The sequence below is a fragment of the Carica papaya genome, chromosome 2 (genome assembly GCF_054855325.1).
Source record: "Carica papaya isolate Zhongbai chromosome 2, ASM5485532v1, whole genome shotgun sequence".
NCBI lineage: Eukaryota > Viridiplantae > Streptophyta > Magnoliopsida > Brassicales > Caricaceae > Carica > Carica papaya.
In genome coordinates this window covers 23,220,867-23,365,045 of record NC_142310.1, presented here as the reverse complement: position 1 = coordinate 23,365,045, position 144,179 = coordinate 23,220,867, and the positions used below count along the sequence as shown (strand labels likewise).

Genomic DNA, 144,179 nt, shown 5'->3' with positions numbered 1-144,179 from the left:
ATTAAAAAAATAAATAAATTCTTCTCATTGCACTAAGATGACGGCCAACAACAGCAGCAGATGGTGATAGCTACCAGGGGGTTAAATATTTGAGTATTATCAACAAATATTTAACCACCATTAATAGAATCAGTAAGCATAATGTTTAAACCCCTATTAGCAGGATCATAATACTGAATGTTTAATTCTCATTAATTGCATCTACAAATTATCAAGCAATGCTTATCCCTATTGACAGGATCACAATGCATAATGTTAGGATCACATATTTCATATAGTAATATCAGAAGATTATAATTCTTTTCACTATTCATAACTTAATTTTTTTGTCAATTACTCAAAAATAACTTGAAATCTTAACTCACCAGTTTTCACAATATGTAAAAATACAAAAACATTCTTGTTAACTAAAGAATCAATGGAGCTGATCTTTATACTCCACTACTGCTTAAAGTTACAATCATATGTTCTATTTATAGAAGGGATCAAGTAAACAAACTAAAGACTCGGTAAACCACTATCAAACTCCAAAACTTTACTAAAATAGGACCAAGCCAAAGCTATAATTAAGTAAATAACTCCAGCAATGACTCCCTTAAACTGATGTTGCAAACATTCAGTTTAATAAGCCTGACTGCAGAGGATTTTTTTAAATAAGATTTCTCTAAGGTACAGACACACCAAGTAGCTTCTTGAGTTTTTCAAAAATAATCACTTTTAAGGGGCTTTGTGCATATGTCAGCCACTTGATCTTCACTTCTGCAATGAACAAGGTCAATCGTTCCATCTTTTGTGACATTCCTCAAGAAATGGTACTTAACATCGTATGCTTGCTTCGACCATGTAAAACATGATTTTTTTGAGAGCTTAATTGTTGAACTATTGTCATAGAAAATTGTGGTGGCTCCCTCTCGCTTGACATAAAGTTGTTCAAGGATTTTCTGTAGCATAACGGCTTAACATGTACATGAAGTTGCGCCAACATATTCAGCTTTAGTTGTTGATAAAGTAACAATTGATTATTTCTTTGAAGACCATGAAACAGCTCCTAAACTGGATATAAAAATATACCCTGAAGTGCTTTTGTGATCGTTATGATCTCCAACATAGTTACTATCTGTAAAACCAGTTAAATCCGATCTTTTTCCTTTTTCATAGAGCAGCCTATAGTGAGAGGTACCTTTTAAATAGTGTAGAATTCTTTTGATGGCCATTAAATGAATTTCCTTTAGACATTCTATATATCTATTAATAAGTTTTACAAGATGTATTACATTAGGTCTGGTTATCGTGAGATATATTAAACTCTCCATAATTTGTTTGTAGAGAATGTTGTCTATCTTTCTACCTACTGGATCTTTAACAAGCTTGAGTCCTATTTTGGTTGGTGTGCTGGCTGGATTACAATTCTTCATTTGAAACCTGTCTAAAATTTCTCCAAACATACTTTCTTTGTGAAATAAAAATCTTATCTGCAGATTGCACCACTTCTAAAGTATTGCATTAAATTCATATTAGACATATCAAATTCTATCATCATGAATCTTTTAAGATATTCACACATTGAATTATTACTCTTTGTGAATATAAAATCATCAATGTATAATAGGACAATAAACATTTTTCCACCACCACAACACTTATAAAAGTGTGTGTTCATAAAGGCAATTTTGAAACTTTTTATTTAAAAAAGTATGCTTTAATATGACTATACTAAGCACGTGAGGCTTATTTTAATCCATAAAGTACCTTTTTTAATTTATACACTTTATGCTCATTTTCAAGCTTAATATATTTAGGAGGTTGATCAATAAATATATGTTCTTCTAATTTTCCATGCAAGAATGCTAAATTTACGTCCAGCTGAAAGATAAGCCATGAGTTTTGAGCTGCTAATGCATTTAGCAATATGATCATGTCATGGCTTGCAAGAGGAGTAAAAACCTCTTTGTAATCAACTCCGAACTCTTGTTTGTATCCTTTAACAACCAATCACGCCTTGTATCTGTCGATTTCACCATTCTTCTTTAGTTTTGTCTTATACAGTCACTTTACGCCAATAGTTTTATGCCCTTTTGGTAGCTCCATCAACTCCCATGTATCTTTCTTTGGCTTCAATTTCGGCATCCATAGCTTGTTGCCACTTTGAATCTTTTACAACATCTTCAAAATCTACAGAATCACAATATAAAAACAAAAGCAAAATGATTAAGTGATTCTTCATTATTGTATCTCATAGTCTTCCATCCACGCAGGTCTTCTTCTAACTCGCCGAGATTGTGCTTCTTCGCTAGTTTCAGCTATTGGATTGATTTCATTAATTGGAGGAAGCTCTCTTTTCGCAAGTTGAATGGTCTTTAAAAGCTAGTGCAAATTATTTCCATTTTCTCCATAAAAATCAGCTGGAATTTGTTACTTAGTGTAGTTATGTTTCCACATCCAGAACCTTTCTTCATCAAATATTACATCACAACTAATGACAATTTTTTTATTGATAGGATTAAACAATTTGTATGCTTTTGAGTGTTCAGTCACACCAAGAAAAATGCATTTTGCCCATTTGTCATCAAGCTTTTTTTTTTTTTTTTTTAATCTAGAACATGAGCATATCCTTTGCAGCCAAAAATTCTAAAGTGATCAACACTTGGTTTATATCCGCTCCATGCTTATTCTGACGTCATGTTTTGAACAGCTAAAGTGGGGCTTATGTTCAGTATATGTATACTCCAATTAACTATTTGGGCCAGAAAAATTTTAAGATGCCACTTTTCGCCAATATAGTCCGACACCATGTTAAGGGTTGTCTAATTTTTCCTCTTTGAAATGTCATTTTGCTGCGGTGACTAGCTGTTCTAAGTTGTTTTTGGATCCCGTAATTTTTACAAAAATTTGTAAATTCTTGTGAAGTATATCCTCCAACACAATCACTTTAAAGGGTTTTTATAGGCTTGTTTGCTTCCTTTTCAACCAACAACTTGAAATTTTTAAAAATTGAAAGTGTTTTAGATTTCTCTTGCAAAAAATGGATTTATATTTTTTGACTAAAATCATCAATGAACGTTATAAAATAACGTTTACCCCCATTTGACATCAGATTTATGAGTCCGCATATATTGGAGTGAACCAGCTCCAGCATGTTCTTTGCTTTCCATGACTTTTCTTGTGAAAATGAGTTATGGTGTTGTTTGCTAACAACATGTTCTTTACAAATTTGAGACTGAGGTGAAATTTGAGGAAGACTAGTTATCATATTTTTCTATTGCAACGTCTTTAATTCACCAAAATTTAAGTGACCATAGCGATAGTGCCATAATCATGTTGCATCTTTTAAGTTTGCTGAGAAGCATGAATGAATAGTGTTGTTGATATAGAGGGGAAATAATCGATTTGCTGACATGTTAACTTGGGCAATTAAGCCCAATTTTGCATCTTGAATGCAACAAATTCGATCTTTAATGATAATCTCATGTCCCTTCTCTTGAAACTGACCGATACTCAATAAATATATCTTTAAATCTTGAACAAATAACACATTTGAGATGGTTTAAATAGAGCCTACTTTAGTTTGAATTATTACCTTCCCTCTTCCCATCATAGAAACTTCAAAATTATTTCCAAGTTTTACATCATCTCAGAATGATTTGTCTATTTTTGAAAATGCAAATTTGTCTCCACATATATAATCACAAAGTCTTGTTCATCACTTCCTTTCCACGACTAACCATCAACAAAGACATCTCTTCTTGTTCTTCAGCTTCTACAAAATTTGATTGGTCCTTTGGCCCTTTGGATATATTGGTTTAGCATTCGAATTTATAATGATCATACTTGTGGTATCTGTAACATTCAACATTGGATTTATCTGCTAACCTAGTTGTATTAATAGTTGAATGATGGCATCCTCAATCTCGTCTGCATCCTCTACCTCTTCCTCTTCTTTGGGACTCTTGTGGTTGTTTATCTTGTTGTTGATTTTGATGATTTGTGCTATTGTATAAAATTAGAAACGTTCACAATACCCCTTATAAAAATACATGACTCTTCGTGAGTATATAAAAGAAAAATTCTTATTGTAAAAAAATATGATTCTTGGTGAGTATATGAGGGAGAAAAAAATTATTATTCTATTTCACACCTTGAATAAAACTATAAATAAACTTGAATTTTGGAATACGAAAATTGCTCAGAATTCTAGTAGCATACGGGAGAAAACATTCAAGAGCATCAATAATTAAGAGTGAATAAAAAAAAAGTATATTTTCTTATTATTTTCGCATAAAAGTTAGTTCTAATTTTTCTAATAGTAGTATCAGAACTTAGTTGTTTGCGTCTGTTCCTGCAATAATCATGTTCCAATTTGAATTAAATTTGTTTATTTTTTATGATAATGAATCTAGAAAACATGCTGTTTTTTTTCTTTTTTATGTATATTTTTATTTTGTAAGAATCTGAAAAAAAAAACACCACCTAAGTGGCACATTTCATATGTTGATTACCTAAATATCTTGCTTCGCCGTAGGTGGCAAAATTTAAAAAAAAAAAAAAAAAAAGGGATGCACTGTGTGTTCGTGAATGAAGAAAAAAAAACTGGTAGAGAAAAAAATGTTGAAAATATATATGTATGTGTATATATATATATATATATATATATATAATTAAAAAAAAAAAACAGGAAGAGGATGATGCATTATGTGTGCGTGAAAAAGCAGCGGGGGAGAAAGAAGGAGATTGAAGATATATATATATATATATATACACATATGCATAACCGACTCACTACAAAGGAAAGCAAGACCCCCTCCTATTTTGTTTTTTTGTTTTTTTTGTTTTTTTTTTCTTCTTTTCTCTCTCATCATGATGATGGTTTTATCGATTTTATTTTGATTTTCTCTTTAGAAAGAAAAATGAAAAATTAAATGATGAGAGTGGGAGTTGAATTTGTAACCTCCCAAAACCATAATATTAATTTAAGACCTTCCTACCATGTAGACAACTCAACATATACATATATTTTTTGGTTGGTATTTTAATAGTATTCCATGAATGCATATTATTTTATTTATTTGGATGACATATTAGTATTTTCTTTAATGTTATTTTATCATCACTGTATTAATGTATACTAATTAGTTATTTATACATCTTTGGTATTTTTTATGCTAATTACTTTGGCACAAATAAAGGGTTACATGGATATATTCTATTTATTTATCTATTAAGTTTTTTATTTTTTATTTTTTGTTATAATAATTAAATTATAATATTTTTAATTTGTGTCATATATAATAATTATGAGCCTAGCGAAGTTTTTAAACACGTGATATAAACAATAAAATTTTAATAAATTAATTATGAAAAATCGTGTCTAATGCTATTTTTTATATACTTGTAAAAATGACAACCAATAATATAATTACTGATTTATCGACCAACGAGAAATTGGATGGGACAAATTATAATATATGGCATAAGAAGATTCAATATATTCTTAATGAGAATGAGGTTTTGGAAACTTTGACCGCTACTGTACCTGAGTAAAAAAATATCGATAGTGATCGGTACAATGAGAATCTAGCTGCATGCCAGGAATGGTCCAAGAAGGATCATTCTACGCATTATACTGTGTTGTATTGCATGCATAACGATTTTATTAGAGAATATGAGAGTTGTTTCTTAGCTAATGACATGTGGGACAAGCTTAAAAGGTCACTTGTAGCCAAACATCCGCTACAAGACTCCATGCCTTGGATTAAAGTGGATGACATATGAAATAAATCTAAAACACAGTATAATTGAACGCTTACGTGTCATGGGTGCTATGGTTCGTGGTCTTAACACTGGAAGGCGTGACATAAGAGATCATAAGCAAGTTCTGAATGTGATTCGTTCACCTCCAGATGAACTTGAATGTTGGAAAAATTTTAAACTCCTGATGGTTCATAGTGAACACATTAATACTTTTTCTAAAATTGCTAGGCACATTGAAATATAGATTGAGCATCAAGAGATATTTAATCCTTCCAATGTGATGCTCGTAGCCCATGGGATCAGACTCAAGGAAAACAAGCTTAATCATTTCAAGCAATTTAAGAAAGGTCGGTACCCCTCTCAAGCCAATGAACTTAAAAGTGTTGTGGTCAAATAGCATAAGGCTAAGGGCTATAGAGAAAAAATATAGCGCGTATGAAGTGATATAACTGCGGCAACAAGGGTCACTTCGCTCGTGATTGTACTAAGCTGAAGAAGGTACATTTCTCTATTTTGCTTCTTGATTTATTTATTTGTTCTCATGCATTAGTTGTTAATTCTTTTCCTAATTAGATTGTAGAACGGGACTACGCAAACATGTAGGTCAAGATCAAGCTGGATTCATGGACTACTATTGTGTCCTGATGGGTTCGCAAAATGTTGTATTAAACAACATAAGTGAAGAGGACGTTCTTGGAATCGAAACATACCAACTCAAGCTAAGTGGAGGGAATATTTAACTTTGTTATGACACTCTCTATGCATCAGGGGTGCGATATTTACTTTCAGTTGTTTCCTTATTAAGATTGGTTTTTTTTAACTTTAAACTTGGTACTTTAGACATTTTATATCATGACGATGTATTTGGTCACGGGTCTTTAAGAAATAATTTCTTTATTCTTGACTTTGATAATAATATATATAATAATTCTATATTTGCTTATGTTTCTCACTTTGATTGTGATTCTAAATATGTCAAGTAGAATACCAGACTTGGTCATATTGATCAAGATCGAATGAGTAGATTGGCTAAAGAAGGTCTTTTGAATCGACTTACTGAGGTTAAGCTGCCTAAATGTGACTCACGCTTAATTGGTAAAACGAGTAAAAAGTCTTTTGGTAAAGCTTCAAGGGCGTCAAATCCTTTAAAATTAATCCATTATGATATTTACGGATCTTTAAATATAAAAGCACGTCATGGTGCCATATACTTTCTCATTTTTATAGATAATTATTCACGATATAGATACATGTATATGATTTCTCACTATTATGAAGCACTAGATATGTTCAAACAATTTGTAGAAGAAGTGAAAAATTAAATAAATCGAAGAGTTCTCTTCGAAACGATCATGGTCATGAATACCTTTATGGTATGTTCAAATAATATTGTAAAGAAAAAGGTATATGTAGGCAATTTATAATTCCTCATACTTCGCAACAAAATGGTGTTGCATAGCGGATGAATCGTATATTACTAGACATGATTAGATCAATGATGGCACATGCCAACCTCTCTAATAATTTTTTGGGAAAATGTGTTGCTTATGACAATCTGCATCCTTAACCAAGTAAAAGTGTACCTCACACTCCATATGAGTTATGGAATGACAAGAAGGCTATTTTGGATCATTTACGTCCTTGAAGGTCGGCAGACTATGTCCATAACCCAACTCATAAGCACGAAAAACTAGGTCCAAGAGTAACTAAGATAGTGTTCATCAAATATCTCGAACATTCAAAAGTTTATGTAATATTTGGAGAACACCTGAATGGTGGCATGACTGAAATTGACTCCCACAATATTGATTTCCTTGAGAATGAGTTCCCAAACATTAGTAAAATAAAAAGGAATATCGAACTATATGAGTTATAAGAGGATATGCAACTATCTATTGGTGAGATGGAGGCATTGAGAATCTACAAAGTCACTAAAGATAATGATATTCTGCCAAATGAAAAAGATAGTAGGAGTGATCCTACTATTCTAGATGGTAAAAATTTGCCTACAAATGATAATCCACTAAAAAAAGGGGTTAGTCCTCAATATCTAAACTTGGAACATGAGGTTAGTTTTCAAGTTCCAAATCCCATGCCAAGTGATAGTGGGAGAGATTTATCATCTAGTAAGATAGGTGATGAAGGTCCTAGAATTCAAATGAGTGAATGTGGAAAAATTCCCCAACGATATTTCCAAATTGAATGAGAAATTTTCCTGTGCACTCCTTTAAAAATTGAGAAACCCACCTCCTTTAAGGAGACTGTAAATTCACCGAATAATAAAGAATGGATTGATGCCATGAGGGATGAGATGGACTCAATGATGAGAAATAAGGTTTGAAAACTCATTAATCTCCCGGCTCGATGTAAATCAATTAAAAATAAATGGGTTTTCAACATAAAACATGGAACGAGTGGATCAATTAAAAAGTTTAAGGCCCGACTAGTGGCGCAAGGCTTTACCCAAATTGAGGGTATAGATTATGAAAAGACTTTTTCTCTTATCGTGAGATTTACTCTAGTCGCCTCCTTATAGCCCTGGTTGCCCATTTGGACTTGGAGTTATTTTCAAATTGATGTTAAAACTGTTTTCCTCAATGGTACACTTGAGTAAGAAATATATATGAATCAACCTATTAGGTTTGTCTCAAAAGGTCAAGAAGATAGAGTCTGCCGTCTTAAAAGTCTATATATAGTCTCAAGCACTCTTCTAGAAAATGGTATTTCAAATTCCATAAAGCCATTACTTCATTTGGCTTGTCCATGGTAGATGAAGACCATTGTGTGTATGTCAAGAAAATAATGGGAGGGATTATGTTTCTCTCCTTATACGTTGATGATATACTATTAGTTGGAAACAACATGGAGATTATCAATGCCACTAAATAGTGGTCGTCCTCTGTTTTTGAGATGAAGGACATGGGTGAAATCAGGTTTGTCCTTGGCATGGAAATAATGAGAGGCCATCCCAAGAAGCTTATAAGACTGTGCTGCTAATAAGCATATATTAAGAAAGTCTTTGAACGATTTCGGATGCATTACTCTAAACCCGTTGACACTCCTATTGAGAAGGGTCTAACCTTAAGTCTTGACCAGTGTCTAAAGACAGATGAAGAGAAAAAGAAAATGAGCAACGTTCCTTATACTAGTACAATAGACAGTTTGATATATGTCATGTTGTGTACATGGCCAGACATTTATTTTGCGGTTAGTTTGGTAAGTCGTTATCAAACCAACCCTGAACCTGCGCATTGGTAAATAGTCAAGAGAATCTTGTACTACCTTCGTGGTACAAGTAACCTAGTCCTCTGTTATCACTAAGGGGACTTAAGGTTAAAAAGATATTTTGATGCAGACTGGTGTGGGGATTGGGATGAATATAAGTCGACCTCAGGATATGTTTTTGTCCTTGGTAGAGGTGTCATATCTAGTAAAAAAAACAAGATTACATTGTTTTATCTACAATGGAAGTGGAGTATATTGCTAGTTGTCTTGTTGTACATAAGACAATTTGGTTGAGAAGCTTTCTGCAGGATCCAAAATTTATTGTGACAATACTATTACTATCCAATTTGCTAAGGATTCGAAATTTCATAAAAAAACCAAACATATTAAAAGGTATTATCACTTCATTTAGAGAGCCACAAAAAAAGAAAAATCGTTGTTTAAGTATATATCCACTAGCAAAATAGTTGTTAATCCTTTTACTAAGCCCTTACCTAGAGATGCTCTTCGAGGTCATGTGAAGAATCCAGGTTTATGCAGGCTTTAGTTTTCAAGTGCGATTTGATACGTAATGAACATGTGTTTTTTGTGTATTAATCATTTATGAAATAAAAGTGGATATTTTCTTACGAAATGTTCATGAATATAATGACATGACTAGGCACGTAATAATGTCACCAGGTTTTATGATCAACTTTACACACATGTGATCTTTCTAACGCTTGAATAGTGGGTAAGATAAAACTAAATCATATTGGCGTTAAGTAAGTGTAATATGTATTGTCTTTATACTTGTGTTGTATTAATGACAAACTATTAAAATTTTATAGTCACATATCTAAGATGAGACTCTAGAGAATTGAGTATGAAATATACTCGATTTTATGCTAAAATCTTATAGTCGAATATCAAGTGTCAGGTCATACATTGAGTATGTTAATCAAGTGGCTCGAGTTAGATACTTGAGTAGTATCTGGACTTATAATTCGCACGACACAGAAGAGTGACATGTATAACTTAGTAAGAGCTATGTTGTGATATACATATCATAATGTATGTGTTATATGACGACTGATATAGAAAGTGACAAAATAATTCCATACTTTATTATTGTGTGAAACCTATGGACTTTTGTGTCCTCCTTGTAGGTTACATGGAGTGTTAGTGACAGTACTTTCTAACAGGGACCCCAGGTTCACTTCTCAATTCTGGCCTAGTTTTCAGCAAGATATGGGAACGAAACTATCACTTAGTACTGCATTCCACCCTCAGACCGATGGACAATTAGAAAGGACGATCCGCACACTGGAGGATATGCTCCAAGCTTGTGTTCTTGACTTCGAGAGCCATTGGGATGATCATTTATCCCTAATAGAGTTTGTTTACAATAACAGCTACTAAGCAAGTATTGGCATGGCTCCGTACGAGGCATCGTATGGCCATCCATGCAGATCACTAATCTGTTGGGAAGAAGTGAGTGATAGAAAATTATTCGGTCCATATCTTATATAGGAGACTACAGCCAAAATAGTTAAGATCATGAAGAACATTTAGACGGCTCAAAGCAGGCAAAAAGATTATGTGGATACCCAGATGAGGGATTTGGAATTTGAGAAATGTGATTGGGTGTTCTTTAAGGTCACACATTTCAAAGAAATCAGTAGGTTTGACAAGAGAGAGAAACTAAATCCCTTATTCATTGGGCCATTTAAAATCTTAGACATAATTGGCATCGCCGCATACAGATTGACACTACCTCTAGAACTATCTAGGGTCCATAATGTGTTCCATGTGTCCATGCTACATAAATACCACCTAGACCCCTCTCACGTCTTGGCCCATGAGCCCTTTTTGCTTCAGGAGGATTTGTCCTACGAGGAGATACCAGTCAGCATTGTGGACTGAAAGAGCAGAGTACTCTGCAACCGGAAAATTTCCTTCATTAAGGTCCTATGCCAGAATCACACACTAGGAGAGGCCATATGGGAGTTAGAATTAGACTCCAGAGCCCAATATCCCCAACTGTTTGATTGAGTGAGAGAGAGACAAATTTGAGGGACTAAATTTCTTTTAAGGAGGAGAGAGTTGTAATAGCCTTAATTAATTTTAATTATATCAAAATTAATGTATAAATATAATTCTTTAATTTTTGAATTTGTTATTAGTGTAAAAATGAAGAAAAATAGGTGGAGAATGAAATTGAAAATAATTTTGGGAAAAATGAGTGAAAATTTGGGTTCTGGAATATTTTTAAAAGAAAAATCAGAAACCAGAGGTCAAAACACAATTTAACAAAATTGTGCCATGTAGGACACCCAATCAGCCGCTCCGACGAACCAGAGCGCGCCGCGTGGCAAGGAAAGCTGATGCGGTGCCATGCTAGTGATCCGCATGCCCGCGATCAGACAGTCTGGATTTGTTCCCACGTGTACAGACAGTCCGGATCTATTCCCCCTTTAAAACATGATCGAATGGCCCAGATGAAATCGCGATAAACAGTCTAGATCCACTTCCTATTTAAACGCGATCGAATGGTCCAGATCAAATCGTGATGAACGGTCCAAATTCAGTTTCTATTTAAACGCGATCGGACGATCAAAATCAAACGTGATCCATGATCAAGATTAAAAGGAGATGAATATAAATAACCCTCTTCGCACTAAACCCTAACCCTAGCTGCCACACTCGCCCCTCCGCTGGAGAAGAAGAGCCAGTCACCAAGAAAGGAGTCGACCGCCGCCTACTGTCGCACTGAAGCCACTTCCGACTGCCAAAAGAGGTAAAATTTTCATCATTCGCTCGAAATTCAATTTTGAACACCCCTATTGCCAAATCAGAGCAAAAGAACCGGTGGATGAACCGAAAATTGTAGACAAAACCTGGCAGCAGCGCCGTAAAAAAAGTAAAAATCGTCTTCGATAAAGCTCTTCTCGATTCTCCTTTCGTATAATTTTTCTACCATTGTAATCACCGTTCCTTTCTCTACAGGTTGACTAAAGCAAAACACCCAACCATGAAGGTGAGTCGATAGAACTATCGCACCGAAAAACTTCGCCACCGGTAAGCTTCAGAATTTTGACTTTTTTTGGCCAACTGAGCCCTATTAACGTACTTTCTTGCAGAGATGGGTACAAAACCAACAAAAATTGGCCAACGAAAGGCTGAAAACGGCCACCCCGGGTAAGCCACCGCCGTGGGCAATGGTACCGGCGCTGGAGCACGACGGAGCTGCCGTGTCGGAATTTTAAAATTGGCCAAAAAGGGTTTCTAAGACTGATTTGGGCTTTTTGGGGTATTTTTAGATACTTGGAGCGTGTTTTAATCTCCGAAAGAAAATTCAAGGAAACCGAGGACTGCCAATAGGCGCAGCCAAGAGTTTACCATTCGGACACCAATTCGGGTAAGAATCCTTCACCTTATTCCCTTTTATGGAATTGAAGTTTAATTAATTACAGGTCACTAATGGAGCTGGAACTGGTTATTTATTACTATTTATCGTGTTTAGCTGATTGGTTGATTTTATAGTTTCGAATGCATGATAATACACTGAAATTGATACGATGATGCAATTGTGTTTCTTTGATACATGTATTGCTTGTTTTATGTAATTATAGTTAAATTGGAAAACTAGAAATTAAAGGTAAACGAAAAATTATTTGATTAAGTAAATGGATTAACAGTAGCCTTACTAGATATCTTGAGAGATGGTGGACAGAACGGGTACATAAAAAACCCTACCGTGAACATTGCATCATACCAGACGGGGTATCGAGGATTAGTATTTTGGCGCTCATACTGGACGGGGTATGGAGACGATCCGTTTCATCCTCATGTCAAACGGGGTATTGAGGGATGGTATTTTGGCGTTCATGTCGGACGGGGTATGGGACGGTCCGTTAATTGAAAATGTTAGAAAAAATGGGTTCATAGTAGTGGAGACATCTCTTTGGACCCCCATGGATACCAATAGGCTGATAAAAGAGAAAGTTGTTGTTGCTGACTGATTGCATATGAGATTATGATGTTGTTTATGTTATTGACTCTATAAGTTGGTTTGAAAATCTTGCTACAGTAAGTATGCGGTAAATGATTTTATTTATGATAAACGAATTTATTTAAATTAAGAGCTTCATTAGTTGTTTTCAGGATTTTTACCAACCTTTAATTTATGTGTTGGTGAGTAGCGTGATATTCTTACTGGACTAGTATAACTCACTTTTTCATTAACCATTTCAGATCAAAAGGACCAAGATTTCGAGGTCGGTCCACAATAGGGTTGCGAGTATGATGCCCAGTTGTTTGTTTTCTATTTATTTCTTTGATTTTCGTTATTTTTTTTAAAAATAGTCATTCTTGTAACCCTATTGAGTAATCTGAATTATTGTGTAAGGAGTGTAAACCATAACTATTTATTTTATTTTCGCATTCAATTTAGAATTTATTTCCTTTCAAATTCACAGGTCGTTTCACAAATGATACAAGAAAATCAATTAATATTAACATCAACTTATATTCTCATTGTTAAATTTTTTTTCATCTTTCATGTTCGTTGAAAGTCTCCTCCAAATCTTGTACAGAAAAAACGGGGTGAAAAAGAAATAGATAATGACAAAGAAATAGGTGGATTCAAGGTGGTTATAAACAGATTTTTTTCTGCAACATTAATGATGCTGGAGAGTGGGAAAATGTAACAACCCCGGAAATTTAAAAAGAAATGCATATAATAATTTGAGTACTGAAGCAAAATAAAAGTTAAGATTAACATCTCTTACACGATAACTCAAAAGTACTAACAAACATCACGGAACAAATTCTCTGAAAGAAATAATAAAAATGAAAAAAATAAAGAAAATGATAAAGTATCTAGCATCTACTCATAGCCTTCTTGCGGATCGGGCTCGGAAACTGGGTCCTCCTGATCTGAAATAGTTAAATAAGAGGTGAGCTACACTAGCCCAGTAAGGACATCACACTATATCGCCGTCACAAAAGTAAATGTTTGTAGAAAACCAAAAACAATCAATGGAGCATAAATTTTAAACCAATACATTCATTAAAAATTAAACATTTTCTCTTTTTCTTACCATTTGAGAACCTGTGAAAATAACCTATAAAGACAATAACATCTTACAGATCATAACTTTATGCACAATCAGTAACATAGAATATATCATAAATTCATATTCATTAACAATAACTAATCATCATCGTTTCTCGTTTCACCAGCCTATTAGTATCCATGGGGATCCATAGGGTGTCCCCACTACACGTGAACTATTTTCCTTAACAATCTTAATTCCAGGGTCATCACCATACCCTGTCCGGTATGAGCACCAAGATATTAAACCTCAATACCACGTCCGGTATGAGGGTGAAGCGGGTCGTCCCCATACCCTGTCCGGTATGAGCGCCAAATGACCAAGTCTCCATATCTCGTCCGGTATGAGACAACGTTCACGGTAGGGTTCCTTATGAACCTGGTCTGTCCACCATCTCTCAGGATATCTAGTGGGGCTGTCATCTTATCTATTTATCAGATCACATCCCATTCCTATTTGTCCTTAGTCTCCGTTACCAACTCAAACATAAATACGTAAACAAGTAACGTGCATTCAACAATGCAATCATATCTCAGATTCCCAAAAGCAAACTGTAGTGAAGTAAGTAGTGATACATGCATTTAAAACCATAGAATAGATAAAGCAGATACTATAAAGCATTTAAACTGTAAAATAAATTAAAAAGGAATCGACAGAGAATAATGTCCGGTTCGAGCTCCATTAGCAACCGTAATTAATTATGCATATCTATTCAATTTGTACAAAATACAGTATTATTATTTATTCAAACTTCACATCTATGATAGGAAATAGGGTGAGGGGTCCTTACTTGATTCGACGCCGAAAACTAGATGGTTACTACACCTACGGGCGGTCCCTGGATTCTCTGAATTTTCCTTCGGGAACTGAAACACGCTTACGGTACCTACAAGTGTCCCAAATAAATCTAAAAATCAAACCCATGGCCTACTCGGCCAATTTTAGAATTCTAGAACGGCGGCTCCACCGTGCTCCGGAGACAGTGTCGCTGCCCGTGGCGGCGATCCGCCTCGAATTGACTGTTTTCGGCCGAATTCAGCTGAACTTGCATCGGTTCCTGCGAGAAAACACACTTAGAGCCCTCGGTGGGCCGAAAAAATATAAAAAACCGAAACTCACAAGCGGTGGGGCTCTTCGATACGGCGGCTCCTCCGGCTCACATGCGCTATGCAATATGGGTCGTCCGTGCGCGCAGGAACGGATCTTAGCTGTTCGATCGCGCGCACGCGATCCCCACGTGGCTCCCCCCGTGTGGCCTCCCGCGTCAGCGCCTCTGCCACCTGAAGCGTCCTGGTTGGTCGGGGCAGCTGACGTGGCGTAATTTTTTTAAATTACATTTTGACCTACAGTTTCCGCTTTTCTTTTCAAAAATACTTCAAAAATCCAAAATTTTACCTATTTTTTTCAAAATTATTTTCAATTAAATCTCTAACTAATTTTTACCATTTTTATTATTATTATTATTATTATTTTCATTAAATTAAATTAAAATTATATAAATATAATTATATTTATATAAATAATAATAATAATTAATAAAAATAAAAATAAAAATAATGAAATGTTGGGTGTTACAGAAAAGATACTTCTGGAATTTCACGAGGGAGAGATTAGGTGAGCGGAAGCAACGATTCAGTGCTAATGGCCTCGCTGCATGCGATGGTGGTTTTTCTGCCAACAGTTTTCCATCTATTGCTATTGTTGCTGGTGGTCATGGTTGTCTTGGTGAAGCTGGAAGGATTTATTTATTTATTTGTTTATATTTTATTTTTTATTTTTTTACATTAAAAACAAAAAAAAAAAAACTATCAAATTAATTCTTGGTAATTATTATGTTTTAATTCTTAATATTTTTCCGTTACAATTTGGTTATTGTAAAAAATATTTTTTGGTTACAATTTGGTGTTTGATGTTCTCTAATCATTTCAAAAACTCAAGTTTGTTCTATTTTCTAACAAAAAATAAAATAAAATAATTAATTCATATTTTATTTTTTTTGAAAATAACTTAAAAATAATTTTAATTAATTAATTAATTAAAATAATAAATTAATAACAATAAAAAATATATCTAATGTAATTTTTAATTTACTAATCTATTATTTTAATTAATTAATTAAATTCATTCTTTTGAATTAATTTTTAAAGTATTCATACGTGATCTAATAATTCTAGTTTTTTTTTATATAAAATTAAATATTTAAAATAAATAAAAAATTTAAAAACTAAATTATAACCAAATAAATATTATAGAACAAATTATAATAAGTGTCAAATGTTAATAATTAATTTATTAACTTATTTTAAAAAAATTTACATATAAAATGTCACGTGATATTAAATATAAAAATTTATTTAAATAAAAATTATCAAATGACAAAATTATTATGACATTTAATGGATAAAATCTAGTATACACATCTTTTAAATGTGAAGGGATGAAAGACAAAAAAAAAAAAAAAAAGTAGATAAATTAATTTAAATATTGAAAATAAAATATGAACTAATTTACTATTTAGATCTATAAAAGGAGAGCAACCTTGTTGTATAAAATAAAATATTTAGTGTAACGGCCCCGGAAAATATTAAAATGAAATGAGTATTTAAATATATCGACTGCGGAAGCGAGATCAAAATTTAAAGTTAACATCCCTTACATGAAAAACCAAACAAACGTACTTAAAATATAAAAGGTTAAACTAACTAAGAAAGAAAACTCGAAAATAAACTATGCGTATGACTACAGAGTCTCTAGGCATCCCCTTCGTCGTCCTCCTGCGGAACGGGCTCGGGAACTATGTCTTCCTGATCTGAAATGGTTAATTAAGGAGTGAGCTACACTAGCCCAGTAAGAACATCACGATATCTCACCGTCACGGAGATAAAGGTGGGTAGAAAACCACAAAAAGACCAATGGAGCATAATTTACAATAAACTCGTTTATTAACAACAAAACCTTTTATCAATAATAAATCTTTTACCATCCACTTACCTTGGTGGAATTTATGAAAACAATATGAGAAAAACAATAACATTATCATAATCATTGAATAATCTAAGCTGTAAAACATAACACTTATCACGCCTCTTGTAATTCAATCATTGTACAACATATCTTTTTTTTCTCATTTACCAGCCTACTAGTATCCGTGGGGGTCCATAGGGGTTCCGCTACCCGTTAACCTTTAACATTCATAATCAGTTTCCAGGGCCGTCCCCATACCCCGTCCGGTATGGGCGCCAAAACCATGAACCTCAATACCCCGTCCGGTATGAGGGTGAAACGGGCCGTCCCCATACCCCGTCCGGTATGGGCGCCAAAACCATAAACCTCAATACCCCGTCCGGTATGAGGGTGAAACGGGCCGTCCCCATACCCCGTCCGGTATGGGCGCCAAAACCATAAGATCTCCATACCCCGTCCGGCATGTGAGACCACAATCCCGGTAGGGTTCCCTACGGACCCGGTCCGTCCACCATCTCCCAGGATATCTAGTCAGGCTGACCCCCATAATACAATTATCAGTTTACACAATCTTTCATTTTTCCTTTTCCTCAATCAGCATCATCAATTCACATTTAAACAAGCAAATCGTAATTCATACCAAACAGACAACATACAGTATCAGTTTTTCAGTCATTCAACCCATAATTAATAAAAACGTAGTGCATGCACACAAATCTGTAAAATGAACACATCAAACCTCATTTTGCATTTAAAGCTGTAAACAGGCCAAATAACAGTAAATCATCAATCACACTAGACTCGGGCTCCATTAGCAACCTTAAGCAATTTCACACATGCGTTAATTCAAGAAATACTGTTTTATCATTTTGAACTTTAATACCGTGATAGGAAATAGGGTGAGGGGTCCTTACTTGTTTTCGGGATCCGAATACGATTCACAGTGCGCCTGCAGGCTGTCCCTAATTTTCCCCTGAATTTTTCCCGGGGAACTGAAACACGCTAACAGTACCTGCACGGGTTCCAAAAAAATTCCAAATTAGGCCCAGGGCCTCTTTCGGCCCAAATCGCAACTCCGGCACGGCGGCTCCGCCGTGCTCCGGCGACGGCGCCGCCGCTGGCGGCGGCGAGTCGCCTCGGGTTGACTGTTTTCGGCCGCTTTTGGCCGAATTCGGCCACACTCGCATTGGTCCTTGTCAGAAAACAACCCTAGGGCCCTCGGGGGGCCAAAAAATCACGGAAAAACGGAGCTTACCGGCGGCGGCGCTCTCGGGTACGGCGACTCTCCGGCGAAGTTCGTGTTTTGGTGATTTGGCTTCGGTCAACCTGTAGAGAAAAGAATGGTGATCACGGTGATATAAAAATTGCATCGAACGGAGGCCGGGAAGGGCCTCGTCGGAGGCAAAAACCGAGAGGGGGCGCGGCGGTGCCGCTGGGCTTCGGCCGCGTATTCCGGCCGTTTGGCCGGGATTTCGGCTTCGATTTGGCCATAGGAGGAATCAGTGGGGAAAAACGAGTCGGGGGTATGAAATTTACCTCGATCGGCGGTCGAAAATTTCCCCGGTGCGGCGGCGAGTGGCGGCGGGTGGCGGCGGTCGGCCTCTGGTTCGTCTTCTCCGGCGAGCGGCTGGCGGCTAGGGTTTGTGGTCTGGTGTGGAGGTTCTATTTATAACCCCTTGCCTTTTGATCACAGCCGTTCATTTTGTTTTAATCTGGGCCGTTCGTTTTTGATTGAATCTGGGCCGTCCGTGCGATTTGAATCTGGGCCGTCCGATCGCGTGATTGATCTGGGCCGTCGGATCGCACCCACGCGGATCGCCAACGTGGCTCCTTTTGGAGTGACGCGGTCTTGCCACGTGGCAGGCCCTGGTTGGCCGGGACTGCTGACCGGGCCTGCTGACGTGGCTGCTGACGTGGCCGCCTTTTTTTTTTTTTTTTTTTTTTTTTTTTTTTCTTCTCCTTTCCGGGTGCTACATTTAGTGGATTAAAAAATATATATATATATATATTCAAATTGTCAATTGCTTATAATATAATCCATAAAATTGTAAGGAGAAAGCTGTTGATTTGATAAGTTGATCCAACTGCTACGAACTAATGTTGACCAACTCCATGCTTTTAGATCAACCAACAAGAAAACTAAAACTCTTTATAATTTTCTTTTTAAAATTTGCTTTGCAACATCTTAATTTCAATTTGTCACAAATCACTAATCTCTAATCACTCCCCCCTAATTGGCTAATCATGAATGGATTAAGTTTAAACCCCTCCCTTTAAAGTTTTGTCGGATTTGGTATCTTTATGGATTAAACATTTATTAAATGCTGGTGAACGTGTGAAATCACTTAATTACCCTTGCTCACTTTCATGTTGTAGTACAACTTTGTACTACATTACTTGCTACCCAAATAATATATATATATATATATTTTTTTTTTTAAGGTGAGAAGTCTCCTTATATTGGGATCACAGGCATGCCCCATTATAAGTTGTTTTCTTTTTTGTTTCTCTCTCTCTCTCTCTAATGGGACTTTCCTATTGGGTCGGTGGAGTAAAAGTCATCTTTCCAATAAAAATTGTCTTTGTAAATTGCTAATGCCATCTACTTTTCTCAATACCCATTTTCTTTTTCTCATCAAAAGTTGTCAAATTTTTTAACAATTTGTGAAATTGATACTTGTTAGTCAAGCATTGCCCGAGGAAACAGAGAAGGAACAAAATTTTTACGGGAGTTACTTTCTTTAATTGTCTCAATTTCTTAGGGTAAATTTTATTTTATTTTTTTAATTTTTTATATACATCATGGTTTAATGTACAAATAAATTTAGTTATAAGTGAAGACTATAAATAAACCCAGTTAATTTATCAAATGGGTTGTGATTTTAACAGCTAAATGGTAATATGTTTAATTATAAATTTTTAATTTTTAAACAATAATTTTAGCTTTTAATAACATTTATATTTAAAATCTCAAAATTTATTTAATTAACAATTGATAATAATATCTACTAAATATTTAAAAAAAATTAATAAATAATTATTTTAATTATATTTTTAAAATTCACTTTTATTCAATATCAGCTAAATATGTAGACTATAATTAAATATTAAATAATTAGAATTAAAAAAAATATAAAACAACATCAAACCAATTTTAAGTGAACCTCTTCTGACTAGGAGATGATGTTGAGAGTTTTATAGTTGCACATTAATTATCCTTTTGACGTAATAATTTGAAAATAACAATGCATATACATACAAATAATATTATTTTTTTGTTTGACAAGGGAAACCAGGGAAGTTGAATTGCAAATAATAATTAAGTAGATAATAAACAATATTGCCACGTGACTGTAATGTGTTCAGAGCAAATTACCAACTATATATATATATATATATATTTTTTAAAAATCTTTATTTTGAATAAAAAATCATTATATTATTTTTAATATAAAAAGTTATAAATTTCTAATAAATTATATTTTTGTATGTCTTTATTTAAAAATTATTTTTTACTATTATAATTTAATATTTATATCTCAGAATAATTAATAAATATATAAATTTTTATTTAAAAAATATTATATAAATTATTTCAACTAATACCTACTTCTTCCCAACATATCGGCGATCTGCATGGGGCGGCCATACAACGCTTCATACGGAGCCATGTCAATACTTGTTTGGTAGCTGTTGTTGTAGGCGAACTCTATCAGGGATAGATGGTCATCCAATAGCCCTCGAAGTCAATAACACAGGCTCAAAGCATATCATCAAGTGTGCAGATCATCTTTTCTGACTGTCCATCGGTCTAAGGATAAAATGCAGTATTAAGAGACATTTTCGTTCTCATAGCTTGCTGAAAGCTACACCAGAACCGAGAAGTGAACATGGAGTCCTTGTCGGACACTTTTGTTACTAACACTCCATGTAATCTGACTATCTCTCGGATATACAATTTTGTCAACTTGTACAAGAGATCGGTCATCCTGATGGTCAAGAAGTGGAAAGATTTAGTAAACCGGTCAATAATTACCCATATGGCATCATGTCCTGAGCGTGCCCTGAGCAATCCTGTCACAAAATTCATGGTGATATGTTCCTACTTCCACTCCGAAATTGGTAATGGCCGATGTAGCGCCCGGAAAGGGGCCAAAAAAAAAAAAAAAAAACCACATCGGCAGCCACGTCAGCAAGCCCGGTCAGGAGTCCCGGCCAACCGGGACCTGCCACGTGGCAAGACCACGTCGTTCCGGAACGGGCCACGTTGGCGATCCGCGTAGGCGCGATCGGATGGCCCAGATCAAGCGTGCGATCGGACGGCCCAGATGCAATCGCACGGACGGCCCATATTAAATAAAAAATGGACGGCCCAGATTAAAACAAAATGGACGGCTGAGATCAAAGGCAAATGGTTATAAATAGAACCCCCACACCAGACCACAAACCCTAGCCGCCTGCCGCTCGCCGGAGAAGACGAATCAGAAGCCGGCCGCCGCCACCCGCCGCCGCACCGGGGAAATTTCCGACCGCCAATCGAGGTAAATTTCGTACCCCCGACTCGTTTTTCCACGCTGATTCCTCCTGTGACCAAATCGGAGCCAAAATCCCGGCCAAACGGCTGGAATACACGGCCGAAGCCCAGCGGCGGCGCCGCGCCCCTTCTCAGTTTTTACCTCCGATGAGGCCCTTCCCGGCCTCCGTTTGATGCAATTTTTATATCACCGTGATCACCATTCTTTTCTCTACAGGTTGACCGGAGCTGAATCACCAAAACACGAACCTCGCCGGAGAGCCGCCGCACCCGAGAGTGCCGCCGCCGGTAAGCTCCGTTTTTTCGTGATTTTTTGGCCCCCCGAGGGCCCTAGGGTTGTTTTCTCGCAGGGACCGATGCGAGTGTGGCCGAATTCGACCGAAAACAGCCAACCCGAGGCGAATCGCCGCCGTCAACGGCGGTGCCGTCGCCGGAGGACGGCGGAGCCGCCGTGCCGGAGTTGCGATATTGGCCGAAAGGGGCCCTGGGCCTAATTTGGGATTTTTTGGAATACGTGCAGGTACCAGTAGTGCGTTTCAGTTCCCCAAGAAAAAATTCAGAGAAAATTAGGGACAGCCTGTAGGCGCACTGTGAAGCCGTGTTCGGACCCCAAAACGTGTAAGGACCCCTCACCTTATTTCCTATCACGGTTTTAAAGTTCAATAAATAATAAAACGGTATTTCATGAATCAACGAATGTGTGAAATTGCTTAAGGTCGCTAATGGAGCCCAAGTCTAGTGTATTTGTCGGTTAACTGTTATTTGGCCTGTTTTACAGTTTTAAATGCAGCATGAGGTTCGATGTTTTCATTTTATAGTTTCGTGTGCATATTTTACTGTTTTATTGATTATGGATTAAATGATCGGGATATTGATGTTGTATGTTGTCTGTTTAGCATAAATTACTGTTTGCTTGCTTGTATGTGGATTAATGATGCTGACTGAGGAAAAAGAGAATGAAAAATTATGTAAATGGGTAATGGTATAATGTGGTCAGCTTGACTAGATATCTTGGGAGATGGTGGACGGACCGGGTCCGTAGGGAACCCTACCGGGATTGTGGTCTCTCATACCGGACGGGGTATGGAGATCTTATGTGTTTTGGCGCCCATACCGGACGGGGTATGGGGACGGCCCGTTTCACCCTCATACCGGACGGGGTAATGAGGTCTATGGTTTGACGCCCATACCGAACGGGGTATGGGGATGGCCCTGGAATGGATTTCAAGTGTTAAGGATTAACGGGTAGCGGGACCCCTATGGATCCCCATGGATACTAGTGGGCTGGTAAATGAGGAAAAGATATGTTGTATAATGATTGAATTACAAAAGACATGATAAGTGTTATGTTTTACTATTTATATGATTCCAAGATTATGATAATGTTATTGCTTTCGTATATTATTTTATAAATTCTACCGAGGTAAGTGGATGGTAAAGGTTTTATTATTAATAAAAGGTTTTGTTGTAAATTATGCTCCATTGGTCTTTTTGTGTTTTCTACCCACCTTTACCTCCGTGACGGTGAGATATCGTGATGTCTTTACTGGGCTAGTGTAGCTCATTCCTTATTTAATCATTTCAGATCAAGAGGACATCGTTCCCGAGCCGGTTCCGCAGGAGGACGACGAAGGGGACGCCTAAAGACTCCCTAGTCACATTCGTAGTTTTTTTTACTTTCAAGTTTCTCCTTTAGGTAGTTTAATCCTTTATATTTTGTGAGCACGTTTTTGGTTTTAGTGTAAGGGATGTTATTCAAATTCTGAATTCGCTTCCGCATTTGATATTTATAATATAATTTCCATTTTAAATTTCCGGGGCTGCTACAGCCGAAGTAGCCCACCTGACAATTGATACTCTGTCTTGACCCGCTGACATACTAAACACTTAAAAATAAAATCAGCTATGTCTCTTTTCATATCGTTCCACCAAAATCAGGGTCGCATACTTTGATACATCTTAGTGCTTCCGGGATGCAGGACAAACTTTGAGTTATGGGCCTCTGTAATCTATACATAACATCAACGTCCCATATCCCTTTCTTACAAATGTGACTCCGATACCCCAAGGGGACACACTATATCGAATGAATCCACTGTCCTACAATTCAATGATCTGTTTCCTCGGTTCCTCCATCTTAACATGACTCATGGGGTAAGGAACAACCGAAATAGGCTAGGTGTCTGGCTTAAAGTTTATGGTGAATTCGACTTCTCTATCCACTGGCAGTCCGGGTAGTTCATCCAGGAACACATTGGAAAGTCTCGGATTACAAGAATCTCTTGAATACAAATTTTCTTCTTGAGTTTGCCTAGTTAGAGATAACAATCGGATTAAAGTACCTGATAATATGAGAATTTACCATGAGAAAAACAAATGTTAAAGAATTTTATTAATTTGTGAATGACTACTCATTAGGAGGGTTGAATACAACATTCTTGCTAAAACAATATATGATGGCATGATATGCCGCTAGCTAGTTCATTCATAAGATTACATCAAAGTCTCTTGTGTCAATCTCTATTAAGTCTACACTCAATTTTCTATTTGCTATATCTATGACACATGCCCTGTATATAACTTTCTCCAGTAGTGTCCTACTCCCAAGAATAGACACAAAGAACACAGAATTAAGTTTTTCAGGTAGTACGTTTAATTTTGATGCAAAAACATATGAAACAAATGAATGCGATGCACCAGTATCAATTAAAACATGAGCAGGATGGTTACAGATCGTGTATGTACCTTATACCATGTCCGAGTCGACTTCTGCATCCCACTGAGTAAGGTTGTAAGTCCTTCCCTAGATAGGAGGTCTGACCTAGTTCTGGTTCTTCGGGCACTCTCTTACATAGTGTTGGGCACTACCGCATATGCGGTAAGTGTTGTTGAGGCGATAGTAGTGTTGGTCCCTATGATCTTTGCCACAACGCTGATAGGTCTTACCATGCTCTGCTGCTGGAACCTGAGGAGGAGCCTGAGTCATCGGCCTGGGTCTCTTGTTCTGTTGAACAGGTGCAGTATGTGATGGTCTGCGGTGTGGAGCCGAGGGCCAAAAGCTCCCTATTGCTGAAGAAAAAGTGCGAAGGTTCCTCTCCACCAACTATACCTTAGCTAGGACAGCCAAATAAGTGCTGAGCTCGAGCACAAATAACTATTGTCTGATCTCAGGATATAGACCCCACTTGAACCTTCTAGCCTTTCTGCTTTCATCCGTCATGCTCTCTGGGGAATACCGGCCCAACTCTAGGAACTTGCGAGCATATTCTGATACAATCATGTTTTTCTGGGCCAAGTGTCCTTCAGATGTCGGAGATGCTCTGGGAGGTACTCTGCATGAAAGGCCGTCAGTAACTGTTCCCAAGTGACTGGAAAAGACAGGGTGGCTTGCTTGAGTTGCCACCAGCGGTCTGCTTCTCCCACCAGCATATAGGTAGCAACGATGACTTTCTGTTCGGGAGTCACTCCAAGCATCATGAAGGCCTTCTCTGTCTCAGCTAACCAATACTCGGTCTCTTCAAATGAGGATCTCCTTATAAAAGTAGATGGATTTAGTCTTTTATACTTCTCGATGTAGCCTGGGTCTATCATGAGAGGAGTTGGGCCCCATGGAAGAGGGACTAGACTATACTGAGGATGGATTGGGCGGCCCTGCGGTGGTACTGGGTGATACGGTGGAGGCACCGGATTGTAATGTGGTGGTACCGAATGATGCGGTTGGGGCACCGAGCCATACTGTGGTGGTGCCGGGTGATAGTGTGGCTGGGGCACCAGATTATATTGGGCTGGTGCTGGGTGATACTGTGGAGGAGTAGGGTTGTATCGGGGGGCTTAGGATCCTCTCGCTGGAGAGGTGGCTCAACTTATGGTAGCAGGGGAGGGTCAGGTAACTCCCTCCTTTTCTCCCGCGCCTGCTGGGCAGCGATGAGTCTCTTCAATATCTCAAATAACCAGTCAACATCCTCTTATAGTGAACCCTCCCAGGATGCTAGGTTTAGTGGGGGTTTCCCTCTCCTCATCTATTTGTACCTGCATTTCACAAGGAACAATTGAGTGATAATTCATTGTTTATTGTGTTTCCTAAGGATTTTGTGTAAGGAATGAGTCTGAGGAATGCGGCTCTGATACCAACTGTAACGATCCCAGAATTTCAAGAGAAATTATCATAAATTAAGTGCGGAAACGAAATAATCAGTTAGGGTTTGCATTCCTTACACAACGACTTAAAGTACCAAATAGTGCTGCGGGGATTACCATTTTGAAGGAAATATAAAAAAAATTAAGGAAACAAACGGAAAATAAAATAAAATTGGCATCCTACTCGTAGTCCTCTTATGGATCGGGCTCCGGATCCTGGTTCTCTTGATCTGAAATGGTTAAATAAAGAATGAACTACACTATCCCAGTAAAAATATCACGCTACTCACTAACACAGAAATGAAAGTTGGTAGAAAAATAAAAAAAATAACTAATGGAGTACTTAATTAAACAAATTTATTTATCAATAATAAAATTATTTACCGTCCACTTACTATAGTGAAATTTACAAAAACAACCTATAGAGACAATAACATAACATTTATCACGATTTCATATGCAATTGATAACATGCACATATTATAATTCCATATTCAATTAATAAAAACAACAACTGTCCATTTTCATCAGCCTGTTGGTATCCATAGGAGTCCACATGGATGTTCCCACTACGCGTGAACCATTTCCTTTAACATTCTTAATTAACAGGCATTCCCCATACCCCGTCCAGTATGGGAGCCAAATTACTAAACCTCAATACCCCGTCTGTATGAGGGTGAAACGGGCCGTTCCCATACCCTGTTTGATATGAGTGCTAAATTATCAAGTCTCGATATCCCGTCCGGTATGAGACAACGTTCACGGTAGGATTTTCAATGGACTCGGTCCGTCCATCATCTCTCAGGATATCCAGTGAGGCTGCCGTTTCATCCATTCACTTCACCACACAAAATTTTGTTTACCTTTAACCTCCAGTTCCCCAATTTAATCGTAACCATACAAAACAAACAATACATGCATTCAAAACTATAAAATTGATCAATCAAATACTATCATGCATTTAAATTATAAAATAAATCAAACAGAATCAGTAATGAATAGTTTTCGGTTCTGCCTCCATTAGTAACCTGTTATTAATTATGAATATTTCCTAGATTGCATAATTTACCGTATTATCATTAATTAGACTTCAATTCTGTAACAGAGAATAGGGTGAGATTCTTACTCAATTTGATATCTGAAAAGCTAAGCTATTGACTGCGCTTACTAACGATCCCCGAGTTTCCTGAATTTTTCTTTAGGGATTAAAACATGCTATAAGTACCTACAAATATCTCAAAAAACCCAAAAATAGTGTTAGGACCCCTTTTTGGCCAATTCTGAGCCGCTGTGCTCTAGCGACGGCGCCGCTACCCGTGGCGGCGATTCACCTCAAGTGTGCTATTTTCGGTCGATTTTACATCAATCCCTGTTAGAAAACACGTTAAGGGGTAACGGTTGCCCCAAAAAATTGAAAAATTGAAACTCACTAGCCGCGGGGCTCTCCGGTGCAGCGATTCCACCGGCTCGCTTTGCGTTTGAGTGTTTTACTCTGGTCAACCTGTAGAGAAGGAAACAATGATCAAATAGTGAAAAAATTATGCATAACAGAAATCGGGAAGGGCCTCATCGAAGGCAATTTTTGCAATTCCCTGTGGCGGCGTCGCCAGGCTTTGCCCGCAGTTTCTAGCCAAGCCGCCGATCTTTTTGCTCTGATTTGGCCATGAAGGTGTTTAAAATTGAATTCTAAGCAAAAAAAATTTTTTTTTGCCTCTTTTGGCAGTCGGAAAGGGCTCCGGCGCGGTGGCGGTAGCTTCCTTCCCGGCGGCTAGGTCTTCTTCTCCGGCTGGGGGGGAGGTCTGGTGGTTAGGGCTACGATTTGGTGTGAAGAGGGTTATTTATATCCGTCTTTATTTAATCTGAACTGTCTGTCGCATTTGATCTAAACCGTCCGATCGTAATTAAATAGGAAGTGAATCTGGACTGTTCATCGCAATCTAATCTGGGCCATCCAATTGTGTTTAAATAGGAAGTGGATCTGCACCGTTGATCGCGTTTAAATCTGACCGTCCGATCGTATTTGGGGGGACGTATCCGGGCTGTCTGTGCACGCGGGAATAGATCTGGGCTGTTTGATCGCGGGTACGTAGACCACTCGCGTGGCCCCTCGCGTGGCACCGCGTCAGCATCCGTTGGTGCGCGTCGCGTTCTGGTTCGTCGGGGCTGCTGACCGGGCATCTTACGTGGTACAACTTTCTTTAATTACATTTTGACCCTCCAGTTTCTGATTTTTCTTTTAAAAATACCCCAAGAACCCAAATTTTCACCATTTTTTCTCAAAATTATTTTTAATTTCATCATCCATCAAATTTTCTTCACTTTTATACTAAATTAAAATTAAAAAATTAAAAAATTTAAAATTATAAATTAATTTAATTTTTATTAAATTAAATTTGGGCATTACATTTTTAAACTCATAAAGGTGAGTATGAAAATTACGTTTTTAAATTAAATGAATTTACCTACGAAATATAATAGATCCATAGATTGTCTTACGATTTCTATCAACATTTGGTTTTCTGTATCGATGTTAAGCATTGACATTTTTACTGGGTTAGTATAATTCATCATCCTTATTTAACAATTTTATATCAAGAAAACTAAGATTTAGATTCTGAACAGTAAGAAGGTTGCGACTAAAAGTTTGTCTTCCACATTTCATTAGAATTGTTCAGTGAAGGTTAACCCTATAAAACTTTAGTTATGTTTTTTTTTTTTTCGTTATTTTCAGTTCGCTAAAGGAAACATTCTCGTAACTCTATTGGGTATCATGATTTACTGTACAAATAATGTAAATCATAAACTCATAATTATTTTCGCTATTATTTCACTAATTCAATATATCATTTTTCATTAAGTTTTGGACATTTATATATTATTTTTATAGGAAATATTTCATGTTCTTTAAATGTAATATTTAAGAATTTTTTCAAAGTAAAATCTTGTTATTAAGTTGATTAATACGAGGGCAATTAAATTACATTTTAACAAATGATTTCAAAAATAATTTAAATATCATGATTAATTAACCTTATTTCAAATTTAAAATTTGATGTAGTACATGCACTGATTCATTAATTAAATGCAGCATCAAATATGAGTATCACGTGCTTTTTAAGCTTTTGACTACAATTTTAAATTATATATATATATATATATGTACTCGTGCTTTAAATTAAAAATGATTTGAAGTAAGTAATTCATATCTTATTTTTTAAATTTTATTTAGAAGAATCTTACTATCATAATTATACGCATATAATTTTTTTTATTTGTAATTATATATTATATATTACGTAAGTCGCTTAACCCAGCTAATTTTTCCTTGTAATATTACGTTACCGCACATGCATTACAAACATAATGAAATCAATATGGAAACACGTACTAATTTGTATCTTAGGTTTATTAATAATTATAGGGTTATATCCAAATACTTCAATATTCTTTTTTTAAACCAAAGTCAATTTAAGCAACACCATTTTTTTAAAAAATTAACTTTATTATATTAAGTAAAATTTAAATTTATTAGATAGAAATGATTAATTTCTTTAAGAAAAAAGAAATTTATTTTCTTCCTTAATATACATATATATATACACACACACACACACACACAGATATAGATATACAAAACTATTTCACACGTTGCAGTACAACACTTAGAAATGCAAGTACAAAGTCATAGAGAAGGAAAAAAAAAATATAAAAGTTAAGGGTAATTAAGTAATTCAATATCCCTACAATCTTTTATGCACGCAATTGCTGTCTCCACCTTCGCCCTCGGAAACCTCCCCTTGGCTTTTCTTTTCCTCTTTCCTTCTCTCTGTCTTTATAAATCTACATTTTAAGATTATAGAGAGAGAAATTTTGCCGTATCCATCTCGGCTCGGTGTGCCCAAGTCAATGGCGCCGAGCGGGAGGCACCTGCAGCTGACAGCGGTCGCCGGTGGTAGAGTACCGCCGGCGACCATCGAAGATTCCGGTGACATGGAGGAGGTGCGGCTTTTGGACTCATATGAAGACGGAAACAGCGATAATTTTGTAAAAGTCGAAGAGGGTATGAGGAGAATTCAATTGACTGTGACGGGAATGACATGTGCTGCTTGTTCGAATTCTGTTGAAGCTGCTTTGAAGAGCGTTAATGGGATCTTGGCAGCAAGTGTGGCCTTGTTGCAAAACAAGGCTGATGTCGTTTTAGATCCCTCTTTGGTCAAGGTTAGTGTTAATAATTTCGTTTCCAAGTTTTCTTTCTCTCTCGCGATTAATTTGGATTTAGGCTGATGGTTTTGGTTACGGTTTCTTTTGTTTGGTTCTTTGATTTGCTTCTTAGTACTATTATTCTCTTTCTTTTTCTCTGGGAATTCTCATGGTTAACTTCTGCTTCTTGTGGTGGGTTCTAATTGCTGTTTTTGGTAATAATTTGATTTGCTTTCCATGATGATAAATAGGTGTTTTTTTTTTCCTGCTGAAGTTAGTGTTATTACATCTGGCATCTGGGTTTGAATGCTTTTTATGGTAATTTGGGAAATGGGCTAATTTCCCTTGTTTCTCGATAACCTTTGAGTTGGATCAAGAGTTACTGTTGTTGTTAAATGGGTTTGGTTTCCCTTGTTTGTCAATAATGTTTGAGTTGGATCACGAGTTAGTGTTGTTTTTAAGTAAACAATAAATCTTTGGTAGGTGTTTTCGTGCTTGAACTTTGTTAGTTTATTTCACTTTATGTTCCTGTTTTCTTGCCATTTGATTAATCTGATTCTGAAATATGTCATCCTTCAACGTTACTCATCAATGGTTTGGTTTTTGTTTGTATTATTGTTGATTCGAGCAATTGGTTGGTAGCGGTTTCTAAGGATACTCAAGAGCTGCTGGATATCCTTTTCTATTTCCTTTCTAATGTTGTTTTTTCTTTGTAGTCATGCTTGTTATTGGACTGAAGTGATTTACGCAGGTAAATCATGTGTTGGTTGACCCTCGCCTATTTTTTCCACCACAAATGGTAATTCCTATCTTCCACCGTTCAATGCTCAAACATGGATTTGAGATCTTTTCTGGAAACGTGCATCGGTTCCTCTTAGAATTTCAGACCCTTGAGGTTTCAGAGTTATAGAGATTTGATTGGAGGTTCATATGTGCCTTAATGGTCACTCACTTCTCAGAATCTTTGAAGTTTTCTCCCTGTGTCTTCCCCATCCTGTCTAAATTTTATTAACAGTTTGTGATTTTAAGAGTTTCCAATGAGAAGCTTAAGTTCTTCGTTCTTGCTGTGGCTGATTATATCCTCTCATTGACTGCATTGGTTATGACGAGAAGAATCTTACTTTTCTAAAGCCATAACTATATTTAAAGTATTCTATAACCCTGTCTTAAATTTCAGGGAGAGGACATAAAAAATGCCATCGAAGATGCAGGGTTTGAGGCAGAGATTCTACCAGAACCCTCTACAACTGGGAGAAAATCTAATGCAACCCTTTTGGGGCAGTTTACAATAGGGGGTATGACATGTGCAGCTTGTGTCAACTCTGTTGAAGGTATTTTAAGAGCCCTTCCTGGTGTCAAAAAGGCTGTGGTTGCGTTGGCTACTTCATTAGGAGAAGTTGAATATGATCCCACTGTGGTCAGTAAGGATGATATAATAAATGCTATTGAAGATGCTGGCTTTGAAGCTTCATTTGTTCAAAGCAGTGAGCAGGATAAGATCATCCTTGGAGTTACTGGGGTATTCAACGAGGTGGATGTACAGCTCCTGGAAGGCATACTTAGCCGGTTAAAAGGGGTGAGGCAGTTTCGTTTTGACTGGGCATCAGGGGTACTACAAATAGTTTTTGATCCTGAAGTTGTCAGTCCTAGATCCTTGGTTGATGGGATTGAGGGAGGAGGCAACGGAAAGTTTAAATTACATGTTATGAATCCTTATGCAAGGATGACTTCTAAAGACTTCGAAGAAACCTCAAACATGTTCCGTCTTTTTATCTCCAGTCTTTTTCTCAGTGTGAGTGCCACATATTGTCCCTCTCTTCTTCCTTTTCTGAACACGTTATGTTCCCTAAACATTTAGACATGTCCCTGGATGTGTAATATGCTTATTTTCTGCCTTTTTTCTGGTACTCAAGGTATTGCATTGTTTTTCTTCTTTTTTTTATGTGAACAAGTTTTCTCTCTTTATTTTTTTCCTCTTTTTTCTGTGATAAAATTTCCTCTTTCTCTCTCTCCACTGAACCATTTTTCTGCATATTGCTTTGCACTGCAAATGCTTGTACTCTGTCTCTGATATAAGTATCCTGCAATGCTACTGTGTTTATACGACATAAACTTGTCTATGGGCTATGCCTAATCTTCCTAACTTTTACATTGGAGCAAATGCCTAAAACAATTTCGTGGAGGCTTTCCGCTGAAGCCTATTTAAAAGAAATTAACTCTTTCCAGTAATTTAACTTTTCTTCCATTGATGAATTTGTTCCAGATTCCTGTTTTTCTCATACGAGTAGTTTGTCCTCACATTCCACTTCTGGATTCCTTACTGCTTTGGAGATGTGGACCCTTCTTGATGGGTGATTGGTTGAAATGGGCATTGGTAAGTGTTGTTCAGTTTGTTGTTGGAAAGCGCTTCTACATTGCAGCAGGGAGAGCTCTTCGAAATGGTTCGACTAACATGGATGTTTTGGTTGCACTTGGGACTTCGGCGGCTTATTTTTACTCTGTTGGTGCACTTCTATATGGTGCAGTAACTGGTTTTTGGTCTCCAACATACTTTGAAACAAGTTCCATGCTGATAACATTTGTGTTGTTGGGGAAATATCTGGAATGCCTTGCAAAGGGAAAAACATCTGATGCTATTAAGAAGCTAGTAGAACTTGCACCAGCAACTGCAATTTTAATAATCAAAGACAAAGGTATATGCCACTTCACCCTAGACTTTTGGTATGCTACTTCATGTAGGTTGGTACCTGTGTATTTCATGTATAACAATGTTTCTGAGAAGATCACATATGATAGTTTTTGTTTTAGTCTTGAAGGAGAACAAATTTGAGGCTAATGGCATGCAAAACCATCATAAAACTAATTAATGTTCACTTTATTGGCATTCTAGGTGGAAAGTGTATTGGGGAGAGGGAAATTGATGCTTTGCTAATTCAGCCTGGTGACACATTAAAGGTTCTTCCCGGTACAAAGCTTCCGGCGGATGGTGTGGTTGTGTGGGGTTCAAGCTATGTCAATGAAAGTATGGTAACTGGTGAATCTGTGCCTGTCGTGAAAGAGGTAAATTCACCTGTTATTGGAGGCACAATAAACTTACATGGCGCCCTTCATGTACAAGCTACCAAAGTAGGATCTGATGCAGTTCTGAGTCAGATAATTAGCTTGGTTGAGACAGCCCAGATGTCCAAGGCTCCTATTCAAAAGTTTGCTGACTTTGTAAGCGTTTTTTTTTTTAAATTGGATATGTTTAATGGTTATTCCATGGTTTTGGCTGCAAATAGTAAACATTCATTTAGTGCGGTAAAGAATTATATTTTTGCATTCACCTGGAAGTGAAAATTGATGAGGTGAAATGACTAAAAACTTGCATGCTGAAGAAGAGGAGCTTTCTAGAAAAGATTTTGTTTTTTGTTGCCATTTATAGAAGATATTGATATAACTTGTATATCTATCTGTGACTGTGTCCCGTTTACCTTACACTAAGAAATTTTTATTTCTGTTATATTTGGATAATAAACGTTTATCAAGTGCTATGAAGATATTTTTACTCCATTATATTTGGATAATAAACATTTATCAAGTGCTATGAACATGGAGTTTTGGTGTGATTGAGAAAGTTGATTGTATTTGACAGATAGGGCTGCCTATATGTTTTCAGGCTTGCTGTCTTTCTTGAATTTAGCCACTTGTTAGCTTAAGGTCTATACCGACTGTTTTGTAATTGTAGCTGCAATGAAAAGGTTTATTAGGATATAGAATTTTTAAATTTTCAGTAACTTAAGTACTTTGCTTATGTACTTGTGTCTCCGGGTTGCAGGTTGCAAGCATTTTTGTTCCTGTGGTTGTTGCGATGTCATTGATAACATTATTGGGTTGGTGAGTATAGATTGACTTGTACATTCACATTCCCAACTGGATTTATAGAAGAAAGACTACAAATTTTTGTTTAATTGTCTATAGGCTTATTGGTGGAATTGTTGGAGCTTACCCAGAACAGTGGCTACCGGAAAATGGAAACCACTTTGTTTTTGCTCTCATGTTTGCAATATCAGTTGTGGTGATTGCATGTCCCTGTGCTCTTGGCTTGGCAACTCCAACTGCTGTCATGGTTGCAACAGGGGTTGGGGCAAATAATGGTGTGCTGATAAAAGGAGGGGATGCATTGGAAAGGGCACAGAAGGTTAAGTATGTAGTGTTTGATAAAACAGGAACCCTAACCCAGGGGAAAGCTGCAGTTACAACTGCAAAAGTTTTCTCAGGGATGGATCGAGGCCAATTTCTTACATTGGTGGCTTCTGCAGAGGTAATTTCTTGTGGTCTACGTATTATGCTGTAGAAAAATGCTGATGGCCAATAACATTAATTCTTACATTCTCCATGCATAGGCTAGCAGTGAACACCCATTAGCAAAAGCAATTGTGGAATATGTTCGTCACTTTCATTTCTTTGATGAGCCTTCTTCAATCAAGGACAAGAGCGACAACAAAATATCCACTGTATCTGGATGGCTTCTTGATGTCTCAGATTTCTCTGCTCTGCCAGGAAGAGGAATCCGGTGCTTTATTGATGGAAAGCGGGTTTTGGTAATATTCAGCATAAGATGTTGCTATAGCCTAATTATATTTACCTTGGGGATTTTGCTTATTGGAGTAATATTTACTGAACAGGTTGGCAATCGGAAGCTGATGGCAGAAAGTGGAATCAGCATTCCAACCAATGTTGAAAGTTTTATGGTAGAACTGGAAGAAAGTGCCAAGACAGGCATACTTGTTGCTCAGGATAATAACTTGATTGGTGTTTTGGGTGTTGCAGACCCATTAAAAAGAGAGGCTGCTGTAGTTGTGGAGGGTCTTCTTAAGATGGGTGTCATACCTGTCATGGTTACAGGGGATAATTGGAGAACTGCGAGGGCTGTTGCCAGGGAGGTATGTATATTTGATCTATTTATGCAATGATCTCAATACAATTTTGACCCTTAAACTGACAATTAGAAGATTTGTTCTTGAAGAAACGCCTACACATTAAAGCACAAATTCGCACTAATAGGCTCTGATTGATAAATGGAAATATGTTTTAAAGTTTTATTTCCTAATTTATGTATGTTGATATTGTTGATTATATTTGTAAGTGTATGTATTCTGTGGTATTCAAACATAAATAAATATAATCTTCTAGAAAACACTAAAGCAATCTATTGTTTTTTTTTTTGAAACTCAATCAAATTTGTCTGATCATATTTTAAATATTCACTTTCAGTTTTGGCACACGTATTTTGTGACAGTGCAAATGAATTTCTGGATAAAAACTGAAAAATGTTTATCTCAGCAATTGGTGTTTGGTCTTAACATTTAGCTCCCAATCACAATCGAGTGGGTTAGGTGTTTGATCAGCCTAATTATTGCTTTTGGCAGGTTGGCATTCATGATGTTAGGGCAGAGGTAATGCCAGCAGGAAAAGCGGACGTTATCCAGTCATTTCAGGAAGATGGAAGCAAAGTTGCAATGGTGGGTGATGGGATCAATGATTCCCCTGCTTTAGCTGCTGCAGACGTTGGGATGGCAATTGGGGCAGGGACAGACATAGCAATAGAAGCGGCAGACTATGTGTTGATGAGAAATAACTTAGAAGATGTTATCACAGCGATTGATCTTTCAAGGAAAACTTTTTCACGAATTCGTCTCAACTACGTATTTGCGATGGCTTACAATGTAATTGCGATTCCTGTAGCTGCAGGGGTTTTCTTTCCTTCTCTGGGAATCAAGTTGCCACCATGGGCTGCCGGTGCATGTATGGCTCTTTCTTCTGTAACTGTTGTGTGTTCTTCTTTGCTTCTGAGGAGATACAAGAAACCTAGACTGACTACCATATTAGAAATAACTGTAGAGTAGGAGAGAAGAAGTTTTAGGTGATTGGATGAAATGGGTGAGGTTGATTTGAGTTGTTAACCCAAAATTTTGGGTGTATTTTTGTTTTTCTTGATTCCTGTTTTCTTCTCGTTTGCCCTCACACACCACGGGCCATGATGTATCACCCTTTTCCATGTAAATTGTACTTGTGTATAAAATCATTGTTGTCTTATTACAAATAAAAATTACACTATTGTCTTTCCAGTTTCAGCCGTTTAGGTTAATTATTTCGGCAATATATTTTATAAATATACTAAAATTTATACAGGAGTTTAGATTTTATCTTTCTGAAAGGAGTAGATAAATAATATTAAATAAATGTTAGATCGATTAGGTGGAGGAGATGATTGAAAACTCTCATTTTCTAAACAAAAATTTGACCATTTGAAAAAGAATCCAACATCATAAACCCCAACCACCAACAATTAAGAAAAAGCAAAGCTTACATGTGTATACAAATTCATATTTAAGACGTGTAGTTTCCAAGAAACTCTTGTCATCTTTTCGCCACTTGAGTCAAAAGTATGCATGTTTACTTTTGACTACAATTAATTATATATTCTACCCCTCAAATTATATTCAAGGCAGCAGCCATGAATAATGATATGAGAAGCTTTCAGTTTCATGATCATAATCAGCAAAGGAGTGATGATCCTATGGTGGCCGGATCTTTTCCTCTTAGGTTCTCCATGGATGCTCAAGTAAGTGATAGTAATCTCCAGGTGAGTAGTCAAACTGGTCAAACTCCTTCTAAACCGAGCCGAAGATCAAGATCCAGAGTTTCTAAAAAGACACCCACAACACTGCTTAATGCAGACGCCACTAATTTTCGAGCCCTGGTTCAGCACTTCACGGGCTGCCCTGTGCACCGACGCACCGGGCCGGTTAACTTGAGTTTTGGCTCAGCCGCGCCTTTGTCTTCTTCTTCTTCTTCTTCTTCCTCCATGGCTGCAGCTACCAGCTATCATCAGCATCAGCATCAATCACTGTATGATATTCATCATGATCGGCAGCAGCAAAATCATGTTATAAGCAGTACTGGTCAAGCAGTAATTTCTTCTTCATCCGCTTTACCTACTGATGTTAACATGGAAAATTTTGAAGGGTTTTTCTCGGATGACGTTCCTTTAACTCGATATTATTAGACAGATCGACGCTTCCTTCAATAATATGAGCAGCTACCTAGAATATAGATATACATATATATATATATATATGTACTAACTATGCTTCTTGTAAATTAATATGTACGACGCAAAAGCTTCTGTATTTCTAGCTTTTGATTTGAAGATTTGAGTAATTGGGTGAGAATGTCATTTGGGTTTTGTTTAATAAATATTTACAAGTAGCTTATCATGCATGCGTAAATATTCAGTTCGTAAACAATATATATGTATGTATCTTTCCTAATAATATATTTCTTTTTTGCATTATCATTTCATGATTTGTTTCATTGAGTTGAAAGTGTGTGTGTGTATATATATATATAATCATAATAAGTAAGTAATACATATCCTGGTAGCTAATTAGTTATATCCTAATCGATCTCATCCAACACAGTTTATATTAATCAATATTAATGTTTAAATTTTGATATTGTGCTAATTAAAGATATTTAATTAATGTGTAATTGCAATATCATAATTGTTTATGGTAAGCACTAAATTAATTAACTTGCCAAAATTTAAATTTAATTAAAGATGCACTTCAATTATTTAAAATAAAAAACTAATAATTCAAGATATAAAATAATAAATTTTTATTGAATGGTAAGAAATATTTCCCAACTCCACTTAAATCAAATTGTATTTTTTTTTTCTTTAGATTAGATTTTATTGTTAGAATAATTATCAAATATCAACCTAATAACAACAAACGTTATTATTATACGCACAAAATAAATAATTCAGATTTCATATTTTATTTCAAATTCTCTCATAACAAAATAAATAGTAATTTAATTTCAAAAGCATCCTTTAAAACACGGCTACGCAACAAAATTACAAAAAGGCCCCTTACCTCCCCGTCCGCCCAATTGTTCTCCTTCGTCTCTCTCTCTTTTCTTGTCTCTTAAACCCTAGAAGGGTTTTTCATTTTTTTTTTCTTTTGGGTCAAATTTCTTGATTTTCATCTCTCTGCTGATGTAATTATCCTTAAAAATCGATTAGTAGAATCGGTTTCAGTGTTGATTTCTTTCACACGAAACCATGAGTTCTCTTGCTAAGGCTCTAGCAAGGCGCGTATATTCATCTTCTCAGTTGAGAGCAACACCAACAAGAGAAAGAACATGGGTTATCTTGCAACAGTTTCACTCCATTTCTACTACCACTGCAAGCAGAACTGGCAGTGGTGCTGAACCCAAATCTTACAAATTAACCAATACGCCCATAGAGATGGCAGAGACACCGTCGTGGCCGAGGCCCGCTGAGATACCGTACCAGCCGAAGGTAGCCAACTCAGTGAATCTGATTGGCTTCGTGAATCAGACGGTAGAATTCCAGGCTGCCTCCGATGGCAAGTTCTGGGCAGGAACCGTCATCTCCCAGCGTTCTTCTTCGTCTGACTCTTCTGGCGTCTGGTACCCTCATACTTCATTCCCTTACTCTTCAATTCTTTCTTATCTTGTATTGCTTTGCAATTAATAAACATACCTCCTTACTTTTACGAGCGTGGAAGATGTTGTTGAAAAACGTGTGCGGATATGCATATGGGTGTATTTATAAATAAGCATTCTAGTTATGGGGAAATGAAAATCACCAGTGTGATGATCTTGTCTTTTGTGCCTGAACGGTTTGCTCACTCGTTTATGTCTGACTGTGTTAAAAAAGTCTATTTACTTGTATATGTTGTTTTTCTCAGACCACATTTTCCTTTCAAACTCCTCGGGGTTCACCAGAACATTTTCTAGATTCATACCCGTTTATGCATGTACTTATTCACTGAAATCATGCATGTGACTTGTGTTTGTCAAAAGACAAATTAAAATATTTTCTACAATATTATTTTTTTTCCTCAAACACCAATGTTTTTGCCATCTTTTTTCTTTCATGCTAATTAAGTTGCATACTTTTTATCTGAAAGGTATATGTGAATATGGGAATGAAAACTAGAGTTGTTTCTATGTACCAATTGGTTTTTTATTGACTTCTGTTTTTTTTTGTTTTTTTCCAGTTCTATTATCTCTTCATTGCTTTTTGCTTAATTGAATTTTGTTCTTCTTGTGGTCTTACAGTGGATCCATGTTTATGTTATTCTTTTGCAACGTTGCGAATGTTATGTGCTTTGTTTGTGATATTATTAGGATCCCGATTATATTTGAAGGTGATTTGGCTCATGTTGCTGCTTGCCATTTGAAGAAAAATGATCACATCCATATATCAGGACAACTTTTTGCAGATGCTCCTCCTTCCACTACACCTCAAACACCAGTGAATATCCAGGTAATGCATTATGGAGCATTTGTTTACATAATATTAAGGCAACAAGCTACCTGGATCCTGAGCTTTGCGACATACCACTTAGACTTATTTTTACACAGATATCTGGTGACAAAATAGACCATTACTTGATAAGAAGCTTAAAAGGTTGCTTTGATCATGTCAGGTTATGGTACACAGTCTCAATTTTGTTGAGGAAGATTCTCGAGCGAAGCAAGACTTTGCACCATGGAGAAAAGGTGTATTAGAACATTCCGGTAAATGTTGTGTTTATCTATTGTTCTGACATCCATACAAGATTGTAAATTATTTGCACCTTTTATTTTTTCTTTTGATATAATGGTTTTACTCACAAAGCTGTACTTGTTTGTTAAGATGTGTTCACCTTTTAAGGGTCAGTGGCAGATTTTGCACATTTGCTTTTCATGTAACTAGAATGGTTCTTATCTTAGTAGCTAATTGAACGTGTGTGTATGTATATATATATATATATATTTTCACAAAGCTGATTAAATTTGAGATTGTATGACACATCAACAATTTAATTGTTCAAAATTATAACTGTTTCATTCTTTATATACTAATGTAGGTAAAAAATGGAATATTAAGCAAAAACATTTGACTAAAACCTGTATCATCAGTTATTTTCGTAATTATACAAATCCCAATTTAAGCTTCTCAATGAAAAATCTCCCCTTTGTTATCCTGAAAATGTAGATTGATGAGAAATCCAAATGGATCAAAAGAAACTATATCACATTTTAGTGTGAAACTGTTTCTTCTCTTTTCGGTTTTGTGTTTGAAACTTTCTTGAAGTGCTCATGTTGATGGCATTTTGCATGAAAAATATTTTTACCATCATGTAACTTGTATTTAGGTTTTAAAATTTGTTTTAGATAATAATTTGCTTAGATTGAATACCGAGTACGATTTGACAATTTCAGCTAGTGTGAAGAGAGATGAAGATAATGGATTTGGCTCTTGGAAAGACCTTCTTGATAATCCACAAGAGTGGTGGGATTACCGTGATGATAAAAAAAAGGGATTGGTAATGTCCTTTTTGTTTTTGTTTTCATTATGTTAAAGTTTATTATTTAATGAACAAGGTACTTCTTATTTTCTTAATCCTTAGGTGAAGCCAAAATTTCCTGATTTTAAACGCAAGGATGGTGGTCATGCACTTTGGCTTAATAAGATTCCTCGCCTGGTTTTGAAAAAACTTGAAACAGTGGAGCTTGACAGACCAGTTTCTAAGTTTAAACAATTCAAGCAACAAAAAGGTAGGGGCACTTTGTTGGTAATTATGTTTCAATGTCATGCTGGGTTGAGTAAGGATGTGGCGACTTGCATTCATATCTACGGACATAATCATATAAACCATTTCCATGTGTTTTATCACTTCATTTGTCTAAGAACGCAGCATGCTGAATTCGTCTCTGTGCGGTAAGATTATAACTGTTTGAGGTTTTCTGGAAAATGGGCCCACGGATCCAAGAAAGGGAAATAGTGAAAAGAAAAGGTATTTGATCCATTGGTCTCTAGGTAGAGAATCATTTATCAATTTGGTGTTGGATTTTAGTAAAAGGAACTGCATTCTGAATGATCCATTACAACATCTGATTCATGCTGCATGTCATCTGTGTGTTTGCAATAAAATGTTTTTTTTAATAATTATAAATTCTTGCTGGATGAACCAATTTGGAGAGGTGGTCACCAAATAAGAACTTCAGCGGTTTTAAACAGGGATTGGCCTGTTATTCTTTATTGGGATTAACTAGCCTCACTCCTTTCTTCTTTAGCTTTTTGGTGGATACGTAATTCTCCCTGTTTGTATCTCCTTTCTATTGATATATATTTTCTTTTGATAAAAAAACCCTAATATCATAAAATTTAGTGATGCATAACCAGTTCAGAAAAATAAACTTTTTGGGAAGTTTTACATTAGAAAGAATAGGAAGATTTTATTTCACTTTCTTGTAGGAATAAAAATTTTGGAAAATTTTACAATAAAGGGAAATAGGAATTTAATTTTGTTTTTCTAAGTAATCTCCTAGTTCTTTCTATGTAACTTGTTTTTATACTAACTAGATTTTCTATTTTCAATTGTATATGGCACTCATAATACTCTAGTTAGTTAGTAGACAAACGATTTATGATTATCATTCAAATAGTAAGATGTTGCTTTGGTTATTGAAATCCGAGATCTTCAAGTTTTTGTTGTTAATAATTTTTTTTTAAAATTGTCTTTAATCTCGCTTTTTCTACGTTATTGAGAAAACATATATTTATGACTATAGTTTAAAAAGACATCGTGATAGCTGTTATGAAAACATATGTTTAAACTCAACTATATACTTTCATGTACTAAGAAATCATATTCATCTTTCACTAAAAGTAATTCCTTTTTGTAGCCAGTTTTAGAGATCTGACATGCAAATGTTTGAGAAGTTGGATGTGGAAACCAACCTGCAATTTCAGCAGGAGCATAGAGATCCTGTTTATGGTCGTTTATAACCTGAAGCTACAAAGATAAATGAAAGTAATCATTTCAGGCATCCAGTATTTCACTCCCGTCAGCTCTTCCCTTTCCTATCAATACTTGCTGCCTTGACTAGATCATGATGATAGATTAATATACCGTCATACATTTCTGCTAAAGAAAGCAAATTCCATTTCTACTGCCAACTTCTTTACTAGAATTCCAGTAAGGGGTGGGAGCTGGGCAGACTTTTAGAAGAGAGACACCATAGTGAACCCTGTAAATCTTCAACTAATAATCATGTGGAAAGAAGGAAAAGGTTTTATTCTCATTCTGAGGGCCAACTAACTGTGCATGTTGCAGGAAATGTTATGTTTGATACCATGGAAAATTTATTGCAAAATGGGATCTGCATGTTTTTCCAAGTATTATTCTTTTATTCTTGTGCAGACAGTTCTGCATAAAATTCAGAACTATGGTTACTGGTTTGATTTTTGGGATTTTTTCCTTCTAATTAACTGTAGGCCGATCGCATGGCATGGCGTTTTCATTTTAAACTTCTGATAATTCATTAGTCTCTTTGGCTTTGAGTTGAAACTCACGATTTCCTTGATTTACCTCTCAATGTTCTCTGTTAATCCTTTTACAAGTCTGAACATTGTAAAATGTATGAAATGTGTGGAGTTGTTGATGCTAAAGCTAGGGTCTGCCTGGCATATGGAGAAGCATAAATTAATGGATTTCATACCTTAAGTTGAAAAAGAAAAATTATAAATTAATTTAGACATGAATATGAATTAGAAGTATAGGCTACAAGTTTTACAGGAGTATTCATAAACTGCCTAAAAAATTTGGAATTTGCAATAGATGGAAAGCCTTGTTGACTTGTTACAAGACATAAAAGAGTACAGTTGAGTTATATTCTCTGGAGAAACAGCTTTTACTTCTGATTTTACATTTTGTGCTTGTCAAAAAGAGAATGCATAAACATGATGCATTTTTTTGTTAAGCAGCATTTATTGTGACTTGAATTAGGGGATGAATCCTGGAAGAACTTGGTTGAAAACCCAAATAAGTGGTGGGACAACAGATTAGATAAGGTAATATAGAAGCCTACTAGAATGACTTAGCCCTCCTGTTCTTTTTTTTTTTGGTTTTTTGTTTCTCTTCTTGTTTAATGGTAATACGAGTATTTCCTTATGCCGGGATTAATTCATAGAGGACTGAAAAGTATCCAGACTTCAAGCACAAAGAAACTGGTGAATGCCTATGGCTAAGCGGTTCTCCAACATGGGTACTACCAAAGTTGCCGTCTCCAAAGCATGAAAGGGCATCTGCTGCCAGTGGCGAAGTGGTGGAAAGAGGGATCTGAGTCTTTTGTAACCGAGCTTTAACCAGAATTTGGTCTGCCTACGCATCTGGGGATGAAGAAAGTTGCTCAGTTCTTTTAAAGCAAATTGTAAAGTATTGATGTAAGCGTTTGTTATTTAATGTTTTCTTTTTTCACAACTAGAAGTGTTATATACTAACATTCTATATTATAGATATGATGTTTGTTCAAAATTTGACCATCAACTTCATCAATTAATATATGATGATGTGAATGTGTTTGTGAGCAGTAGATACAAAAAGAAGTATGGGGCATGAAAGATGGTGAACAGATGCAGTGTGAGTTCTGTTGAGAATAAGGATAAAAAGGTAGGAGGAGTCGTCAAAGTTGTTGAATGAGGATGGAAAGAGAAAAGGAAGTCAACAAAGAAGTTGGAGTGGAGAGGAAGGAAAAAGGGAAGGAAGATGGTGAGAAGTTTACTGGATTTTCAATGTCTGGGAAGAAGAGAATAGATCTTTTTCCTTTTGGATCTTGGTTAATGTTTTTCAAACTTTTTTTTTTTTTTTTTTTTGTTTTTTGACTTTTCAACTGTTGTAAGGTATTTTCTGATATATATATATATATATATATATAGACATTCAAATTAATAATTTAGTTGGCTTGTTGTAAGATTAATGATATAGCTTGTGATTCCAGTCTGAATCAAATAAAATATAATTTAAATTGAAAATATAAAATATCATTTAACTATATATATATATATTAAAAAAATACTTGTGATATATTTCACAGCGAAATGAATTATTTTTAAAATTTTAATTAAAAAAATTACTATCATAAAAATGATTTGTTAAATGATATTAAATTCATGAGCGTGTGTGTGTGTGTGTGTGTGTATGTACGTACGTATGTATGTATACACACACACACACGCACGCGCATACACATAATATACATCCAAAATTAAAATAATGAGAATAATGTCGCCGACGCAAATGACGTGATTTAATTTCTGGCAAATAAAAAAGATAGGTTTTAATTAAAAAATATATAATTTTAACTCGGCCAATTTGATAGTAAAATATCTCATAGTAATAATCTTACTTGTATGTATCAAAATTTTAAAACAAACCGTTGCTTTCGGTCTCTCTCTCTTTCTCTCTCTCTCTCTCTATATATATATATATATATAATATTTATTATCGATGACATTAAATTTTCTAATAAAAAAGGAGGATCAAGGCATTATTTATATCAAAATTGAATATCTTTTTTTCTCCACTCTGAAAATGATTTTAATATTTATTTTATTTTATTTTAATATGTTAGTTGTTCAGTTCATGTCCAACTATTTATTTATATAATTAAAGGATCATGAAATGAAATGAAATGAGACAGACAATATAGGTGGAGTTGATATTTTCTTCCTGAAACAACCCAAATGGATGTTCTATTTTAAACAACGTTCAAAAGGGATGCTTCTCTTAAATGCAGCCACCCATATATATATATATATAATTCCTGATACATAATTTAAAACTTGGAAGAGCTTTCTTTTAAGAACACTAAAACTTTTCTAATTGATTAATTTTCATTTGACCGACAACTAAAAAAAAAAAAGAAAAATTTTGTCCTTTTTTTGTTTTTTGCTTCCTTTAACATTCAAGGAGTATGTATATTTATATCATAAATAAAATGACACAATTTGGTATTTAGATGACTATTCTCATCATAAATAATTTTTTTTTTATATTTTTTTATCATATTCTCAAAAATATTTTCGACTTACATATCTTCATGTTTAGCTAATAGAAAATATAACTACTAATAAATGTGTAACACCCAAATTCTTTTATTATTATTATTATTGGAATTATTTTTATTTTATTTTATTTTAATTTTTATAATTGATTTATTATGTAATAATTATATAGTTTTAAATTTAGTTTAATTTAATTAAATAGAAATAAAAATAATAATAATGATAAAAAGGGGTAAAATTATTTTTGAGATTTAATTGAAAATAATTTTGAAAAAAAAGGGATGAAAATTCAGATTATTGGAGTATTTTTTAAAAAAAAATCGAAAATCGGGGGTTAAAACGTAATTTAAAAAATTGCGCCACGTCAGCGGCCCCGGCCAACCAGGACACGCCGCGTGGCAGAGACGCTGACGCAGGAGGCCACGCGGAACGGAGCAACATGGGCGATCCGCGTGCGCGCGATCGGACGGCTGAGATACGTTCTCGCACGCACGAAAGGCCCAGATCAAAAGCGCGTGCGGACGACCAAGATTTCACACGTGCGGACGGCCCAGATCGCATCGCGATAGATGACTCAGATTCATTTATAATTTAATCGCGATCGAACGGTCCAGATTAAATCATGATGGATGGCTCAGATTAAAAGGAGAAAGTTATAAATAATCGCATCCACACCTAATCCCAAACCCTAGCCGCCAGAGCCCTCGCCGGAGAAGACAACCTAACCGCCGGGGGAACCGACCGCCACCATCCGCCGCCGCACCGGAGCACTTTTTGGTCACCAAACGAGGTAAAATTTCTCCTCTTGGCTCGGATTTCGATGTTGAACCCACTTGTGGCCAAATCAGAGTAAAACCACCGGCCAATTGGCCGAAAAATGCCGCTGAAGCCCAACGATGCCACTGCAGATTTTCTCAATTTTTGCCTCCGATGAGGCCCTTCCCGATTCCCGTTCGATGTAATTTTTACACCACTGTGACTATCGTTCTTTCTTCTACAGGTTGACCGAAGAAAAATGCCAAATCACGACTCGCGCCGGAGCAGCAACCGCACCTGAGAGCTCCGCTGCCAGTAAGTCTCGATTTTTTGTATTTTTTTGGTCCACCGAAGGCCCTACGTGTGTTTCCTCGCAGGAACTGGTTCTAATTTGGCTGAATTCGGCCAAAAACGGCCGAAAATAGCCAACTCGAGGTGGATCACTGCCGTGGGCGGCGGTGCCGTCGCCGGAGCACGGCGGAGCCGCCGTGTCGGAATTCTGAAATTGGCCAAGGAGGTGCTGGGTCTGATTTGGAGTTTTTTGGGGACATGTGCAGGTACTGGAAGTATGTTTCAGTTCCCGAAAAAAATTCAGGGAATCTAGGGACTGCCCATAGGCACAGTGAAAAACTGATTTTAGACTTCGAATCAAGTAATGATCTCAAACCATATTTCCTATCACGACATTAAAGCTTAATAAATGATAGAACGGTATTTTATGAATTAATAGATATGCATAATTAATTAAGGTTGCTAATGGGACCCGAATCTGATATATTTTCGGTCAGTTGCTGTTTTAGTTATTTTACAGTTTTAAAGGCATTATGGTGTCTGATCTATTTATTTTATAGTTTTGAATGCATGAATCACTGTTTACTTGACTACTGCTTGATTTTGTGAATCCGATGATATGCCTGCATTGTTGGATGCTCGTTATTGGTTTAAATATTCATGATTATGTGAGAAACAGAAAACTAAGAAAAAAATAGAAAAGGTATGTGAATTGATAAGTGGATAAATCGACAGTCTCACTAGATATCCTAGGAGATGGTAGATGGATCGGGTCTATAGAGAACCCTACCGGGAATGTTGCCTCTCATACCGTTCGGGGTATGGAGACTTTAAATATTTTGGCACTCATACCAGATGGGAAATGGGGACGACCCACTTCACTCTTATACCGGACGGGGTATTGAGGTTTATAGTTTTAGCGCCCATACCAAACGGGGTATGGGGATGGCCCTGGAGTTAAATTATTAAGGTGAATGGTTCACGTGTAACGGGGACCCCTATGGATCCCCATGGATACTGGTAGGCTGGTAAAAGATGAAATTTATTGTCTGATGATTGAAATATTAAAAGTATGACATGTGTTATGTTACAGAGTGCGTATGATTTTATGATATTATAATGTTATTGTTTTCATAAATTATTTTCATGAATCTCACCGAGGTAAGTGGACAGTAAAGGGTTTTATTATTGATAAATGAATTTGTTATAAATTATGCTCCATTGGTCGTTTTTATTTTCTACCAACCTTTACTTCTGTGACAGTAAGATAATGTGACATCTTTACTGGGCTAGTGTAACTCATTCCTTACTTAACCATTTCAGATCAGGAGGACTTGGTTCCCGAGCCCGTTCCGCAAGAAGACATCGAGTAGATGACTAAAGATTTTATAGTTCTCCTTATAGTATTCATTTCTAGTATTTACTTTAGTTAGTTTATTCTTTCATACGTTTAATACATTTTGGTTATCATATAAAGGATATTAATCATAATATTTTATTTCGCTTCCGGACTTATAATTTTGATATATACATTCCCTTTTAATTTTCGGGGCTGTTACAGAATGTGTAATTGAAATTCTTAGAGCTTTGCTTAAAAGTGTTTATTAAGACCTTGTCTAATAAAAGCTTGAGGAAAAGAAATCATGTGTAAAAGGAATAGAGGAAATAGAAACACCTATATCTTTGAATGGAAGTTATGCCCAAAGCACAAAATTACGAAATTCTCATTACATTGAAATAGAAGTAAATATTTAAAATCTTGAATTTAAACTTCTTTCTTTTTTTTAAGAATTCATCTAACTTGAGCACCAAATGCAGTTTGTTGAAATAATACCCAACATCTTTGTGTTTTTTTTTAAATAACAAAACTACATAGAGAGCTCTACAAATTTTACCACAACTATTATTACCCAATAAAGGGAAAAAATTTAAAAATAAGCCATCAATGAGCTCATAAGGAGATCTTTTATAGACAAGCAAGAAGGATAAATAATTAGCATGACCAAGCACACCAAAATACTCCTTTTGATTCACTTTTATCCATGAAAATAATGGTTCAATCCCATTTGCTAAGATTGTACATGCCAACCATAGAGTTATACAATGGACAAAAAAGATATAATAAAGACTAAAAAAGAAGTTCAAATCTTTAATGTTTATCCACAAGGTACTAAGCATAATAATGTGCAACCCTTCAAAGCCACATACAAAAAGGTGGCCTTACAATGTTATATCAACTACTAATGGGTTCCATATCATTCTTTAATAAATTTTAAAACACATTCTTGGCTTAGTTTATTGGTAATATAAGAAAGTTGTAAATGTGTTATTCAAATAATAAACAAAGAAAAAAGTCTATGATCAACTAGGTACCTTAGTCTAGCCACGGAAGTACCGATATTGTTAGAGAAAATACAAATAAATGACCTTAGTTAATGGATTGAAACTATTCCCTTTATGGGTTTTCATAATAAAAAAGCATATGAATTTAATTTCTAATATCTTACTAAATGCAAAATAACTATGAAATAGTAAAGTTCCCTTTCTCTTAAATCGAGGTATGCAATACCTTATAGACAAGACAATCGACTCCCATTAGGGAGTAGTTGAAATGATTATTAGATATGTAAGTTCTCTTTTAGTAAAAAAGGAGCATGTACGTGCATTATGTGAATGTAGCCAATCAATTGAAGCTTGATCATGTTTACATCGCATTCTTTGAGAATGATTGCAAAGGGGGATCTACCTCCGTAATGATTAATTGGTTGTTATTGCCTTTACTTCTAACTTCGTAATTAAAAGAGACGATAGAAATGATAGCTCCGAAGCGATTTTCTTATATAGGATATACTTCACTAATTGTAATGGATCCCTAATCTCTTAAAGAAGTTGAATGTCCACTTATTGGTTTTAATGAGTTTGTTAGTGAGGCAAAATGATGTAAACTTTATAAGTTACTACTGGAAAAAGAGCTATAATAAACAATTTTTGTGATAGAATTTTTAATAATTTCAATGACCTATGCTAAAAATGTAATCAAGACTATTCTTAAAGGTCAAGGAAACAATCTCATCAAATTGTTCAATGATGTAGCTCAAAACACCTTTTTTAATTGATTGTGTGTTTCAAAATAAAAAAAGTTGTTCCATAATGTTATATGAGAATAACTAAATAAAAAAACTCACACTATCTAAAATGTTGAAATAGTATTAGAGCAGCTCGATTATGAGGAAACTCTTGCAAACTTTGTAATTATGGTGAAAAATAAGGGTAAACCTATAGTGTCCGAAACTGTAGAAGATACAAGCTTTAGAGGAAAATATATGTGAGATAGATTAAAAACTTTTGGAGTTTAGGCCCAAAATGTATGAATCACAATAACAAACTCGAGCCATAGTGGACCAATGACTGCTTATCTTTGACCAACAATTGAAAAAGCTCATTAAAATCGTGTAAAGTAGTATGTGAATTGGTGAAACAACCGCTCAGATAAGTCTCTCTGCCTTTAATTTAAATATTGATAGAAGAATATTACTGAATCCGAGAACTAAAAAAATTGGGTTGGTAGTTCAGATCAGAGGGGTAACCAAAACAGTAACCCTATCCGAAAGATTGAAATTCTTATTTTTAACAGAAAAAATCTTAAAAGGTAGATAAATTAGTGCAATAAATATTTTCGTATTTTCAACATCATAAAAAATATATGTATATATACAATCTCATTGTATCTTGGAGACAAGGCAAAAATATGGTTCCATGGGTTAGCAAATGACCCAAACATATTTGAATAGGAAGTATTCGAGGTAGAATTATGTAAAAAATTTTGAGGATTAACTGGAGTTGATATTATGGAGGAATTTAATAAATTAATTTAGGAAAATACCATCCTCTAATATTAAGAAAAAATTGAAGAAATGAGGTCTCTGTTATTAACAAAGAGCTTTGGACTTTCTAAAATAAACTCCAGTTTTACAAGTGGTCTAATGGAGACATATGATGAAGAAGAAGGAAAAAGTGAAAAAAAATCAATCTCCATATGGTAAGTAGAAGAATAATGCAAAAGATCCATAAGAAGTTCTTCAGTAGTATAATAAATATATATATGATATAAATATGTGTACAGAATATGATAAAATAAGTAGTGATAATAACCTTTGACACAAAATATTTTAAAGTTATATTTTAACCTTGAAGTCAAGGTTAATTTTTAAAGGGATGGAATTGTTAAAAACTGGCTATAGTGAAAAAAAAATTAGAAATATATATATATATATATACATATATATGACTGAAATCATGGGTGCATGACTCTTTGGAACCGCTTCTTCATATAGTTGTATGTTCATCTTCTTCCTCTATACAATACGATCAACATGATGAAAAAGCTCTTTTGAATGATAGTTTCTGGTGCATGGCAATAATTGATAATTCGAAATAATGATTTATGTACTATTTTATATTTATAAATAAGAGATTGTAAATTAAAATCATATAATTTTTTGAATTGAGTATCATATAATATCTATCTCTCTTGATCTATTACTTTCATTCTCTTTTTTTCTCTATTATCTTCCTCTATTTCTCTTTCTAGTAGTTTTTTCTCTCTCAAACAATCTCTTTCTCTTTCTCAAATAGTCTGTCTCTCTCTTTGTAGTCTCATTCTATTTCTAAAAGTAGTCTTTCTCTCTCTAAAATGCTCTTTTGCTATCTCCCTCTCTTTAAAGACCTCTCTCTTTCAAACTCTCTTCTTCTTTTTTCTTTTATGAAATTCTTATTCTGCCCCATTATGTTTTCTTAATTTCAAACTTTGCCACGATCTTTCAAAGTTTTTCAAAAATATCCATAAATATTTAAACCCAATATTTTTTCAAATTCTGGTTTTGGTGAATCACATGTCCAAGTTGGGTCATGACAAATAAATATAATGGTCTTGAAGGTTTGTCACGAGGAAATATTGAGAAAATTTCTTAGTTTCCATGGTTTTGATAAAGAATTAAAACAAACCTTAAAAAATGAAGTTTTTGGGACATGTCTTTTGCTAGGACAACTTGAAAAAATTAATCTTTAATTAAAAGGCTCGTCACTCTTGTTAAAGTCCCTGATAAAAGTTTACCATTCTTTAAATATAAGGTTAAAAATTTGAAGGAGACCAAGTAGATTCAACAATTCAAACAACTAAGTCTTCTCTCATTATTGACAAAACCTATACTTGAATAGTTTCTAAAATTTCTCTATCTTTTTCAAAAGTGAAGGTACAAGACCCAAACTATTTTATTAGCAATTTTCTCCAAGGATATGAAATTCGATATCTTGTATGGGGAAATTAGTTTTTTCCTTTGTTCACTCATTTAGGAGGTTACTTCCTTTCTTTTATAATCATTTGATCTTTGTTCTATTGATAAACATTTTTACCAAGTCTTGGTCTAAATAAAAGCTTCAATAGGATCGATAACTTGGGCATTGGTATGAAGATTCTTTTAATATGGCTTGTAAGTGCTTACTCTTTGTATTTATTGCTTCTAAATGATCACATAGATTGACCATTAAAAAAGGTCATGATGTTCAAAATTTGAGGTACTATTATAGCCAATTCCTAGCCTTTCTCATTGGAAAATGTTGGTTGGTCCCTTTTCAACATTTTGAAATAGCCGTTTTGACTTATTGAGACTTCTTAATTCTCTTCCTAGCCTTAGCTTCATATTTCTTTATGATCTTAAGGTATTCCATCCTTTAACCAATTAATAATCTTTATCATAAAAGTTGATTGTGTAATAAACTTCAAAGCATCAATTAAAGGATTCAGCTATTAATTCGGGGTGCCCTTCTAAAATGGTTGCTTCAACTTATTTCATTCTAATAAAAAGCTCATAATTAGATATCCCTAATCCTTTAATTCTTGCCAAGACTTATCTCTATTACCACTATCCCTTGTGATGAACCTCTTTGCTAATAAGAATTTAACTAGGTTCCTCATTAAAGAAGACTTATATTAATCCACAACAATATAACATGTTACTATGTTCCTCAATAGTTATGTCTTACATTGAGTTAAATAGCTTTGGCTCCCCACAAAATACTTATGCTAGCTTGCAATAATTTTAAAACTCTTTTTTTTTTTAAATCTGCAAAAGAACTTTACAAATATCTTTAATAACTTATCATATGATGGTTAACAAAAACAAAATATCTACAATCTTAGTTCTATTAGCAACTGAAATGAGGCACTAACTAGGATTTAATTGATGAGATCATTACAATAGGTAAAATAGATTAAGTGAAGAACCAATTACATTAAAAATTATAAGAACTATACTTGTGAGACAATACACTAATGATGAGTTAGCTTTGGGACAAACCCTAGTCCACGGTGCACCATAGGATGTGAATATTTCTACCACACTAGAGGTCTGCTTCAATAAGCTGATATGAACCTTTGTATCTATTGCTATTAATGAAGCAAAAAATTATATTAGGGTTATCTAATCTTCCAACATAAAATTCCAAAAGGTTAAAAAAATTAACAAACAAAATTACATTTTTTAGGTGCTTCACTGAAACTAGAAGACCAACTACATTCACAGCCCTAGAATGAGTAAAAAAATTAATAAAAATTCTTATAATTTTAAATGAATTAGAAAAAAAGGGTTCTTAAAAACCTTAGCATTAAGCATCTTTAATTTATTAAAATAGGACATAAAATCCATTAATATAGCAACACTAAGATAGCTAAATGAGTTAATGCCCCTAGTTATGTAAGACCTGGTTGACAAAATAATGCATATAACTTTTCGCTCATCCTAAATGCTTCCTTAAAAACACTAGTCTAGTTATTGTTCAATCTCTAGATATTAAATACAAAGTTACAAGTTTAAACTTGATGATAAAACTCATTCTTTGAGATTCACAATTGTTATAGGAACTCATTAAAAGGGTTTTGGAATACACTGAACTTTGAGATGGTCAAAATAGATTCTCCCTTCAAGTTTGCCATGAAGAATATGATATGTAAAAAATGGAAAGTTTGAAAAAAATGGAGGTTGTAGTTAAATATTTGAACATGAAAAAATAAGTTAATTAGACACCTGGGAAGTTAAAGCACTTATGTTCTTACATTATGTTTGGGTTGTAGACAGAAAAGGAAGGAATGGATGCTAATATAAAGAACACTTTCTTTCTGTTCATTTATTAATATTTATCCAGGGACAGTGTTAATATAAAGCACCACGGGTAGAGGTGTGCATTTCCTACTGCAAATCTAAACAATTGGACTGGACGAAGCATTATTTAGTTGCTCCTCAGTTCAAGAATAATATGACCAACAACAAAAAATGTAGTCCAATTCGATTTGAACCAAATCATATTGAACTACATTATAAACAAGTTACAACTTAAGAAACTGAAAAATCTATTAAGTTTTCAATTATTAGAAATTCCATTTCAGTTCAGACTAAATCAGATCGAACAATAATTGTCCAAACTGAAATTAAAACAGTTTAATATTTGATTTGGATTCCACCTTTATTTGCTCCACCGTCTAATTCTATTTCCTCCGATTCTAAATTGATGAACACTTGGAGAGTCTTTTTTTAGTTCTTTTATTCATAAAATGAAAGAAGTGGATGACGAAATATGTGTTCGTTAACCACTATGATTAACACATAAGTTATGTGAAAGAGAGAGAAAGAAAAATGGAAAGAGAGCAGCTTAGTTGGAGACTGAGAAATGACCAAAACAAAATGAGGTCATATCATGATCTTGTTAATCGCATAAACAAACCCTGTAGTTTCCAGGAAGCATCCCTAAACACAACGTGTCCATTCTACCCCTCAAAACTCTCTCTCTCTGCCCCTTAATTTAAGTAATGGTCAATAATATAGACTTGTCTACTTTGACCAGTACCTGCAAATCCCTTCACTCCATCTTTATATATAAACTTTCTTGCTAGCTACCTTCTTTGCTTCTTGTCCAAGATACAATATAAACACATACATACACACACACAATATGCATACATAAAGCATAGACAGAAGAGAGAGTGGAAAAGAGAGAGAGGAAATTAAAACCATGAGTGAAAACATTAACACAGTGGGGGTTTTCTGTGACGATCAGTGGATTCATACGTTGTACCAGTACCAACAAGATCATCAAAGCGTAGATGGAGCAGACCAGGCTGCTGCATTTGGGTTGATGGGGAACAAACCGAGCCGTTCAAACGACGTCGTATTGAACCCTAAAGGCTGTGTGTCAAAACCATCTCGACCAAGACGATCACGAACCTCGCGAAGGACACCCACTACTCTTCTCAACGCCAACGCTGCCAACTTTCGAGCTCTGGTTCAACAATTCACCGGTTGCCCATCCAAATCTATCTCCTTTGCTGCTCATAAGGGTCCCCTCACTTTATGCTTTGACCGCACTACAATTCATGAGACTACTCATGGCAAGAACCAGGATCATGATCATCATCAATATCAACCTCAAACATATTCTCATCATCATCATCATCATCATCAGCTGCACCAGCAAGAACTAGTTCATGACGCACTAGATCAGCAACAACAGATATTGTTGGATCATCAATATTATAATAATAATAATAATAATAATGATGATGATAATTATAATAATAATAATAATAATAATAATAATGATATTGATGATATGTTTTCACATCATCTTGTGATCAGTAGCGATGATCTTGTTTGGTGTGGTAACCTAAGAGCGGGTACGGAGACTAATCAAGACATGGGTGATATGCTTCCTTATGTAAGTTGAATGGAAATTTATATAATATGTAGATTATATGTCTTAACCCGTTACTTTGAGCTTGTACAATAATTCACGTGTACTGGTCAATCATTTGTTTATTTGCAATTATATAAGATTATCTTTAAGATAATTCCTCTTATGTCTCTGATTTGGATTTTTTTAATTATATTATTCGATTATAATTAATAATGTTATATGTGAAACTCATTTCGATGTATTTATTATCTAATTATATCTTTTTTTTATGAGATATATGTCATGATTAATTAAATTTTGTTGAGAGATATATTTATTATTTAATTATAACTTTTTGCCAATCTTGTTCCGCTTACTAATGACGACTTCTTCAGTATGTCTTGGCCTAAAATGTATAAGACTTAGACTTGTATTGTTCTACTTCTCCTATAAAAAGAAAGTGAATTTTAATTTTTCTTATATCAAGGATATTATTTAAAACAATTATTTATTTTAATTATGAGCTAATTATAATTAGAAATGAACAAAATTCGGTCTGAACTGAAATAAACTAATTCACGTATGGGCTGATACTTAGTCTAGGAGATTAGGAAAAAATGTTTAAAAGCTAGAAAAAAAGAAAAACCCTCGACTTCATTTCCTTCCTCTCACTGGTTTAAGTGCTTCTAGCCATGACTACTACTACTTCAAATTCTTTTACTTCCAATTGCAGTTGCCTTAATCTCTAAGTTTCAACGTCAACTATCTTTTCTCTCTTACTTTGGTCTTTTGCTCTTCTTCATTCCTCTCCACTCTTTAATAATCCACATGACTTATCTACTTTGTTAGCTATCTTCTCTAGCCTTCATATGTTATGTCAGTTCTCATTACTAGTCCTTTTTTTTTATGCAACATCTCTTTCTTCTCTTTATATATTGTGTAGTGTTCAATTAAGATGTATATTTATGTACTGTCTGTATATAAATATAAAAAAAAAAGATATATTTGGTGATTGTTCAAATATTTTTTAGTTTCATTTTATCCGGTCTCATAGTTGATGTTTGACTACTCTTAGTTGTAATTTCTAATTTCATGCACTATGAACCCAATAACTATCAGTTTTAAATAATTGTTTCAGTCCATTCAACATAAAAATAGAATCTTTTATTATAATAAAAGCAGAAGGGATGTTGATTATTCAAGAATCGAATTCGATTTACTTTATAAAAGAATATATAAAAGAACCTATATGAAATAGTTTATGGAATTCAACCAATTATCTAGATTGTGGGATATCACTGAGGAATAAGAATTCATATTATCAAAAAATTTCATACGATCTTTTCAGTGTAGAATGAGTCAATCATCCACTTGGTATCTTATTAAACAAAAATAATAATATTGTTCTTCCATTGATTAAAAATTTTGATTTTTGAGAAATATTATAATCATCAAATAAGAAAAGTTTCAATTTTTGTAAATGAATAGTTTGAAAACTTATTGATTCTAACAATTAATCAAATAGTTGGTCATTTTGACTTTTCAATTTCTATATGTGGATTTCAAACTTATAAATAGAGATATTCTAGAAATTCATTAAAAAATGAAGTGAGTTTCATGAAAAAAAAAATAACTTAGACAAGAAGAAACGAAGTAACTTAGACAAATTTCTTTTCTTAATAACCTCAAATCAATCAATTGCATATTGATTAATAACAATTGATCAAGCACTACTTGAAAATAGTTCTTCTGCTTAGAAACGAAATGTTCCAAATACTTCTAGAAATTCTTGCTCCCATGGACTATTTGTATCTATATGCATTAGGATCTCGATTTATAAAAAAATTAAACTCAAATTACTAGTAATACGTAACTTGAGTTTTATATGAAACTCAACAATTATATTTTTTCTAACATGGGATTGAGATATTATAATATTTACCACCTCATATTCTTAATGCCTTTACCAAGATTACACATTGCACTTACAAATTAAAAGGCTCAAGATCATACTAGTTTTGTGTCACTATATTGGCACATATTTTGATATTATTTACAACATCTTATATCAAACCACTGATCCTTAAATGACTAAACTCAAGTTATTGGTGGTATATGAGTTGAGATTTTATATGAAACTCAACAAATATATTTTTTTAATATGAAATTAGAATATCATAATTTTTACTACTTCAATAATTGATTTTTTTAATATCAAAATTACACATTAAAATCTAAATGTATATAATATTTGGACTACATCAATGATACTCAAAAACTCAAGCCCAAGTTATTATTAGTGTACGGTTGGAGTTCTTATATATAACTCAACAATTATATACTTTTCTAAGAAGTTATTGAGATATCTCAATAATAAAAATCTCTCATAAAATGATGAAATTTGAATTTTTAAATAACTTCAAATGAAAAACATTTTAAGTTTCATAAAAATTGTTTTAAAAAAAAAAGTTTTAGTTTCAATTATTTGGAAACTTGTTTTTTAATAGTTTTATAAGTGATCTTCGGTACTTTATAATTAAATAACTGTTAATTTTTAAATAAATTCTATAAATCATATGCAAGTATATCCTTATCATGGGCTTGTAGAGAAAATGAATAAGAGTGAAGATAAAGTCAATTTATCTAACTCTAGCTAAATATAAAAACTCGAGATCTCTAACTCTAGCTCGTTAATTAATGCATAAGTATAATAATCTCTGTACATATACGAGGCAATCCAAGAGGGGAGTGAATTGAGTCTCTAAAAATTACGTTATCTTGAATTCCTTACAAGAGACTCAATTGAGTATCCTAATATCAGATTTAGAAATTTACTATATGTAATATTGGGTTTTTAATTTTTGAAGTAAAAAATTAAAAACCCTAACCCTTCTTGCCTGGGAATAATACCTATACTAATGAAATTTTCATATTTGGTACCAAATATTTTTAATCAGTGGGCTAAAAGCCCGTGGTCAGTGAGGAGATAGTATGTCTTAAGCCTAATCCCATCTCCGACCTAGAATTTGTTTCGTTTCTGGACTCCCTCTTCTTACCATCTCTATTAGTGGATGTAGCCATGTGGGCATCATCCTTTTCTCTTCCTCCGCCGATTCTTTCAACGTCTGTCACAACTCAGACAAACCGTAAAAGACTGACCTTGAAAGCATCACTCTTCACGTATCCTCTTGCAAGCAGAATCATGGTTAGAAGTAAGATGAGTTTATCCCTTTTTCCTCGTTATGGATTCATTGTTCGTCTGGGTTTCCTTTATTTTTTAGTGTCTGTCATCTTCCATGTTCTTCAATTTGTTTAGCTTCGATTTTATGCTTGTTAATGTTTATGCGTATGAATGTTCAATTTTGATGCTTTTTATCTAATAGATTAATGTTGTTGTCCAGATTTAAGATGGGTATTTTCTGTGTGTGGTTAGGAAGAATTGTAATTTATACATGAACAGTAGGTAGATGGGGAGACTGGGGGAACCTGGATTGGGGAATCAAACCTTAGACGTCTTGCTGTGAGAATAGTTCTGTAACTGACATTTTGTTTAAGGAGTTAGTACCGGCAAGAACAATGGTCTTTTGGAGTAAGAGATACATATTCAAGTAATATTTATGATTATGATCGATCGGATAAAAGATTATTCATGTTTCATTTTGGTCTTATATTCATTTCATACTTTTATTTATTTTAAAGCGTCTATGGTCAGGTGTCTGACGCTGTGTGTTTGGATTCTAATTTTGAAGACACTAATGGGTAATGAAGAGATATGTTACATGATGTATACACTGTACTTGAACTTAGCTGCCTTAGCAACCTCTTCCATTAAGAAATTTGTCTTCATTTTGGTTTATGATGATATAAATCCAAGTTTAAGCTGCCATTGCAGTGTTAGAATATTGCATCAGTTCACTTGGCATGAAAGGGTGCCATAATGAAATTTTTTTTTTTTTTTGCTAATGGTAAATTCTGTTTACTTGATTATATATTACGAATGCAGAAACATTCTTGAAATTTTTTATATTGAGTCCATTTAATTAGGATGAAATATCTATACATAAAACTGATTTGTCCAATCTGAGTTGGGTCCCTCAAAAAAAGACTCAACTGAGTAAGTGAAGGTGAAAAATGTTAAGGTCAGTAATCATTATATTTATCTTGCCTTCAAGAAGACAAGATTGTTTCAAGTTCTGGAAGGACCAAAAATACCTTTAGTTTCGAAGAGAGGAGGAATATTCATTTGTGTTTAATTTAGTTGTCAAAGGCAAACTAAAAGCTAGGCTGCAGTCACTTTTTACAGATTTTGCTGCATTCAGGAAAAGGAAGGGTGAATTTGGAGGTCTTTACGTTGATAGGTGCAGGTCCAGAAATGTGTTTTGAATGTCAGTGAGTTCATTCTATTATATGAACTTAAGCATTTGGGTCTGGTAACCAAATCAATTATAGTCTGGTAACTTTGAAATATAATATCATTTTTTTTGTCTGTTCTTGAATATAGATTCTGCTGCAAAACTTGTGGGGTGTATCCACTGTTTGCTGGGATGAAATTGTAATAGCGTCAGACATTACCAAGGGAGAAAAATAGCCTGGAGAAATTATTTACTTCAATATATGATAGAAACCACAAAAGTATAATTCAATTAAAATTATTTCCCATTTTGGGTTTGGGAGAGAGAGAGTTGCATCCTTATTTAAAGATTTTGTTTTGAAAATTTGCTCTTCTATTTGTTCTACAGATCTACCATATTTGACGGATGAAAGTAGCCTGCAAAAGGAATTCTCAAATTTTGGTGAGATAGCTGAAGGTACTCATAGTGTCTTTTCCCAATAACTGAACAACTAGCTTTGAATTAGTTGAAAGCAATGTTCACTCCAGATTAGATGCAGTTGAAATATTTAAAATCTCTTTTCAACGATTACTTTCCATGGCAGTTAAGCTTGTTAAGGACCAATCCCCCACTAGAAAGTCCAAAGGATATGCATTCATCCAATACACTTCTCAAGATGATGCCATTTTTGCCTTAGAGAGCATGGATCAAAAGGTTCCGCATTTTGGAAAAACAGTTCCTTTTACTTTCTCTCTGGTCAATATGCTTCATTCATCTTCATGATTTTTACCAATACTTTTCCCAATTAATTTCTTGTTTTGTAGATTTATGACGGCAGATTGATTTATGTGGAGATTGCAAGACCTGGAAAAAATGATTTTGGAGATTATCCAAGAACCTGTGGACCACCAGAGAAGACGCAGCACTCTCAAGATTTAGAGGAGGTGGCTGAATGCTGGTACTGATTGCAAATCTAATCGTTTAATGCCAAGAGAAAAATGGTAGCTCTATGGTTCATGTCATTGAACTATGATCGATCAGCTTGATCATCGAGCATATTTTCTTATACTGTAACTGGGTAGATCATCTTGAAGCTTATGTTGGTCACTTTGTCTCCGCAGAGATATATTGAGAAAAACTGTGGTCTCCCTCTGGAGATACAAAATGGCCAAGTATGAAACTATCAAGAAACATTTGCAGACTTTGTTGCTGTATAAAACTCAAAAGGGAAAATAGGAAATATATACATATATATTATACTCTCAAATTTCAATTATAATTTACCTTTGTCTATATATTTATATTCAACTAAAAATTAAATTTTATTTTTATATTTATAAAATTTTAATAAATAAATAATTATATATATTATTTATATTAAAAAGTAATTTAAAATAATTTTACTTTATTTTTATATGTTCAAATTATTTCGGTGTTTCTTTTATATGGATATATAGATTAAGAAAAAAAAAAGTAAGAAATTATTTCTCGTGACTATTCGCACAAGTAAAAATTATATTTTAAATCATTTAGTGTAAAGGGTGTTTTTTTTTTTTTTTTTTCCTAAAAAAATAGTTTTTAAAATATAATTTATTTAATTGGATGAACTTGCGGGAAAGAGAAAAATAATAATAAACCCCCCAACGACTACCTACATATTTGGTTTTATTTATGACTGTCTATTTTCAGGCAGCCTGTCTTATATATATATATATATATATATATATAAATAATGAAGGACATATGTATACATATTAATGGCATTTTTATTAATTTTCTTCAGATAAATTGAAAATTACTAGAAAAAAATTAAATTATTAATTCAATAAATAAATATATGAGTATTTTACATATTGCAATATTGTGCTGGCTTCAAATATTTTTTATTTTAAAATAAAATTGTAACGACTCCGAAATTTTAAAATGAAATATGTGTATTAAAAAGGTCAAATGCGGAAGCGTAATAAAAACTTTGATTAACATCTCTTACACCAAAACCAAAAACGTGCTCAAAGTATAAAAGAACAAACTAACTAAAAGAGAAACTCAAAAATAAAAGCTATAAATATAACTACGGAGTCTTCAGGCGTCTCCTTTGCTGTCTTCCTGCGGAACGGGCTCGAGAATAGTGTCTTCCTGATATGAAATAATTAAATAAGGAATGAGCTCCACCAGCCCAGTAAGGACATCACACTATCTCACCGTCACGGAGGTAAAAGTGGGTAGAAAACACAAAAAGACCAATGGAGCATAATTTACAACAAATTCTTTTATCAATAATAAAATCTTTTACTATCCATTTACCTCGGTGAAGTTCATAAAATAACATACGAAAACAATAACATTATCATCATCATAAAATTATATGAACTGTATAACATAATACTTATCACGCCTTTTATATTTCAATCGTTACACAATATATTTTTCCTCATTTACCAGCCTACTAGTATCCATGGGGATCCATAGGGGGTCCCGCTACCCGTGAACCCTTAACACTTGTAATCAGATTCTAGAGCCGTCTCCATACCCCGTCCGGTATGGGCGCCAAAACTATAAACCTCAATATCTCGTCCGGTATAAGGGTGAAACGGGTCATCCCCACACCCCGTCCGGTATAGGCGCCAAAACACATAAGGTCTCCATATCCCGTCCGGTATGAGAGACCACAATCCCGGTAGGGTTCCTTACGGACCCGGTCCGTCCACCATCTCCCAGGATATCTAGTCAGGCTGACCACATTATACAATTATCAATTTACTTAACCTTTCATTCCCCATTTTCCTCAGTCAGCATCATCAAATCACACATAAACAAGCAAACCAGTAATTTATGCCAAACAAGACAACATACAATATCGGGTTCTCAGTCATTCAACCCACAATCAATAAAACAGTGATATATGCACACGAAACTATGAAACGAAAACATCAGACCTCATACTGCATTTAAAAACTGTAAAATAGGCCAAACAACAGCTGACCGACAAACCCACTAGACTCGGACTCCATTAGCGACCTTAAACAATTTCACACATCTATTGATTCATGAAATACCGTTTTATTATTTATTAAACTTTAATACCGTGATAGAAAATAGGGTGAGGGATCCTTACCTGTTTCGGGGTCTGAATACGGCTCTACAGTGCGCCTACAGGCTGTCCCTAATTTTCTCTGAATTTTTTTCGGGGAACTGAAACGCACTACTAGTACCTGCACGTGTCCCAAAAAATCCCAAATTAGACCCAGGGCCCCTTTCGGCCAATATCGCAATTCCGACACGGCGGCTCCGCCGTGCTCCGGCGACAAACGGCGGCGATTCGCCTCGGGTTGGCCGTTTTCGACTGAATTCGGCCACACTTGCATCGGTCCCTGCGATAAAACAACCCTATGGCCCTCGGGGGGCCAAAAAATTACGAAAAACCGAAGCTTACCGGCGGCGGTGCTCTCGGGTGCGGCGGCTCTCCGACGAGGTTCGTATTTTGGTGATTTGGCTCCGATCAACCTGTAGAGAAAAGAATGGAGATCATGGTGATATAAAAATTATATCAAACGGAGGCCGGGAAGGGCCTCATCGGAGGCAAAAACTGAGGAGGGGCGCGGCGGCGCCCTGGGTTCCAGCCGTATTTTTCGGCCATTTGGCCGGGATTTTGGCTCCGATTTGGCCACAAGGGAACTCAGCATTGAAAAACGAGCTGGAGGTATGAAATTTACCTCGATCGGCAGTCGGAAAACTCTCTGGTGCGGCGGCGGGTGGCGGCGGCCGGCTCCTCCGGCGTCTGGTTCATCTTCTCCGGCGAGGGCAGGCGGCTAGGGTTTTTGTGGTCAGGTGTGGGGGTTTTATTTATACCCTTTTGTCTTTTAATCACAGCCGTCCATCTTGATTAGATCTGGGCCGTCCGTGCGCGTGCATCTGGGCCGTCCGTACGCACGCTTGATCTGGGTCGTCCGTGTGCGCAGGGACGCATCTGGGCCGTCCGATCGCGCGCACGCGGATCGCCCACGTGGCCCGTTCCCAGGTCGACGTGGTCTTGCCACGCGGCAGGTCCTGGTTGGCCAGGGCTGCTGACTAGGCCGCTGACGTAGCTGCTGACGTGGCGCTGACGGGGCACAATTTTTTTAAATTGCGTTTTGACCCCCGGTTTCTGATTTTCTTTTCAAAAATACCATCAGAATCCTAATTTTCACCCATTTTTTCTAAAATCAATTTCAATTAAATTCAAATAATATTTTTACCCAATTTTATCATTATTATTATTTTATTTTTATTTAATTAAATTAAATTAAATTAAATAAATCAATTAAAATTCAAAAATTATAAAATAAACTAAATAAAATAAATTAAAAAAATCAAAATAATAATAATAAAAATTATAAAATTAGTGGATGTTACAAAAAGAAATAAGACAATTTTACTCCATATAGTTTAGTTAATTATTTACGTCTTATTTTGTCTCAGTTCACCATGTAATTAGATAATTCTATTTTTATTAAAAACAAAAAAAAATGAGCCACGCGTCGGCCCAATTTCATCTGTCCCAATTCGCTATATCTGAACCGGACCGAACTAAACCGGTCTGGACCGATGAGTGGGGAGGAATATTTAAACAAGAAAAGAACTTAACGAAACTAAAGAAGTAAAGATATGTACAGTTGAGAAGTTGTCTGATCGTACAAGCAGTCATATATTAATTAACTATTTTATTATTATTATTTTTGAGAGGAAAAAAATAGTTCTATCAGCGGGCGTGCAGTGGTCTCTGCCGTCATAACAGAGGCAAGCCAAATTGGAAGTTTCAGGCCTTGATTGGCGCTTTGTACACAATGGAGGAACAAAAGCTGAAGAAGGAGGAATCGCAAAACAACAGACCAGTCAGGGTATATGCAGACGGAATATACGATCTCTTCCACTTTGGGCATGCCCGTTCTCTCGAGCAAGCCAAGAAACTGTAATTCTCCAACACTTATTTTTTGAATTTCTTCTATTGCTGAGTTTACTCTTCTTTGTTTTCCTCATTTTCCCCTTTTAAAATATCTTGTTTGATCCCGTTCTTATTTTTGTTGGAATTTTGTGTGTCTTCATTTTCTTTGAAGGGCCTTGAAAATGCCTATGCGTTTCGGAATTCATAACTTTGTTTCTTTTTTCTTTTTTTTCTTTTTATTTTTTGGGTCTCCCTCCTAGTTTATTTTTATTAGTTAGGCGATTTTTTATCAAAAAAAATTATTTAGGCGATTTTCTTCTTTATCTTCTTCACGTGGATGAATGACTTAGGCGATTTCATTTATGTTTTGTGCTTTCTCTCTGTTTCTTTAGTTTTTATTTGTTAAGTGGGTTCTGATTTTGTTGGATTAGAAAATTGGGTTACTGTACTTTTCATGTAAACCAATCGGATTAATGATTTTATTTGTCTTGTCTGGACTGATGACTGTCACCGGAAATAACTTTTTTTTTTTTTTTTCAGTTCTATTGCTCCCTGGTCAGGGATCATATTTCTGTTCTTTTTTTCTCGGTGTCCTTCTCAGAATATTATATTTTCGTTTGAGGTGGAAATTATGTCCAATATATCTTGAATATTAACAGCCCAATTAGAAATTCTCTGAACTAAGGTCCGGGTTAAACTTGGGTTTTTTTACTCCGTAAGTAGTGTATTTATGTTAGATAATTTTAGTGCATTTGGAGTTATTCACAAGTGAGACTTGTAAGATTTTCTAACCCATTGCTAAACTGCAGTTTTCCGAATACGTACTTGCTTGTTGGATGCTGCAACGATGAAGTCACTCATAAATACAAGGGCAAAACTGTAATGACCGACAAGGAACGATATGAATCCCTTCGTCACTGCAGGTTGGTTTGTTGATATGCTTCGGCAAGACTGTAAAACTGACACAAATTGCAGGAGGGTATTGGGGTGAAACTTTTCTTTTTCTTTATCTTGGTGTTTTCTCATTTCTCCTCTGAGTAATGGAATGGATATGGATGAGAAGAACTTTGATCTCTCTACCTATGAATTCATTCAAAAGGTCAAATATATCATACCTAATGCAGAAAGATCACCTTCGAAATTATTTGGTTTTCCAGTGCAGAATAGAATAGCTCAGTGCTTTTCATGATGAGGTTACTGTCATTGTTCACAAGAGTGATCTTCATTTATCTTGTCCTTCCTTTTGACTCTCTACTTTCTTTCATAAGAGTGTTTGCTCTCATTGATTTATGCTAGTTTGTTTTCAATTTTAAAAAAGAAACATCATAAAAATCTACTGCTAGTGGAATGCGAGTCTGTAGACTTTAAACTGCTTATGTATTTTTCTATTTTATGGCACCTGTGTTTTCCTTAGGCAATCCTTGTGAATAGGTTGACGCTATTAGTAATTTATGTTGGATTAATGAGGAAAGAAATATACTACTTTATACTTCCAACTTATGTGAGTGTTTTTTTTGTCAATGCTTGACGCAGGTGGGTTGATGAAGTTATTCCAGATGCACCATGGGTGATCACGACAGAGTTTCTAGAGAAACATCAGATTGACTATGTAGCACATGACTCTCTTCCGTAAGGTTAACCAGCCCAACTATCTAGTTTGGGATGTTCTCTGAGAAGTAAAATTGAATTTTTCTACTTATTATTTTGGGGGTGAAGTTGAATTTTCTTTTTCAAACAACTCCAGTTTGGCCCCATGTTGATTTTATTATTATTATTATTATTATTATAAATCTTGGAAGTTAGAATGATGAAAGTTGCATGTGTTTGAGACTCTGTGGTTTTTCTTCCCTAGCTTTATATTTCACCCATTGGAAAAGATCCTTGTCTGGTCATGGTTATGTTGATTTTTGCCTTCTTGAACTAGAATGACGAATAAATGCAGTGTGGACTCTGTGCAAGCTGCACAAAATTTCATCAAGATTTATTATTACTGGCTGTTGAAATGAACTTAGGAAGTCTTTTGTTGAGTTTTGTTCTTGTTGAATGTCGATAACATCACTTGATTTATTTGTTGATCAATGTAATTTCTCATGGTCTTATCTCGTCATATTTGTCTTTTGCCACTTTATTGATGCTTGTGACACTCATATATGGAGAAACAAACTTTTATCTCCCTGTTGTTTTTGATGTCCTTATTCCTTTTCACCTTTGGCAGAACTGTTTGTAGACTAGTTAGTTTCACCATGCTTGAAATATGTTAATTGTTTCTTGTTTTTTCTGTCATTTGTAGCTATGCTGATGCAAGTGGTGCTGGGAAAGATGTCTATGAATTTGTGAGTGAGTTATTATTTCTTTAATATAACCATATAGTCACCATCTGCCTTGGTGAGGCCTTTCTTAATTGGGATTTGAATGGTCTTTTCGTTTTACACATGATGGTAGGCCCTTGATTTTTGGTTTTTTTGGCAACTCCAACTAAATTCTTCCGACTCTGTACTTCACATGCTTGTTAACCTCATGGAATCACATTTTGATTATAATGCATTTTTCTGACCGGAAAGGTTGGTAGTTCTTCATTGTTATGCCTCCTTAAATTTACATTTCTCTTGAGCAGGTTAAGTCTATTGGAAAATTTAAGGAAACAAAACGAACTGATGGGATATCGACATCAGATATTATAATGAGGATCGTTAAAGATTACAACCAGTATGTGATGCGTAATTTGGACCGTGGATATACCAGAAAAGAGCTTGGTGTTAGTTATGTTAAGGCATGTTGTGCCACAAGGCTTTTTGCATTATTCTAATGTCTTCTTTGCCATTCTCTCAGCTGACTTTTCTTCTGACTTGCTCTATGAGAGAACTGAAAACTTCCTTAATATTTTTAACCAGGAAAAGCGTCTGAGAGTGAACATGGGACTTAAAAAGTTGCGTGAAAAAGTTAAGGAACACCAGGAAAAAGTGGGAGAGAAGGTATTCTTATGATATCATGCTGATTATTAATCTGCACTATAAGCATCAGTAATGCATTCTTGAAACATCATGAGAGTGATCAAATTTATTCGATGATGCATTTCTGTCACCTTCTATTCATGATATGAACGCATTGAAATATAGTTTGTATGAATTTATTATACCTTTTCTATCTTGATTTGGAGATACGATTAATGAAGAGCAAGTTGTCATATTTTACTTGATTGAGAAGTGAAGAAAAATGTTTTTCTTGCTAAAAAGATTGTAATACGGTTAGATTTGCTTTGTTCTGTCTTATTGTTATTTATGGATATAATATTCAATTTTCTTTTGCATAATATGAGTTTCTTTCAAAGTTGTAGAGTAAGATAGGTCTAAAAAATCCGACCATAGGGTGATGCCCAAATTCTAGTGGACATATATGGGATTGAAATCAAGGCTATTTATGTTTATGAAGAGGATTTAGTGTTTCCTTCAACAATTACCCAATTTTTGTCTCTGATTTTTATCCAATAGCTTGTATAGTTAATATATGCATACTTGATTCCTGTTCATTACAGATACAAATTGTAGCTAGAACAGCTGGCCAGCATCGTAACACCTGGGTTGAGAATGCTGATCGATTAGTTGCCGGGTTTCTCGAGATGTTTGAAGAACGCTGCCATAAAATGGTACCTCTCTCCCTCTATGGCTCTCTATCTTCCATGCCGTAATAAGAAGGCAATATTTTATGCATGGTTAGGGTTGTGATTATGTAGATGATGGTATTAATTGTTGGGAAAATACTAGGGAACTGCAATAAGGGAGCGGATTCAAGAGCGTCTAAGGGGACAGCATTTGATAGGATTCATCTACGATAACGATGATGATGATGATGAATACTACTACGATGATGAATCTGATGAAGAAGAATACTGAGATGATGAGGGCTTTATTGTTGAATTAGATCATGGTGTTTGACTGTTTGTTTACATACAATTAGATTGAAGTTGATAGACAACAGACATGGTTTTGCAGAATTTGATTTGGGGTGAGAATTTATTACTAAATAGAACAAAGTTTGTTTCTATAAATTTTAGAGCAAGAAATTTCTGTTAGGTGTGTCATAAGGTAGAAATGACTTACTATAAAAGTTGGATGTTAAATGTGATGTGAATATTTTGTCATTTTGTTCGGTTATTAAAAAAAAAGAAGCATATATATATATATATATATATGATTTCGTGTACTTACAGATTAAAGTGATATTTATAATATTAGCCTTCCTCATGATAACCGCATGGTTTATGAGTAAATTATGCCAAACATTGTTGTTGTCTCCAAACATCTTTCCTCATTTCCCATAAAAAAAAATTCTTTCTACTTTTTATGGTCAAATTGAGTACGGCAGAATATCTTGGGAAGCTTCGACTCACATTACTAATTATGATAACCAAGTTTTTTCAAGCTAAAGAGATCAAATCTGAAGCTTTGAAAATTTATCATATCACAGCGACTGAATGCACTGATTATCAATTGAAAATTTGCTCTTAAACCTTTTAACATTTACAGCTCTCTGTAAATGTTTTTGAGAATTTTTAACCATTTCGAATTCTTATTGTCAATATGAAGTTTCGAGATATTTGGTTTAAATCTTTCATATTTACACTTTTGCTTTGCTTCTAAAATCATTGCAGTTTAGAGTGTTATGAACTTTCATATTTCATAGTTTGTAAATGTTTTTATCTCTTTTTCTTTCTGCAACCTCTTGATTTTTATATTTAATTTATAGCTTCATATGATCATATAAATAAAACTATGTAAATCTTCTCTCACTATTTTACTGCTTTTTTATTCATGACTTTATAATCAATTTATATTAATTTTTTTTTTATAATTTTGCTCAATTAATTTATTATAATATTATCATTACTATTTCGGTGATATTACAGGTTTAAGTACCAATAATCCAACAACTTTTCCAACGAAAATTATTTATAGTATATGATTTTATGAAGTTCAAAAATTATTATTATTATTTTTTTTTGACGTGGGATTGAAATATGATAATTTTCAAAATTTAAATTATTGATGTTCTTAGTATTTAAGATCATATATAGTCGTCAAGCTGACATTTACTCTAATACTATTTATAACTGTAAAGAAACCCTACCGGGTAAATATAGAGTATTGAATGCTCTTCAATTTTCTACATATTTTATTGTGTAGAGGCATTGGAAATTTATACACATACAAGAGAGTAAAAGAAAAGAGGGAAGGTGGTCTCTAGAATCTACTAAGACCACTAGCTGTCCCCAACAATAACCAATTTTAAAAATAGAAAAAATTTTGACCATTTATTTTAGGGTTTTGATATGAGCGGTCCATTTGTCCATTTTCTTTCAACCTTTTCCTCCTTTTTTTTTTCACTTAATTCTTTTCACCCGCTCCTCAAGATGAAGCCTGTTCACTTTCAACACTTCAAGTTCCTCACTATCACTTTTTTAACCCTCTGTGCTTTCTTGTTGCAGGTGCTTCATCTTGAATAGAAATCGGTGATGTGTTGAGGTTCCTAAAGGTTTCGTGAGCAGATCAGCGAGCTGTTCTCTTGAGGTAACGTATTTCGTTTCCAGGAAACTCTTTTGTATCTGGTTGCGAACTATGTGGCAATCGATGTCAAGGTTCTTCGTTCATTCGTGAAAGATCGAATTTGCTACGATATGCTCGGCGGCTTTATTGTCGTAGTTAAGTATTACGGGTAAGTGAGGCACTATTTAAAAATCTCAAATGAGATAGGTTATCCACTAAACTTCACATATTATGGATGACATACTTATGTACTCAACTTTTGTGGTAGACTTGCTCACCATAGTTTGTTTCTTTATTTTTTAGGAGATTAGTGCAGGCCCAAGGAAGATACAGAAGCCCATGAGAGATTTTTGGGTCATCGGACACGATGCCCAATCCGAGTCACAAAAGGATTGAACTTTAATGTTATTCCTTCTCGGGAAGAAGATATCTTGCTTCGGATATTGCTTTAGGTACCTGAGAACATGTAGTGCGGCATCAAGATGCAGTCGTCTAAGCTGTTGAATGAACTGACTGAGATGTTAGGTGGAGTATGTTATGTCGGGTCTGGTAAAATTGAGGTAGAGCAAGCAGTCGATTAGACATCTGTACCTTTCTGGATCTGGTAAGATTTCTCATTCTTCTGCATTTAGTTTAGTCTGGAAGGCAAGGAAAAGAAGCTTTTTTTTGCATCTTCCATCTTTGTATCTTGTAAAATGTCCTTAATGTATTTTCTCTGGCTAATGTAGATCCCTTCTTTTGACCTAACTATCTCAACTCCAAGGAAATATTTTGCTTGGTCGAGGTCCTTGACCATATGAAGGCTTCATCTATAGCGCTTTTGACTTCACAAATCTCTTCATCGTTTAGAACCATAACAAGTAAGTCATCCATATATACCACAACTACAAGGTAGTTTCTTTTTGTTCCTTTTGTGAATAGACAGTGGTCGGTTTCTGACTTACTGAAGCCGATGGATTGGAGCTTTGAAGTGAGCTCTTTATTCCACTGATGACCCGTTTGTTTCAGACTGTATAGGCTCTTGGTTAAACGGCAGACTTGCCCTTCACTGCCCTTGAAGTAGCCCTCTGAGGGTTTTAGGTATAGCTCCTCTTCTACAAACCCATGTAGGTATGCATCATTGATGTCTAACTGATATACCGACCAGTTGCTTGCGGCCGCACGGCTAAAAGTAGTCGAACCGTGACCATTTTGGCCACTTGTGAGAAGTTATCATGATAATCTATGCCAAATTCTTGGTTGTAATTTTTAGTCACGAGTCTTGTTTTATATTTATCAACTGATCCATCAGCATTGTATTTTATTCTATACACCTATTTTGAGTCGATTGCTTTCTTTCCTTTTGGTAGTGCAGTTAGTTCCCAAGTGTTATTATCTTCTAGTGAGGACAGCTTGGCTTGCATGGCCTCAACCCACTTGCTATCCTTTTTAGCATCCATGTATGACATTGGTTCCTTCGTAATAGACACTTGTGCAATTAAATTATCATAGCCATGATTGTATGCAGGTGAGGTGGACATGAGGAAGGGAGATTCAGGCATAGGTTGTTCGGTGGTATGGGCGACCAAGTCTTCCATCCAGGCGGGCCTACTTCTCACCCTGATGCTCCTTCTCATTTCAAACTCTTGGGGGAATGATGTTTGGTAAGGAAATTTCTTCTCTTATTTGTAATTGGTTTTCAGGTGTGGTTACTATGTCGTTACTTGGTATTGGCAGTGGTGTATCATGGTAATCTGGTTTAGGTTGTTGTGTTTGGTATGAGAGAATATGTTTATGGAATATGACATCCCTTGACAAAATCGTTTTTATGTTTATTATATCATATAATTTGTAGGCCTTAGCATCGGGTGCATATCTTAAGAAAACACATTTCAAAGCCTTGGGTTTAAACTTGTCCTTTTGGGGGTTAATATTTGTAGCAAAACAGAGACAATCGAAGACTTTTAGGTTTGAGTAATCTGGTTATTTTTTGTACAAAATTTCGTAAGGAGTTTTTCACTTTAAAACAGAGCTTGACAAAATGTTTATTGTGTGTGTGTGGCTGTGAGTATGGCTTCGTCCCAAAACCTTTTTGGTAATTTTGATTCAAACATCAATGCCCTAGCAATTTGCAGTAGGTGTTTATGTTTCCTTTCCACCACACCATTTTGCTGTGGTGTGTATGTACAGGTTTTTTAATACATGATTCCCCTTTCTTAAAAAATAGTTTTGCATGAAGTGTTTATGAACTCAATGTCATTGTCTATCCTAATTGTTTTGATTGTTTTCTGAAATTGATTTTGTAGTAGATTGCAAAAATATTTTAAAGTATTTGGTACTTTCGTTTTCTCTTTTAATAAATAAGTCTAAGTGACTCTTGAAAAATCATCAACTATAGTTAAAAAATAGAATGCACCAGAAATACAATTGACCGGGTATGGTCCCCAAAGGTCAACATGTATTAAACTAAAAATGTCATCGGTATTGATGGAGCTTTTAGGAAAAGACAAACGCTACTGTTTTGCCAAGGGATATTTCACAATCATGTAAAGTTGCACTGTCTGGTAACATTAGACTAGGGATGTGGATCAAATTTTTTGTGGATGTGTAGCCGAGTCTTTTATGCCATAGTTGTATATTGTTTTCATAGATGTGGCTAATGCATGCTTTGTTAGAGTATATGTCTTCACTCAGGGTGTACAAGCCCTCATTATTGTTCCCTTCCTTAATATTTTGTTAGTTGTCAAATCCTGCACAAAACAATGGTTGAGATGAAAGGAAATGTAGGTATTTGAAGCTTGGGTTAGCTTTCTAACAGAAATAAGGTTACAAGTGAGTTTTGGTATATAGAGGATATCCTGCAGAATTAGATTATCACACAATTTTATGGTTTCTTTGTGGGTTGAATGACTCGTGGTTCTGTCTGATAGCGAGATAAACACTGTAAGTTCTAGTTTTACAAGTTTTGAAAGCATTTTAAAATCATGGTACATGTGTGATGTGACACCTATGTCTATTATCCAAGTTCCTATATCATAAGAGGTATGTAGAAAATAACATTTAGGTTGCTTACCAGCAGGGCCAGAGTAGCCCACACATCCTGCCAATTCTACCGTGTTTGCTCCTTGATTTTTCATGTACTTGCTGATCTCTTATTATATGAATGTGGCCATTTCTATGTCCCAATTTGTGTTGGATGCTTCTGTTTTGGTGCCATAGGGGGCATTGTTTACCATTGCATTGGCTCTTTCTTTGTTCCTTTTCTCTTTAAGTTCTGCTAACCATTCTGGGTAACCATAGAGCTTGAAGCATGTGTCCTTCGTGTGCCCTATGTTTCTACAATAAGTGCATGTCCTACTGCATTTTTCCTTTTTTTTTAGTTTGAAAATTTTGGATTGTCTTTCAGGTTGGTGTAAAATACGATGGGCATCCCTTCAGGTGAGTTGATATAATGTACTTCTCTTTATTTTTCAACACTAATCACCATGTAATAAGCTCTATTCACACCAGGTAAGGATTCCATGATCAATATTTGATTTCTAACATGATCGTATGTCATTAAGACGCATTAGAAATTGGATCAGGTTGTCGATATTGTTTATTTCACTGTGTTGTGTTGGAGCATGGCAAGTGCAAGCCGATGAGGGCCTTAGATGAGTTAACTCATCCCATAACCTTTTAAGTTTTGTGTAATAGGCTACGACAGAAAGGTTAGATTACATGATGAAACTTATTTCATGTTTTAATTGATACAACAGAGGCTCGTTACTTTCATCATACCTCTCTTTTATTTCATCCCATAGGTTTTTTGCTGATGTGGTGAACAGGAATGCGCTAGCGAGCTTTTTGTTCATCGAGTTTAAGATCCAGGACACCACTATGCTGTCTGTTTTGTGCCATTGTACATATTCTATTGCATCAGGTTCGGGCTGTTTGCATTTGCCATCAACGAGAGCGAGCTTGTCCTTGGCTCTCAACGCAATCACCATGGCTCGACTCCAAGACAAGTAGTTGGAACCATCAAGGGTAGTTATGACAAGTTGCATTCCAGACTGATCCGAGTTTAAGAGTGTCAACACATCTGTATTAGCGTATGTCATTGAGTAGTAGAGTAATAGTGTAGTGTAAAAATCAGTTTTTATCACAAGTACTGCTCTGATACTATGTAAAGAAACTCAACTGGGTAAATATGGAGTATTTAATGCTCTTTAATTTTCTACATGTTTTATTATGTGGAGACATTGGAAATTTACACACATCCAGAAGAGTAAAAGAAAAAGGGGGAGGTGGTCTCTAGAATTTACTGAGACGACCAACTGTCCTAGTGACCGATTTTAAAAACAGAAAAAATCTCGACTCTTCATTTTAGAGTTTTGAGCTACACGTTCAACATGTCCATTTCCTTTCAACCTTCCCCCCTCCTCTTTTTTACACTTAATTATTTTCAATAATATTTTAAGCATAAACCATTAAAAATCTAAACTCAAATAATACGTGACTTGAGCTTTTTTATGGAGCTTAACAATTATATTATTTTTCGGATGAGAGTATCACAATTTTTATTATTTTTACATAATTTTCTTTTACTTATTTAATTTTTATCATTTATTTAGATGACTTGTATATACTCATCTTAATTATTTGTCTGTCTTTATATATTTATAATTATTTACCTATTATATTTGATACTTTTGTGAAAGCTTCTAGATTGTCAATCTTATGAAGCTTGAGTTTTTGGCTCTTGACATAACAGAAAAGATCTATCATAAATACTTACAGCTAAAAACTCATCTCAATTCATAGATTTGGAGAGATAATCAAAGCAGTGAGCGCTTCCCAAGATGAAGCTTTTCATAACAAATAAATAAAGCATTCATAATTATGTAAACAAAATATATATATATATATATAATTCAAAGAAATTTAATATTTCGTGACAGAATTAGTTTCCCCAACCATGTTATACTGATCAACAAAAACACACACCACACCACTCACTAATTCATCACTCTCCACCACCACCACATTGTTTGAAACATTCGTCACCGCATGCACCACCGAACGTCCACCCACCCCTTGATCGTTCCCATAAAACGAGTACTGAAAATGATTAATCCGATCCGGAAACACTAAAACTGACGAGAAATCAGCAACCCATCTCCTCCCTTTTCCCGCCACCGTCATCTTCCCCACCGTCGATTTCAACCTCATTCCGGCCACATTGTTCCGATCAATCACCACTTGATCAGTACTGCTAAACACACCTTCTACTCTTACTATTGGTACCATGTTTGTAGGACTACCAGTAAACATATTATCCACAATGTTAACTCCAGAGATTCTACCATTGATGGACTTTAAAACCACATTAGCATCTCCTAAGAAAAGCCCATTACTGACATGAACTTGAACTGGGTCTTCCATAACTATACTGGTATAATCCATATAACAATTGTCTATTCTGGTTAGAGATGACCCAGGACTCTTTTTCACGAGAATGCCTGTGCCACCGAAATAGGTGGCCTTGTTATAGCAATGAACTCCTGTAACAATGTTGGCTTGACCTCTAAGTAAAATCCCAACCGCTGCTGAAAATATGGCGACATCAGTAATCGCGTTGTCGTTGCTAGCAAGATCGATGGCAGTGCCAGAGTAGTCTCTCTCGGCTTGATCGCCACCTATTGTTTCGTGTTGGCCTAAGAATGTAGTTGATATGAAGGTCTCGTGACCGCGGACAACGAGAATTCCTTGTGTTGTGAAATGGAGAAAGAAACAGTTAATGATGCGAATGCGAGCAGAATCAGCGACCAAAAGACCACCTCCTCGGTAGGTTGAATCAAAGAAAATGTCGCGAAAGGTGATACCCTCGTAGTAAATGCCGGCGTTATGGTCCTTGGAGTCGGTAAAGGTAGTAGTGGGATGATAAGTTGAGGATGATTTTAGGGAGCCTGATGGAGCAAGTTCCACAAGATGTCTATCAGCTGGAAATGTTGGCGACGCTCTCAGAGTACCTCCTTTTACCTAATTCATCAAATAATGTTGATTATATCACCGTGATTGCCAAATGGGTTTACATGTGTGTGCGTGTGTGTGTGTGTGTGTGTATATCGAAATAATGGGTTTAGAAGAAATTGGGAAATGGATTAAATATTGAAAAGTTTATTAATTGCAAGATGAAGTACATAATCAATGTGCGCAACAAACTACTTAGAGAACATTAAATGGAGAAAAGGGAAAGGAAATTTTCAAATGGGTAAAAGAAGATGAAGATTTTGAGATGGGAAAATGAAAACTTCAAATGGGTAAAAGAAAATGAAGCTTTTGACATGGGAAAATGAAATTTTTTAAGATAAAAGAAGAGGAGGAAAGTAGTCGATCACATGCTTTGATAGGAAAAAAGTTGGAAAAGCCTTCGTATAAAATGTAGTTGAGAGTTGCGTACATTAATTAAAGAGAAGATGAAAAGAAGACAGAGAAGAGAAAGCTTTAATTTTTCCAAAGTTTTGAAGTTGCAGGTGGCAGAGAAGAAGAAGTAATAGGTTTACACGCAGCCCCAAGTATGAAAAACAGAGCAGTAAGGACAAAATGCAAAATGGCAACGTGGGACATACCCATGAGCCCACACAATCCCCGGAAAACCCTAACATATACTTAATTATATATGTAGTGAATAGTTAAGTGAGAAAGGAGAAGGAGAGAGAGAGAGAGAAACCAGAAGATTGCCAGCACTGAGAGGTGGAAAGGTGATGGGTTTTGTGATCTGGTAGTTTCCACCTTCAAAATCAATGACAACACCACCCAAATCGCTTACACCAGGCAGCATTTCCATTCCATTTCCCAACTCAAACGCATCGCTCAGAGCTTCAAGTATGGCGTCACTGCTGTCTTCGGATCCGGTCGGGTCTGCTCCGTAGCCGATTGGATACACCACTCTCCCATTCTACACCACCACCACCACCATCACCATCACCATCATCATCATCATCATCATCATCATCATCATCATCATTATACAAACAAAATCAAAATTATAAGTAACGAAATCACTCACCATTTTAGGACTGTTGATTGACGGTGGCGGTAATGGATTAAGAGATGCTAATCTGTGCTGAAGCTTTGCTTCAAAGTCTTGTAACATCTGGTTTCTTGTACAGCATGTTATTGCCTGCACCCAAATCAATAATGAGATTACCACTACTTTCATTTTCCCCCTGTTTCTTGCCTTTTTCTATTCCTACTCCCCTCCCTCTACATACACGTATATCTATATATGAGAGAAGATGGTTGTAATAATAAATGAAAGGTATGAAGCGGAAGCTTCAGCCTCGTATTTGCCCATTTCTGTTTCCAGCTATCAAACATATTTTTCGTATTCTTTTAAATCTTTTCTAATTAAGTTACAATAATTAGATGCTCTCTTTATGAAATCAAGAAAAATACAAACAAAAATTAATTAAAAAGGAAAAGGGGAAGAAGGTGAAAAGAAAGTAAAGCAAAAACAGAGATTTGTAGATTGGAGGAAAAAGGTTTGGTGGAAAGCTCGTGTGACCTCTCTGTTCCTTTGTGCTTTATTTCATGTTACTACCAAATTAATTGAAAAAATATATATATATCTCAAGTGTTCATGTAAAAAGACAAAACCATTGACCCTATTCACATTTTTCATAGTTCAGATATAAAAATAAAATTATACAAAAAAATTTTATTATGCTAGTTGATTCACGGTGACAAAAACAGTTGCAGAGACTGCAAGATTCGACTGGATCACCACACGATTATTAGAAGTGTTTCGCAGAGCGTGATTAGGGAATGAACTATCACCACCAGTACTGAAAGAATACTGAACACGGCGGATCCTGTTTGGAAACAGAAGAAGTTGATTAAAATCAACTAGCCATGAAGTCCCATTCCCCTCAACAGAGCTGCTCGCAACAGTTGATTTCAAACTCATTCCTCTAACACTGTTCCTCTCAACAATCACTTGATCAACTTCTCCGAAAGCTCCATCCAATTGAACAATGTCAATCCCTCTGTCAGATCCAGAAAACATATTATCAACAATGCTCACTCCACTCGCAATTCCCTTTACCGATTTCAGAAGTATAAACGCGTCGCCCAGGAAAAAACTGTTCGATACCAGTAATTGAACTGGATCTTCTGCTACAATTCCAGTATAATCCAAATAACAATTCACGATTCTTGTCTGTGTTAATCCAGGAAGCTTCACGTGGATTCCGATTCCCCCAAATCCAGTTGCTTTGTTATAACAGTGAACGCCGGATATTATATTGGCTTGGCCTTCAATCGAAATCCCTACGGCAGCAGAGAAGATGACCACATCTGTGACAGCATTATCGTTGCCCATTAGGCGAATCGCCGTTCCGGTGAAGTCTCTCTCGCCTTTGTCGCCGCCGGCAGTGATGTGTTGGCCGAGGAAAGAGTTTCGAATGTACGTCTCGTGACCTCCTTGAACCAGAATGCCGTCGCTGGTAAAATGAGTTATGTAGCAGTTTTCAATGGTGATTCTCAGTGAATTTATTACTGAAATTCCACCTCCTTTATAGTTACAATCCAGAAGTAAATCTTTCAGAGTTAGGAATTCATAGTTGTAGCCTCCGGTTTTGGGTGAAGAAGATGATAAGTCAATCAAAAAGGCATCTGCTGGGAAATCTTTTGAAGCTGTTAAGGTTCCTCCATGAATCTGTTTAATAATCAAAATTAACTTCAGCTTCCATTTCAAGTAAATAAATGCAGATCCTTTTCATTAACTCCATTCCTTTTCTACTTACATTTTCAAATAATCAGTTCAATATATTTAGAAAATTGAGACATACTTTTTGTCAGTTTAATTATTTTCATCTGAATTACTAAAAAGAATGGCTGCAGCATACCAAAAGGTTGGCAACTGGGTGAGGCGAAAGGCGGAGAGACCTGGCGATGAGATAGTTGCCTCCTTGGAGATCGATTTGTGCACCTCCAAGATTGGTTATTCCTTCCATCAATGATCCTTGATCCGGTCCCCCAATTGCATCAGCGAAAGCTCGCTCAAATGCCTCTGTGCTATCTGATTTTCCCGTTGGGTCCGCACCATAACTTGTTACCTTGTATACACGCGGTGGTCTTGATCCTTGCTGCACCAATACACAATGAATAAATTATATTTATAAAATATGCGAACTCATATGTGTTTTTAAATAATCAAATAATTAGACGTATGAAATTATACCTGAGGCTCAGAGTGAGGTGTAGGTGCAGGAAATGAAGCTAGCATAGGATGAATTAAAGGCTCCTTCAACTCACTGTGGTGATTATAATGATGATAGTGATCCCCGTAAACAAATTTAATCTTAATCATCATCATCAGAGCAGCCAGGCCAGTAAGTCTCCAACCCATTGTGGCAATGTTTTTTGTTTGTGCAAGGAGGAGATATGATATATATATATATATATTGTGATTAAAAGAAAGGGAACGGTGAGCATATATGCGTGTATATAAATGTGTGAAAGAGATCAAGACATGGGAAGAAGATTTTGAAAGAGTCGCTTTTCGTTGTTTGTTTTCTTTGAATGAAATTTACATAAAAGAGTATTCGTTATTGACTGCAACAAAGAGGAATTCCTTACCAGACTTTTTTTTTACTTTCTATACCGAACTAAATAGAAAGCTTGTGTTTAATTAATTATTAAGACGTAATTTTGTTTTAGGATTTCTCTTCTACATAATTTCTTTTTAAATATGTACACTACTCACTCTATATGCTTAGTTTGCTTTTGATTTCTTTTGAATAGCAGGAAAAATGCTACTCACCTCTAATTTATTTACTTTTCTCAGCTTATATTACATCTTCATTTACTAATTTAGTTTAATTAGACCATGTCCATATATTTGTCTTTATTTCCTTCCCACTATATTTTATAAATAGCTTTTACTATTTCAAATTTTTGAAAAATTATACTATTCTTTCATTTTGATTTTTATGAAACCAAAATGAAAAACTATTATTATGGTTGTGTACCAAATTGGAATTATATAATTATAATAGCTCATCACTCTAGCCACTAGAAGTTGGAGATTTATGAATAAAAATTAGTACGATAGAAATACAAATAATAACAACTAAATATATTCACGTAGCATGGTAGGACATTAATCTCTTACTTGCCGTATCCTACAATACCTAATCGATTTTTGTAAGGTTTATTAGAACCAAATGAAAATTTGATACTCTTAAAAGTGATTTTTTTTTTTTTTTTTTTTTTAACTAAGACTTATCCTTCAAAATTTCAAGAGAGAATTCAAGATTAGTATGTCAAACTTAACTACTAATTTATAATATTATCTTATTTCTTTATAGTTTGTAATATATATAATAATTTTTTTTTTTATTTTTTACATTTATCTTACGATATTACTATTTGGATATCAAAATTTATTTGCATCCAAGATCAAGCATTAAAATTCTTCTTGTGGTAGGATAACAACATACAGCATATCTATTAGAAAACAAAAAATATTTTTTTATCGTTTAATAGTAGATGTAACTAATAATAACAAAATTTGTGACAATACAAGAATTATTGATAGCTTTTGAAGAGCTAATATATTACTATTTGGATACAGAAATATATAAATGTAAATAATGCAATATTATCTTATAAATTTAGATAAAAATCATTGAGATTTATATATATGTCAAATAAATATCATATTGAGATCGACTCAAAAGAAAATAAATGCATAACTTTATATTAGAAATACTATATTCGACAGAAATATATATTAAAAAAGTTACTAATGTTTTTGTATTAGCTTATATTTCATAAATATTTATGCAACAAAGATAGGTACAATAGAAAATTAAAAATTTATAAATTTGAATATATTTATGTATTAACTTTGATATGATTCTTGATGGGTCTTAGTGATGGGATAACTTCATGACATTTATGCTTCGAGATAACCTGACACCTCTAGCCCAGAAAAGTCAGTTTGGGCTCATATGAATGATGACAATTTTTTAATTAAGTTCATCTATTCTTTCTTGTCATTACCTAACTGATGATCATATGAATCCCCTTAAAGAATTATTTTGTCTTTATTTGCTCTTAAACGAGTTCATCAAGTTTATGTGGATCTTTACTTTTGACCATCTACTCGTGAATGCGGAAAAAAATAATAATAACATATTGTTAATAACAATAAATAAAGTCTCTTAAATATTACAACCATAAGAAGAGCTTTTTTCATGCTATTCAGTCCTACCCTCTTGCCAAACAGATTTTGAAATATTTAATTGATATTAAAAACTTTAATATTTTTTCTCTATTTAAATGTGAGCTCCCATGGTATTGAGATCTAGAAGACAATCTTCCTCACTATTATTTGAATCCTTTTGAAGAAAATGAATAAGCACATCTTTGTTGGTTGGACGAACCGCCCTTTTTCTACCTTGGGCATTATTCAATCTACAATAGAGTCTTATATAGTGTGCCTTGGATCTCAATTTCTATATTCGTAGGAAGACCCCTCTAGATTTCTGTGGTTTAGTTGGAGGATTTTTCTAATTGGTTCAAGCTTAATAAGGATGATACAGCTCATGTCATCCCTGATAGTAGACCACTACTAGGGACTTATTAGATATAACCTGAGCTACTGGGTGGCTGCTTTTATGAGTAGCTAAGTACTAGCCATTCGTTGGTTGTTAAAGTTCATGGTATCCTTCAAGGTCCTAAACTTGTTTTGAGTTGTAGTATTTATAAGTTTATTGCAGAGATTAACTCTTTTTATTTGAAATATCATTTTTATCATATCATTAATTGCCGTATTTATTTTTTGCATATCAAGATATAACCTAAAGTCATACTATTTTTGATTGAGAGATGTAGATATCCTATATTTATAGGCAACATAACACTTGTGTCAGTCATCTCAGTTTGTGGAGGCATAATTGTCCTGTGGGTTATACTACTTTAACCAATGTACTTAAGAGCTCAAACACTTATTATACATTGACCAGATTGATATTGAATAGATCGTCTTTTTAGGTTCTATATTTTTTTCTTTTCTATTTGTAAAAAAAAAATTAAAAATATTAAATTAAATTTTTAATTTTTAAAGTAATGGCTCGAGGTAGGAATTATTGGTCAGAGCAATAAACTAGTGAAGTAATGAATTTATTAGTCCACTTTTGATAACAATAAAGAAAACCATTAATAAGTATATATATAAGACCAAAAAAATGAAATTTAATATTTAATGTTCACCAAAACATTGATTTGTTATATGAAACGTGTACTTGAAATGATTAATTAGATAACCAAACACCACACCGATGATAAAGTAGCTACCCAACTCCTCCCTTTCCCCACCACCATCATCTTCTCCAACGTTGGATTCCGACATAACTGTTCCAATCAATCACCAGTTGATTTATATATTAAGAAGCATTATGTGTTTGTTACGTATGACTTCATTTTTCTTTTGTTATACCATATCTGTAAACCAGTAATTTCCCAACGAATTACAAATGACCCCCCTATTCACAATTTGTGTAGCTTAGATGATAAAAATTAATATATGTATGTGTGTGTATATATATATATATATATATATATATATAGAAATGTCATTGTTGATTCACGGTGACAAAAACAGTTGCAGAGACTGGGAGGTTAGATTGAATGACGACGCGATTATCTGACATGTTCTGGAGAGCATGATTAGGGAAGAAACTACCCGCAGTGCTGAAAGAATATTGAACATGGCGGATCTTGTTGGGGAAGAGAAGAAGTTGATTGAAATCAAGTATCCATGAACTCCCATTCCCTTGAACAGAGCTTTTCGCCTCAGTTGATTTCAAATTCATTCCTCTAACACTGTTTCTCTCAACAATCACTTGATCAATTTCTTGAAAAGCTCCATCCAATTGAACCATGTCAATCCCTCTGTTAGATCCAGAAAACATATTATCAACAATGCTCACTCCACTCGCGATTCCCTTTACCGATTTCAGAACTATAAACGCATCGCCCAGGAAAAAACTGTTTGATATGAGTAATTGAACTGGATCTTCTGCTACAATTCCCGTATAATCCAAATAACAATTCACGATTCTTGTCTGTGTTAATCCAGGAAGCTTCACGTGGATTCCGATTCCCCCAAATCCAGTTGCTTTGTTATAACAGTGAACGCCGGATAATGTATTGGCTTGGCCTTCAATCAAGATCCCCTTCGCCGCGGAGAAGATTACAACGTCGGTGACCGCATTGTCGTTTCCGATCAAGCTGATGGCGGTGCCGGAGAAGTTTCTCTCGCGTTTATCAGCGCCGGCAGTGATGTGTTGGCCGAGGAAAGAGTTTCGGATGTACGTCTCGTGACCTCCTTGAACCAGAATGCCATTGCTGGTAAAATGAGTTATGTAGCAGTTGTCAATGGTGATTCTCAGTGAATTTTTTACTGAAATTCCACCTGCCCTGTGGTTACAATCCAGAAGCAAATCTTTCAGAGTTATGAATTCGTAATTGTAGCCTCTGTTTTCAGGTGAAGGAGATGATAAGTCAATCAAAAAAGCATCTGCTGGAAAATCTTTTGAAGCTGTTATTGTTCCTCCATGGATCTGTTTAATAACCAAAATTAACTTCAGCTTCCATCTAAAGTAATTAAATAAATGTAGAGTTTCGAATAATCAATTCAACTTGACCAATCTTAGTTAGCATAAATTACGTCAGAGCTTATAGAAAATGAAGGTAGCATACCATAAGATTGCCAACTGCAGATGCTGGAAATCGGAGGGGCCTTGTGATGAGATAATTTCCACCTTGGAGATAAATTTGTGCGCCTCCTAGATTGGCAATTTCTTCCATTAAAAACCCTTTACTGGATCCTCCAATTGCATCTACGAAAGTTCTCTCCAGTGCTTCTGTACTGTCTGATTTTCCTGTCGGATCTGCACCGTACTTTATTACCTCGTATACACGTGGCTTTGATACTCCCTACACCAATATATACGTTACATGCAAAGAACCAATTACATGTTTAAGATTTGTCAATTCATATGCACTTGGAAATATTTAACAGTTACTGATTAAAAACTTATACCTGAGGCTGAGGGTAGGGTGCAGGAACAGGAAGAGAAGCCGACATACGATGAACTAAAGACGCCTTTAACTCTTGTAGTCTGTGTATTTGGTCACCATGATAATAACGATGATGATGATGGTGATTTCCATAAACAAGCTTTATCATCATCATCATCATCATCGTAGTCGTCATTAAACCAAACAAACTAGTACTCGTCCATCCCATCATGAATTTGTTTTGTCCGTAAACAAAAGAGCTGAGATGCATACGGCAATTAGAAGAAAGGCAGTGATACGTATAATATACATATATGTGTATAAAAATGTAAATGTGTGAGGAAAGAGAAGAAGAAATGGAAAGAGTAGTTTTGTTGGGTAAGCTTTCCATGTTTGGTTTCCTGAAATTCATTACACAAAGAGGATTTGGAATTGACTTGCAGAAAAGTAATCCCTTACCAACTTTTTTTTTACTTTTTTTCTGTCAAACAAAATAAAAAGCTTGCTTTTAATTAATTACTAACTTCTCCTTGTGGAAATCATGAATACCCATTTTTCATTAAATATAAATATTCTTCATAAAGAAATTAAGGAACAAAGTAAATACCTTCTGCTCTTCAAAAATAAAAAACATTCATGTGGAGATGAAGCTTCTCTCTTTCCCTGACCTAACAAAACCTTTTCTCCTTTTCCCCTCACACCATAATTTCCTTCCTTATTAAAGCAGAGAAAAGCTTCGTTACAAGAAAAAGAAAAACTATTCATACAAGTTAATGATGTAATAAATTCTGAAACGTTTGTGGTTAACAATTAATACAAAGTCCTCTTAGAGTAGAAGAATTATATTTTACAAAAATACTTGGAAACAATAATTAATACATATTATTGCCTCTGAGTGTATATAATAATATAATATCATTGCCCTTTTTTTGGATCTTCCTATTTACTATATATGATTCATTATGATAAATAAAATAAAATAAAAAATTAATTTTCTGATATCACTACTATAATTAAAAGAAAATAATTCTGATTAAATATTTTTTTTAACTAAAATTTAATTTAATTTGATTATCGTAAATCTACCAATACATTAATAAATTAAATTGTTAATCCAACTAAATTATATATTATAAGTCTGATCTTGATTAAAATTTTACTTACTTATTAAAAACAAACAAATGACAGATGAAAGAATTTTATAAACTAAGACTGGGATTTGGTTGTTGAATGGCTTCTTTGTTTGGTGATAATATACCAAACTAACTAATCTAATTAATTAAATATGAGACGTTGGGGGTTGATGGCTGGTCTAAGAAATTTATGCCTGTCATGACTTCATTCCTTCATCTGTTTTGTTGTTGATTAGGGTTTTACTTCTTCATCTTCATTAATGTACCAACATCAATAATTCAAACAATTAAGGCTTTTTTTCTATCTTAAATTTGAACCCACCCCCCCAACTGTTCTTAAATTCATGAACACATCTCCAAATGTACAAATTATTTTGACTCAATTTCTTAAGAAAAAAAACAAAACAAAATACCATTTTAAATGTAATGGGATCAAACCATATTAAGAGGAGACACAATTATAAAGGGGGTGGTTTCTCTGATTTATTTGGGTATTCAGCTTTTTTTAATACTATAAATTTATATTTCTTTATTTATTTTTAAGTAGCTGATCATGTATTTTATATTTTAATAATATATAATAAACTCATAAAATTTTTAACATGAGTCTAGTGATGCTTAAGTGTTTTATAGTAATTTATATATTTTTATATTTTTTTTTAAAAAAGTTAGTAAGTAGAAAAACTCGTGAAACAAAATGTCTCTGACATTTTTAAATCCATCCCCATTCTATCTATAATAATATTATTTAACACAAGCAGGCCACAGAGTCAGGATGGCCGAGTGGTCTAAGGCGCCAGACTCAAGTTCTGGTCCTCGTGAGAGGGCGTGGGTTCAAATCCCACTTCTGACAATTTTGTTTCATATTTTAAGCTTCCATTTGAAAAGACATAAAAGTCTCTACTCACACATATTAGGAGAACTTTTTAAAATAATTATAATCCAAGCTCCTATATAATAAATAAGTATTAAATTATTAAATATAAACGTAATAATCCTAAAATTATATGTTTATTACAACATAAAAAAAGGTGAGATATTTAGTGAAGTGTGAAATAGATAAAAATATTTTTTTGGTAATCATCTTATAACTTAATTCAATAAAAAAAAAATTTCCACCTATCATCAATTTATCATATGCATTTTTATTTAATTTACTTGTTTTATCCGAAAATAGATGACATTTTATGTTTTTTTAATATAATCAAATAGATTGCAACAAGTTATGATAGCCACGAGAGTACTCAAGTTATTGTTGGGTTTTAGGTTCCTTCTTATGTGTAAAAACCCAAATATTTTTTGAACCTACTTATTTTTTTGTCTCATTAAGATTATTAGAGTTTTTTTTATGGGTATACCACTTAAGTTCTAAAAAATAATATAAAAACAAGTTTTCAGCCACTAAAACAAAGTGAACAAAAAAAATGTAATTTTTACTGGAAAAATTATATCTAACGTGTTTTGCTTATTTTCACGATCAGATAGTTTTTATTCGGATCAGACTGAAATTTGGTGAGTATTTAAAAAACTCATTGTTCTTCATTCTGAACAGTGGAGATCGATTTTCAATTGTTGGATTTTCGGTCATTTGTAGTCTGATGAGGCTGAAATTTGGTGAGCATATTCGGGATAGTTGTTCTTTAATCTAAATGGTGAAAATTGAATTTGAACAATCAGAACGCATCCATTTTGCATGAACAGTAACTGCTTTGGTGATATTTCTTCATTGCCTTATTTATTTCTAATTGTTTAGTTGATTTGTTGTTGAGTATTTGTCTCTGAATTATAGTAGTTGCTTATTATTGCTGTAAACACTAATTTTTATAATAGAACTCTTTTTTATTTAGATCAGGGGAGGTCACGTTGTTTTTATCCTTCACATTGAAAAAAGATTTTTCACGTTAAAAATTTTAGTATCTTTGTGTAACTGTTTTTTAGTATTTTGAGACAGATTTCATCATACTTATTTTGGCTGAATTTTTACTTCGTTATCACTCCTCATAGATTCATTCAAGTGCTTCCCTACAAGTGGTATCAGAGCTTGGTTCACTAATTCATTGGTCGATTGTGGATTTTCTTTTGCTCGTTTGAATGATGGAGGTGAATGTGAGTAAAATGGCTTATTTGGATGACACAAATTATTATAAGTGGAAAGAAAAAATGAGGGACCTTCTTGTCGTGAAAAGATTGCATTTATCTGTGTTTGCTTATCAAAAGCCTGAGTCTAAATCCAATAAAGATTGAAAATTTAAGAATTTACAAGTATATCGTTATATTCGACAATGGGTAGAAGATGATGTGTTGAATCATATTGCTAATGAAACAAATGCCAAAACTTTGTGGGAAAAGACTTAAAACCTTATATGCTTTAAAGACTGGAAACAATAAGTTATTCTTGCTTAAACAAGCTATACACTTAAGATCATGTGAATAAATTTTAAGGTATCTTTGATCAACTATCTAGCATGGGTGTCAAATTTGATGAAGATGTTATTGGACTTTAGTTGTTGACTACAATTCCTGATTCATGGGAAAACGTTCGTGTATTTTTGACTAATTCTACTCCTAATGGTGTTGTAACCATGCAATATGCAAGGACTGACGTTTTGAATAAAGAGATGAGAAGAAAAACTCATGGGACATATAGTTCACAGTCAGAAATCTTAGTTATTGAAAACAGGGAGAGAAGTAAAAGTAAGGGGTCAAGATCATAATAGAGGCAAAAGCATGAGCAAATCAAAATCAAGATACAAGAACCTTGAATGTTATTATTGTGGTAAAATAGGGCATATCAAGAAATATTGTTACAAGTGGAAGAAAGATAACAAAGCAGATAAAGGGAAGCAAAAAAATAAGAAAAATGACAACAATACTGATCGTGTTGCCACTACCACTTCAGATGATGATTTGGCTATAGTTTATCAAGATAATATGATCAATGTAGCTGATGATGATATTGTTTGGGTTCTTAACAGTGGTGTGTGCTTTCATGTTACATCAAGGAAAGAATTCTTCACATCTTATACTCTAGGTGATTTTGAAATTTTGAAAATGGGTGATGATGGAGTATCCAAGGTGACAGGTATCAGAACTATTTGTTTAGAGACCCAAAATGGAATAAAGTTATAACTCAAGAATGTTAAACATGCTTCAGACATTAGGTTGCATTTGATCTCTACTAGTAAGCTTGATGATTATAGCTATTGCAACACTTTTTATGATGGATAATATAAACTCAGCAAAGATTCCTCAGTTGTAAGTAGAGAAAAGAAGACTTCAGGCTTATATTGGTTGTAAGCTTCAATCTCTACAGATATTGTTAATGCAATTAAAGGTGATAGCTCCTCGTAATTATGACACAAGAGACTGAGTCATATTAGGGAGAAGGGACTTGATTGTCTAGCTAAAAGGAGTTTACTTTCAGGATTAAAAGGTGTAAGGTTAGACAAGTGTACTCATTGCTTTGCTGAAAAATAAAGTAAGGTTTCTTGCAAACATCATTCTTCGTCCAGGAAAGATGATTTGCTTGAGCTGGTGCATTCAGATGTTTGTGGTCCTTTGAAGGATAAGTCATTTGGTGGTGCACTTTACTTTATGACCTTTATTAATGATCATTCAAAAAGACTTTGGGTTCATACCTTAAAATCAAAAGATCAGGTGCTTGGTGCATTTAAAGAATTTCAAGCTTCTGTTGATAGATAAATTAGAAAAAAGTTGAAATATATTCCCACTAATAATGGTGATGAGTATTGTGAGTCTTTTGATGTATATTACAGAGAACAGGGTATCAAACATCAGAAGACACCTGTTAAAACTCCTCAGTTGAATGGTTTGGCAGAAATGATGAATATAATATTGATGGAGAGAGTCAAATACGTACTTTCAGAGGCTAAATTGTCTAACTCTTTTTGGGGTGAAGTTTTGTATACTATCGCATATGTGATCAATCTAACTCCCATTGTTGCATTAGGAAATGATGTTCCTAATAGGTTCTGTTATGATAGAGATGTTTCCTATTAACACCTACGAGTGTTTGGTTGCAAATATTTTGTACATATTCCCAATGATGAGAGGTCCAAGTTATATGCCAAGACTAGACAGTGTATCTTCATTGGCTATAGGTAAGATGAGTTTGGTTATAGATGCTATGACCAAATTCAAAAGAAAATTGTCAGAAGTCATGATGTAATCTTTGTAGAAGATCAGACTACTGAAGATATTAACAAGGTGGAGAAATCCAAGTCTCATATTGGTAGTTTGATTAATTTAGACCCATCTCTTACAACTCATATGTCTGATGCAGTTGAGGTTCAAAATCATGATGTACAAAATGATAATCATAATACATATGAGATTGGTGCTCCTGAATATGAAGCAGTTCATATTCAACAAGAGACACATGTTGAGGAACTTGAAGTTCCACTTAGGAGGTCTACTAGAAATCGAACGCATTCTACTATATATTCACCTAATAGGTACATACTCTTGACATATGAAAAAGAACCTAAATTTTATAAATAGGCGATTGAGAGTGAGCAAAAGGTAGAATAGATTGTAGTTATGAAAGATAAAATATAGTCTTTAACTGATAATCACACATTTGAATTAGTGAAGCTTCGTAAAGATAGAAAAATCTTGAAAAATAGGTGGGTCTTTAGAGTGAAGCAATAAGAGAATTCTAAATCTCCACGATACAAAGCTAGATTAGTTGTCAAGGACTTCGATCAGAAAATGAGAGTTGATTTTGAGGAGATTTTCTCACCAGTGGTCAAGATGACATCAATTCGTGTTATTTTGGGATTAATTGCCAATCTTGATTTAGAGGTTGAGCAAATAGGTGTTAAAACAGTTTTCCTTCATGGTGACTTAAAGGAAGAAATCTACATGGAATAACCTGAAGATTTTATGGTGAAAGGAAAAGAAAATTATGTTTGCAAATTAAGAAAAAGTTTATATGGGTTAAAACAAGCACCTAGACAATGGTATAAGAAGTTTGAGTCAGTTATCGCTATAAGAAGACTATTTTTGATCATTGTGTTTTTATGCAAAGATTTTTTTATTGTAATTTTATCATCTTGTTGTTATATATTGATGATATGTTCATTGTGGGTTCTAATTCTTCTAGAATTGATAGTTTGAAGAAAAAGTTGAGCAAATCTTTTGCAATGAAAGATTTAAGGCCAGCAAAGCACATTCTTGACATGAGAATCACTCACGATAAAAAATACAAGAAGTTGTGGCTATCTCAAGAAAAGTACATTGAAAAGGTACTGCAACGATTTAATATGGGCAAAGCTAAGCCTGTAAGTGCACCTTTTGTTATGTCTTTCAGATTGAGTGTCAAACAATCTCCTTCTAGTGAGCAAGATAAAGAAGACATATAGAAAATTTCTTATGCATCTGTAGTAGGTAACTTGATATAAGCTATGGTTTATATTAGACCAGATATAGTTCATGCAATTGGTACTATTAGTAGATTTCTATCTAATTTAGGAAAAGAGCATTGGAATGCCGTGAAGTGGATTTTAAGATATTTTCGTGGTACTGCTAGTTTAAAGTTGTGTTTTAAGATTGAGAAGCTTATTTTCAATAGTTTTACATATTCTAATTTGACAGGGGATATAGATTCAAGAAAATCTACTTTTGGGTATCTAATTACTTTTACAGGGAGAGCTGTGGCATGGCAATCTAGATTGCAGAAATATAGTGCATTGTCTATTATAGAAGCTGAGTTCATTGCAGTGACTAAAGCATATAAAGAATTGCTCTAGATGAAGAAGTTTGTGAATGAGTAAGGCTTTACACAAAAGAGATATGTTTTATTCTGTGATAGTCAGAGTGCAATTTATCTTGGTAAGAATCCTACTTTTCATGATAGATCCAAACATATTGATGTGAGGTATCATTGAGTTCGTGATGTTTTATATTCTAAGCAACTTGAACTTGAGAAAATACACATTGATGATAACGGTTTTGATATGTGCACAAAGGCTTTACCAAGAGTAAAATTTGAAGCATGTCAAGTAGTTGCCAGTTTGGCAAACTCCTCCACATAGTCGGGAGGAGGAGAATTGTTGGGCTTTGGGTTCCCTCATATGTGGAAAAACTCAAATACTTTTTGAGCCCACTTATTTTTTGGTCCATTAGGGTTATTAGGATTTTTTTATGGGTATACCATTTGAACCCTAAGAAATAGTATAAAAACAAGTTTTCAGTCACCAAAATAAAGTGAACAAAAAAAAGGAAATTTTCACTGGAAAAATTACATCCAATGTGTTTTGCTTATTTTCACGATCAGAAGGTGATCTTTACACAGATCAGACTGAAATTTGGTGGTAGTTAGGAGACTCATTGTTCTTCATTTTGAATGGTGGAGATCGATTTTCGACGGTTGGATTTTCGGTACTTGCAATTCAAAATTACTGATCACATTTTTCTTCCCGACACCGACCAGTTTGATTTTTTCCAACGATCAAACAAATCATTTGTGGTCTGAGGAGGCTGAAAGTTGGTGAGCATGTTCGGATAAATTGTTCTTTAATATGAACGGTAGTGATCGGATTTGAACAATCCGAATGCATCCGCTTTGCATGAATAATAGCTGCTTTGGTGATATTTCTCTATTCCCTTATTTATTTCTTATTGTTTATTTGATTTGTTGTTGAGTATTTATTTGAGAATTATAGCGGTTGCTTATTATTGTTGTAAATACTAATTTTTAGAGTGGAGCTCTTTTTTACTTGAACTATGAGAAATCCCGTGGTTTTTATCCTTTACATTGAAAAGAAGTTTTTCATGTTAAAAATTTTGGTGTCTTTATATTATTATTTTTTAGCATCTTGGAGCAGATTTTATCATATTTATTTTGGCTGAATGTTTACTTAGTTTTCACTTCTCATATATTCATTCAAGTACTTCTCTAGAGTTATATATACAACACACAGTTTTTTATTAAATAATATAATTTTTATTTTATTAATGTTAATTAGTGATATCTGTTTGTGAGTTTTTTCTTTCATGATTAATTGTCCATATTAGTTTTACATTTTATTTTTATTTTTATAAACTAAGAAGAAATATTTATGCATAATAGAAATGAAATTGAAACACTTTGACTTTCCATAAAATTGAATGAATGAATGAAAGAATTATGTTAATAATAAAAAAGAAAGTGCATAGTATCCTAAAAGAAGAAAAGAGATTGTTTGCTTGCACATCAGTAAAGCTCTGACAGTATACTTGCTTTGCTTTAAAAAATACATATTATGATTATATATGAAAATTTTGTAATTATGTTTTCTACTTTTATTAAAATATAAATTTTCATAATGTTCTGATGGTAAATAAAAATAAAAAATAAAATTGGGATGCTAATTAGATGTAAGGTTTATTTTTTAATTTCAATCCTTTAAAAAATTGGGGAAGAAGTAATTTTTCTACTGCGATAGGGATGAGAACCCAGATCTATGATTGGTATGCTACATAATAAATTTATAGCTATATTGTATATTTTGAAAAAATTATAAAACTTTATATAATCCACATTGCAATATATTTTATATATCTTATATTTATGTTTTACATTATATATCATTCATATATATTGCAAATGTATGTTCTATACATGATGTGATATTAAATTCTCTGACTAAAGGGGTATAAAACGTCGAAGTTTAGATTATGTTATGTGAGATGGTATTTAATTAATAGCATATAATAAATGTTTAACGCAACATTTATATTAATTACATCGTTTTTTTCAACAGCGTATAAATAAAATAGAAAAAAAATACATATGTTAATAAGTTCTCTCTCAAAAATAATAAAAATAAATTTATTAGCAGACATATACATATATATATATATATCTCTCTCTCTCTCTCTCTTAATGACGGACTAAGCTTCTTAAAGCTTAATCTAAAAAGGCTTTACCCGAGATAAGGCACCTTTTAAAGTTAGTTATTGTAAATATATTATATCTAAATATATAATATATTTACAATAAGTTATGCACATTAAGTTTCTACAGCTCAAGCATATAGATTTTAAGTACTCCATAAATCAAAAATAGAAAAAATACACAATTTTATCCAAAACCCAGCAATGGACATTAATAAAATACTCATATATTCTATACAAACAGGTATTATTTATTTACGTACAGAAAATATAGGTCCAGAATTTAGTGAAATAAGAGTCCAATAAGAGCCCTGCCTATCAATGCAACAGCTATGCCATTTGATCTGATAAGAACCCACTGGAAAACAAGAAACATCAAGCAGGCAATTTGAAAATCCTTGACCTCTCTCACTTGCTTCAAAACACACATAGGCGTATGTGACTCCAATGGCATTGCTGCTGTCATTCATTTTCTTTTCTTGCCCTGTAACGTAATGAAACAATTTCTCGTTCATTTCAACAATTTCATCATCTTCCCAAGCTGAGCAAACCATTTTAGTTCGCTCCTTGGTTTTGCCGTCTTCTCTGGATATTCTAAAGGATGGTTTAGAGTAGAGGATGCAGTACAACTTGGTGACTTTCGATGAGACTTCTGATGGAATGTTTCTTAGCTGAAGACAAAGATTAAGTGATAGGTGGAAACCTGAGATGACAAATAACCCATTTGAGTTTCTGGTGTCCGCATCAAAAGCATAGAGCTCTGAACCAATGCAAGGCCTGAAATTTGATTCAAATCTTGTTAACCAGACAAAATAAATTTACTGACCTCACCAAATTGATCATGCTTACAGAAAACATAGTTCAAAAGATGTTTCCTACATTTGCCTAAACATGTAAGGTAGTAACGTTAAACAAGACTGAACCCCATCTAAATCAAATGGTAAAAGAAAGGGCAAGCGGAACTTAAGATCACCCGTAGTGGTTCCTCTAGTGAAAAGTTAGGAAGAGTATCTAAATTGGAGGAAACAACTGCATGGTGGTCCAACTGACTTTGTACTGAACCTAAATCTAGTTTACGCGCAGATATTTTATTTTCAATAAGATTTTATGATCATCTATAATGGCTCTTAAGTTTCTGCAAATGACTTAGAAGGAGAAGATTTGGAATCTAATATTGCATGAGATTGGTGAAGTACTTGCCACTATGTAGAAGAAATATAAAAGGGCAAAACTAAATAGGTCTGTTCAATTGCAAATACCATTTGGAAACCCGTGTCAAGCTCTCAAAGCGTACCTTACTCTGAAGAACCGCTTCGGAATTTGGAAAGGAATGTGAATCCATTTCATAATAACATCCATCATAAGATGCAAACCATCTTTAGTGCTGTTGGATAAAGTATCTTCCACATGCACTTCACTGACTTCATTTTGCATGCGAGCAATCCCAGAAACAGCATAATTACAAAGAGACAAAATATCCCTCACTTCACCACCGATGCTCAGTATTTGATTTCTAGACCTTATGTGGAAACAGCTCTTTGGCTGTCCATGAGCCTCTAAAAGCTGGTATAGCTTTTGGCTGATCTCAGGGTCTATCTGCCACAACCGCCTGACTAGATTTTGTACTAACAGTGACTGCAAGTTATTCTGTGAACTCTCTAGACCATTCTGGACATTATGTAACTTTGGAATGGAAAGAGCAAATCCAGCGGTAAAGGCCAAGATGGAACAGCTTAGTGCAAATGCTGCAATAATTTTCAAACTATGTTCGTCCATGTCAATAAAAGAGGTCGCTATCAGATCAAGATCCTGTGCCAGTGTCTTCAGCGAAATTGATATTTGAGTAATTTGTTGCAGAGAATTGCACTGTATCAACTTACTTTTCTCTAGATCTCCATTCTTCCTCAGATTGCTAGGGTTGTACATGCGTAGGACTTCAAGCAAATCCACTATGGTTCCTATAACCCTCGTCCTTACAGCCAAAAACCATATTTGGAAATAAAAAGTTGTCCGTGATGCGTCAATGCTTTCCAATATTTCCTTCGAAGAGCATAAAAGGTGGAATGCCCCAAGAAAAACTTTACCATAATTACCTTCATTATTTGCAGCAACATCTTGGAAAGGAGTTTTAGGTGATTGATTTTTCTTCAACCAATCCACTAATATGGAACTTCCCTTTGGCAAGAGAAGAAGCTGGATTTCTCCCTCAGAAAGAGTGAATTCAGCCAATGATTTTAACCAGCAAATACAGGAATCAGATTGAACTTTTATTCTCAGCTGCCCAAAAATAAAAGCTGCTGTAACCCATCCTCCTTGCCCAGCTGCATGTATCCCAGCTCTGTAAGCGAGCCAGTAATTTTTCTCCATCAACATCTTCTTTGCACATTCAAGTGTAAATATTTCATGCTCTGATGAATAATTAAGGAGACAAGTGCCCGAGGTTTCGTCAAAGTTGCAAGTTTTCCTTTCCTCATTTACAGTAATACTCCAAATGACTGGAGAATGTAGCAGCATAGAGTACAATAGTTCTGCATAAGAATCACATCCACGTACTCGTTCAACCACAAGCTTCACTTTATCAAACACTTGGGAAGTGGGTGCACCAGATAAATTGAGAGTTTCAAGGCATACCACCAAAAATCTATTTATATAAAGAATAAGCTTTGACCTAATGATAGAAGCCCCTTTTCCTTTCTCATTCATCTGATGAATCAAAGGAGCAGGTTGCCTATTAGTCGTTCTACTCTGCATGTTCACAAAATTTTCAAGCAATAAACTAACTTTATCTAGCACCAAAACTCCAAGATCTGAATGTTCTCCAATTATCAGAAGAAGAAGATTGAGGAGGCTTTGGACTTCTTGAAACTCTCCAAAGTGATTCTGACAGAGATTAGCAGTTGATTGCCCCAGAAAGCTGATCCCATCTATAATTAGTGTGATAATTTGCAACAGCAGAGGTGAGGACGAAACCTCTGCATGTCTTATTTCTCTTGCTTCTAATATTTTTATCGCAACATTTGCCAGAGCACGAATGGCTCTGGGGTTCTTTGATATAGTTGAGCACTGGGGTGCTTTCTCAACAATGGTTAACAGCTGAGCAAATCCCAACATGTCGACAGGACATAATTTATATGAAAGAATCTGCATTTTACCTAACTTACATTAAAAAACTTTAAATGTTATTAAATTGAAAAACTTGAGTAAAAAAGTTACCTTTTCCAAAATCTCTAGAGCATCAAATTGCATGACTAGTGGAAGTTCAGGTTTAACTAGCATGCTAATTAATGTTCTGGTGACATGCTCACTGGCCGGAGGGTAACACATTCCTTTTATGACAATAAAATGGAGGCACCTTAATGCTACCGCTTGTATATGGGAAGTCTTGCCTTGAGCAAGAAACAACAGAAGCAAGTCTATCTGCATCCAGGAAACAATAACTTTAGAACTTTTTTAACAGAGTCATATAATTGATAAAAATATTATCATCATAAATCTCAATCATTTGCGTAATAGTATACAAGTCCGATGCTCCTTCATGTAAGACCCTGATTGCAGCCATAAGCTTTATATTATCATCAAGAATTCTAGGAATAAGGTGAGAAAAGAAAGAAAATCTGTTGCAGGGGATGGAAAAGTGAATCTTCTTCAATCTGTTCTTGAAAAAAAAAATGAAAATAAAAAGCCTTTGATGCAGAATAGGAAGAGATGTATTTGAATAGAAAGTCATTCCATAAACTTGAAAAATAGTCCTTTTATTTGGCCATTAGAGTGACCTGATATGTTAGCATCAGGGTCGCAGAGCAAAGTTGAGTGGCTCCTCCATTTAACAAAGCACTTACACCTAAGAATTGCAGGACACCTGAGCAGACTAATACACCTGCAGACCCAACCCATTTGTTGGAGGTCGGAGAATTACTCTTTATATGCACGTATCACCCATCTAAACCCCACAAACACCCCCATGTCTCAAGTCACAAGTAGGACATACTGAAACCTTATACTCCGACCTGTGCAAGCTTCCTCTCCAAAGATTAACACGAGTGTCTTGGAGTTTTTGCCAGGATAAGTCTTGGAAATCACTAACCAATGCTTGTTTTACAGGTTGAGGGCCATGGAATTTTATACCAGCCACTTCCTTTAATGGATTTTGTCATGCCTAATAGGTTCATTGCTTCTTCCTGTCAAAAAGTAGTTAACTACTTCTTTAGAAAACTTTGTTTTTAGAAACATTCTTGTTTTCTCACAATGATCTCATGTTTTATGGATTTCATATTTGAAGACAAGTCCAAGTTTCTACTTGCTGCTTTGACATTCCAAAACTCCAAGTCGAGTTTTTCCTAGGGAGAATGTTGTCGAAGAGGACTGTCCTAGAATTGGTCTATGTCAATATTATGGGATATTTATGTAACTGTAATAGTTATCTACCATTAGGTGTAGTTAGGTCTTTTAGAAACTAACTAAATAGGTCTATTATTGATTTAGGAAATATTTTCTTGGGTAAAAATTTATTTTGTCATTGTTTTTTTTTTTATTTGAGTATTCTCTTCATATTAGTCTCTTTGGACAATCGGGTGAATCATCATTGTTCGACACACTGCTTAAGAATAAATGTGGTCATGACAACCTCGTGACTTGGTTGTCACGGTCCCAATGATTTTGCATTAGATTGTCTTTCCTTGTCTTCAATTTCTTCTATCTTTCTAACCTATTCTCAATGCTGAGAAAAAGCAATTAAAACTCGGATAATAAAATGTCAATCTGCCTAGAAGACTTTTGACAGCCTTTCATAAGCTTGCTACAGCCTCTCTCCAACTAACACATGCAAACAAAGTTAAAAGCAAAAATGCCCACCTGCTCAGAGGCAAGAAGTGTTAACTTGGAGGCAAGTTTTGAGAGCGAGACCAGCAATGCAATCAAGAGGTCATCTTCTAAAGATTCTGACACCAACTTCAAACCTTTCTGCAAGAATTTGATGGTTAATAGCATGTTACTATAAAATGTGGCAACCCTGAGTAAAATCAATTGTGAGATAAGAATTCTCCATTAAATGTTAACATACATCTATTCTAATAGAACTCAAGTTTGGTTAATAATGGTACTTTACTTTAGAACAAGCATGTTTTAATCCCCATTTAGTTCATTGCCACCTGCTTCTCTCTTAAATGTTAAAAATAACAACAACCGAGCTGCATGTTTGTGGTTCAAATGAGAAGAAAAGCAGAATGCTACTGATGTGTGAGCTAGAATATGCAATGCATTCGATTGTTGATATATAAATCTAGCCAAAACAAAAATTTGCCAAGTACTAATTAGTAATTACACCTACAAGTCAATGGAAATGGAATAGTGAAAACACCTTGTAAGCTGTATAAATAACTGAATGTGTACATGTCATTTTTGCAAAAACCCGGACACCACTTAACTTTATAGTTGACATTGTTTCTGGTGAAGTCAGCATTGTGACCAGCATCTCCAACAGAACAGATGCAAAGTCATCAGCTAACTCAGCGAAGCACCCAGCAGCAAATAATGATGCTTTTACCTGCAGACACCAAATCAAAAATTGAAAATCAGTTTAACTCAATTTTTCTAGCCAAAAAGGCTCAATAAGAGTAGAGTGAAGTGAATTGTCTTCTTAAGACCTTAAGCAAGAAAGTGGATTGTAACTGCCCAACATTTTCATTCTAGATATGTTGTCTAGTGAATTAAGCCTATATTTGGAACAATGAATATTTGCATGAGCTTCACTTAAAAAATCGCACCAAGCTCAATGATAGGAGGAAGACATTTCTATTAGGAAAGAGAAAAAATTGACCTTATAGGAATTCTAACTGGAACTCTTGGAGGTTAATTTGTATCATTTTAGATAGAATTTTCCCATCTCATAGTTAATTTATGGATTTCCAAATGAATTTCACAAATAAAGGTCATCCTTACAGACACAGCCTGAATGATAATCCATTGAAAAGCTGAAATTATCCAAAATCGGATTCATGCCATGCACTTGTCCTAAACAAAGGAGTTGACATCATCAACTGTGTTCATCACTTCAGAGCTATCATAGTTGAGCAATCACATGAAATAGAATACACAGAGATAAAGCACCCTAGATTTTAAGGTGAAATCTTAGAATCTGCTCAAACAAGCATTTAGATCAAGCAAGTGGATGATCACAATGACATACAAAATATATTCTCAAAGGCAATTCTGATTTGAGACAAAGTATTGTCAAACTGAAAAGACAGTGAATCTACCTCCAAAGCATGAGTGGAGATCAGACTGGAAAGAATCAAGTACCGTATCTGAGCACAGTCCATGGCAAACTCAGCCCAACAACCAAAGAGGACCAAAGCCATCATCCTTGACTCCACATCCCCATTATCATAAACAGTCTTTACTCTGGTCAGAAGCTCCAAGTGGTTATGCAACCTGCCTTTTGACAAAATCCCTTTAAGCCTTTTACTTCTTTTCATCTTTCGTCGTTGCCTAAGCTCGGACAAGAAAAGCTTGACCACTGCGAGCCTAACATGCAAATCACCAAACTGAAAAGCATCAGCAAGCCTTAAAAGGATGGTGTTGGCAAAGAGCCTATCCTCCCCCAGAATTAGTCCAAACATGCTGTGAACAGCTACTGTAGGTTCTGATTCTCTAGTCCACTGTTGAAGCCTTGGCCCAATCTGGGTTATGGCTTCCACAGCTCGACCTACACAAAATATAACAACAAACTCTCATTAATATTCTAAACAAGATATAAAGAACCAATTGAAGAGGACTATACAAGTATCAAATTTATATAATGAGAATTTCAGGGAAGGACAATTGAAAGAGTTGTTGAACCATGTGTTTTCGATCGAAGCGCCTTCTCAAGCTCAATGCTCCATTCCATGGCACAGGCTGCTGATATCTTCTCCATCTTTGCTTTTGTAAAGTTGTCCTAATATTGCTGCTCTGTTTATACCTATAATAGATTCAATAACATTAAAGTAATGAATTAGACACTTAAACAAACAACTGCCAATCAACGTAGAAAGCAGTCAGACGAACCCACAAAGTTAAAGATCCACTCTTCTAAGGTTGTTTGGCTGCAGCTTTGGATTGGGTTCCCAAAACATTTTGCAATTATAAGGGAAAAATTAAAAATACTTTTAATCAAAGCTAAAATTAAAATCTGCTTTAACATATACAAACATATAAATTAAATTATATGCTTTTCAAAAATTGCTTATGCTTTTAACATTTTATTTCCAAAATTTCCTCAAAGCAGCATATCTATTTAAAGATCATTAGATGCCCTTCTTCCCATCTTCTTCACTTCATGATCAAAGAAACCCTTTTCCAAAAAACCAGCAGCGCTGCTCAGAGAGAGAAGTCACCATCATCATTGTGATGCCAGCCCTCTGCTCACCGCTGCAATGCCAGCCATCTGCTTCATCTTCTTCACTTCATGATTGAAACCCTCACCTCCAAAAGACCAGCAGCACCACTGCACTTGGAAAGAAAGCTCACCGCTGTAACGATCTCCCTCTGCTCACCCTGCAGCACTCTCCCTCTAAAAAATGGAGTTGAAAATAATTTTCTTCCTGAGTTGTTATGTGTGTGCTTAAAGTGCATAGAGAGTCCTTGTAAAAGGTTCATTAATCCAAGTTGCTGAAGAATGTAAAAAGTTATGATGTTAAATACAGAAAAAAGTAGAGCATGGGACCCATTGGAACCAACAAGGAAAAGGAATTTGAGTCTATAGTTGGACAGGAAGTTACTTTCTCTAAGGAAGAACTAGAATTATTTAAGGATATCTATTAAGTATTTAGATTTAGATTTAGATTAGGAGTTGGAGAAAAACTAGGACTATGATTCTTAAAATTATAATTGGGATCTAATTCGATTATTTTCCTTATAAACACACCTACTTTGATTACTTTCTTTAAGGAACTAATAAGAGTTAGAATTATTTCAGGATTTAGATTTAGATTTAGATTTAGATTTAGATTTAGATTGGGATTTGGAAAAAAACTAGGACTAGGATTCTTAAACTTATAATAAGTATTTAATTCAATTATTTTCCCTATAGATACACCTATTATCATGAATAAGTTATCAAGTTACTAATTCAAAAAGTTTTTCCCTAAACAATCTAAGGTCCGGTTGGACAAGCCTCACCATAAACCGGCAAGGCAGGAAAACAGGAAAGCAAACAGTTTCCTTGCTCCAGGATTTCACACTACTAAGTTCTGTGACCAGATCCAGAACTCAAGAACCTGACAAATTGGTACCAGATCCAGTGGTCAAGGAAGACTCCAAAAGTTTCCAAGCACAATTTGAGACATTTGTGAAGCAATACCAGGAGGATCGTGCCCGCTCAGAATAAAGGCAGTACTAGTCTATCCCAGGAATTGTTGGCTGCAAGGAGAGAGAATACTGACACCCCCAGCTCAATAAAATGAAAAGACAATAAGCCAGCTGACTTCAGCAACAATATAGACGGGGAAATAAGGTGCCTCGATTGCAAGATTAGACTTTCCTAGATATGATTGCTCATTGATCCGTTGGGTGCATTAATTGGTGTCAGCATTTCTTCTGACAACAAAGAATAGCCCAATAAGACAAGGTGAACTTAGCCTCTTTTCACCTTGAAGACAGTGCTCAACTATGGTTCCTAAAGTTGGTGCGACGCTGATCAGAGCTCTCTCGGGAGGAATTTAAATTGCACTACAATCTTAGACTTGGACCGCCTGTATGCAGAAACAAATTGGGAGAACTGGTTAAATAGAAATAGGAGGAGACAGTTGTCGAGTACCAACAGCATTTTGAGTAGCTTTTCGCACGTACATCAGCCCTCACCCTTGAACAGCAAGTTGAGATCTTCACGGTGGTCTTCAAGGATATATTGCAGTTTAAGGAATGCCACAGACATTACAGTATTTTCAATCAAACACACAATCCAAAAGATTTTTCTTTTCTTAGAGACAGATAGTGCATAAAAAGTTAAGAATCACAGTGAGGGCAAGCCTAAATCAAAAAAAAAAAAAAAAGCAATGCATGAGATCCTACTTTCCCTTTTTTAAAAAACTTTTTTAATCTTTTATATAACCCTTGAGACATGACTTTCTCAAGACTGACAGACATTAGGGAAAAGGAACAATTCTCCATGTTTTTCAAAAATCGAATACCACCAAACTTCCAACAAACTCATCATTGTTACATCCAAGCTATCCTAATTTTGGAATATATATATATATATATATATATTAAAAGCATTCACGAAATCCTTAAGAGATTTCAAGAACCCATCTGCAAAATACACCATTAAAAGGCCAAGCAGAATACTATGACTCTTGGACGTTCAACTAAAACCGATCAGTTCTTTAGACAGTCAATTTATCAGTATGACTGCCACTACAATCTTTCTATTAAATGATTTCATTTGCACACACATTCTTATTCATAGTCATTCCCCATGATCTCAATCATACACTCATAACCCATTTCATTTTTCTGATACCCAGTTATTAACTGAGGCAATCAGTAAACCATAAATTTATGATATGCAAACATGAGATATCGGATAGCTGATAAAAAAAGACAATAGCATGCAGTAATGAAAACCTTTGCAAACCAAACGAGTTGTGAACCGCAAATCTTTGCAAAACATGAGATAGGAAGGTTACAACATGGTAAAAACGTATACAATATAAAATACTTCATTAAGATCACATTTCATGATCCAAAAAGGATGTTTTCAAAAGGTCACCCATTAGCCACTACAGCATTATCTTTTTTCATGTCAAATCCCCATGAACACATGCATTTGCAGCAGAACATTAAAAAAAACAAAAAAATAAAAAAACAAGAATCCTTCACCCCATATCCCAGCAGATCAATCAGTTTCAGGGGTCGTCACAAAGAATGTTTATCCCAGGAAACATTTGCAAGCTTTTAGCCATTCACAATTTTGGAACAACAATCAAAATTAATAACAAATGGAAAAATACGGGACAGTGAGGAAAACTGAAGCCAGACAAAGGAATAATCAAACATCCATAATGCATTTACGAGAAAGTCTAGTCATTTGACAAACATAATAATATTTCCCAAACACTCACAGAGATATTAAACTATTATTTCAACGTTCATAGAACAGTAAGGAACCCATAAGCTAAACAAGTGTAAGCCGAATGCAATTTCGATGTTTACATACCAACTGGATTGACCTTGGCCTCAACCACAGAAGGCGTTAAAGCAGGTCCATAAAAGTCACTTTGGTTTTGGTTTCCTCTTCTCTGATATCTCTTGAAATCGAAAGCCCACTCCTTCCCCCGAAAAAAGTCTGCTTTTATTTCACTCTTGGCTAACCCTAAAAATCTCAAAAGCTTCCCTCTGATTTTTTGACTCCTCTGCTCTCAAGCAGCTCTTCTTTCCTTCCAATCGCACTCAGCCGTCTCTGAAAGAGCCTTCTCTTCCCGAGACCTGATTCTTCCCGAACAAAACCTTAAAAGCTTCCTTGTCAATATCGCCCTCAATCCCCCTGATTCCTTCCCGAACTTCTTACTTTATAGGTGATTTCACGCCTTTGGCCGTCTCTCCCACTGCAAGTGCAATGCTCTCTTCGTTGCTTCACTGCTTCTAATGCATTGAAAACCTCCACCTTCATCTCAAGTGGTCAACGGTGGACGACTTTCTTCTATTGTCTCTGCTTCTTTCTATTTCAAGCTGTTCTCTGATGTTTCATTGCTTCACTTTCTATTTCAAGCTTTTTCTACGTTTTTAATTTTTTAGATTTTTATTTAAAAAAAAAAATTAAAAATTATTTTTTAAAACACGTAAGCTATTTGATGTAAAAAATTTCTCAAATTATAAACAATCACTTGTCCAATTAATTTACTTTAATGATATTTGATGAACATGGATTTAATATACATATTTTCTATAATTTGAAGAATAAAAAATAATTAATTTAAATATTTAAAAATAATACAGAGACCAATTTCATATTGAGTATTAAACCATAAGCTTAATAAACTCTTATAAAAATAAATAAATAAATAAATTATTTGAATGTTTATGGAGTTAGAAGAAGGTTAGCAGTAGTAGGAAATAATATCCAAAATTATTATTATACAGAGAAACAGAAAAAAGATAGCAATCCCAATAATCCAAAGCTATAAATAACATCACCTAAATAATTGTGAAAATATGTACAAAGACTATATTATGCACCTCTTTTATTATGTCCATTGAATTTTTATATATTTACTTCCCACAAATAGTGACCCTAAAAAGTTGTGGAAAACTATTCCAAACATTTCTATTCTCTCTATGATCCCAGGGCCTTGCACGTGCTGCTACTTATCACACACTTCGGTCAGGTGTTAATCACCAGAACGGAACAAATTACAAGTCTCCCAAATTTTAACTTTCTCTTTAACTTTAACTGTAGAAAAGTTTATCAAATTTTTTAATCTATTATAATTATTTCAACTGAACATATATATATATATATATATATATATTCTGTATAATGCTAAAAGAGATACTCTGTAATGAAAGACTACCACTCTTCCGGTCTCTCTGGCCCATGCATTTCAGTCATTTAATCAGGAAGCTAGGCCCCAGACAATCAAAATGTTGCAACCCCTTCTGTAAACTGTGCCGTGGAAAATAAATACAAGCTGTTCTATGCCCATAAACAAACTTAATGAAAGGATGTGCTTCACCCCCTTTAGACAAATTGATTGCAGAAAAGCAGACATTTGCCAAGCAACTAAGTCTCTTCTTTCTCTCTTCTCTTCTATCCCACATTCATTTCACTTTTGCACGGGCAAGACCACAACTTGGAATTAAATATTCAAACCAACCAAGGATAGTGGAAAACAACGGAGGTTAAAGCAAGACCCTAACGGTACCTACAATATTCACATATTTTCTGCAAACCTTTTGAATTTATAATCAAAGAACCAAAAACAGAGAGGCCAAAAATTGCAGAAAACAAGAATTCACAATACCTAAATAATACCTACAAAATATTTGGGAGCTGAGAGTCTAATCTCTGCTGCAACTCTTTAATCTTCATTGAGAGCTCTGCCTTCTGCTCTTTGTAGCTCTGTAGCAAATACTCCTTCCCCTCTATTACTTCCTTCAATTCTCCAACTTCCCTCTTCAACATATCAATTCTCTCCCCATCAAATCCTCCCCTTCCAGGTGAGGACTCATAGTTCCCTTCCCCATCCACATATCCATTTGCATGGCCATTTCTGGCATCAGATGCCCAAGTTGCAACTTGGGAAGCCTTCTCATTTGAACTCTTATGCCCTACACAGTGATCAGCAATTGCCTTCCTAAGCCTCTGTATTTCTCTCTCAGAGTCGAAGAGGTCCCTGTTAGCAGCATCAAGTTGTGACTGCAAATGACTTGAGTGTGCAAGCTGAGCATTAAGTGAATTCTGCAACTCCATAATCTGATCCTGCATCTCCAGCATCATATCATCTCTTCTCTTCAACTGCTGCCGTAGTTTATGTATCACTTCTCGTTTACTGAAGATATCAGACCCAGATTCTGAGACACATGGAGAATCTGAACAGTTTGAATGATGAAATGGCTTTGGAGGCATTTCAAGGCGATCAGGAGATGATGCCCAAATAACTCCATTCTCCTTGTTAAATTCGGGGGTGGTAACTGCCACCAAAGGCAGGCATACATCAGATTCAGACAGCACCTGGCTGTTGGGTGCGTGCTTCATCTGAACACCCTCAGTTCCTGCTGCCAACCCAACCCAAACTTGAATAAGAGACACACATGTTTGAAAAATAAATAATCAACAAAACAACTGCATGTCAGGACAGAGAAAAATATCAGACTGTATCTCAAATAAGTATTAATTAACAAAAACAGTTAACTCACTAAGTGATAAAATAATCAGCCTCCACACATGATCTTTAGATGTAACATAAGACCAAAATGCTCTACTTAAGCACCAACAGGAAAGGACCAAATTGTGTTAGAAGAAAAGTACGTTAGTCACTCTCCATTGGCTCAGAAATCAAAAGGAAGTTACAATACCAAAAAGAAATTTGAAAAGAGATTTTGAGCCAGTTCAAAAAGCATATCAGCATAGAAAAGATAGTACTAAGCTTATCTTGGCTGGAAACAAGGTGAGATTGCAGATAGTAGCTTCTTCTCTTTACCAGAACTGTATGAAATCCCAAATAACATCATAATATGGGTGAAAGGTGTTAACATTATGCAAAATAGCAAAATGGCAGCAAAAAAGCCCTATCTATTTAGCATCTCGTCACTATAACAAAGAAAAAGTTCTTAGCTACCACGCAATCTAAATAACAAACTTTGCCTTCAGTCTCCATTGAAAAATAATACTCCTAGGCTTTGGCAGATATAACAACTGAAACTGGTTCTGAAGCAGCATGAACCTGAAAGCCAAGTGTTATCTGACTCAAGATGATATTTATGTTTTCCAAAACTGATCCTAATTTTCAAAAAAGACATTTTTCTTTGAATTTTTTCTAAAACGGATCCTTAGATCTTGAATTTTTTCTAAAACAACTGAAACTGGTTCTGAAGCAGCATGGACCTGAAAGCCAAGTGTTATTTGACTCGAGATGATATTATGTTTTCCAAAACTGATCCTAATTTTCAAAAAAGACATTTTTCTTTGAATTTTTTCTAAAACGGATCCTTCGATCTTGAATCTCGTTGGAGAAGAAATTTAGGGTTTATGTTTAGGGTAGAGAAAGAAGAAGAGAAAAGTAGAAGAAGAGAAGAAGAATAGGAGAGGAGAGTAGAGAAAAGATAGAAGATCGTTGCTGATTCTATTCTGAAAATTAGGTAAAATGTTTCTTCTTGCTTTCTCATTTTGCCTTGCATTCCCTTTTCTACCATCCCTTACTCATGTAAGACAAAACAGAACCAAAAGCTATAACAGAAAAGTAAAGCAAATCTGCAGAAAGAGAAAAGAAAACAAATCTGCCAGAGGCAGTACAACCCTAAGACCACATTTGTAACTAATCTATGATTAACGAATTAACCATTAATCAAATTAATTGTGGCTGGTTACCGCTGGTTGCTGGTCCTGACACTATGTTAGAAACTAACATTATAAATAAACTCTAAAAGTAGATCTGTTGGATAAGGTAAAGACGAGAAGGCCAAGTACATGAACATACTTTTGCAGTCAAATTTTCAAAATTACATGCAGAAAGTTCTGCCAGACATGTTTGTTATCTATTTTCAAGGTTTTCTATTTCTGGAAACAAAACAAAATGTAGGATTTGACACCTTAGCAAATAGGTCCTCAAATACATTATAATCCATTCATTCTCAAGCTATGTTCACTGGAACTTATTTGTATTCTGTTCCTGTATTTTCTGCTTCCGGAAACAAACAAATGCAGGATTTGACACCTCAACAAACAGGCCTCTAAGATTTTATAATCTCATTGTTTCCTTCAACATTGTTTCACCTTAAACCAATCACCGCCCCACATACTGATGAAAAATTCCCTATGGCAAAGGACCCCTTTCCCTATGTTTTGGAGGACAAAAGTGTGGAAAATGCAAATAGGTTGATGTAAGTAGCTGTGGCAACAGCTGTATCGTGAAATGCAAAACAAACCAGCAGTGATTTAGTAGGAAGTAACCACACTTCCAGGATATAGAGTTAAGTCAGAATATACTCAACCAGGAATTACTAGATAGTCCAAACAAGATTACATCCTCTGGATGCACCTCAGAAAGGAAATGAGAATAACTTTGATCTTATTATGTGTTTGTTATTGGCGAAAATGGATGATAACACAAACCATGGATGATTTGGTCCTGGTCGAATACGCAAATCTAATCATATTAATAGATAAAGCAAAAATCTTATATCCATTTGTTGATCAAGAGTGCCAAATATAAAAACAAGATAATACTTTAGTTACTATATCATTAACTTATAATTGATCCTTGAGCAGTTCAAAATAAAAATAATGCTCAGAGAATCCTACTTGAGAGTAAAATACATCAACGTCCAAAACCTGAAATACAGTTGAAGCAACCATCAACATCCACATCCTGTGTAAAGGAATACATATTTGAGCGCAAATGGCAACCCTGCGACCTCCTCCTGTCAGAAGTCCCCTTCCCTGAATAGCAAACTTGAAAATTTAGAAATTGAGCTACAAGCTAAAGAAGAGTAATAGCAGATTGATGCCATAAATGCGAAAAGACCTTTCAGGCTGCTGGTAGCATTTGCTTGCTGCTTTGAATCAAGTGCTTGCTTCAGCTTGAAACCAAGGCGAATTGACAAAGTACTCAACAGGGCGCCACCTGCAATAAGAATCCAATTTGGCCCCTCACCATGAAAATTCTTTGACCTCTGACCTCTAGAAACCCCACTAGTTTTTCGATTCATCTTAAGACCAAGCCTGGAAGACCTTCTGTATCATCCAAATATCACCTACATGACAGTGCACAAAAAAGAAAAAATCATTGGTATGCAAATGATATGAAGAAATTTGATAAAATTGCCCGAAGGAAAACAAATTAGAAGCATCAAACTTCCACCATTGTTTCTCATTCTAAAAACTTCGCGGCTTTCCTCCCCACTTGGTTGCCATATATATACAAAATAACGTTCATAGACACGTTATATGTTCAACATTTTGAATTAAAAGCACATTACAGTCCCGAATTAAGCACGTAACTTTGAACCAAGCTAATAGGGTAAGCTGTTCAACTCCGCAGAATGTCAACAAAACCAGTGATAACAGCGAAAACCCGAGAACATCAAGAACATTTCTTAAGAGAAGCATGCTTCTGAGAATTAATTCAGTAAAAATGTCGTGGTTAAACATCTCGCGATATACTTAGAACCCATAAAACAACGAACCTTAAAAATCTCGCTTTCTCTCTGGCCACCTTTTCTCAAGTTTCCGTTTATAAACCCCTACTCCTCTCTTCCATAGCTGGAATCAAACCGAAACCACCAAAAAAAATGAAAAATCGAACAAAAAAATACTCCAAAAATGTCAATGGTCACCAAAACTAACAGCTTGGAAGAAGTAGGGGATGATGCGAGAGCAGTAGATTAGACGAGTGGATCACAGAGTGAGAAATTGGTGTGATTATAAGAGGGCAAAGAGAGAAATAAGAAGGGTAAGCAAGTCAAGCAAACCCGATTGATCGCATTTATGGTAACTGTCATGATCTGTAGCGAAGATGTGGCGGCATCAGATGGCAACAGAAAGAGAAATGATAGGAGATTAGCAGGAACAGGGATGGAGAGGAAGGGAAAAGGGAAAGAAGAAATTAGGGCTAAAGAAAGGTTTATGCTTTGTAACATTGTTTGCAGTTCCCTTTTTCTTCCTTCTGTCAATTTTGTCTTTTAATAAAAGAATATTACTCATTATTGTTAAAATAAATTGCTTAGAAATTACAACTGTATTTATTTGTTTGTTAAAGTACAACAAATTTTTTATTGTTTTAATTATTTATATTTTCAATTATTGTTATTATATAGAACAAATTTTAATTTTTTTTATAAAGATACTCTTTATTAATTCACGTACATGATAGTTATTTAATAATTAAAAATAATAAAAATAAAATAAAATAAACTACATACATTATTATATAAAAACGATCTTATTTTTTTTAATAATAATAATAATTTTAATCATATTTATATATAAAATTTATTTTCTCTATGAATTTTTTATTGTATAGTCATTTTGACATTATCATTGATTAATATAAAATTTAACATATGCTTTTATCCGATAAATTTTTGTTAAATTATTAATACAAAAGTTATTCTATAATAAATAAGTAAATTTGCGTTCTCTCCGATGCTCTCTCACTTCTCTTTCTACCCATTATGCCTCGTGGATTTATTCAACGACACGTCTTTTTTTTTTATATTATAATGTTTTGTGCCATATGTAACAAAAACATGTTCTGTGAATTTAATCATGAAATCAAAAGATTATTGAGTTGTTACATGCACCAAAATAAAGATTGGAAATTCTTCTTCTTTCCAATTAAAATTCTCCACCTCGTCATGGTAAAAATAAATGATTACTATAGCAACAATGTTTGCTTTGTATATAGCCTAAATATGTTTAGTGATATATTATATTAGAATGTATTGATGTATTGAAAAATTTATTTGAAGAGAAAGATATATTCAATCATGTAATAAATTTTAATTATATTTTATTAAGTTTGAGATAAATTGTATATGTATGTTATAAATGAAAAGTAAATTAATCAACATGAAAAGTAATTGTTCTTCCTTCATAAATTAATGTATCAATTTTCAAATTAAAATTAAAATTTGATTAAGTTATTATCTATATTATAGGAAAGAAGAATATACATACATAAAATCTATAATATATTAGTACAAATTACTTTATTTTTGTCATAATAATAATATTGTAAAAGCACAAAACTTAAAGAAAATGAATATATATCGTAAAGACGGAAACAATTAAGAGTTTATGTAACGACTCCGGAATGCCCAAAGAAATAAATTATGACTTAACTACGAAAGCGAAATAAATAATTAAAATTTACGTTACTTACACATAAACTCAAAGTCCCAAATAGTATTACGGAAATTAATATTTTGAAGGAAATACAAAAAATTAAAGAAATAAACAGAAAATAAATAAAACTAGTATCATACTCGCAACCCTTTTGTGGATCGAGTTCTGGATCCTGGTTCTCTTGATCTGAAATGGTTAAATAAGGGATGAACTACACTAACCAAGTAAGAATATCACACTACTCACCGACATAGAAATGAAGATTGATAGAAAATCAAAACAACTAATAAAGCATTTAATTAAATAAATACACTTGTTAATAATAAAATCATTTACCATCCACTTACCTCAGTGAAATTTATAAAAGCAACCTATAAAGACAATAACATGGCACTTATCATGATTTCATATGCAATTGGTAACAGGCACACATTATAAACCATATTCAATAAATCAAACAACAATCTTTTCTTTTATCGGTCTACTGGTATCCATGGGAGTTCATAGGAATGTCCCTACTACGCATGAACTCTTTCCTTCAACATTCTCAATTAAAGGGTCGTCCTCATACCTCGTCCGGTATGAGCATCAAACCACTAAACCTCAATACTTCGTCCAGTATGAAGGTGAAACGAGACGTTCCCATACCCCATCCGATATGAGCACCAAATTACAAAGTCTCGATACTCCGTCCGGTATGAGACACCATTCATAGTAAGGTTCCCTATTGTACCTAGTCCATCCACCATCTCCCAAGATATCCAGTAAGGCTGTTGTTTCATCCATTCACTTAATCATATAATTTTAACGTTTTCTTTTAGTCTCCATTTTCAAATCAACCGTAATCACATAAATAAACAAATATGCATTAGGAAATGCAATCATATCTCAGTTTTTCAATTAAACAATAATCATGTAAGGTAGTAGTAGATGCATTCAAACTATAAAAGCAATAAATCAGATGTTATCATGCTTTTAAAGTGTAAAATAAATCAATAAAAATTAACAGAGAACAATTTTTTGTCATGCCTCCATTAGTAACCTATAATTAATTATAAATATTTTATAAGTTTCAAAAAATACTATATTAGTTAAAATTAAACTTCAATTCAAAAACAGATGATAGGGTGAGTGATTTTTACTCAATTTAATGTTCGAAAAGCTAAACTGTTAACTATGCTTACTAGCGGTCCCCAGATTCCCTGAATTTTTCTTCGAGAATTAAAACGCGCTATAAGTAGCTACAAATATCTCAAAAAAATTCAAAATCAGCCTCAGGGTCCAATTTTAGTCAATTCCAGAATTCTGGCACGGCGCCTCCGCCGTGCTCCGACGAGGGCGTCGCCGCCCGCGGCAGCGATCTGCCTCGGGTTGGCAATTTTTAACAATTTTTGACCAAATTTGGCCAATTTTGTATTGATCCCTGTGAGAAAATATGTTAAGGGACCTCAGTTGGCTGAAAAACACAAAAAAAATCAAAACTCACTAGAGTCGGGGCTCTCCGGTGCAGCGACTTCTCCGACTCACATTGTAGTTGGGTATTTTGCTCCGACCAACCTGTAGAGAAGGAAACAGTGATCATAATGGTAAAAAAATTATACCAAACGGGAATCAGAAAGGGCCTCATCGGAGGCATTTTGTGAAATTCCCCGTAACGGTACCGTTGGGCTTTGCCCGCGGTTTCTGGCCAATCGACCGATCATTTTACTCCGATTTGGCCATGGGGGTATTTAAAATTGAATTCCGAGCAAATGAAAAAATTTATACCTTTTTTGGCAGTCAGAAATGACTCCGGTACGGCGGCGGGTGGCGGCAACTCTACTTCCTAGCGGCTGGGTCTTCTTCTCTGGTGAGGGTGTCGGTGGCTAGGGTTAAGGTTTGGTGTAAAGAGGGCTATTTATATCCATCCCCATTAATCTAAACCGTCCATCGCGTTTGATCTGCACCATCCGATCATGATTAAATAGGAAGTAAATCTTGGTCGTTCATCGTGATCTAATATGGACCATCTGATCGTATTTAAATCTGACCGTCTGATCGCGTTTGGGGCGGGAACGCATCCACGCCGTCCATGCGCACGGAAACGGATATGGGCCGTTCGATCACGGGCACGCGGATCGCCCGCGTGGCCTCCCACGTGGCGTCCCACTTGGCACCGCATCAGCGTCCGTTGCCACGCGACGCGTCTTGATTCGTCAGGGCTGCTGACCGGGCATCCTACGTGGCAAAACTTTTCTAAATTATATTTTGACATCAGATTTCTGATTTTTCTTTCAAAAATACCCTAGAACCCAAATTTTCACCCATTTTTTCTAAAATTATTTTTAATTTCATCATCCATCATATTTCCTTCATTTTTACACTAAATTAAAGTTAAAAAATTAAAAAATTATATTTATAATTAATTTGGGCATTACAACTCTCCCCCCTTAAAAGAAATTTGGTTTCTCAAATTTTTCTATCTCACTCTCAATCAAACAGTTGAGGATATTGAACTCTGAAGTCTGATTATAGCTCTCATGTGGCCTCTCTTGGTGTGTAATTCTACCACATGATCTTAACGAAGGAAATTTCCTAGTTGTGGAGTAATCTACTCTTTCGGTCTACAATACCGACCGGTACTTCCTCGTAGGATAGATTATCATGAAATGAAAGAGGCTCATTGGGCAAGATATGAGAGAGGTCCGGGTTGTACTTGCGTAGCATGGATACATGAAACACATTATGGACCCTAAAAAGTTATAGAGGCAGAGCCAGTTTATAGGCGGCGGTACCAGTTCTGTCTAAGATCTCGAATGGCCCAATAAACCGAGGGCTTAGTTTCCCCCTCTTGCCAAACCTACTGATTCTCTTGAAATGAGTAACCTTAAGGAATACTCGATCGCCTTTCTCAAATTCCAAATCCCTTCTCCGTATGTTCGCGTAACTCTTTTGTTTGCTTTGAGTCGTCTGAATGTTCTTTCTAATCTTAACTATTTTGGTTGTAATCTCCTCTACAAGGTCAGGGCCGAACAATTTTCTATCACTCACTTCTTTCCAACAGATTGACGATCTTCATGGGTGACCATACAATGCCTCATACAGAGCCACGTTAATACTTGCTTGTTAATTGTTGTTATAGGCGAACTCTATCAAGGATAGATGGTCATCCCAATGGCCCCCAAAGTCAAGAACACAAGCTCGGAGCATATCCTCAAGTATGCAGATCATCCTTTCTGACTGTCCATCGGTTTGAGAGTGAAATGCAATACTAAGGGACAGTTTCGTTTCCATGGCTTGTTGAAAGCTAGACTAGAACCGAAAAGTGAACCTGCGGTCCCTGTCAGACACTACTGTCACTGGCACTATATGTAATCTAACTAGTTCCTAGATATACATTATTGCCAACTTTTCCAAGGAATCGGTCATCTTGATGGCCAAGAAGTGAAAAAACTTGCTAAGCCAATTAACAATTATCCAGATGGCATTATGTCCTGAGCGTGCCTTAGGCAATCTTGTCACAAAATTCATGGTGATATGTTCCCACTTCCACTCCAGAATTGGTAATGACTGAAATAGCCTACCTGGGCGTTGATGCTATGTCTTGACCTGGTGACATACCAAACACTTAGAAACAAAGTCAGTTATATCTCTTTTTATCCCGTTCCACCAAAATCGGGGATGCATACTTTGATACATCTTAGTGCTTCCGAGATGCATGGCAAACTTTGAGCTACAAGTCTCTGTCATAATGTCCATTTTTAACTCATTGTCACCTGGAACACACACTCTATCCTGAAATCTGAGCAACCCATCGGCAAAACTAAGAATTCTGAGTTAACTCCTTATTCTGCATCTTTCTTGAGGATTGCTAGGGTGGAATCGGCGGACTGCACTTTCTTTATTCTCTAGATTAACTCCACTTGAATAGTCAGATGACCCAAACATGTGACTCTCTTTAGGTCCTAAAGCCGTACCTGTTGTGCGGTCCCTATCTGCCTACATTCTGAAATCATCAAATGAACTAATGTAATTGTGTTTTTTCTGCTGAGTGCGTTGGCTACCACGTTGCTTTTACCCGGGTGATACATGATATCACAATTATAGTCATTGAGGAGTTCTATCCACCTTCTCTGACGCATATTGAAATCTTTTTGAGTGAATATGTATTTCAAGCTCTTATAATCGGTATAGATCTAAAAGGTCTTTCCATATAAATAATGGCACCAAGTCTTCAAGGCGTGAATAATTGCGGCAAGTTTTAAATCATGGGTGTGATACTTTTTCTCATGACTCTTCAACTGTCTGGACTCATAAGCTATGACTTTTCCATGCTGTATCAAAACATAACCCAACCCTAGATAGAATGTGTAACTATAAATTGTATATCCACCTTATCCGTTCAGCAAGGCCAAGATAGGTGCAGTAGTTATCTACTTCTTTAGTTCTAAAAAACTTCTTTCATAGTTCTCGTTCCACTCAAACTTGACATTCTTCTTTATGAGCCGAGTCAGAGAAGTAGCTAGACTAGAAAATCCTTTCACAAACCTGCAGTAATACTCTACCATCCCCAGAAAGCTACGGATCTCCTTAATCAAGGTCAATTTTTTCTATCTAAGTACTGCTTCAACTTTTTCGGAGTTAACTGACACTCCATCCTTTGATATGATATGTCATAGGAAGGTAGTCTACTCAAGACAGAACCCATACTTACTCAACTTTACATACAGCTTCTTCTCCCTGAGAACCTGCAAAACCTGAGTCAGATGGTGAGCATGTTCCTCTCTGCTCTTTGAATAGACCAAGATATCATCGATGAACACAATGACAAACTGATCTAAAAATTATCTAAAAACTTTGTTCATCAAATCCATGAAGATGGCTGGAGTATTGGTTAGTCCAAATGATATGACCAAGAACTCATAGTGTCTTTATCTGGTTCGAAAGACTATTTTGGGGATGTCTTTTGCCCTTATTTTTACCTGATGATAACCTGAACGCATGTCTATCTTAGAGAAAATCTGGGCACCCTGCAACTGATCAAAGAGGTCATCGATCCTGGGGAGGGAATACTTGTTATTGATTGTGACCTTGTTCAGACCTCTGTAATCAATACATAACTTCAACGTCTCATCTCCATTTCTTGCAAATGGGACTCTAGCACCCCAAAGGGACATACTATGTCAAATGAATCCACTGTCCTGCAATTTCGTGATCTGTTTTCTTAGTTCCTCCATCTCAATGCGGCTCATGCGGTAAGGAGAAACCGAAATAGGCTGGGTGCCTGGCTAAAGGTCTATGGTGAATTCAACTTCTCTGTCCACTAGCAGTCTAGGTAATTCATCCGAAAACACATCTGAAAAGTCTCGGACTACTGAAATCTCTTGAATACAAATTTCTTTCTTGGGTTTGCCTAATTAGAGAAAACGGTTAGGTTAAAGTACTTTATAATAAAAAAATTTACCATGAGGAAGTAAATGTTAAACAATTTTATTAATTTGTAAATGACTCCTCATTAGGAGAGTTGAATACAACCTTCTTGCTAAAACAATTTATAGTGGCGTGAAATGCTGCTAGCCAGTTCATTCCTAAAATTATATCAAAGTCCCCCGTGTTAATTTCTATTAGATCCACACTCAATTTTCTATTTACTATATCTATGACACAGACCCTGTATACAACCTCCCCCAGTAGTGTTCTACTCCCAAGAATAGACACAAATAAGACAGAATCAAGTTTTTCAGGTAATACATCTAATTTTGATGCAAAAATATGTGAAACAAGTGAATGCGATGCACTTGTATCAATTAAGACATGAGTAATATGGTTATAGATAGTGTACATACACTGTACCACGTTTGGATTGGCTTCTGCATCCTGTTGAGTGAGATTGTAAGCCCTGCCCTAGATAGGAGGCCTGGCCTGGTTTTGCTTCCTCAGGCACTCCCTTGCATAATGTTGGACGCTACCACATATGCGGCAGGTGTTGTTGATGTGATAGTAGGGTCGGTCCCCATGATCTTTATCGTAGTGCTGACAGATCTGGACGCGTCTTGCTGCTAGAACCTAAGGGGGAGCCTGAGTCATCGGCCTAGGTCTCTTGTTCTGTTGAACAGGTGCAGTAGGTGCTGGTCTGCAGTGTAGGGCTGAGGACCTGAGGTTCCCTGTTGCTTGAGGGATGATGCGAAGGCTCTTATCCACTAATTGTGTCTTGGCCAGAACAGCCAAATAAGTATTAAACTCGAGCATAAACAACTGTTGTCTGATCTCAGGACAGAGACTCCATTCGAACTTTCTAGCCTTCCTACCTTCGTCCATCATGCTCTTGGGAGAATATCAACCCAACTCTAGGAACTTGCGAGCATATTCTAATACAGTCATATCCCCCTAGACCAAGTGTGCAATTCCATCTCCTTCATATGTCTGAGATACTCTAGGAGGTACTCTGCATGAAAGGTCGTCAAGAACTGTTCCCAAATGACTGAAAAGGGCATGGTGGTCTGCTTGAGTTACCACTAGCTATCTGCTTCTCCCACCAGCATGTAGGTAGCAAGAATGACCTTTTTTTAGGGGATACTCCTAAAGTTCTTGAAGGTCTTCTCTGTCTTAAGTCTTTTATACCTTTTTATGTAGCCTGAGTCTATCATGAAAGGAGCTGGGTCCCGTGAATGAAGGATTGGGCTGGGTTGAGGATGGACCGGATGGCCTTATAGTGGTACTTGATAATACGGTGGAGGCACCGGATTGTATTGTGGTTGTGCTGGGTGATGCTGTGGCTGGAACACTGGATCATACTACGGTGGTGTCGGGTGGTACTGTAGAGGAGCAGGATCATATCGGGGTGGCCGGGATTCTCCTGCTGCAAGGGTGGCTCAACTTGTGGCAGCGGGTGAGGATCAAGTAGCTCCCTCATTTCCTCCCGAGCATGCTGGACAGCAATGAGTCTCTCCACCATCTCAAATAACTAGTCAACATTCTCTCTAAACGAACCCTCCGGGGCTGCTCGGTTTAGCGGGGGTCTTCCTCTCCTCATCTATCTGTACCTGCATTTCACAATGAATGGTTGAGTGATAATTTATTATTTTTGGTGTTTCTTAAAGGTTTTGTATAAGGAATAAGTCCGAGGAACACGACTCTAATACCAACTATAACAACCCCGAAATGCCCAAAGAAATAAATTATAACTTAAGTGCGGAAGCGAAATAAATAGTTAAGATTTACATATCTTACACATAAACTTAAAGTCCCAAATAGTATTACGGGAATTAACATTTTGAAGGAAATACAAAAAAATAAAGAAATAAACAGAAAATAAATAAAACTAGTATCCTACTCGCAATCCTCTTGTGGATCGGGCTCTGGATCCTTGTCCTCTTGATCTGAAATGGTTAAATAAGGGATGAGTTACACTACTCCAGTAAGAATATCACGCTACTCACTGACACAAAAATAAAGGTTGGTAGAAAATCAAAACAACTAATGGAGCACTTAATTAAACAAATACATTTCTTAATAATAAAATTATTTACCATTCACTTACCGCAGCAGGATTTATAAAAATAACATATAAAGACAACAATATGGCACTTATCATAATTTCATATGCAATTGGTAACAGACACACATTATAAATCCATATTCAATAAATCAAACAACAAACTTTCCTTTTATTGACCTACTAGTATTAATGGAGGTTTGTAGGGATGTCCCCACTACGCGTGAACTCTTTTCTTCAACATTCTCAATTAAAGGGTCGTTCTCATACCCTGTTTGGTATGAGTACCAAACCACTAAACCTTAATACCTCGTCGGTATGAGGGTGAAATGGGTCGTCCCCATACCCTATCTAGTATGAACGCCAAATTATCAAGTCTCGATACTCCGTCCGGTATGAGACACCGTTCACAGTAGGGTTCCCTATTGTACCCGATTCGTCCACCATCTCCCAGGATCTAGTAAGACTGTCATTTCATCTATTTACTTAATCACACAATTTTAACGTTTTCCTTGAGTCTCCATTTTTCAAATCAACTGTAATCACATAAATAAATAAACATGCATCAGGAAATGCAATCATATCTCGATTTTCCAACTTAATAGTATTCACGTAAGGCAGCAATATATGCATTCAAACCATAAAAGTGATAAATCAGATGTTATCATACATTTAAACTGTAAAATAAATCAACAAAAATCAACAGAGAATAATTTCCAGTTCTGACTCCATTAGTAACCCGTAATTAATTATAGATATTTTTTAAGTTTCACATAATACCATATTATTTAACATTAAACTTCAATTCCATAACAGAGGATAAGGTGATGGATTCTTACTCAATTTGATGACCGAAAGGCTAAACTGTTGACTGTGCGTACTGGCGATCCCCGGGTTCCCTGAATTTTTTTTTTAGAATTAAAACGCGATATAAGTACCTACAAATGTTCCCAAAAATTCAAAATCAGCCTCAGGGTTCACTTTTGGCCAACTCCAGAATTATGGCACGGCAGTCCGCCACGGGTTGGCTATTTTCAGTCGATTTTGCTTCGATCCCTGTGAAAAAATACATTAAGGGGTCTCGGTTGGCCGAAAAATACAAAAAAACTGAAACTCACCGCTGACAGGCCTTTCTAGAGCAGCGGCTCCTTTGGCTCACGCTGCGGTTGGGTGTTTTGCTCCAATCAACCTGCAGAGAAGGAAACGGTGATCACAATGGTGGAAAAATTACGCTGAATGGGAATCAGGAAGGGTCTCATCGGAGGTGTTTTGTAAAATTTTTCGCGATAATGCCACCAGGCTTTGCCAGCGATTTTTGGCCAATCGGCCAGGCCTTTTGCTCCGTTTTTTTATGGAGGTGTTTAGAATTGAATTCCGAGTAAAGGGGGAAATTCTTACCTATTTTGGCGGTCGGAAAGGGCTCCGGTGTGGCGGCGGGTAGCAGCAGCTCTCCTTCCTGGCGGCTGGGTCTTCTTCTCCGGCGAGGGCGTCCGGCAGCTAGGGTTAGGATTTTGTGTGAAGAGGATTATTTATATCTGTCCCAATTTAATTTGGACTGTCCATCGCGTTTGATCTGGACCGTCCGATCGCGATTAAATAGGGAGTAAATCTGAACCACTCATCGCGATCTAATTTAGGCCATTCATCGCGATCTAATCTGAACCATCTGATCGCACTTAAATTTGGCCGTCTGATTGCGTTTGTGGAGGGAACGCATCCAGGACGTCCGTGCGCGTAGGAACGGATATGAGCCGTTCGATCGTGGGCACGTAGATCGCCCGCGTAGCCTCCTGCATGGCACCGTGTTAGCATCCGTTGCCACGCGACGCGTCCTAGTTCGTCGGGGCTGCTGACCGGGCATCTTATATTGCAAAACTTTTTTAAATTGTATTTTGACATCTGGTTTCTGATTTTTCTTTCAAAAATACCCCTAAAACCCAAATTTTCACCCATTTTTCTTAAAATTATTTTTAATTTCATTCTCCATCATATTTTCTTCATTTTTACACTAAATTAAAATTTAAAAATTAAAAAATATATTTAATTAATTTAATTTAAAATTAAATTAATTTGGACATCATAGTTTAGGGTTTGTGTTCCTTACACAATGAATCGGGATGACTAATAGCACTACGAAAATGTCTCTTTAAGAAAATTTTCAATGACGGAATAAATAAATAAAAAAAATACAACTAAAAATCATATGAAATTAACCTTCGCTGGACAACTCTGATAGGATGCGAAATGCAGCTTTATTTGCAACATTCTTCTTACTATTCAGGATCTGAATTTTGGTATTCCTGACTTGAAAATGGTTAAATAGGGAGATGAGTTACACTAACCTAGTAAGAATATCACGTTTTCCACCAATATAGAAAACTAAAGGTTGGTAAAAATCGTAAACAAACAATAGAGCAATTATTTCTTTTTAAATAAAATTATTTAACATAAAAAACCATTATTCTCATACTTACCCTTATGAGTTTCTAAAACTAACCTATGAAGACAATAACTAGGATAACATTTTATTTCACATTTAAATGAATAATAACAGTAACTTACCTTCTTACCTGATTATATTAAACTTTAATTTAATATAACAAGAGAAAAAATTGAGGGATTCTTACCCCAGATCGGTGGTCGAAACACCGTCTTTTTCACAGTGCCTCTTGGAGGTTCTCGGGTTTCATAGATTTTTCTTACGGAAATCAAAAACATGCATCACGTATCCTGAAATACTCCAAAAAGGCCAAAATGAGCATTTTTAAATTTTTTTTGGTCGGTTTAGAGTTTCGGCACAGTGTCGTCGCCATGCTCTGGTGCTAGCTCTGCCGCCCACGACGGCAATTCCTCTCAGTCTAGCCGATTTTAACCGATTTTGGCTGGGTTTAAATGAAAACTTGTAAAAAAAGCTAACGTGGCGGTCTACGTGGCCAACCTTTTATAAAATTTATTTTTATCCTAGTTTTTAAGATTTTTTTTCAAATAGATCATCTCTTATTTCTAATTTGGTCCTGATTTTCAAAAATATTTTCAAATGCATTTAAAACCCAATTTTCTTCAAAAATTCGCAAAAAAATAAAAAATAAAAAATAAAAAAACTAAATTATTTTAATTATTATTCTTATTAATATTAAATTATCTCAGACTAAATATTCGAGTTCGGACGTTACAAATATATTATTACAAAGTTATCCTATTTGAGTTTAACTTTTCAATTATATTTGATTATTTATCATTGTTATAGTTTTTATTTAGATTACTTGAAATTAATTCCTATTAAATCTGCAAACCAAAACAATAAAAGACTTGGTCGATGCTGTTGAAGCTTTCTCTGGCGTAAACAATTTGATGCATACATTAGCCAATATTTTTATGAAGAGAATAGACCGTAAATAAAATTCAAATTAGCTCATGACATATTTATTCCTACTTATAAATTTGACTAATTTATTAGAGCATATAAATTGTGCTTTTCATTTTAAGCCACACAAACACAATTTAGAGGAAAAATTATTTTTTTGGCATTCACAAAATGAATATATCTTTAAAGTCTTTCAAAAGACTAATTATTCTCGAACACCCTTCTATAATCCTAAATTTATAACTTCATCGCTATCATGTTGTGGTTTTATTTTATTTTTTTCTCTTGTTGTTCTCTTCAATTTTAAGGACATCATATATTCTTCCTCTCCAAAAATGAAGTACCAAGATTATGCTCAAGTCCATTAACCTTTTTACATTTGGCATGCTTGAGGGGACTTGAGGATCAAAGGGAAAAGATAGAGATGTACATACATATACATATATATATATATATACAAAAATATAATATTTAGAAACTGAAAGTGCACTAACATTCATCTTAAAATTAACAAAGTATGTTACTTAAAAATTTTGTTTATGATTTCACGCTCTATTTTTTTTTTTTTTTTTGTTTTCTTTTATCCTCCTTTTTATTTATTTTCCTTTTTAAACTTGGGTTTAATTTTTTAAAATATATAAATTCATATGTCTTGGTTTAGATTTTAATATTAGTAGAGGACCTTTAAGATGATTAAAAATGTGGATTGGGTTTAAATTAGTCAGACTTAATCTTTAAAAGAGATGAAAGTTTAATTTGGGTATGGACTAAAATAATAAATTTGAGGGATTTGGGTGATGGATGGATTTAAGTTGTAATAATAATAATAACGATAATTCAAAAAAATAAAAATTAATTTGAATAGAAGTTGGGTATTACAATTTATTGAGAATCATTCTTTTGAGAGCTATGCTTATATTTATTATTCATTTCTACGAATATTTATCAAAATGTTTGAATAATAACATTGGTATTATTCAAACATGTTTATGTTAATTTCTTAGAGTATCTTATGGATCTGTAACTTATGGTACTATAAAAGAAGATCTGTATGACCTTATTAAGAAGCCTAAAAAAATATTGTATGATAAATGAAAATTGCATAAAATTACTCATTTTAACCCGATAATGAATGAATAAGAGACGAAGGTTTTTGACCTATGGAAACAATCATAGGAACATGTCATAAAGATGAACTCTAATGATTTTTTAGGGCAGGGTATTGACATGCTTGGGAGTGATTTATAGGGATTAAAATGGTAAGAGTGATATTCACGTGAATAAAAAGAGATCCTATGTAAAAGTCCAGAACTCAAATAAAATAAATTTATATTTCTAAATGCATAAGCAAATAATAAAGTTAGATTTACATTCCTTACATAATAAATTAGGATGCCCAATAAAGTAAAGAGAATGTTCCTTCTATATTAATTCATAAAAAGACAAACGATAATTAAAAACAAATAAATACATATCCTAAGGGTTAACCTCCACTAGCACTTGAAGAGAATTCGGGAGGTGAACTACTCACAACTCTCTTACTGATCGGGATCTGAATTTTAGTCTTCGTGATCTGAAATAATTAATAAAAGAGTGATTTACACTAGCCTATTAAAAATATCACACTAATAACTGATACGAAAAATCAAAGATTGGTAAAATATTAGAAAACAACTAGTGAAGCCATTACTTTAAGTAAATATATTTAACTTTAAAACATTTTATTCGATACTTATTGTTACGGTTTTTTTTTTCCAAATTCAACCTATGAAAATAAATAACTAAATAATATTTTAATTTCACACATAGAATCAACAATCTTTCTTTTTTAACTTATTTACTGGGACCCCTGGGGGTCTATAGAGATATCCCTCCACTTGTGGCCCTAGTATCAAGATTTGATAATTAACCCGGTTATCCCCATACTCTGTCCGATAATGGGCGCTAAAAATACCATTACCTCGATACCCCATCCAGTATGAGGGTGAACCAAATCTTACAAAACCATTCTAGTATGGGACTTATCAATCCTGTCCGACTACAGTAATGTCTACGGTAGGATTCGCTATGTACTCGGTCTGTCCACCTTTTCCTAGAATGCCCAGTAAGCTTTCATTTATTTAGATCCTTACCATCCAAATAACCACTAAAATATACCAATGTCTAATTTTATATTCACTGATCAATTTAAACGACATTTAAGCAAACGATATGATTTAACATAACTGACCAACCAAGTAACCAGATAACCAAATAGACAATGTAGGAGGAACCAAATAAACCAAATAATCGAGAATACCATAAAAACTATCAATTTAAATACGTACAATATAATAGTAAGTAGTTTAGGAAGTACAAAAAAATAAACAGAAAATCAGAACAAATGTAAATTAACTGATTTCGGCTCAATTAGTGACCTGTAATATTTTTAGAATTTTTTTAATTTTTCATAAAACTCACAATCGATCATTAATCCTCAATTTATCGTAACAAAGAATATGGTGAGGGATCCTTACCCAGATTGGTGTTTCAAAATATCATGTTATCTACTACGCCTCCCAATGAGTCTCGAATTTCTAGAATTTTTCCTATGAGAATTAAAATACTCGTCATGTTCCTAAAAATACTCTAAAAATCCAAAATCGGTGTTGAAAACCCTTTTCGACTAATTTTAAGATTCTAGCACGGCACCGCCGTTGTGTTCTGGCAGCGACTCTGCCGCCCACGGCGGTGGTTTGCCTCAGCCTAACTGATTTTGGTCGGTTTTGGCTAGTTTTACATGTATCCCTACAAAAAAATATGTTAAGGGGCCTTGATTGGCCAGAAAATCGAAAGAAACCGAACCTACCGGCGAGGGGTCTCCGAGTGCAGCGACTCCACTGATTCTCTTTCGCGGCTGGGGTTTCTCCTTCGGCTAACCTGCACAGAAAATTGTGTGAAATGAAAAATGGGAAGGAGCTCATCGGAGGCGTTTTAAGGTTTCAGTTGCGGCGACGCCGCTGGGCTTTGCCCGCAGTTTCGAGCTCACTCACTATCCTTTTTGCTCTGATATGGCCACAAAAAGACTCAGAATCAAATTTCGAGCGGAAAAGAGAAATTTTATTTTTTTTAACGATCGGCGGTAGTTCCATGGCGGTGACTGGGGGTCGGTCTCCTTATATAGCGGTTGGTTCTTCTTCTCCGGCGAGGACAGGTGCGACTAAAGTTAAGGTTATCATGTGATGCAATATTTAAATACTCACCTTGTGTCGATTTGGGTCATCCGTTCGGGTACACGTGGCCTTCTCTCGTATGTTGGATCTATCATATTCGGGGAATGAATCTAGGCCGCACAATTGGATTAAATCTGACTGTTCGAACATGTTTAAAGAGGGAACACATCTGAACTGTTCACGCGCGATATTTTATTTGGACCGTCGGATCACTGGACACGCGGATCACCCGCATGACACCGATATCAGCGTGTTTTACCACACAGCGTGCTCTGGTTCGCTGTGGCTACTAATTGCGTCCCACGTGAGTGAATTTTTTCTTTTTGTATTCTAATCCTCTGTTTCTAATTTTTCTTTCAATAACACCATCTGAATTCAAAATTTCACATATTTTTTTCAAAATTACTTTTAATTTAGTCCCTTATTTATTTTTCTCAAAAAATTTAATAAAACTAAATTAAAATAATAATTTTAATTATTTATATATATTTTATAAATAAAAAAATTTATCTCGAACCAAATTTCAGGTCCGGGTATTACATCATAAACTTCAATTATCATAAATAATTGAAGTATTAGTATTGATATTTAGATTAGAACAAGTAATTAGAAGAGAGATTAGATAAGTCACCATTGAGGAAGATTACCAAGAGTTATTCCAGTTACTCGAGTCAAGGAATACATCTTCTACTAAATTTTTGTTTGTTGATTGGTGATATTATAAATTTATCTAATTATTATTTTTTATTTATTCTTATTGTTTCCTAGAGGTGGTACTTATGTTGCACATGTCTTTACTAGGGAAGCATTGTTTATACCTGATGTTATATTTCGTTCTCAGGAACTTCCTTATTTCTTAGCTCCCTTACTTGTGCAAAATGATTTCCTGACATTTTAATTATGAAGATGCTTTTTCTTTTTTAAAAGAAAAAATTTGCGAACTCTATTATTTGAGTCAAATTATTCATATGCATTGATATACTTCAACAGAATTCACAACTTGATTTAAGATAATGTTCTCCTAGAAAATGGTATAAATACTAATCATTTAGCCAATAAACGATTTGTGTTTCAGTTGATAGTTTTATAAAATGTTGACTATAAATATTGAGACTAAAAACATAATAGCAACCAACATGGTAGAGTTGGTGAATTTTTAAGATCACATCTTATATTTATCATAATATAACATTAAAAACAAATAATAATAATAATAATAATTAATACTAATATCAAAACTCATTAGTTGTTTTCTAATTTTTGTTAATATTTATTTTAAGAATAAAAAATGTGTTAAAAGATTACTCTTTCCGATCATTTGAGAGAGTTTATGACTATTTAAACCAAATAATAAAATTTAAAATAAAACATTGTCCTAATCACGAAGTAAATAAATTTCAATTCCCTTATCTCATAAGAAAATTGAAAATAAAATAATTAAGAAAAAAATAAAAATGATAAACTTTTACAAAAGAGAAAATAAGGAGAGAAAAGAATATGACATGTAAAAATAATTTCTAGAGAAAACAATGGATTTTAGTCCAATGTTATCTCTATTCTTTTCATATTGGATAATTAATTTTAATTTTTTTTGTCCCATGTAGATTTTTTGTATACTATATGTTACATATATATATATAAAACAATTTTAGAAAATTAGGCCAAAGCCCACTTGACCCTTTGACCCATCTAAAGAGGCCCAAAGCTTATTATGAAGATCAATCTATAGATCACCAAATTACACCACCATATATGTATATATATATATATAACAGGCTCACAATTAGAAAACTGAAAAATATGAATTGGCCATGACCATTTTTTTCCTCAATTTTCACTTTCCAGTTTATCATCAGATTAACACAACTTCTTGCTTATTTACTTTGTTCTGTTAAGTAATTCTTTTTCAAAAATTTTACTGTATATGTTTTAAATATTTGGTTTCTTGTGTTCCATGTAAATTTAAAACCCATCTTTTGTACCATAAGTTAAAAATTTGATGACCAAATCATATTAAAAAAAAAAAAAAAGCTAAGGACTTACTTATAACAATATGAATAATTTAAAAATCAAATTAATAGTTTACTATAATTTTTTAATGAAAAATTAACTTCAATTATAATATTATCAACAAGGTATTAAGTATATGTTATAGTAAAATATTAGAAAATAATATATTATTACTTATTCTATGAATAATATGCCAAATTTTTTTTTTAATCTAAAAACATACATACTAAAGATAGTTTTAAGATATTATAACATTTTTATCTTCTTGATAAAGTTTTTTGAAGTTCTAAAATTGAAATTGTATTAAGGTATACAAAATAACTTTTTATACATAAGTTTATTTGTTACCATATTTTATTAATAAAAATAAAATTATATATTAATTATAACATAATTTGTAATAAAAATATATAATTCAATATAAATATACAACCTAACCAAGAAAAAAGGAAAAGCCAATGCAAAGAATTGTTGTTTGCTTTCTCAATATTAGAATATAAAGTATAGTGATAAATCTTTGAATTTTTGAAACATATAATTAAACGTGATCTAAAACAAGAGTGGGGCCGCACACTTTTAGAATAAACTGCAATTTCCAATTCAGTCAAACATTTTAGTCACATCAAGATCAATTAGAATCTTGGACTTTCCCACTATTATTTTATTATCCTTAAATCAATTAAATTATTATTTTTATAACCTCTTTAATAAATTTAAATAATTTCCAATATGTGTCACAATTCACCTCTTTCTATTCATATAGTAGAATTATTTTTATTTTATTAAAACACAAAAGTTCTAACCATAAAAGTTTTGAAAAAACCTTTTTTTTTTTTTTTTCAGTGTATATAAATTTTATTAACATCTTTGATTATTTAACTTATTGTAAGAGTAAAATTATTATTTTTTGATATTTTATACCTTAAATATTAATAATTTTATATTTTTATAATGTTCTACCTTTATTGTAATGTAAAGTACATTATTATAAAATATTATAACCATACAATTAGTGGCCAATACACAAAACTTTATTTGAAACATGAGAGAATAAAAAAACACATCACTACTACAAAATCAGTTATTACTCAATTAACAAGTAACATTTCTTCTTTGACGACCCAGCTAAGAAACTTATGAAAGACAAATGAAGATTTTAAAGTCTGGTTATTAAGAAATATTACTCTAGAATGCAATTTGTTAACATAAATGATATATAATAAGTTAACAATAAATTTTTAGATGTTATCTACATAAAATGTTTAAAAAAGTCAGATTTTTTAACTAAAGACGAATGAAATATATGGTCTTCAAGTCATGTTTGTTTACCACGACTTCATCATAAATAATACTATCATAATGTCCATATTAAGAAAATCATAGAACCCATTGATAACTTGAGACATGTGGATCAAAACGTAATATTAGGGACTCGAGGTTGATATATATCAAGTTTTACATGAAAATTGATATGAAAAAAGCACTCATTGTTACATGTTTTAATGTATAAGCTACTATTAAGGGTGAAACCCAAGGGACTAGTGATTGGTGAAAACAAAGACATAATAATAATTAGGTGAGGATAATGATATGTAACAGACCCCTGAAATATTCAAAGGGAATAAATGATAATTAAAGTGCGGAATCCTAATAAATGTTCAAGATTTACATTCCATACACAGTAATTTAAAGAAGCAAACAGGGCTATAGAGTTCAATCTTTTTTTTTTAAAAAAATACAAGAAATAAGAAAATAAATAGAAAACAAAGAAAATTAGCATCTACTTGCAATTCTCTAGAGATTCAAGCTCTGGAACTTGGTCCTCTTGATCTGAAATGGTTAAATAAGGAATGAACTACACTATTCCAGTAAAGACATCACACTATATCACCGACACAAAAATAAATATTGGTAGAAAATTAAAAAATACTAATGGAGTACTAAATTTAGCAATTTTGTTTATCAATTATAAAATCATTTACCGTCCACTTAACGTAGTGGAATTTATAAAAACAACCAATACAGACAATAATATTATACAGATCATGATTTCATGTAAAATCAGTAATATATAATATATTATAATCCTATATCCATCATCAATAAATCAAACAATAACTGTCACTCTTTTTACCAGTCTGCTGGTATTCATGGAGGTTCATAAGGGTGTCCCTGCTACACGTGAACTCTTTTTTTTAACAATTTCAATTACGAGTCGTCCCCATACCCCGTCCAGTATGAGCACCAAATTACAAATCTCAATACCCCTGTCTGGTATGAGGGTGAAGTGGGCAGTCCCCATACCCCGTCTGGTATAAGCACTAAATTATAAAGTTTTCATACTCCATCCAGTATGAGACAACGTTCACGGTAGGGTTCCCTATGTACCCGGTCCGTCCACCATCTCTTAGGATATCCAGTAAGGCTGTCATTTCATCTATTCATTTCATCACACAATTTTTACCGTTTAACCTTCATTTTTTTTTCTTATTCAGCAATAAACACATAAAATAAACGATACGTGTATTTAAAGCTATAAAATCAATTAATAAGGTACTATCATGCATTTAAACTGTAAAACAATCAACAAAACAACAGTAGAGAATTTCTGGTTCTGGCTCCATTAGCAATCCGTACTTAATTATGCACATTTTTTAAATTCACACAAAATATCGTATTATTATTTATTTAAACTTCAGTTATATGATAGGGAATAGGGTGAGGGATCCTTACTCAATTAGATGTCTGAAAAACTACATTGTTCGACTGCACCTACGGGCATTTTTTGGGTTCCCTGAATTTTTACTTGAGAATTAAAACATGCTGGTAGTACCTAAAAATATCCCAAAATTAGTCTTGAGGCCCACTTGGCCAATTTAAAAAATTTCGGCACAACAGCTCCGCCATGCTCCAGCGACGGCACCACCTCCTATGGTGGCAGTCTGCCTTGTATCGGCTATTTTCGATCGACTTTGCCTCAATCCCTGCGAGAAAACACGTTAAGAGACCTCAGTTGACCTCAAAAACCCAAAAAACCATAACTTACCAGCAACGGGGCGCTCCGATGTGGCGGCTCCTTTGGCTCACGTTGCAGTTGAGTGTTTTGCTCTGGTCAACCTGTAGACAAGGACACGGTGATCACAATGGTGAAAAAATTATACAAAACGAGAATCGAAAAGGGTCTCATCGGAGGTGTTTTGTGAAATTTCCTGCGGCGGCGCAGCCAGGCTTCGCCTGCGATTTTCAGCCAATTAGTCGGTCTTTTTGCTCTGATTTGGCTATGAGTGTGTTTGGAATTGAATTCCGAGCAAAAAGAGAAATTTTTACTTTTTTTTTCGGTCGAAAAGCACTCCGGTGCGGCGGCGGGTGGCAGCGGTCTCCTTTCCGGCGGCCAGGTCTTCTTCTCTAGCGAGGGGGTCTGGCGGCTACGGTTAGAGTTTGGTGTGGATGTAGGTTATTTATATATGTCCACTTTTGATGTGGACTATCTAATCGTGACCAAATAGGGAGTGAATCTGAACATCGCGATCCAATCTGAGTCGTCCATCGCGATCTAATCTTACCGTTCCATCGTGTTTAGGGAGGGAATGCGTTTGGGCCATCCGTGTGCGCGGGAACGGATCTGGTCGTTCAATCGCGAGCACGCGAATCGTTTGCGTGGCCCCCCGAGTGGCAACGCGTCAGTATCTACTGCCACGCGGCGTGTCCTGATTCATCGGGCGTGTTGACTTGGCATCTACCGTGACCAAACTTTTTTAAATATAATTTGACCCCTGATTTTTTATTTTTCTTTTAAAAATACCTCCAGAACCTAAATTTCTACCCATTTTTCCCAAAATTATTTTAAATTTCATCTTCCTTCAATTTTTACTTCATTTTTACTCTAAATTAAATTAGAAAAAATAAAAAATTATATTTATTAATTTTAAATTACATTAAAATCTTATTTTGGGGTGTTACAACTCTCTACTCTTTAAAAAAAATTAGTCTCTCAAATTTATCTCTCCCACTCTCAATCAAACAGATGGGGATATTGGACTATGAAGTTTGATTCTAACTTCTATGTAGCATTTTTTGGTGTGTGTATCTGTCATATAACCTTTACAAAGGAAATTTTTCGGTTGCGGAGTAATCTATTCTTTTGATCTATAATGCCGACCGGTACTTCCTCGTAGGACAGATCTTCCTGTAGTGGAAAAGGCTCGTGGGCTAAGACAGAAGAGGGGTCCGGGTTATACTTGCGTAACATGGACACATGAAACACATTATGGACCTTGAAAAATTCTGGAGGCAGTGCTAGTTTGTACGCGGCGGTACCAATTATATTTAAGATTTCAAATGGTCCAATAAATCAGGGATTTAGTTTCCCCCACTTGCCGAACCTACTGATTTCTTTGAAAGAAGTGATCTTAAGGAACACCCGATCACCTTTCTCAAATTTCAAATCTCTCCTCCGGGTTTTCGCATAACTCTTTTGCCTACTCTGAGTCGTTTGGATGTTTTTCCTATTTTAACTATTTTGGATGTAGTCTCCTCTACCAGATATGAGCCGAACAGTTTTTTATCACTCACTTCTTCCCAACAAATTGACGATCTGCATGGGCGCCCATATAACGTCTCATACGGAGCTATGTCAATACTCGCTTGGTACTATTGTTGTAAGCGAACTCTATTAGGATATGTGGTCATCCCAATTGCCCTCGAAGTCAAGAACACAAGCTCGGAGCTTATCCTCAAGTATGCAAATTGTCCTTTCTGACTGTCCATCAGTCTGATGGTGGAATGCAGTACTAAGGGATAACTTTGTTCTCATAACTTGCTGAAAGCTAGACCAAAACCGAGAAATGAACCTGGGGTCCCTGTTGGACACTACTGTCACTGGTACTCCATGTAATTTGACTATTTTCTAGATATACATTTTTGCTAATTTATCTAAGGGATTGGTCATTCTGATGGCTAAGAAGTGGGAAGACTTGGTGAGCCGGTCAACAATTACCCAAATGACATCATGTCCTGAGCATGCCTTAGGTAATCCTATTACGAAGTCCATGGTGATATGTTCCCACTTTCACTCTAGGATTGGTAATAGCTGAAGTAGCCCACCTGGGTGTTGATGCTCTGTCTTGACCTATTGACATATCAAACACTTAGAAATAAAGTCAGCTGTATCTCTTTTCATCATGTTCCACCAAAATTGGGATCGCATACTTTGGTACATCTTAGTGCTTCCAGGATGCATGGCGGACTTTGAGCTATGGGCCTCTGTCATAATATTTTTCTTTAACTCACTATCACTTGGAACACATACACTGTTCTTGAATATGAGCAACTCATCGGCAGAGAATTAAAATTCTGAGTTAACTCTTTGTTCTGCATCTTTCTTGAGGGCTCCGATGGTGGAATATGCGGATTGAGCTTCTCTTATTCTCTGGATTAAATCAGGCTGAACGGTCAGGTGGCTCAAACATGTGACTCTCCTTAGCTCCTGAAGCCGTACCTGTTGTGCTGTAACGCCCAAATATTTTTAAATTATTTTTTATTATCATTATTAATTTTAATTTTATTAATTTTATTGTATTTAGTTTAATTTAATATAATAATAAAAATAATAATAATTGTAAAATTGGGTAAAAATATTATTTGGATTTAATTGAAATTGATTTTGGGAAAAATGGGTGAAAATTAGGATTCTGGGGGTATTTTTGAAAAGAAAATCGGAAACCGGGGGTCAAAACGTAATTTAAAAAAATATTGCCTCGTCAGCGCCACGTAAGCAGCCACGTCAGCGGCCTAGTCAGCAACCCTGGCCAACTAGGACCTGCCGCGTGGCAAGACCACGTCGACCCGGGAACGGGCCATGTGGGCGATCCGCGTGCGCGCGATCGGACGGCCTAGATGCGTCCCCGCGCGCACGGACGGCCCAGATTAAGCGTGCGCACGGACGGCCCAGATGCAAGCGCACGGACGACCCAGATGCACGCGCACGGACGGCCCAGATTCAATCGCGCACAGACGGCCCAGATTTAATCAAAATGGAGGGCTGTGATTAAAAGGTAAAATGGTATAAATAGAACCTCCACACCTGACCACAAAAACCCTAGCCGCCTGCCCTCGCCGGAGAAGACGAACCAGACGCCGGAGGAGCCGGCCGCCGCCACCCGCCGCCGCACCGGGGAGTTTTTCGACTGCCGATCGAGGTAAATTTCATACTCCCGGCTCGTTTTTCCACGCTGATTTCCCCTATGGCCAAATCGGAGCCAAAATCCTGGCCAAACGGCCGAAACCCAGCGGCGCCGCCGCACTTTTCCTCAGTTTTTACCTCCGATGAGGCCCTTCCCGGCCTCCGTTTGATACAATTTTTATATCACCGTGATCACCATTTTTTTTTACAGGTTGATTAGAGCCAAATCACCAAAACACGAACCTCGCCGGAGAGCTGCCGCACCCGGAGCACGGCGGAGCCGTCGTGCCGGAATTGCGATATTGGCCCAAAGGGGCCCTGGGTCTAATTTGGAATTTTTTGGGACACGTGCAGGTACCAGTAGTGCGTTTCAGTTCCCCAGGAAGAATTTAGGGAAAATTAGTGACAGCCTGTAGGCGCACTGTAGAGCCGTATTCGGGCCCCGAAACAAGTAAGGACCCCTCGCCCTATTTCCTATCACGGTATTAAAGTTCAATAAATGATAAAACGGTATTTCATGAATCAATAGATGTGTGAAATTGTTTAAGGTCGCTAATGGAGCCCGAGTCTGGTGTGTTTTGTCGGTTAGCTGTTGTTTGGCCTATTTTATGGTTTTAAGTACAGTCTAAGGTCTGATGTTTTCATTTCATAGTTTCGTGTGCATATATCACTATTTTATTGATTATGGGTTGAATGACTGAGAACCCGATGTTGTATGTTGGCTTATTTGGCATGAATTACTGGTTGCTTGTTTGTGTGTGATTTGATGATGCTGACTGAGGAAAAAGTGAATGAAAAGTTATGTAAATTGATAATTGTATAATATGGTCAGCCTGACTAGATATCCTAGGAGATGGTGGACAGACCGGGTCCGTAGGGAACCCTACCGGGATTGTGGTCTCTCATACCGGACGGGGTATGAAGACCTTATGTGTTTTGGCGCCCATACCGGACGGGGTATGGGGACGGCCCGTTTCACCCTCATACCGGACGGGGTATTGAGGTTTATAGTTTTGGTGCCCATACCGGACGGGGTATGGGGACGGCCCTGGAATCTGATTACAAGTGTTAAAGGGTCACGGGTAGTGGGACCCCTATGGATCCCCATGGATACTAGTAGGCTGGTAAATAAGGAAAAATATGTTGTGTAATGATTGAGATGCAAAAGGTGTGATAAGTATTCTGTTATACAGTTCCTATGATTTCATGATGATGATAATATTATTGCTTTCGTATATTGTTTTATGAATTTCACCAAGGTAAGTGGATAGTAAAGGATTTTATTATTGATAAAAAGAATTTGTTGTAAACTATGCTCTATTGATCTTTTTGTATTTTCTACCCACCTTCACCTCCGTGACGGTGAGATAGTGTGATGCCTTTACTGGGTTAGTGTAGCTCTTTTCTTATTTAACCATTTTAGATCAAGAGAACCAAGTTACAGAGCCCGAACTGCAAGAGGATTGCGAGTAAATGCTAATTTTCTTTATTTTCTGTTTATTTCTTTATTTATTGTATTTTTTAAAAAAGATTAAACTCTGTAGCCCTGTTTGCTTCTTTAAGTTACTATGTAGAGAATGTAAACCTTGAACATTTATTACGCTTTCGTACTTTAATTATCATTTATTCCATTTGAATATTTCCAGGATTGTTACGGTTGGTATCAGAGTCGCATTTTTCGGATCCATTCCTTACACAAAATCCTTAGGGAACAACAAAATGATGGACTATCACTCAACCGTTCCTTGTGGAATGCAGGTACATATATATGAGAAGAGGAAGGCCCTCACTAAACTGAGTAGCCCGGGAGGGTTCGCTTAGAGAAGATGTTGATCGGATATTGAGATGCTGGAGAGACTCATTGCTGTCTAGTAGGCCGAGAGGAGAGGAAGGAGCTACCTGACCCTCACCTACTGCCACAGGTGGAGCCACCCCTGCAACGAAAGGATCCTGAACTACCCCAATACGACCCTACTCCTCCACAGTACGACCTGACACCACCACAGTATGATCCAGTACCCCCCGGCACCACCACAGTACGATCCGATGCCCCCACCGTATCAGCAAGTACTACCGCAGAGCCATCAAGTCCATCATGAGCACGATCTAGTTCCTCTTCCACGGGACCCAACTCCTCCCATGATGGACCCAAGCTACATAGAGAGGTATAAAAGATTAACTCATCTACTTTTACAGGAGGATCCTCTTTTGAAGATGCCGAGTACTAGTTAACAGAGACAGAAAAGGACTTCAAGACCCTTGGAGTGATTCCCGAATAGAAGGTCACCCTTGCTACCTACATGTTAGTGGGAGAAGCAGACTGCTGATGGGAACTCAAACAAACCACCCTGCCTATTTAGTTACTTGGGAACAGTTCCGGGCGACCTTTCATGCAGAGTACCTTCTAGAGCATCTCCGACATTTAAATAAGATGAAGTTTGTACAATTGGTCCAGGGGAACATGACAGTGTCAGAATATGCTCGCAAGTTCCTAGAGTTGGGTCGATATTCCCCTAAGACATTGTTGGATGAAGGCAGGAAGGCTAGAAGGTTCGAGTGGGGTCTCCGTCCAGAGATCAGCCAATAGTTGTTTGTGCTTGAGCTCAGTACTTATTCGACTGTTATGGCCAAGACACAGTTAGTGGAAATGATCCTTCGTACCTTCTCTCAAGCAACAGGGAACTTCAAGTCCTCAGCTCCACCCCACAAACCAGCACCTACTGCACATGTTTAGGTTATGCATGATTACAGAGATCTGAACAGAGTCACAATCAAGAACAAGTATCCCCTCCCCAGGATTGATGACCTCTTTGACCAGTTGCAGGGTACCTATGTCTTCTCCCAAATAGACTTGTATTCATGTTACCATCAGGTAAAAATCGAGACAGAAGACATCTCCAAGATAACCTTTCGAACCAGGTACGGACACTATGAGTTCCTGATCATGCTATTTGGACTAACCAACGCTCCACCCATCTTCATAGACTTGATCAACAAGATTTTCAAACAATTCCTGAATCAATTTGTTATTGTGTTCATGGATAACATATTGGTTTATTCAAAAAGCAGAGAGAAACACGTCCAACATCTGACTTAAGTTTTGCAGGTTCTCAGAGAAAAGAAGTTGTATGCAAAGTTGAGTAAGTGTTAGTTCTGTCTTGAGCAAATTAGCTTCATGGGACAAGAACTGTGAAAGAAATTTTTTATAACTAAAGAAGTGGCTAACTACTACACTTGTGTTGGCTGACCAAGTGGATCGAGTGGATATACAATTTACAGTAATGCCTCCCACCTATGTTTGGGTTATGTTTTAATGCAGCACGGGAATGTCATAACCTATGGGTCCAGACAATTAAAGAGTCATGAGAAAAATAATCTCACCCATAACTTAGAGATAGTCACAATCATACATGCCTTGAAGACTTAGTGTCATTATTTGTATGGAGAGACCTTTCAGATCTATACCGATCATAAAAGTTTGAAAAATATATTCACTCAAAAGGATTTTAACATGTGTCAGGGAAGGTGGATAGAACTTCTCAAGAACTATGATTGCGACATCTTGCATAACCCAGGTAAGGGCAACGTGGTAGTCGACGCACTCAGCAGGAAAAGTACAGGCACATTAGCCCATTTGATGGTTTCAGAATGCAGGCAAATAGGGGTCGCACATGTAACGGCCCCGGAAATTTAAAATGAAATATGTGTATTAAAAAGGTTAAATGCGGAAGCGTAATAAAAATTTTGATTAAACATCCCTTACACTAAAACCAAAAACGTGCTCAAAGTATAAAGGAACAAACTAACTAAAAGAGAAACTCGAAAATAAAAGCTATAAATATAACTACGGAGTCTTCAGGCATCCCCTTCGCCGTCTTCCTGCGGAACGGGCTCGGGAACAATGTCTTCCTGATCTGAAATGATTAAATAAGGAATGAGCTATACCAGCCCAGTAAAGATACAGAAATAAATGTGGGTAAAAAATCAAAAAAATACTAATGGAGCACTAAATTTAGCAATTTCATTTATCAATCATAAAACTATTTACCGTCCACTTACCATAGTGAAATTTATAAAAACAATCAATATAGAAACTAATATTATACAGATGATGATTTCATGTAAAATTAGCAACATAGCACATATTATAATCCTATATCCATCATCAATAAATCAAAAAATAATTGTCACTCTTTTTACCAGCCTGCTGGTATTCATGAGAGTTCATAGTGGTGTCCTCGCTACACGTGAATCCTTTTCTTTAATAATCTCTATTACGGACTGTCTTCATACCCTATCTGGTATAAACGCCCAATTACAAATTTCAATTACCCTGTCCGGTATGAGGGTGAAGCGGGCAGTCCCCATACCTCGTTTAGTATAAGTGCTAAATAATAAAGTCTTCATACCCCGTCCGGTATGAGACAACGTTCACGGTAGGGTTCCTTATGTACCCGTTCCATCCACCATTTCTCAGGATATCCAGTAAGGCTGCCATTTCATCTATTCATTTCATCATATAATTTTTACCGTTTAACCTTCATTTTTTTCCTATTTAGCAGTAAACACATAGAATAAACGATACATGCATTTAAAGCTATAAAATCAATTAATAAGGTAGTATCATATATTTAAACTGTAAAACAATCAATGAAACAACAGTAGAGAATTTCTGGTTCTGGCTCCATTAACAATCCGTAATTAATTATGCACATTTTCTAAATTCACACAAAATATCGTATTATTATTTATTTAGACTTCAGTTCTATGATAGTGAATAGGGTGAGAGGTATTTACTCAATTCGATGTCTAAAAAGTTACACTATTCGACTGCGCTTACGGGCGATTTTTGGGTTCCCCAAATTTTTAATCGGGAATTAAAACACGCTAATAATACCTACAAATGTCCCAAAAAAATCTAAAATCAGTCCCAAGACCCACTTGGTCAATTTAAGAAATGCCGGCACGGCAGCTCCGCTGAGCTTCAGTGACGGTGCCACCACCCATGGCGGTAGTCCACCTCGAGTCAGCTGTTTTTGGCTAATTTTGCATCAATCCCTACGAGAAAATACGTTAAGGGACATTGTTGGCCAAAAAAATCCAAAAAATTAAAACTTACCGGTGGTGGGGCACTCCGGTACGGCAGCTCCTCCAGATCACGCTGTGGTTGGGTGTTTTGCTCCAGTCAACCTGTAGAGAAGGACATGGTGATCACAACAGTGAAAAAATTATACAGAACAAGAATTGGGAAGGGCCTCATCGGAGGTTTTTTGTGAAATTTCTCGCGGTAGCGTCCGGGGTTTGCCTACATTTTTTTGGCCAATTGGCTGGTCCTTTTGCTCCGATTTGGCCATGAGTGTTTTTAGAATTGAATTTCATGCAAAAAAATTTTTTTTTACCTCTTTTGGCTGTCAGAAAGGGCTCTGATGCGGCAGCGGGTGGCAGCGGTCTCCTTTCCGGTGGCCGGGTCTTTTTCTCCGACGAGGGGGTCTGACGGCTAGGGTTAGAATTTAGTGTGGATGGGGTTATTTATATCCGTCTGCTTTTGATCTGAGCCGTCCATCGCGTTTGATCTGGACCGTTCGATCCCAATCAAATATGAAGTGAATCTGGACCGTCCATCACGATCTAATCTGGCTCATCTGATCGCGTTGAAATCTGGCCGTATGATCGCGTTTTGGAAGGGAACGCATCTGGGCTGTCCGTGCGCGCGGGAACGGATCTGGGCCATTCGATCGCGGACACGTGGATCGCCCGCGTGGCGCCCCCTGCATGGTACCGCATTAGTGTTTTCTGCCACGCGATGCGTCTTGATTCATAGGGCCTGCTGACCGGACATCTGATGTGGCCGAACTTTTTTAAATTACAGTTTGACCATCAGTTTCTGATTTTTCTTTTAAAAGTATCCCGAGAACCCAAATTTTTACTATTTTTTCCAAAAAAAATTTAAATTTCATAATCTTTCAATTTTTACTTCATTTTTACTCTAAATTAAATTAGAAAAAATAAAAAATTATATTTATTAATTTTAAATTACATTAAAATCTTATTTTGGGGTGTTACATGATATACCACGACAATAAGTTCCTTGAGAAGGAAGACCACAAAGGAAGTCTTGTAGGATCAAGAGTCAAGGAAAGTGAGAAGACAAGGATTAAATTATTAGAATGGATAATAATGAAAATAAGAAAAAAAATTGTGTGAATAAGGATGGAAGAAATAATTACTAGACAATAAAGGCTAAGGCAAAAAAAGTCTATTGTTAATGTTTCCGAACTTTTGGTATTAACAATAAAGAAGATATTGAGGTAGCAGTGAATAATGGCATTAGAGGTGGGCAAATTAAAAATAGGAGCAAAGGTGTAAAGAAGGGGCTATACATGAGAGCCACATGGGGATAAAGTGCTTACACAACTAAGCCAAAATGAACGAAAGTAGAAATGAAGCATGTAAAAAAAGATGTATAGATTGTCATATTCTTATCCAAACCAAAAAAACTTAATGGAACCAAATTAAACGATTCCATCTTTAGTCTATATTATAGAAAACAAAAAAATGAATTCATTTTGTTTGAACAAAAATGGAGAAAATTAAAGAAAAAAAATTAATTGTTTTCAAAAAATTATTTAAAAAAGTAAAAAAATTAAAACTTAAAATTTGAAAAAAGAAATTCAATTGATTTGAGTTCGAACCCTTTCCTTTGTTCAATCTTATCGATCTAAACTAATGAACACTATAGATGTAAAGACTTAGAAATTAAAGGAAAATAAATTTATAAATTTAATGCAGAAGCGATTAATAGAGTTAGGATTTACATTTCTTACACAATAATTTTTAATGTCCAATAAGATTATGAGAATGTCCATTCTAAAAGACAAACAAAAATTAAAAAAATAAAACGAAAAGCGAATAACTAAATATTATAGGACAACCTTCACTAATACTTGAAGGGAGTTTGGATAGTGAATTACTCACAACCCTTTTACTGTTCAGAATTTGGATCTTGATCCTCTTGATTTGAAATAGTTAATGAAAGAGTGAGCTACACTAACTCAATAATAATATCACACTAATCACATATACAAAAAATTAAGAATTAGTAAAAATCATAAAACCACTAATGGAACACTTAATTTGAGTAAATTCATTTAATATAAAGACCTTTTATTTCGTACTTACCATAACTAGTTTTCTAAAAACAATATATGAAGATCCAGATCCATATCACTTTTTACTTTCCCACATAAGAGAACAATAAATAATAACTTTCTTTTCTTACCTGCTTACTTGTACCCCTGGGGGTTCATAGCGATGTCCCCCCTACTCGTGAACTCAATATCTAATTTTAGCAATTAACCAGTCGTTCTCATCCCCTGTCTAGTAATAGGCACCAAATATTTAATCGCCTCGATATCCCGTCTGATACGAAGGTAAACCATATCTTCTAAACATTTTCAGTAAGGGACTTTTCAGCCCTGTCCAACTAAAGTACCGCTCACGATAGGGTTCTATATGTATCGGGCCCGTTTGCCCTTTTCCTGGATACCCAATAAGTCTTTCACATAAAGATTCTCATAAAAAAAAAACTAACAAACTCATACTAATATTTGATGTCACATTCATATATTAATTAAACTACATTCATAGTGACAGTATATAAACAAAATAATCATATAAGTTGATAAAACTATTGAATTATAAATTAAAAATATGTGCTATATGAAAATCAAACAAGTAATAGTACAAAAAAATAAACAAGAATCGAGACAATTGTGAACTAATCAGTTCCGACTCCATTAGTAACATGTAATTATTTTTAAGATTTTTTAAATTTTCACAAAAATAAAAAATTATACATCATTAATCCTAAATTTACCATAACGGAGAATAAGGTGAAGGATCCTTATTCGAATTGGTGTTTCAAGATATCGAACTGTCTACTACGCTTCCTAACGGGTACTGAGTTCCCTGAATTTTTTATGTTGAATTCAAAACACTCATCACATACCTAAAAATACAATAAAAATTCAAAATCGGTATCCAAAACTCATTCCAACCAATTTTGGGGTTCCAGCACAGTGGCGCAGATTTGCTCCGAAGCTGGCTCCGTCGTTCGCAGCGATGATTCGCCTCAGCCTAGTCTGTTTTGACCAATTTTGACCGATTTTGGTTGTATCTCTGCAGAAAAACACGTTAAGGGTCTCAATTGACAAAGAAATCACAAAAAACTAAGCCTACCAATGCGGGGACCTTCGGGTGTGGCAGCACAGCCGGTCCTCCTTCGCAATTGAGGTTCTTTCTTCGGCTACCATGCATAGAAAAGGACGGTGAACACAATGATAAAAAAATCACGTGAAATGGGAATCGAGAAGGGGCTCATCGAAAGGTTTTAAGGTTTTAGCCGTGGTGGCTCCGCCGAACTTTGCCTGTAGTTTCTAACTCACCAACTGTTTCTCTTGCTTCGATTTGGCCACAGAGATACTCAGAATCGAATTCTGAGCAAGTAGGGAGAAATTTTACCTCTTTTGGTGATCGGTGGTGGTTCCGGCGTGGCGGCGATCGACGGTCGGCCTCCTTTTCCAGTGTTTGGTTCTTCTTTTCCAATGGGGCCTATCAGTTATGGTTTAGGTTTTCTTGTAATGCAAAATATTTATAACCATCCTGCGTTAATCTGGACTATCCATTGCGATCGATCTCGTCCGTCTGATCGCACTTAAAGAGGAAACGAATATGAATCATTCATCGCAATTAATTTCGACCATCTAATCGCGTCTAAGGAGGAAACGGATCTAGGTTGTCCACACGCGTGAGATCTATCATGGACCGTCCGATCGCGAGGCACATAGATCTCCAGCATTGTCTCCTGCATGGCACTGAAACTAGTGCGCCTTGCCACACTATGCGCTCCGATTCGTCGAGATTGCTGACTAGGCGATTCTACGTGATCAAACTTACTCTATTTGTACTTTAACCATCTGTTTCCAAATTTTCTTTTAAAAAAACTCTCATAATCTAAGTTTTCACTCTTTTTTTCCAAAATTATTTTTAATCTCGTCGCTAATCAATTTTTTTCTCAAAATTTCACTTAAACAAAAATAAAATAAATTAATCAATTATTTTAAATTAATAATTAAAAAATAAAAAATTTATCTCGGATCATTTTTCGGGTCCGAGTATTACAATAAAAGTCTGGCTAAAAGAGTCATCAAATTAGATGTTGAACAAACCACCTTCTTAAAAAAAAATAATAACGGCAATCATATAGAAGTTCATAATAAGGTCGTGAGGTAAAATGGTGACAGGAGTATGGTTATTCTTGAGTATACTTAAGACCCACCTAATGAAAGCAAAACATCAATGGAGTCTAAGTGAAAATGGTTTAAGAAGCAAAAAAGGTAGCATTTGAAGCATGGACAAGTTAATCTTTAAGAAGGAATACAAAAAAGTTCATTAGTATGATGTTTTCGATGAGGGGTTATCGAGATCAACAAACTAAGAATACTGTTGATGAGAAGGCTTACATGGAGTACTAGGGACGTTGAAGACAAAAAAAAACTCATTACTATAGTAAGGAGATGTGTGAAATATCGAATAATGAGGGCAAATTATGCACCCTTTGATGGCTTGTATTTAGCATGAGCATAACTAAAAGACAATCATACATGTGCTCAGGAATTATTCTTCAGCAAAAGACTAAAGCAGTGTGGGAGACTATCGTTCCTTCACCATATATGAAACTTTCACATGAAAGTCAATAACTGATCAAAGTGGAGTAGCATTATATAAACAAAAATAGAAAAAGATAAAGATAATTTGATAAATAATTCAACTTGAGAAAACACAAAAAGTGTTTATAGTCTCAACATATGTACTAAAAAAAATTATGTAGGGATAATACATAACATATAAAATAATTTTTTATAATTTTTCAAAAATTTTACTATAGTAAAATGATAAAATATGTAGGTTTTTATTTTTTTAATAATTGTATGAAATCATAATAAATTACAATTTTTTTTTGTAATATGTTCTATTTTATTATTTTAAATAAAATATTTATCATATTAATTAAATTAAATGTAAAGTAAATTAAAAATATAGAATTCAGTTTTAAAAAATTATTCTTTTATAAATACATCATTTTATATGTTTAATCTTATTTTAAAGAAAATAAAACTGAAATCACTATCTTAAACTATGACTCAAATAAATATGGTACCAAATGCGGTTACTTCAATTTGAAAAATTCAGCCATTATAGATAGAGATAGGGAGGGTAATAATCATAGATTGCTTAAGTGTAAGGTACATGCAAGCTGACCATAAAACCACATTTAAATTAGATTTACCTGTACGAATACAATTTGTGGGTCCCACTTCGACGATATATATTATATACATTCCCAATTGAAATTATAATTGTAATTTTATGGTCAATATAAAAATGCAACTCATTGTCACATATTTATGAAATTAAGTGTGTCGATTACGGGTAAATGATGTTTATAACTACAAATGAATTCCAATGATTATTCATAACATTTCACTCACTATAATCTCTACAATTTTTAATTATGCACTCCAATTTTAAATTTTCGATAATATAAATTTATTTTCTGTCATTTTTCATGCATACCTACCAAATAATTTGTGCTTATATAAAAAAATATTCTAATCCTATAATTTTATTAGTTATTCAGAATATTTTTTTTAATATTAATTATTGAATTATGGTAAATTAGATATATTTATTCGGAGATTAAGTGTAATGCATGATTAATAATTTATTAAAATAATAAAATTATATAAAAATCACTAAAAATGAGTTAATACTTTATATTACTAAAAACTACTTAAAAAATTTAAAATTATTTTTAAAATATAGTTAAATAATAAATTTAAACATCTTAATTTACTTAGTTTAAAATTATTTATTTAAATTATTTTTCTCCACTCATGAAGACGGATGAAAATTATATTCAAATGCTCTTTAAATTTGTCTTTCATCTTCGTTTAACTTAGATCCAGCGTCATAATGTCAAATTGAGATAATAATTAATAGTTTATTCATTTTCACAAGTTAATAGATATCAAATCATATAAACTTTCAATCTGTTCTAAGATTAGTATTTGCTCAATGAAACTTGGATTAAACAAGGACCAAAACTCATGAGAGTAATCTTCCACCTCAACAATTAATTATATCTAGTCACCTTAATTAGCCTCCAAAATATAATTGACTTTGTAATTTAGTGTCGTTTGTGAAAAATAAGTGATTGTAATGATTAAGCGAAATGTACGAATAATATTTGATAAAATTTGTTAAAGTGTCAAGGTAAATAGTTTAATTTTTCATAATGCAATACCCTAACAAAGGTAAGAAAAATTTTAATTGTGTAATAAATGATAAAATCTAAACATTAAGCTCTAAGAACACTAATTGCATATATGTGAAAGCATCTATAACCATTTATTAAGTAGTGTTCAAATTTCAAGTGACGTCACCTAACTTGATAAGAAGAAGAAAAAATTTGATCATCATGCTTAAAGGACAATCACATGAAGAAATGGTTGCGCTAAGAAAGTGGACAATGTGGTGGGAAGCAAATCAACCGACCATAACAATAATCGCTAAGGCAAATGCAAATGGTATGAAGACTCGCATAACTTTGTTTGATATCAAACTCCACAAAGATGATCCATAATGCTTCAAAAATATTGATGACTCTTCATTCTCTCACAATACAATGAAAGAACCAATATTGTCAAAATGTAAATTATTCGTTTAATTATTATAACGGAACAAATAATTTTACAAATCGTATAAATAACTAAACAAAATTTTTTAGTTATTTAAATCAATGAACTTGCGTCAAATAAGGATAAAAATATAAATTGTAGAGCCAACTTGTATACTCTATTGTTT

At 35.0% G+C, this 144,179-nt stretch overlaps 9 protein-coding genes, 1 long non-coding RNA gene and 1 other non-coding gene across 25 annotated transcripts; 6 read left to right on the top strand and 5 right to left on the bottom strand.

Annotated features, from left to right (window-relative positions):
* The first annotated feature begins 29,480 nt into the window (after positions 1–29,480).
* Positions 29,481–36,017, top strand: RAN1 (copper-exporting ATPase / responsive-to-antagonist 1 / copper-transporting ATPase (RAN1)). 2 transcript variants are annotated; one of them, XM_088213708.1, is made up of 10 exons: positions 29,481–29,925; positions 30,659–30,706; positions 31,085–31,699; positions 32,171–32,600; positions 32,798–33,123; positions 33,725–33,783; positions 33,868–34,210; positions 34,293–34,490; positions 34,575–34,832; positions 35,319–36,017. In XM_088213708.1, the coding sequence occupies exons 1-10, from the start codon at positions 29,614–29,616 to the stop codon at positions 35,793–35,795; spliced, it is 3,066 nt and encodes a 1,021-aa protein (XP_088069834.1). In that variant the 5' UTR covers positions 29,481–29,613; the 3' UTR covers positions 35,796–36,017. The 2 variants fall into 2 exon arrangements, with proteins under 2 accessions (XP_088069834.1, XP_088069835.1); XM_088213709.1 differs by lacking the exon at positions 30,659–30,706 and having other exon boundaries at positions 29,482–29,925.
* A 1,796-nt stretch (positions 36,018–37,813) lies between these two features.
* Positions 37,814–43,473, top strand: LOC110817395 (protein OSB2, chloroplastic-like). 5 transcript variants are annotated; one of them, XR_002540189.2, is made up of 8 exons: positions 37,817–38,391; positions 39,115–39,253; positions 39,417–39,507; positions 40,195–40,298; positions 40,383–40,530; positions 42,765–42,829; positions 42,949–43,201; positions 43,349–43,473. XR_002540189.2 is itself a non-coding variant. In XM_022045908.2 (7 exons), exons 1-7 carry the CDS (start codon positions 38,021–38,023, stop codon positions 43,099–43,101), a joined length of 1,053 nt encoding a protein of 350 aa, XP_021901600.1. In that variant the 5' UTR covers positions 37,816–38,020; the 3' UTR covers positions 43,102–43,292. The 5 variants fall into 5 exon arrangements, 3 of the variants coding, with proteins under 3 accessions (XP_088069836.1, XP_021901600.1, XP_021901599.1); XR_002540190.2 differs by lacking the exon at positions 43,349–43,473 and having other exon boundaries at positions 37,815–38,391; positions 42,743–42,829; positions 42,949–43,090; XM_022045908.2 differs by lacking the exon at positions 43,349–43,473 and having other exon boundaries at positions 37,816–38,391; positions 39,417–39,489; positions 42,949–43,292.
* Positions 43,474–57,521: 14,048 nt separating this feature from the next.
* LOC110817453 (RNA-binding (RRM/RBD/RNP motifs) family protein) lies at positions 57,522–60,149 on the top strand. Its single transcript, XM_022046000.2, has 4 exons — positions 57,522–57,804; positions 59,332–59,400; positions 59,528–59,637; positions 59,748–60,149. The coding sequence occupies exons 1-4, from the start codon at positions 57,672–57,674 to the stop codon at positions 59,886–59,888; spliced, it is 453 nt and encodes a 150-aa protein (XP_021901692.1). The 5' UTR covers positions 57,522–57,671; the 3' UTR covers positions 59,889–60,149.
* Positions 60,150–63,628: 3,479 nt separating this feature from the next.
* On the top strand, positions 63,629–67,982 carry LOC110817372 (choline-phosphate cytidylyltransferase 2-like). The gene is made up of 8 exons (XM_088213707.1): positions 63,629–63,871; positions 64,654–64,767; positions 65,378–65,473; positions 66,135–66,177; positions 66,459–66,614; positions 66,736–66,816; positions 67,377–67,487; positions 67,606–67,982. The coding sequence occupies exons 1-8, from the start codon at positions 63,747–63,749 to the stop codon at positions 67,732–67,734; spliced, it is 855 nt and encodes a 284-aa protein (XP_088069833.1). The 5' UTR covers positions 63,629–63,746; the 3' UTR covers positions 67,735–67,982.
* Positions 67,983–69,230: 1,248 nt separating this feature from the next.
* Positions 69,231–73,709, top strand: LOC148268867 (uncharacterized). Of its 5 annotated transcripts, none has more exons than XR_015816730.1 (6): positions 69,231–69,553; positions 69,688–69,988; positions 70,113–70,244; positions 70,892–71,027; positions 72,770–72,801; positions 72,948–73,709. It is a non-coding gene; the product is annotated as an uncharacterized LOC148268867 (long non-coding RNA). The 5 variants fall into 5 exon arrangements; XR_015816729.1 differs by having other exon boundaries at positions 69,231–69,988; positions 72,948–73,073; positions 73,191–73,709; XR_015816731.1 differs by having other exon boundaries at positions 69,231–69,988; positions 72,948–73,073; positions 73,167–73,709.
* A 464-nt stretch (positions 73,710–74,173) lies between these two features.
* LOC110817406 (Pectin lyase-like superfamily protein) lies at positions 74,174–76,823 on the bottom strand. The gene is made up of 3 exons (XM_022045926.2): positions 76,415–76,823; positions 76,076–76,303; positions 74,174–75,384 (listed from the first exon to the last, which is right to left on the bottom strand). Exons 1-3 carry the CDS (start codon positions 76,565–76,567, stop codon positions 74,287–74,289), a joined length of 1,479 nt encoding a protein of 492 aa, XP_021901618.1. The 5' UTR covers positions 76,568–76,823; the 3' UTR covers positions 74,174–74,286.
* Positions 76,824–76,952: 129 nt separating this feature from the next.
* On the bottom strand, positions 76,953–78,861 carry LOC110817419 (polygalacturonase QRT3-like). Its single transcript, XM_022045953.2, has 3 exons — positions 78,590–78,861; positions 78,255–78,494; positions 76,953–78,064 (listed from the first exon to the last, which is right to left on the bottom strand). Exons 1-3 carry the CDS (start codon positions 78,755–78,757, stop codon positions 77,069–77,071), a joined length of 1,404 nt encoding a protein of 467 aa, XP_021901645.2. The 5' UTR covers positions 78,758–78,861; the 3' UTR covers positions 76,953–77,068.
* Positions 78,862–81,589: 2,728 nt separating this feature from the next.
* On the bottom strand, positions 81,590–84,380 carry LOC110817416 (polygalacturonase QRT3-like). Its single transcript, XM_022045950.2, has 4 exons — positions 84,047–84,380; positions 83,462–83,699; positions 83,119–83,355; positions 81,590–82,979 (listed from the first exon to the last, which is right to left on the bottom strand). The coding sequence occupies exons 1-4, from the start codon at positions 84,202–84,204 to the stop codon at positions 81,990–81,992; spliced, it is 1,623 nt and encodes a 540-aa protein (XP_021901642.2). The 5' UTR covers positions 84,205–84,380; the 3' UTR covers positions 81,590–81,989.
* A 961-nt stretch (positions 84,381–85,341) lies between these two features.
* TRNAL-CAA (transfer RNA leucine (anticodon CAA)) lies at positions 85,342–85,425 on the top strand. The gene has a single exon. It is a non-coding gene; the product is annotated as a tRNA-Leu (tRNA).
* Positions 85,426–92,611: 7,186 nt separating this feature from the next.
* EMB1895 (ARM repeat superfamily protein) lies at positions 92,612–104,623 on the bottom strand. Of its 5 annotated transcripts, none has more exons than XM_022045888.2 (8): positions 104,486–104,623; positions 99,309–99,429; positions 98,726–99,174; positions 97,828–98,013; positions 97,323–97,430; positions 95,685–95,888; positions 93,766–95,612; positions 92,612–93,248 (listed from the first exon to the last, which is right to left on the bottom strand). In XM_022045888.2, exons 2-8 carry the CDS (start codon positions 99,382–99,384, stop codon positions 92,723–92,725), a joined length of 3,396 nt encoding a protein of 1,131 aa, XP_021901580.1. In that variant the 5' UTR covers positions 99,385–99,429; positions 104,486–104,623; the 3' UTR covers positions 92,612–92,722. The 5 variants fall into 5 exon arrangements, with proteins under 5 accessions (XP_021901580.1, XP_021901579.1, XP_088069830.1 ...); XM_022045887.2 differs by lacking the exon at positions 104,486–104,623 and adding an exon at positions 102,667–103,210; XM_088213704.1 differs by lacking the exon at positions 104,486–104,623 and adding an exon at positions 99,845–101,423.
* On the bottom strand, positions 104,161–108,833 carry LOC110817386 (uncharacterized). Of its 2 annotated transcripts, none has more exons than XM_022045890.2 (4): positions 108,354–108,833; positions 107,693–107,921; positions 107,500–107,607; positions 104,161–105,224 (listed from the first exon to the last, which is right to left on the bottom strand). In XM_022045890.2, exons 2-4 carry the CDS (start codon positions 107,874–107,876, stop codon positions 104,482–104,484), a joined length of 1,035 nt encoding a protein of 344 aa, XP_021901582.1. In that variant the 5' UTR covers positions 107,877–107,921; positions 108,354–108,833; the 3' UTR covers positions 104,161–104,481. The 2 variants fall into 2 exon arrangements, with proteins under 2 accessions (XP_021901582.1, XP_088069832.1); XM_088213706.1 differs by having other exon boundaries at positions 104,161–105,221.
* Between the last annotated feature and the right edge of the window lie 35,346 nt (positions 108,834–144,179).

Excerpts from the sequence above, each read along its gene's own strand:
- RAN1 (XM_088213708.1), top strand. The coding sequence starts at position 29,614 with ATGGCGCCGAGCGGGAGGCACCTGCAGCTGACAGCGGTCGCCGGTGGT. Across the intron at positions 29,926-30,658 it reads TAGATCCCTCTTTGGTCAAG|GTAAATCATGTGTTGGTTGA; the intron begins GTTAGTGTTAAT and ends TGATTTACGCAG. Across the intron at positions 34,833-35,318 it reads CGAGGGCTGTTGCCAGGGAG|GTTGGCATTCATGATGTTAG; the intron begins GTATGTATATTT and ends TGCTTTTGGCAG.
- LOC110817395 (XM_022045907.2), top strand. The coding sequence starts at position 38,021 with ATGAGTTCTCTTGCTAAGGCTCTAGCAAGGCGCGTATATTCATCTTCT. Across the intron at positions 38,392-39,114 it reads TCTGACTCTTCTGGCGTCTG|GATCCCGATTATATTTGAAG; the intron begins GTACCCTCATAC and ends TGATATTATTAG. Across the intron at positions 40,531-42,764 it reads ACAATTCAAGCAACAAAAAG|GGGATGAATCCTGGAAGAAC; the intron begins GTAGGGGCACTT and ends GACTTGAATTAG.
- LOC110817453 (XM_022046000.2), top strand. The coding sequence starts at position 57,672 with ATGTGGGCATCATCCTTTTCTCTTCCTCCGCCGATTCTTTCAACGTCT. Across the intron at positions 57,805-59,331 it reads AAGCAGAATCATGGTTAGAA|ATCTACCATATTTGACGGAT; the intron begins GTAAGATGAGTT and ends TTTGTTCTACAG. Across the intron at positions 59,638-59,747 it reads TAGAGAGCATGGATCAAAAG|ATTTATGACGGCAGATTGAT; the intron begins GTTCCGCATTTT and ends CTTGTTTTGTAG.
- LOC110817372 (XM_088213707.1), top strand. The coding sequence starts at position 63,747 with ATGGAGGAACAAAAGCTGAAGAAGGAGGAATCGCAAAACAACAGACCA. Across the intron at positions 66,178-66,458 it reads GGAAAGATGTCTATGAATTT|GTTAAGTCTATTGGAAAATT; the intron begins GTGAGTGAGTTA and ends TCTCTTGAGCAG. Across the intron at positions 66,817-67,376 it reads AGGAAAAAGTGGGAGAGAAG|ATACAAATTGTAGCTAGAAC; the intron begins GTATTCTTATGA and ends TGTTCATTACAG.
- LOC110817406 (XM_022045926.2), bottom strand. The coding sequence starts at position 76,567 with ATGAAAGTAGTGGTAATCTCATTATTGATTTGGGTGCAGGCAATAACA. Across the intron at positions 76,304-76,414 it reads CAATCAACAGTCCTAAAATG|AATGGGAGAGTGGTGTATCC; the intron begins GTGAGTGATTTC and ends GTGGTGGTGTAG. Across the intron at positions 75,385-76,075 it reads TCAGTGCTGGCAATCTTCTG|GTAAAAGGAGGTACTCTGAG; the intron begins GTTTCTCTCTCT and ends TTGATGAATTAG.
- LOC110817419 (XM_022045953.2), bottom strand. The coding sequence starts at position 78,757 with ATGGGTTGGAGACTTACTGGCCTGGCTGCTCTGATGATGATGATTAAG. Across the intron at positions 78,495-78,589 it reads CACCTCACTCTGAGCCTCAG|CAAGGATCAAGACCACCGCG; the intron begins GTATAATTTCAT and ends GTATTGGTGCAG. Across the intron at positions 78,065-78,254 it reads ACCCAGTTGCCAACCTTTTG|ATTCATGGAGGAACCTTAAC; the intron begins GTATGCTGCAGC and ends ATTATTAAACAG.
- LOC110817416 (XM_022045950.2), bottom strand. The coding sequence starts at position 84,204 with ATGAATAGTTTTTCTTTTTCTTGTAACGAAGCTTTTCTCTGCTTTAAT. Across the intron at positions 83,700-84,046 it reads TTATTTTTGAAGAGCAGAAG|CTCTTTTGTTTACGGACAAA; the intron begins GTATTTACTTTG and ends TATGCATCTCAG. Across the intron at positions 83,356-83,461 it reads CACCCTACCCTCAGCCTCAG|GGAGTATCAAAGCCACGTGT; the intron begins GTATAAGTTTTT and ends ATATTGGTGTAG.
- EMB1895 (XM_022045888.2), bottom strand. The coding sequence starts at position 99,384 with ATGGAGAAGATATCAGCAGCCTGTGCCATGGAATGGAGCATTGAGCTT. Across the intron at positions 97,431-97,827 it reads TTATTTATACAGCTTACAAG|AAAGGTTTGAAGTTGGTGTC; the intron begins GTGTTTTCACTA and ends AAATTCTTGCAG. Across the intron at positions 95,613-95,684 it reads CTCTAGAGATTTTGGAAAAG|ATTCTTTCATATAAATTATG; the intron begins GTAACTTTTTTA and ends GGTAAAATGCAG.
- LOC110817386 (XM_022045890.2), bottom strand. The coding sequence starts at position 107,876 with ATGAATCGAAAAACTAGTGGGGTTTCTAGAGGTCAGAGGTCAAAGAAT. Across the intron at positions 107,608-107,692 it reads TGCTACCAGCAGCCTGAAAG|GGAAGGGGACTTCTGACAGG; the intron begins GTCTTTTCGCAT and ends TTTGCTATTCAG. Across the intron at positions 105,225-107,499 it reads TTGCTTCAACTGTATTTCAG|CAGGAACTGAGGGTGTTCAG; the intron begins GTTTTGGACGTT and ends TTGGGTTGGCAG.